We start from the raw sequence: 144,179 nt of genomic DNA, 5'->3' as shown, positions 1-144,179 counted from the left end.
CACACATATACACAGTTTTTCCCCTCATCTTTTGTTTGACATGACAGTCTGACTAGACACACAGACACATAAAACACACACTTTTGCCACCGGCAGAGAGCTATAAGCTAAATTTAAGTCTTCAATGAGAACTAACGAGGATGATTCTGTTTCCATCCCTGGCCAATAGTTGGGCAGAAGACAGCGACGTGGCATTCCAACCAGCAGAAATGGTGGGTGAATGAACGTGCAGGGGTGTGGTGGTATTGGTGGGGGAGTGAGAGGGGTGCTGGTGATCAGGGGGGTGGAGGAGAGGAGAGGTGTCCATCACTGAGTTTGAAAAAGAGAGAAGAGGAGGAAGAAGAGGAGGAAGAAGAAGAAGAAGAAAAATAAAGAACTGCTGAGTTTGTTTGAGACGGGTCTGCCTTTGTCTGATACAGTCTATATCTATACAGATAGAAGAGGTCTGATACAGTCTGTATCTATACAGATAGAAGAGGTCTGATACAGTCTATATCTATACAGATAGAATAGATCTGATACAGTCTATATCTATACAGATAGAAGAGGTCTGATACAGTCTGTATCTATACAGATAGAATAGATCTGATACAGTCTGTATCTATACAGATAGAAGAGGTCTGATACAGTCTATATCTATACAGATAGAAGAGGTCTGATACAGTCTGTATCTATACAGATAGAATCGATCTGATACAGTCTATATCTATACAGATAGAATAGATCTGATACAGTCTATCTATACAGATAGAAGAGGTCTGATACAGTCTATATCTATACAGATAGAATAGATCTGATACAGTCTGTATCTATACAGATAGAAGAGGTCTGATACAGTCTGTATCTATACAGATAGAAGAGGTCTGATGCAGTCTGTATCTATACAGATAGAAGAGGTCTGATACAGTCTATATCTATACAGATAGAATATATATGATACAGTCTATATCTATACAGATAGAATAGATCTGATACAGTCTATCTATACAGATAGAAGAGGTCTGATACAGTCTATATCTATACAGATAGAAGAGGTATGATACAGTCTGTATCTATACAGATAGAAGAAGTCTGATACAGTCTATATCTATACAGATAGAATAGATCTGATACAGTCTATATCTATACAGATAGAATAGATCTGATACAGTCTATCTATACAGATAGAAGAGGTCTGATACAGTCTATATCTATACAGATAGAAGAGGTCTGATACAGTCTGTATCTATACAGATTGAATAGATCTGATACAGTCTATATCTATACAGATAGAAGAGGTCTGATACAGTCTATATCTATACAGATAGAATAGATCTGATACAGTCTATATCTATACAGATAGAAGAGATCTGATACAGTCTATCTATACAGATAGAAGAGGTCTGATACAGTCTATATCTATACAGATAGAAGAGGTCTGATACAGTCTGTATCTATACAGATAGAGTAGATCTGATACAGTCTGTATCTATACAGATAGAAGAGGTCTGATACAGTCTGTATCTATACAGATAGAGTAGATCTGATACAGTCTATATCTATACAGATAGAAGACATCTGATTCAGTCTGTATCTATACAGATAGAAGAGACTTAAGTATAGAGTGGAGAGTGGATTGGGTAATCTATGAGGGAACATAGTTTAGTGTCACTAAAGGATAGAGAGAGAGTGTGTGTCTGTGTGTGAGAAAGAGAGAGAAAGAGAGAGAGAGAGAAAGAGAGAGAAAGAGAGAGAGAGAGAAAGAGACAGACAGAGAGAGAGAGAGATCCAGTTGCCAGCAAGTGCTAAAATAATGATCTGAGTGAGGGAGACACATGCAGGAGGGATTAACGGGACCAAAATAACCTGGAGGAGTATAAGGATGAATCACTTGTTGGTATCCCTCTGTTGTCATGGCCTGAGAATGTCCACTGGCTGTCAATGTGACATCATTTCATGGACTCAGTCACAACAACAGAGAGAATAGAATGCCATTCAGGACATACTCTCAGTCACATCAACAGAGAGAATAGAATGCCATTCAGGAAATACTCTCAGTCACAACAACAGAGAGAATAGAGTGCCATTCAAGAAATACTCTCAGTCACAACAACAGAGAGAATAGAGTGCCATTCAGGACATACTCTCAGTCACAACAACAGAGAGAATAAAGTGCCATTCAGGACATACTCTCAGTCACAACAACAGAGAGAATAGAATGATATTTGGGACATACTCTCAGTCACAACAACAGAGAGAATAGAATGATATTTGGGACATACTCTCAGTCACAACAACAGAGAGAATATAATGATATTTGGGACATACTCTCAGTCACAACAACAGAGAGAATAGAGTGCCATTCAAGAAATACTCTCAGTCACAACAACAGAGAGAATAGAGTGCCATTCAGGACATACTCTCAGTCACAACAACAGAGAGAATAGAATGATATTTGGGACATACTCTCAGTCATAAACAAACAAGTGTTTTCCTGTTTTGCAGCTGTTACAGTAATCCTGTATACGCCCTTATGGAGCCAGAAATAACCTAACCTTCAGCATGCACTGACAGCCAAACAGCAGAGCACAGCCCAGTGTAGAACTATGACCTCCATTAGCTCAAATGTGAAGGGATTGAATCACCCGGTGAAATGAACTACGGGTTGAACCCATCGACACAAGCTAAGAGCTTGGAATCATATTTCTCTGACTCGTCTGACTCGTCAGTGCAGGGTGCACTCACACTCTCTTTCCGCACCACTCTCATCTGATCTGATTGAGCCATTGAGCTAAGCAACCAGCAGCAGGAAACCTTAATAGAAATTTCAGGAACTATTTGACCCCTCCCTGAAGCCATTAGTATCTCTACATTAGCAGGGTCCATATATTACACTGCATGTCTATACTGGGTCAGCTCTACTTGATGCTAGCTGGAGGGGTTATGTGTTGTATATTCTACAGAGGAGACACTGAGTTTGATAGGACTAGTCTTTCATAGGGCTTAATGAGATAGGACAAGTGCACTCAGGAGGTGGAGCAGATGGGGAAAGGGGTGTGGCCTGAATGGGGTGTGGTCTAAAGGGGGGGTGGTCTAGATGGGTGCGGTCTAAAGGGGTGTGGTCTATGGAAGCTGAAGCAGTCAGGTGGAAGGAAATCAAGACCTTGAGAAATAAGATTCATAAAATCTATTGGAGAGAAAGAGATAAGGGAAATGAGATAGAGGGGGAGAGAGGGGGAGAGGGTGAGAGAGAGGGAGAGACAGGGGGAGAGAGAGGGGGAGAGAGAAAGAGACAGGGGAGAGAGAGAAAGAGACAGGGGGAAATAGAGCGAGTGGGAGGGGAGAGAGAGGGGGAAAGAGAGAGAGGGGAACATAAATAGGGAAGAGAGGATGTGAAAGAGTTAGCATTAAAAGTTTTTAAAACCACTTGAACTGTTTCAATAAGAAGAGTCTGAATGCAAAGTGTTCCACTGAAAGGAGGAAAGGGAAAGAGAGAACGCCAGTGTGAGGGGGAAGGCAGACTGTCTCCCAAATGGCACCCTATTCCTTACACAGTGCACTACTTTTGACCAAGGCCCAGAGTGCACTATGTAGGGAACAAGATGCCATTTGGGACACAGCTGGAAATAACAAATTGGGTTGTCCCTGTATCCAGGACCCTTGTGATGAGTGTCAGACAGACGTGGTAGAGAAATACTGCCTTGCATCAAATCTACAATGACAGGATGGAAACAAAGCTTTTCAGATGTTATCCAACCAGCAGTCAGATGTTGTTATCCAACCAGCAGTCAGATGTTGTTATCCAACCAGCAGTCAGATGTTGTTATCCAACCAGCAGTCAGATGTTGTTATCCAACCAGCAGTCAGATATTGTTATCCAACCAGCAGTCAGATGTTGTTATCCAACCAGCAGTCAGATGTTGTTATCCAACCAGCAGTCAGATGTTGTTATCCAACCAGCAGTCAGATGTTGTTATCCAACCAGCAGTCAGGTGTTGTTATCCAACCAGCAGTCAGGTGTTGTTATCCAACCAGCAGTCAGATGTTGTTATCCAACCAGCAGTCAGGTGATGAGATCCAGAAGACACTAACAGTTAGTAGTCGGAGGGCTTTCATTGACTTATCATACTTTTGGAAGCACTATTGTGTCTATGTTCTCCTCAGTATTGTGTCCATGTTCTCCTCAGTATTGTGTCCATGTTCTCCTCAGTATTGTGTCCATGTTCTCCTCAGTATTGTGTCTATGTTCTCCTCAGTATTGTGTCTATGTTCTCCTCAGTATTGTGTCCATGTTCTCCTCAGTATTGTGTCTATGTTCTCCTCAGTATTGCGTCCATATTCACCTCAGTATTGTGTCTATGTTCTCCTCAGTATTGTGTCCATGTTCTCCTCAGTATTGTGTCTATGTTCTCCTCAGTATTGTGTCTATGTTCTCCTCAGTATTGTGTCCATGTTCTCCTCAGTATTGTGTCTATGTTCTCCTCAGTATTGCGTCCATATTCACCTCAGTATTGTGTCTATGTTCTCCTCAGCGTGGCATTAAGACCCTAATGATGATCGTTTCAGTTGTAAAAGCTTAGATCTCGTGGGAAGGAATATACTGTACTAGACAGACTTACTCTGCCTCCCAAACTGCACCCTATTCCCTATATAGTGCACTGCTACCTATAGGGCTCTGGTCTAAAGTAGTGTACTATATAAGGAATAGGGTACTATTTGAGACGTAGCCTTTAAGTTCATTAGGACCGCCTCTCTCAGACCCTCCTCTGCCTCTCTCTCCAGTATGATTTCAGACAGTATCGTCCTCCGTTTAAAACCCCTGTCCGTCTCATTCACTTATTTCAGGGTCAGTTTTTTGGCGAGCTGGGACAGGAAACTGGCTGATTTGGCTGAGGCAGACCCACCCCCATTCCCCTCCCCCCTTTGTCCCCCTTGGAGAGCTCCAGCTCAATGGTCATCAGCACCCTGTCAGGCCTCTCCCCCTTGGGTGAGTCCCCTCCCCCTGTTCCTGCTCTCCCTGGCTGTCTCAGTGCTTTGTGCTGGGCTGTGTGGGCTGTGTTTTGGGGCTCTAGCTCTCTGCTCTCCGTATCCTATTTCTTATCCTTGCGTGACTCCTGCTTCTTCTTTTCTGAGGCGGCGGCCTTCAGCTTGGACGGGTCCCCGATGGAGAGAACAGGGACCTGTGGAGAGGAGGAGGGAAGAGGGGAGGAGAGGAGTCACTTCAGCAGGAAAGGAGGAGTGTGAGAAAGGGGAGAGGGAGGAGAGTGGAGGAGAGAGAGGGGGAGAGGAGAGAGGGAGGAGAGAGGTGTGTTAGCACAGAGGACATGGGGGAGAGATGGCCGTGTTAAAAATGAGGAAATAGATGGATTAGGATTGAAGGTAGGAGGGAGGTATTTACATCAGAGAAGAGAAGAGAGGTACATTTAGGAGGAAACGAGACAGAGAGAGGTACATTTAGGAGGAAACGAGACAGAGAGAGGTACATTTAGGAGGAAACGAGACAGAGAGAGGTACATTTAGGAGGAGAAGAGACAGAGAGAGGTACATTTAGGAGGAGAAGAGACAAAGAGAGGTACATTTAGGAGGTAAGGGGGAGGCAAGTGACGGGGGGAGGTCTCCAGAGCTGCAAGGGGTGAAAAAACAAGCATCTTTGAGTTAGAGACAGGACTGATATGCATCTCACATTCAGCTTGTCACTGAATCAACACTGAATTAACACTGAATCAACACTGAATCAACACATCTCACATGCTACACATCTCACATGCTACACATCTCACATTCAGCTTGTCACTGAATCAAAACTGAATCAACACTGAATCAACACAATTCACACGTGCATCAGTTCACTCACTCATTCATCAGCACTATAGAATGGACCTTGATAATGACAGCAAATAACATATTTCTGAAAACCCTCATCTTACTGCAGCTAAAGACATGTGAGTGGGCTGGGAAGGTAAGGCCACTGGAGAGAGAGAGGCCACCCACATGGCCATGGTGGTTACTATTTATAGGGGTATATTGTAAGTAAGAGGAAACTCAAGGGGTAAGGGCATAGGGTATATCCCAAATGGCCCCCTATTCTCTAAATACTGCACTGCTTTTGGCCAGAACCCTATGGGCCTGGTTTAAAATTAATACACACTAAATAGAATAGGGCTGCCATTGGGGACTCAACCACGGTCTTTACGGAAAATACAGCGGAGCAAAGTGTCTTCTGAGTTAGTGAAAAGGAAAAGGTCAGAGGAATCTAATTGAATGACTAAAAAATAAACTGTAGTAGAAATATACACTGGGCTGCTATGGACAGGGTACAGGGTAGGTACGTGGCTCTAGTCACAGTGACTATGGACAGGGTACAGGGTAGGTACGTGGCTCTAGTCACAGTGACTATGGACAGGGTACAGGGTAGGTACGTGGCTCTAGTCACAGTGACTATGGACAGGGTACAGGGTAGGTACGTGGCTCTAGTCACAGTGACTATGGACAGGGTACAGGGTAGGTACGTGGCTCTAGTCACAGTGACTATGGACAGGGTACAGGGTAGGTACGTGGCTCTAGTCACAGTGACTATGGACAGGGTACAGGGTAGGTACGTGGCTCTAGTCACAGTGACTATGGACAGGGTACAGGGTAGGTACGTGGCTCTAGTCACAGTGACTATGGACAGGGTACAGGGTAGGTACGTGGCTCTAGTCACAGTGACTATGGACAGGGTACAGGGTAGGTACATGGCTCTAGTTATAGTGGCTATGGACAGGGTACAGGGTAGGTACGTGGCTCTAGTCACAGTGACTATGGACAGGGTACAGGGTAGGTACGTGGCTCTAGTCACAGTGACTATGGACAGGGTACAGGGTAGGTACATGGCTCTAGTCACAGTGACTATGGACAGGGTACAGGGTAGGTACGTGGCTCTAGTCTCAGTGACTATGGACAGGGTACAGGGTAGGTACGTGGCTCTAGTCACAGTGGCTATGGACAGGGTACAGGGTAGGTACGTGGCTCTAGTTACAGTGACTATGGACAGGGTACAGGGTAGGTACGTGGCTCTAGTTACAGTGACTATGGACAGGGTACAGGGTAGGTACGTGGCTCTAGTCACAGTGGCTATGGACAGGGTACAGGGTAGGTACATGGCTCTAGTTACAGTGACTATGGACAGGGTACAGGGTAGGTACGTGGCTCTAGTTACAGTGACTATGGACAGGGTACAGGGTAGGTAAATGGCTCTAGTTACAGTGACTATGGACAGGGTAGGTACATGGCTCTAGTTACAGTGGCTACGGACAGATATTGCATCCTAAATGGCACCCTATTCCCTATAGCCTATTCACTGTACCCTATTCCCTATAGCCTATTCCCTATAACCTATTCACTGTACCCTATCCCCTATTCCCTATACCCTATCCCCTATTCACTGTACCCTATTCCCTATAGCCTATTCCCTATAGCCTATTCACTGTACCCTATTCCCTATAGCCTATTCCCTATAGCCTATTCACTGTACCCTATTCCCTATAGCCTATTCACTGTACCCTATTCCCTATAGCCTATTCCCTATAGCCTATTCACTGTACCCTATTCCCTATAGCCTATTCCCTATAACCTATTCACTGTACCCTATCCCCTATTCCCTATACCCTATCCCCTATTCACTGTACCCTATTCCCTATAGCCTATTCCCTATAGCCTATTCACTGTACCCTATTCCCTATAGCCTATTCCCTATAGCCTATTCACTGTACCCTATTCCCTATAGCCTATTCACTGTACCCTATTCCCTATAGCCTATTCCCTATAGCCTATTCACTGTACCCTATTCCCTATAGCCTATTCCCTATAGCCTATTCACTGTACCCTATTCCCTATAGCCTATTCACTGTACCCTATTCCCTATAGCCTATTCCCTACAACCTATTCACTGTACCCTATTCCCATACCCTATTCACTATCCACTACCCCCTATCCCCTATAACCTATCCCCTATACCCTATTCACTGTACCCTATCCCCTACACCCTATACCCTATCCCCTATACCCTATCCCCTATAACCTATTCCCTATACCCTATCCCCTATCCCCTATACCCTATTCCCTATCCCCTATCCCCTATACCCTATACCCTATTCCCTATTCACTGTACCCTATCCCCTATACCCTATCCCCTATCCCCTATCCCCTGTACCCTATCCCCTATTCCCTGCTACTGCACACCAAAGGGTAAATCTGACTTCAATCTAGACTCTAGACAGACAGCAATTTCTGACACTCCATGATATATTCTGATCAACTGGCTTGTTCTTGTGTCATTACAACAGATCAAAGACATTTGACCAAATTCGTAGTTAGTGAGTTTTGCATTTATAGGGCAGTATACAGTGCACTACTTTTGACCAGTGCCCATACCTATATAGTGCACTACTTTTTACCAGTGCCCATACCTATATAGTGCACTACTTTTGACCAGTGCCCATAGGGAACAGGGTGCCATTTTCGGATGCAGCCAGATAAATCAGTCAGAAGGTGACTAGGGAGGGGTGTAGGAGCTAAGTCCCTGCCTGAATACTAACACAGCTCACTGACAGACAGAGAAATTAGTCCGAAGGTGACTAGGGAGAGGTTTAGGAGCTAAGTCCCTGCCTGAATACTAACACAACTCATTGACAGACAGAGAGACAGGCAGAGAGAAGTAGAGAGGTAGAGACAGGTAGAGAGGTAGAGAGACAAGTAGAGATGGGTATAGGGACATGTAGAGAGGTAGAGAGATAGGTAGAGAGACAGGTAGAGACAGGTAGCGAGACAGGTAGAGAGGTAGAGACAGGTAGAGAGACAGGTAGAGAGACGGGTAGAGATGGGTATAGAGACAGGTAGAGCAGTAGAGAGACAGTTAGAGATGGGTATAGAGACAGGTAGAGAGACAGGTAGAGAGACAGGTAGAGACAGGTAGAGAGACAGGTAGAGAGGTAGAGACAGGTAGAGAGACCGGTAGAGAGACGGGTAGAGATGGGTATAGAGACAGGTAGAGCGGTAGAGAGACAGTTAGAGATGGGTATAGAGACAGGTAGAGAGGTATAGAGACAGGTAGAGAGGTAGAGAGACAGGTAGAGAGGTAGAGAGACATGTAGAGATGGGTATAGAGACAGGTAGAGAGGTAGAGAGACAGTTAGAGATGGGTATAGAGACAGGTAAAGAGGTAGAGAGACAGTTAGAGATGGGTATAGAGACAGGTAGAGAGGTAGAGAGACAGTTAGAGATGGGTATAGAGACAGGTAGAGAGGTAGAGAGACAGGTAGGTAGAGACAGGTAGCGAGATAGAGACAGGTAGAGAGGTAGAGACAGGTAGAGAGGTAGAGACAGGTAGAGAGATAGAGACAGGTAGAGAGGTAGAGAGTTAGAGACAGGTGGAGAAGTAGAGAGAGAGGTAGAGACAGGTAGAGAGGTAGAGAGAGAGGTAGAGACAGGTAGAGAGGTAGAGACAGGTGGAGAGGTAGAGACAGGTAGAAAGGTAGGGACAGGTAGAGAGGTAGAGAGACAGGTAGAGATGGTATAGAGACAGGTAGAGAGGTAGAGAGGTAGAGAGAGGTAGATACAGGTAGAGAGGTAGAGAGAGAGGTAGAGAGGTAGAGAGAGAGGTAGAGAGAGAGGTAGAGACAGATAGAGGTAGAAAGAGAGGTAGAGAGGTAGAGACAGATAGAGAGGTAGAGAGAGAGGTAGAGACAGGTAGAGAGGTAGAGAGAGGTAGAGAGAGGTAGAGACAGATAGAGAGGTAGAGAGAGGTAGAGAGAGGTAGAGACAGATAGAGAGGTAGAGATTGATTAGAGGATGGATCAGTTAAACATAAACTGATCCAAACGCTAACGACTAACCGGTCACCTGTGGAGAAAGAGACAGAGCAAGAGAAAGAAAGAAAGACAGGGGCTTCTCACGGCCATCTGGAGAGAAAAGAGGATAGACAGACAGGAGAAGGAGGGAGGTGTGACTGAAAGAAAGGGGGAGACAGCGCCTGGATAAAGAGAATGTGAATGAGTCAGTGAGAGAGAGGAAGGAGTGTAGGGATGGAGGAAGAGAATGGTTGGGGATGGTGCGTTAGCTGGGATTAATATTACATGCACTGTATTCCAGTACAGCCTGATTGTGTGATGCTGTTGCTTCAGCCTCCAGGGCAGTCAGCTACTAGCTGTTCAACCTCCCTCCCTCCCTCCCTCCCTCCCATCATCCCTCCCTCCCAACCTCCCTCCCTCCCTCCCAACCATCCTCCCTCCCTCCCATCCTCCCTCCCTCCCTCCCATCATCCCTCCCTCCCTCCCTCCCTCCCTCCCTCCCTCCCTCCCTCCCTCCCTCCCAACCATCCTCCCTCCCTCCCTTCCTCCCTCCCTCCCTTAGTAATGGTGAATGAAGAAGCCACATGATATCTGCATCCCAAATGGCACCCTATTACCTCTATAATAGTGCACTACTTTTGAATGGTACCCTATAACGGGGACTCCCTCCTAAAATAAAGGTAAAATAAAAATAACTAAAATACACCCCAAAGGGCCCTGGTCAAAAGTAGTGCACTATATAGGGAATAGGGTGCCATTTGGGACGCAGGTATCATTGTGCAAGCCCAGCAAACAGAAATAATGAAGATACAGTGGCGGATAAACATTGTGGCGAGTCAGCGTAGCACTAAATAAGGCCGTTTTGATCAAACGGGACGTTTTACAATTGTAACTATACCCTATATATGAAAACCCTATGTGTGTCCCAAATGGCACCCTATTCCCTATACTGTATAGTGCAGTAATTTTGTCTAGGGGCCCAAAGGGCTCTGGTAAAAAGTAGGATAGGATGACTTTTGGGACATAGTTAAGGCCTGTTTTAGAGTGTAAGTAAACCCTACATATGAACACCCTGTAAACATGTTAACATACTGTAGGTTTAACCTGTAAACATACTGTAGGTTTAACCTGTAAACGCGTTAACATACTGTAGGTTTAACCTGTAAACATACTATAGGTTTAACCTGTAAACGCGTTAACATACTGTAGGTTTAACCTGTAAATGCGTTAACATACTGTAGGTTTAACCTGTAAACATACTGTAGGTTTAACCTGTAAACGCGTTAACATACTGTAGGTTTAACCTGTAAACGCGTTAACATACTGTAGGTTTAACCTGTAAACGCGTTAACATACTGTAGGTTTAACCTGTAAACGCGTTAACATAATGTAGGTTTAACCTGTAAACGTGTTAACATACTGTAGGTTTAACCTGTAAACATACTGTAGGTTTAACCTGTAAACGCGTTAACATACTGTAGGTTTAACCTGTAAACGTGTTAACATACTGTAGGTTTAACCTGTAAACATACTGTAGGTTTAACCTGTAAACGCGTTAACATACTGTAGGTTTAACCTGTAAACGCGTTAACATACTGTAGGTTTAACCTGTAAACGCGTTAACATACTGTAGGTTTAACCTGTAAACGTGTTAACATACTGTAGGTTTAACCTGTTAACATACTGTAGGTTTAACCTGTAAACGCGTTAACATACTGTAGGTTTAACCTGTAAACGCGTTAACATACTGTAGGTTTAACCTGTAAACGCGTTAACATACTGTAGGTTTAACCTGTAAACATACTGTAGGTTTAACCTGTAAACGCGTTAACATACTGTAGGTTTAACCTGTAAACGCGTTAACATACTGTAGGTTTAACCTGTAAACGCGTTAACATACTGTAGGTTTAACCTGTAAACATACTGTAGGTTTAACCTGTAAACATACTGTAGGTTTAACCTGTAAACATACTGTAGGTTTAACCTGTAAACGCGTTAACATACTGTAGGTTTAACCTGTAAACGTGTTAACATACTGTAGGTTTAACCTGTTAACATACTGTAGGTTTAACCTGTAAACGCGTTAACATACTGTAGGTTTAACCTGTAAACGCGTTAACATACTGTAGGTTTAACCTGTAAACGCGTTAACATACTGTAGGTTTAACCTGTAAACGCGTTAACATACTGTAGGTTTAACCTGTAAACGCGTTAACATACTGTAGGTTTAACCTGTAAACATACTGTAGGTTTAACCTGTAAACGTGTTAACATACTGTAGGTTTAACCTGTAAACGTGTTAACATACTGTAGGTTTAACCTGTAAACGTGTTAACATACTGTAGGTTTAACCTGTAAACGCGTTAACATACTGTAGGTTTAACCTGTAAACGTGTTAACATACTGTAGGTTTAACCTGTAAACGCGTTAACATACTGTAGGTTTAACCTGTAAACATACTGTAGGTTTAACCTGTAAACGCGTTAACATACTGTAGGTTTAACCTGTAAACGCGTTAACATACTGTAGGTTTAACCTGTAAACGTGTTAACATACTGTAGGTTTAACCTGTAAACGCGTTAACATACTGTAGGTTTAACCTGTAAACGCGTTAACATACTGTAGGTTTAACTTGTAAACATACTGTAGGTTTAACCTGTAAACGCGTTAACATACTGTAGGTTTAACCTGTAAATGCGTTAACATACTGTAGGTTTAACCTGTAAACATACTGTAGGTTTAACCTGTAAACGTGTTAACATACTGTAGTTTAACCTGTAAACGCGTTAACATACTGTAGGTTTAACCTGTAAACGCGTTAACATACTGTAGGTTTAACCTGTAAACATGTTAACATACTGTAGGTTTAACCTGTTAACATACTGTAGGTTTAACCTGTAAACGCGTTAACATACTGTAGGTTTAACCTGTAAACATACTGTAGGTTTAACCTGTAAACGCGTTAACATACTGTAGGTTTAACCTGTAAACATACTGTAGGTTTAACCTGTAAACGCGTTAACATACTGTAGATTTAACCTGTAAACGCGTTAACATACTGTAGGTTTAACCTGTAAACGCGTTAACATACTGTAGGTTTAACCTGTAAACGCGTTAACATACTGTAGGTTTAACCTGTAAACGCGTTAACATACTGTAGGTTTAACCTGTAAACGCGTTAACATACTGTAGGTTTAACCTGTAAACGCGTTAACATACTGTAGGTTTAACCTGTAAACATACTGTAGGTTTAACCTGTAAACGCGTTAACATACTGTAGGTTTAACCTGTAAACGCGTTAACATACTGTAGGTTTAACCTGTAAACGCGTTAACATACTGTAGGTTTAACCTGTAAACATACTGTAGGTTTAACCTGTAAACGCGTTAACATACTGTAGGTTTAACCTGTAAACGCGTTAACATACTGTAGGTTTAACCTGTAAACGCGTTAACATACTGTAGGTTTAACCTGTTAACATACTGTAGGTTTAACCTGTAAACATACTGTAGGTTTAACCTGTAAACGCGTTAACATACTGTAGGTTTAACGTGTAAACATACTGTAGGTTTAACCTGTAAACGCGTTAACATACTGTAGGTTTAACCTGTAAACGTGTTAACATACTGTAGGTTTAACCTGTTAACATACTGTAGGTTTAACCTGTAAACGCGTTAACATACTGTAGGTTTAACCTGTAAACGCGTTAACATACTGTGGGTTTAACCTGTTAACATACTGTAGGTTTAACCTGTAAACGCGTTAACATACTGTAGGTTTAACCTGTAAACGCGTTAACATACTGTAGGTTTAACCTGTAAACATACTGTAGGTTTAACCTGTAAACGCGTTAACATACTGTAGGTTTAACCTGTAAACGCGTTAACATACTGTAGGTTTAACCTGTAAACGCGTTAACATACTGTAGGTTTAACCTGTAAACGCGTTAACATACTGTAGGTTTAACCTGTAAACGCGTTAACATACTGTAGGTTTAACCTGTTAACATACTGTAGGTTTAACCTGTAAACGCGTTAACATACTGTAGGTTTAACCTGTAAACGCGTTAACATACTGTAGGTTTAACCTGTAAACGCGTTAACATACTGTAGGTTTAACGTGTAAACATACTGTAGGTTTAACCTGTAAACGCGTTAACATACTGTAGGTTTAACCTGTAAACGCGTTAACATACTGTAGGTTTAACCTGTAAACGTGTTAACATACTGTAGGTTTAACCTGTAAACGTGTTAACATACTGTAGGTTTAACCTGTAAACATACTGTAGGTTTAACCTGTAAACATACTGTAGGTTTAACCTGTAAACGCGTTAACATACTGTAGGTTTAACGTGTAAACATACTGTAGGTTTAACCTGTAAACGCGTTAACATACTGTAGGTTTAACCTGTAAACGCGTTAACATACTGTAGGTTTAACCTGTAAACGTGTTAACATACTGTAGGTTTAACCTGTTAACATACTGTAGGTTTAACCTGTAAACGCGTTAACATACTGTAGGTTTAACCTGTAAACATACTGTAGGTTTAACCTGTAAACGCGTTAACATACTGTAGGTTTAACCTGTAAACATACTGTAGGTTTAACCTGTAAACGCGTTAACATACTGTAGGTTTAACCTGTAAACGCGTTAACATACTGTAGGTTTAACCTGTAAACGCGTTAACATACTGTAGGTTTAACCTGTAAACGCGTTAACATACTGTAGGTTTAACCTGTAAATGCGTTAACATACTGTAGGTTTAACCTGTTAACATACTGTAGGTTTAACCTGTAAACGCGTTAACATACTGTAGGTTTAACCTGTTAACATACTGTAGGTTTAACCTGTAAACGCGTTAACATACTGTAGGTTTAACCTGTTAACATACTGTAGGTTTAACCTGTAAACGTGTTAACATACTGTAGGTTTAACCTGTAAACGCGTTAACATACTATAGGTTTAACCTGTAAACGCGTTAACATACTGTAGGTTTAACGTGTAAACATACTGTAGGTTTAACCTGTTAACATACTGTAGGTTTAACCTGTAAACGCGTTAACATACTGTAGGTTTAACCTGTAAACATACTATAGGTTTAACCTGTAAACGCGTTAACATACTGTAGGTTTAACCTGTAAACGCGTTAACATACTGTAGGTTTAACCTGTAAACATACTGTAGGTTTAACCTGTAAACGCGTTAACATACTGTAGGTTTAACCTGTAAACATACTGTAGGTTTAACCTGTAAACATACTGTAGGTTTAACCTGTAAACGCGTTAACATACTGTAGGTTTAACCTGTTAACATACTGTAGGTTTAACCTGTTAACATACTGTAGGTTTAACCTGTAAACGCGTTAACATACTATAGGTCTAAAAGAGAGCAGCCATAGTGAGGAGAAATGAATCACGCATGGGGAGAGTTTATATTTTAGAAACCGTTGGCTTTGTGTTTTATTTATGCAGCCAACCTCTGGGCGTTGTGAGGCTGACTGCAACTCAAACTGACTGTCAGTCATGTGACAGTGTGTGTTCCAAGTAGCACTCTATTCCCCATACAGTCGACTAGTTCTGACAAACATCAAATCAATGTTTATTGTTCACATACACAGGATACAGAGGATTTAACACTATTACTAAAAGACTGTACTGCTTTTGACCAGGGCCCATAGAGTTCTATTAGTAGTAGACAATATGGGTCAGTGGTCAGCATCAGGTGGCTCATGGCCAAAACTGACCAGCGAGTGATTTATTTAGATCCCCAAAATTTTGGGGGGAATTTTTTGTTGTTGTTGTTGTTTTTGGTTAAAGAAAAGACTGTAAAATTACCAGGAATTCAACTAAAAATGTGTTTAGAAGCGAACTCTGCCTCTAACCCCTGATACTGTGCTGACCTCCAGCCGCATGCCCATGACCCAGTGCTATAGAACCCTGCCTCTAACCCCTGATACTGTGCTGACCTCCAGCCGCATGCCCATGACCCAGTGCTATAGAACCCTGCCTCTAACCCCTGATACTGTGCTGACCTCCTGCCGCATGCCCATGACCCAGTGCTATAGAACCCTGCCTCTAACCCCTGATACTGTGCTGACCTCCTGCCACATGCCCATGACCCAGTGCTATAGAACCCTCCCTCTAACCCCTGATACTGTGCTGACCTCCTGCCGCATGCCCATGACCCAGTGCTATAGAACCCTGCCTCTAACCCCTGATACTGTGCTGACCTCCTGCCACATGCCCATGACCCAGTGCTATAGAACCCTGCCTCTAACCCCTGATACTGTGCTGACCTCCAGCCACATGCCCATGACCCAGTGCTACAGAACCCTGCCTCTAACCCCTGATACTGTGCTGACCTCCTGCCGCATGCCTATGACCCAGTGCTATAGAACCCTGCCTCTAACCCCTGATACTGTGCTGACCTCCTGCCACATGCCCATGACCCAGTGCTATAGAACCCTGCCTCTAACCCCTGATACTGTGCTGACCTCCTGCCGCATGCCCATGACCCAGTGCTATAGAACCCTGCCTCTAACCCCTGATACTGTGCTGACCTCCAGCCACATGCCCATGACCCAGTGCTACAGAACCCTGCCTCTAACCCCTGATACTGTGCTGACCTCCTGCCACATGCCCATGACCCAGTGCTACAGAACCCTGCCTCTAACCCCTGATACTGTGCTGACCTCCAGCCACATGCCCATGACCCAGTGCTATAGAACCCTGCCTCTAACCCCTGATACTGTGCTGACCTCCTGCCACATGTACCAGAGCCAGTGCTATAGAACCCTGCCTCTAACCCCTGATACTGTGCTGACCTCCAGCCGCATGCCCATGACCCAGTGCTATAGAACCCTGCCTCTAACCCCTGATACTGTGCTGACCTCCTGCTGCATGCCCATGACCCAGTGCTATAGAACCCTGCCTCTAACCCCTGATACTGTGCTGACCTCCAGCCGCATGCCCATGACCCAGTGCTATAGAACCCTGCCTCTAACCCCTGATACTGTGCTGACCTCCAGCCGCATGCCCATGACCCAGTGCTATAGAACCCTGCCTCTAACCCCTGATACTGTGCTGACCTCCAGCCGCATGCCCATGACCCAGTGCTATAGAACCCTGCCTCTAACCCCTGATACTGTGCTGACCTCCTGCCGCATGCCCATGACCCAGTGCTATAGAACCCTGCCTCTAACCCCTGATACTGTGCTGACCTTCAGCCGCATGCCCATGACCCAGTGCTACAGAACCCTGCCTCTAACCCCTGATACTGTGCTGACCTCCAGCCGCATGCCCATGACCCAGTGCTATAGAACCCTGCCTCTAACCCCTGATACTGTGCTGACCACCAGCCACATGCCCATGACCCAGTGCTACAGAACCCTGCCTCTAACCCCTGATACTGTGCTGACCTCCTGCCACATGCCCATGACCCAGTGCTATAGAACCCTGCCTCTAACCCCTGTTACTGTGCTGACCTCCTGCCGCATGCCCATGACCCAGTGCTATTGAACCCTGCCTCTAACCCCTGATACTGTGCTGACCTCCTGCCGCATGCCCATGACCCAGTGCTATAGAACCCTGCCTCTAACCCCTGATACTGTGCTGACCTCCAGCCGCATGCCCATGACCCAGTGCTATAGAACCCTGCCTCTAACCCCTGATACTGTGCTGACCTCCAGCCGCATGCCCATGACCCAGTGCTACAGAACCCTGCCTCTAACCCCTGATACTGTGCTGACCTCCAGCCGCATGCCCATGACCCAGTGCTATAGAACCCTGCCTCTAACCCCTGATACTGTGCTGACCTCCTGCCACATGCCCATGACCCAGTGCTATAGAACCCTGCCTCTAACCCCTGATACTGTGCTGACCTCCTGCCGCATGCCCATGACCCAGTGCTATAGAACCCTGCCTCTAACCCCTGATACTGTGCTGACCTCCAGCCACATGCCCATGACCCAGTGCTACAGAACCCTGCCTCTAACCCCTGATACTGTGCTGACCTCCTGCCACATGCCCATGACCCAGTGCTACAGAACCCTGCCTCTAACCCCTGATACTGTGCTGACCTCCAGCCACATGCCCATGACCCAGTGCTATAGAACCCTGCCTCTAACCCCTGATACTGTGCTGACCTCCTGCCACATGTACCAGAGCCAGTGCTATAGAACCCTGCCTCTAACCCCTGATACTGTGCTGACCTCCAGCCGCATGCCCATGACCCAGTGCTATAGAACCCTGCCTCTAACCCCTAATACTGTGCTGACCTCCTGCCGCATGCCCATGACCCAGTGCTAAAGAACCCTGCCTCTAACCCCTGATACTGTGCTGACCTCCAGCCGCATGCCCATGACCCGGTGCTATAGAACCCTGCCTCTAACCCCTGATACTGTGCTGACCTCCAGCCGCATGCCCATGACCCAGTGCTATAGAACCCTGCTTCTAACCCCTGATACTGTGCTGACCTCCAGCCGCATGCCCATGACCCAGTGCTATAGAACCCTGCCTCTAACCCCTGATACTGTGCTGACCTCCTGCCGCATGCCCATGACCCAGTGCTATAGAACCCTGCCTCTAACCCCTGATACTGTGCTGACCTCCAGCCGCATGCCCATGACCCAGTGCTACAGAACCCTGCCTCTAACCCCTGATACTGTGCTGACCTCCAGCCGCATGCCCATGACCCAGTGCTATAGAACCCTGCCTCTAACCCCTGATACTGTGCTGACCTCCAGCCGTATGCCCATGACCCAGTGCTACAGAACCCTGCCTCTAACCCCTGATACTGTGCTGACCTCCAGCCGCATGCCCATGACCCAGTGCTACAGAACCCTGCCTCTAACCCCTGATACTGTGCTGACCTCCAGCCGCATGCCCATGACCCAGTGCTATAGAACCCTGCCTCTAACCCCTGATACTGTGCTGACCTCCTGCCGCATGCCCATGACCCAGTGCTATAGAACCCTGCCTCTAACCCCTGATACTGTGCTGACCTCCAGCCACATGCCCATGACCCAGTGCTATAGAACCCTGCCTCTAACCCCTGATACTGTGCTGACCTCCTGCCACATGTACCAGAGCCAGTGCTATAGAACCCTGCCTCTAACCCCTGATACTGTGCTGACCTCCAGCCGCATGCCCATGACCCAGTGCTATAGAACCCTGCCTCTAACCCCTAATACTGTGCTGACCTCCTGCCGCATGCCCATGACCCAGTGCTAAAGAACCCTGCCTCTAACCCCTGATACTGTGCTGACCTCCAGCCGCATGCCCATGACCCGGTGCTATAGAACCCTGCCTCTAACCCCTGATACTGTGCTGACCTCCAGCCGCATGCCCATGACCCAGTGCTATAGAACCCTGCCTCTAACACCTGATACTGTGCTGACCTCCTGCTGCATGCCCATGACCCAGTGCTATAGAACCCTGCCTCTAACCCCTGATACTGTGCTGACCTCCATCCACATGCCCATGACCCAGTGCTACAGAACCCTGCCTCTAACCCCTGATACTGTGCTGACCTCCAGCCGCATGCCCATGACCCAGTGCTATAGAACCCTGCCTCTAACCCCTGATACTGTGCTGACCTCCTGCCACATGCCCATGACCCAGTGCTACAGAACCCTGCCTCTAACCCCTGATACTGTGCTGACCTCCTGCCACATGCCCATGACCCAGTGCTACAGAACCCTGCCTCTAACCCCTGATACTGTGCTGACCTTCAGCCGCATGCCCATGACCCAGTGCTACAGAACCCTGCCTCTAACCCCTGATACTGTGCTGACCTCCTGCCACATGCCCATGACCCAGTGCTACAGAACCCTGCCTCTAACCCCTGATACTGTGCTGACCTCCAGCCACATGCCCATGACCCAGTGCTATAGAACCCTGCCTCTAACCCCTGATACTGTGCTGACCTCCTGCCACATGTACCAGAGCCAGTGCTATAGAACCCTGCCTCTAACCCCTGATACTGTGCTGACCTCCAGCCGCATGCCCATGACCCAGTGCTACAGAACCCTGCCTCTAACCCCTGATACTGTGCTGACCTCCTGCCACATGCCCATGACCCAGTGCTACAGAACCCTGCCTCTAACCCCTGATACTGTGCTGACCTCCAGCCACATGCCCATGACCCAGTGCTATAGAACCCTGCCTCTAACCCCTGATACTGTGCTGACCTCCTGCCACATGTACCAGAGCCAGTGCTATAGAACCCTGCCTCTAACCCCTGATACTGTGCTGACCTCCAGCCGCATGCCCATGACCCAGTGCTATAGAACCCTGCCTCTAACCCCTAATACTGTGCTGACCTCCTGCCGCATGCCCATGACCCAGTGCTAAAGAACCCTGCTTCTAACCCCTGATACTGTGCTGACCTCCAGCCGCATGCCCATGACCCAGTGCTATAGAACCCTGCCTCTAACCCCTGATACTGTGCTGACCTCCTGCCGCATGCCCATGACCCAGTGCTATAGAACCCTGCCTCTAACCCCTGATACTGTGCTGACCTCCAGCCGCATGCCCATGACCCAGTGCTACAGAACCCTGCCTCTAACCCCTGATACTGTGCTGACCTCCAGCCGCATGCCCATGACCCAGTGCTATAGAACCCTGCCTCTAACCCCTGATACTGTGCTGACCTCCAGCCGTATGCCCATGACCCAGTGCTACAGAACCCTGCCTCTAACCCCTGATACTGTGCTGACCTCCAGCCGCATGCCCATGACCCAGTGCTACAGAACCCTGCCTCTAACCCCTGATACTGTGCTGACCTCCAGCCGCATGCCCATGACCCAGTGCTATAGAACCCTGCCTCTAACCCCTGATACTGTGCTGACCTCCTGCCGCATGCCCATGACCCAGTGCTATAGAACCCTGCCTCTAACCCCTGATACTGTGCTGACCTCCAGCCACATGCCCATGACCCAGTGCTATAGAACCCTGCCTCTAACCCCTGATACTGTGCTGACCTCCTGCCACATGTACCAGAGCCAGTGCTATAGAACCCTGCCTCTAACCCCTGATACTGTGCTGACCTCCAGCCGCATGCCCATGACCCAGTGCTATAGAACCCTGCCTCTAACCCCTAATACTGTGCTGACCTCCTGCCGCATGCCCATGACCCAGTGCTAAAGAACCCTGCCTCTAACCCCTGATACTGTGCTGACCTCCAGCCGCATGCCCATGACCCGGTGCTATAGAACCCTGCCTCTAACCCCTGATACTGTGCTGACCTCCAGCCGCATGCCCATGACCCAGTGCTATAGAACCCTGCCTCTAACCCCTGATACTGTGCTGACCTCCAGCCGCATGCCCATGACCCAGTGCTATAGAACCCTGCCTCTAACACCTGATACTGTGCTGACCTCCTGCCACATGCCCATGACCCAGTGCTATAGAACCCTGCCTGTAACCCCTGATACTGTGGTGACCTCCAGCCGCATGCCCATGACCCAGTGCTATAGAACCCTGCCTCTAACCCCTGATACTGTGCTGACCTCCTGCTGCATGCCCATGACCCAGTGCTATAGAACCCTGCCTCTAACCCCTGATACTGTGCTGACCTCCATCCACATGCCCATGACCCAGTGCTACAGAACCCTGCCTCTAACCCCTGATACTGTGCTGACCTCCAGCCGCATGCCCATGACCCAGTGCTATAGAACCCTGCCTCTAACCCCTGATACTGTGCTGACCTCCTGCCACATGCCCATGACCCAGTGCTACAGAACCCTGCCTCTAACCCCTGATACTGTGCTGACCTCCTGCCACATGCCCATGACCCAGTGCTACAGAACCCTGCCTCTAACCCCTGATACTGTGCTGACCTTCAGCCGCATGCCCATGACCCAGTGCTACAGAACCCTGCCTCTAACCCCTGATACTGTGCTGACCTCCTGCCACATGCCCATGACCCAGTGCTATAGAACCCTGCCTCTAACCCCTGATACTGTGCTGACCTCCTGCCACATGCCCATGACCCAGTGCTACAGTATATTCGCTAGCTGCATACTTTCTTTTATATGTATGTTTGTGAACAATGCTATAAGAAAGTGACAACAAGCCACATTTTCCCTGGCAGGTTTGTATAATTCGGTAAAATTTCCCAAAATGTCCAGGTTTCCCCAAAATTCCTGTTTCAGGAAATCCTGGATACATTTTTTTCCAAGCTACCCGAATTTTGCAAACCTATTCCCTTCACTACCTCCGTTAAGACGTCTTAGTTAATTTCAGTTTTTAGATTGAGCTGAATTGATCGATAATAATAATAATAGGTCTTTAGGTGTTTGTAGTTTAACAGCATGTCATACATCATCATCTATTTAACAAGAAATCTTTCCCACAAAATAAAACCTAATTCGCCCCGGAGGAACTGCTGGTAATCCCAAAAGCACACAAGAAATAATGAGTGTTTTATTAATCCAATACTAAGGTCATGTCCCAAAATGACACCCTATTCCCTATATAGTGCACTATTCTGGTCAAAAGTAGTGCAGTGTATAGGGAACAGGGTGCCATTTTGGTGACGCAGCCTAAGAGCTATCCATCCCCAAGCCCTGCACTTATCCGCAGTGTGACTCTGTGTAATTTGGGATAACTGTGAGCCAATAATGGGCCAGTGATTTACATTTGGCTCAAAGGAGGTGGAATCAGCAGGTCTCCCTCGTATTCTCCTTTCTCTCCCACTGAGAGCAAATCAGTTCCATTCACAGGGAATTGAATTACTGTACAACAGGACCGTGCTGCAGCCATTTCACAGTGCTGCTCTTCTGTGTTATTATCATTATGCCTTAAAGCTATTTACCCATTGTGTTTGTCTTGTCTTTGAGGAGGTTTAAAATGAAAGGGGGGGGGGGGGGGGGGATAAGAGATGGGAGGGGTGGTACTTTAGGTCCAGTGTTTCTGGGACTTTGTGGTTCTGGGACTGTGTGGTTCTGGGACTGTGTGGTTCTGGTACTGTGTCGTTCTGGGACTGTGTGGTTCTGGTACTGTGTGGTTCTGGTACTGTGTGGTTCTGGTACTGTGTGGTTCTGGGACTGTGTGGTTCTGGGACAGTGTGGTTCTGGGACTGTGTGGTTCTGGTACTGTGTGGTTCTGGGACTGTGTGGTTCTGGGACTGTGTGGTTCTGGGACTGTGTGGTTCTGGTACTGTGTGGTTCTGGGACTGTGTGTAACCATGTTGTTATAGTATGAGCTGTTATATAGGTGCTGTACTCTGACATGACTTGTGTTGTACTGTGCTGTAGTTGTGAGCTGTTGTTGTTGTGAGTGAGGTACTGTTGATGTGTAGTTGTTGTAAGTGAGGTACTGTCGATGTGTTGTTGTTGTGAGTGAGGTACTGTCGTTGTGTAGTTGTTGTGAGTGAGGTACTGTCGATGTGTAGTTGTTGTGAGTGAGGTACTGTCGATGTGTAGTTGTTGTGAGTGAGGTACTGTCGTTGTGTAGTTGTTGTGAGTGAGGTACTGTCGTTGTGTAGTTGTTGTGAGTGAGGTACTGTCGTTGTGTAGTTGTTGTGAGTGAGGTACTGTCGATGTGTAGTTGTTGTGAGTGAGGTACTGTCGTTGTGTAGTTGTTGTGAGTGAGGTACTGTCGTTGTGTAGTCATTGTGAGTGAGATGCTAACGTTGTGTAGTCGTTGTGAGTGAGATGCTAACGTTGTGTAGTCATTGTGAGTGAGATGCTAACGTTGTGTAGTCATTGTGAGTGAGATGCTAATGTTGTGTAGTCATTGTGAGTGAGATGCTAATGTTGTGTAGTCGTTGTGAGTGAGATGCTAACGTTGTGTAGTCGTTGTGAGTGAGATGCTAACGTTGTGTAGTCACTGTGAGTGAGCCGACGCTGAGAGGACTTGCCTGTCTCTGCTGTGATCCCTCTTTACCCTTCCCTTTCTTTCCATGTTTGCTGGAGGAAACAAAGAGAACCAAGTTAGGAGGATGTAGAACCTCTGCCCCCGGTGGTCAACGGGATGTACTGCTCCTGTACCAGTATAGTACTGCCTGTCTTATAGCTATTGCAAAGAACACAGCACTGTTTCTCCAGCTAGGTTATGAGACACAGCAACATTGATAGACTGTAAAGTGTCAATACAGGTCAACTTCTTTCCTGTGCAGAGGGCTGGTCTATGGGTAATGCCTCAGCCTCTGACACACATGGCTAGCTTTGACACAACCTGTCCCTAACTTTCTGCACTTTCATTATCTCTCTCTATCTGTTCAATCAATTCAGAAAAATACCACCTAGTGACAGCTAAGCCATACAGAACGAGCTCAAGGTTGGGCCCCAGACCCGGGCATAGGGACACTGACCTGACACTGAGGTTGAAGACTCTGCGGGCCACCAGAAACCTCATGAGATAGTAGATGACCACGACGAGCACCAACAGACCCAGCACCACACCGATGATGGCCCCTGTGATCACTCCGGCCTGGATGGGAACTGAGAGAGTGAAGGGAAGGGGGTGGAGAAAAAGCGAGAGGGAGAAAAAAAAAAAAAAAAAAAAAAATTGTAAAATAGAGCAAGAGGAATGAGGATGAAAAGAGAGGGGGAGGGATGGAGAGAAATATGAAGAAGACAAGAAAACACTGACATTAAACAACATATTAGCACAAATAAGGGCTTGCTTATGTGTGCAGTCTGATTTAGAATTCTGATCATGATTCTGGATGATTGTGGCACAGCGCTGCTTCTGATTGTAATTCACTACAGTGGTTGATGAAATAGACCTGTCTGTATAAACCTAGATAGAATTTGATCCGTTTGTAGAATTGAAGTTTTCCTGACCAAGATGGCAGATGGATTTATTAGGCATGTTACTAGGATGCCAGTATCTATTCTAGGAACTGTATCTATGTAATTCTAGAACCCGGTCCCAGATCTGTTTGTGCCATTATGCCGCTCTTTTGCCACTACTTGTCATGCCAAAGCATGGAGTGTGACAAACAGACTGATCCTCAGGCTAGTAATTCTATGCTCTCGCCTTTTTCAAAGACCAGCAGTCTGACACTGGAGGCGCGTCCCACTATGTCAGGCGGGTTCTTGGCATCACAGGTGAAGGTGCCGTTGTCTCCGTAGTCCAGGTTCTTGAGTAGGATGGATCCGTCCCGGCGACCAGGGTTCCCCACAAACTCCAGCCTGTCTCTGAACGGTCCCTTGTTGTCCACATAGGGGGATCCACCAGTGTAGTGGAAGACCTGGAACCGGGAAGACATTCAGTTTCTTTCTTGTGTGGTTTTACATCTAGGCTTAAGTTGAATCAAAAATGGCACCCTATTCCCTATGTAGTGAACTACTTTTGTATTGGTAAAGGATACAATTAGGGAATACTAAGGTGCCATTTTAGACCAGCCCATACAGCAGTGTGAGATGAAATGTGTTAAAAGAAAAGGCTTGTAAAGTAAAGTTCATTAACTGTTTTTGGAGAGGAGTAAGAAGGAAGGAAGTGATATCATTTCAGAGGGAGGCAAGAGGTAGATGAAAGCGGAGGAGAGAAGGAGATAGATAATGAGAGTAGGAGAGGGAGAGAGACGGGGGATAGAAGGGGGAGATTGGGAGCCATGGAGGGCAAGTCACAACGAGGAGAGAGACATAATACGATGGAAACAGTCAGATTAGGTGAGAGAGACTGAAATGAAAGAGCTAGCACCAGGTGAGAGGACGGGAATGAGGAGGAGATGAGAACCGAGTGGAAGTCTGCATCCTAAATAGCACCCTATTCCCTATTTAGTGTACTACTTTTGACCAGGGCTCTAGTCAGGGTGAGATGAGGAGATGAGTACAATGAGAAGGAGATGAGGACTGAGTGATAGAGAAAGATAAAGGAGGATAATGGAGTGATAGAGGATGGAGTGATAGAGAAGGATAGAGAAGGATAATGGAGTGATAGAGAAAGATAGAGGAGGTTAATGGAGTGATAGAGAATGGAGTGATAGAGAATGATAAAGGAGGATATTGGAGTGATAGAGAATGGAGTGATAAAGGATGGAGTGATAGAGAAGGATATAGGAGGATAATGGAGTGATAGAGGATGGAGTGATAGAGGAGGATAATGGAGTGATAGAGGATGGAGTGATAGAGAATAATAGAGGAGGATAATGGAGTAATAGAGAATGGGGTGATAGAGGAGGATATAGGATAATGGAGTGATAGAGAATGGAGTGATAGAGAAGGATAGAGGAGGATAATGGAGTGATTAGAGGATGGAGTGATAGAGAAGGATAGAGGAGGATAATGGAGTGATAGAGGATGGAGTGATAGAGGAGGATAGAGGAGGATAATGGAGAGATAGAGAAGGATAGAGGAGGATAATGGAGTGGTAGAGAATGGAGTGATAGAGGAGGACAATGGAGTGATAGAGAAGGATAGAGGAGGATAATGGAGTGGTAGAGAATGGAGTGATAGAGGAGGATAATGGAGTGATAGAGGATGGATTGATAAAGAAGAGGTGGTTATATACAAAGATGCTGTCCCTGGCTCCGTCGGCCCGGTAGCTCCAGGAGAAGGTGACGTCATCGGAAGTCCAGCGCCAGGAGAAGAATGAACATGACAGACGGATGTCTGACCCCACCAGGGCATGACGCTCCCAGCCCGTGTAGATGACGATGGCCTCCGACTGTTGGGGCACTATAGGGGTTAAAGACGGGGTTAAATGAGAACGATGAACACACTTGTGGTTCATGATAACCTCTTTTCACACTTCCTTTTTTACCCCATCACCATTCCATCTATGTGTGTATGTTTCACCATTGTAGCATTCTATCTATGTGTGTTTCACCATTGTGGCATTGCATCTATGTGTGTATGTTTCACCATTGTAACATTCTATCTATGTGTGTATGTTTCACCATTGTGGCATTCCATCTATGTGTGTGTGTTTCACCATTGTAACATTCTATCTATGTGTTATCTTTCACCATTGTGGCATTCCATCTATGTGTATATGTTTCACTATTGTAACATTCTATCTATGTGTGTATGTTTCACCATTGTAGCATGCTATCTATGTGTGTATGTTTCACCATTGTAGCATGCTATCTATGTGTGTTTCACCATTGTAGCATTCTATCTATGTGTGTGTGTTTCACCATTGTAGCATTCTATCTATGTGTGTATGTTTCACCATTGTAGCATTCTATCTACGTGTGTATGTTTCACCATTGTAGCATTCTATCTATGTGTGTATGTTTCACCATTGTAGCATTCTATCTATGTGTGTATGTTTCACCATTGTAGCATGCTATCTATGTGTGTGTGTTTCACCATTGTAGCATTCTATCTATGTGTGTGTTTCACCATTGTAGCATTCTATCTATGTGTGTATGTTTCACCATTGTAGCATGCTATCTATGTGTGTGTGTTTCACCATTGTAGCATTCTATCTATGTGTGTTTCACCATTGTAGCATCCTATCTATGTGTGTTTCACCATTGTAGCATCCTATCTATGTGTGTTTCACCATTGTAGCATCCTATCTATGTGTGTTTCACCATTGTTCACTTTCATGGCGCTTTCAATAAAAAAATATAAAACACGAAAGATCAGCACTGCACGGTTCAAAACTATTTTTCTGGGGATATAAAAGGACAATACTATACAAACAGACAAGAGGATAAAGAGGACTGGGGCACGCAGGGTTAATTAAATCAGAAAAATCTTAGCTGCACATGCCACAACTTTGTCCCTGGGTAATAAGACAGAGACAACGGGATTGAGTGGAGTAGAGAATGTTTTTGAGTTGCAAGGTGTTTTTTTTTTTCAAGACTATCCTTCCAGACTATTGTCGAGTCTATCGTTCCAAACCCCTTGTATTCACGTCAATAAACCAACACAACCTTCAAAACTAGTGTGGTGTGGATGGAGCATTTAATTTACTTTGAAAAGACAAGTAGACCTAGTGGAATAGACATGTTATTTTCAACCTTTTTCTTCGGTTTCAAAACCATTTATAAACACTTCAAAATCCATACACACACAACCACTGTTTATCCAAGGACACAATGTTTATCCAAGGGCACAATGCCCTATGAACATGAGTTATGATGGCAGGCAACAAGGATTGGAGTTGATTGATACTAACTAAAAAGCACAGCATAACAAAAACTATCCACAGAATATAAATATCCATAGGTTATTTTTCTATGTTGTGTCCTTGAAATATGAATGTAAATTCTGTATTTGCAATAAAAATCTATATAAAACTAATATAGTAAATGCAATACATGCCACAGTACCTTAACCACCACCAATGTAATGACATTTACAAACATTGCTATCATCAATTATTATCCCTAGTATTGTGGGGTATTAGGAATTTCTTTTGATTCAAGATACTGATTCGCACACAAATCATGTCAGACACTATACAATATACACTACCGTTCAAAAGTTTTGGGTCACTTAGAAATGTCCTTGTTTTTGAAAGAAAAGCACATTTTCTGTCCGTTAAAACAACATCAAATTGATCAGAAATACAGTGTAGACATTGTTAATGTTGTAAATGACTACTGTAGCTGGAAACTGTTGATTTTTAATGGAATATCTACATGCGCGTACAGAGGCCCATTATCAGCAACCATCACTTCTGTGTTCCAATGGCACATTGTGTTAGCTAATCCAAGTTTATCATTTTAAAAGGCTAAGTGATCATTAAAAAAGAGAAGTGGGAGTACATTAGAGTGTCTAGTTTGAGAAACAGAAGTCCTCAACTGGCAGCTTCATTAAATAGTACCCGCAAAACACCAGTCTCAACATCAACAGTGAAGAGGCGACTCCGGGATGCTGGCCTTACAGGCAGAGTTCTTCTGTTCAGTGTCTGTGTTCTTTTGCGCATTTTAATCTTTTATTTTTATTGACCAGTCTCAGATACGGCTTTTTCTTTGCAACTCTGCCTGTAAGGCCAGCATCACGGAGTCGCCTCTTCACTGTTGACGTTGAGACTGGTGTTTTGCGGGTACTATTTAATGAAGCTGCCAGTTGAGGACTTGTGAGGTGTCTGTTTCTCAAACTAGACACTGTAATGTACTTGTCCTCTTGCTCAGTTGTGCACCGGGGCCTCCCACTCCTCTTTCTATTCTGGTTAGGGCCAGTTTGCGCTGTTCTGTGAAGGGAGTTGTACACAGCGTTGTACAAGATCTTCAGTTTCTTGGCATGGAATAGTCTTCATTTCTCAGAACAAGAACAGACTGATGAGTTTCAGAAGAAAGTTATTTGTTTCTGGCCATTCTGAGCCTGTAATCAAACCCACAATTGCTGATGCTCCAGATACTCAACTAATCTAAAGAAGCCCCGTTTTATTGCTTATTTAATCAGGACAACAGTTTTCAGCTGTGCTAACATAATTGCAAAAGTGTTTTCTAATTATCAAAAAAAATGTTTTAACGAAAAACTCGGATTAGCTAACACAGTGTGCCATTGGAACACAGGAGTGATGGTTGCTGATAATGGGCCTCTGTACGCCTATGTAGATATTTCATTAAAAATCTGCCGTTTCCAGCTACAATAGTCATTTACAACATTAACAATGTCTACTGTATTTCTGATCAATTTGATGTTGTTTTAATGGACAAAAAATGTGTATTTGTTTCAAAAACAAGGACATTTCTAAGTGACCCCAAACTTTTGAACGGTAGTGGATATATAAAAATTGTACATTAAAAATGTTCACAGGCTGAAACTCTCAGCAGATCACAACTCCAGCGTCCTTGAATAACTAATGTCAGCCAGCAGAGAACATGTCAATGGAATAAGACTTGACGTTTTTAATAAAGATTTTGACAAAGCTGTAAAAATCAGGGGGAAGAAAAAGGATCTCTGCTCAAGTGTAAAAATGCTGTCAACACACTGTCTCAGAGTGAGTCCCAATATTGATACCCTCACTCTAACTTTGTGAGCCTTATGGAATTCCGTCACAACAATATAACATCCGCATAACAATGTATTACAAGACCAACCAATCATCTGACAGGTTCCCTTTACTTGCCTTCCCTTTAATTAATATCTACCAATATCAACCACCCAGAGTCACCCAGAGTCACCCAGAGTCACCCAGAGTCAGCGACCGACGGGATTAATTCAACGTAAAGCTGATAATGAAATACCAAGCCTGTGTAAAGCATAGGAGATCATTCATCATATCTGTTATTTATTCAAATTGTGTAACTGACCCTATGTGCTCTTTGACCTTTAACCCAGATGTTGATAAAGGTCTGGCAGCACAATTCACAAATCAAATTAGAAGGTTTAGTCATAGAATTAACATACTAGAAGTAACTTCTATTTTTTTAACCATAAATCAAAGAAATTGAGCGCAGTTACACTTCACATTACAGTGGCCTTATAATTGTGAAAATAATTAGGGTTAGGGCTGAGATTAAGGATATGTAAAGACAAATCAAATAAAACATTTACCTATTCCAAGCAGTATGACCGATGCTAGCGCCAAAATGGTGAGCATGGTTCCTGACTCTTTGGGTTCCTAAAGGGATGTTGCAGATGGAGGAGTCCCACTATGTAGCGATGGAGAAGGATGGAGAGATAGGACAGAGTGATGCAGGGTGCCAGGACAGAGGACAACAACAGAACCCTACTGTCCCAGGGTTTATAGCCAACCACACCCCTCTCTCTCTCTCCACGGCCCGGCCCATTCCTCCCTCTCTCCCTCTCTCCACCTACACCTCAGATGTACAACAATGTACACCGTCACTCTTTACCACATCATGTATTGTCCCAGAATGATGTCATTTCCTGTGTATGATAGGACAGGGGTATTCAAATTCGAGTCTGGAGGTCCCGGGTACTTAAAGGTTTTCTGTTCTACCTGATAGTTAATTGCACCCACCTGGTGTCCCAGGTCTAAATCAGTCCTTGATTAGAAGGTGGGGGGGGGGGGGGGGGGGGGGGGGGGGCTGTCTCTAACGAGGTCAGTGTAACCCTGTCCATCATCCCCCGGTTTTTCCTCTCCCTGCACTTTCACCGAGATGTGGAGAGAGGAATGGAAAACAAAGGTCTCAAGTCTCTCTCTCTCTCTCTCTCTCTCCCTTTCTTCCTTTCTCTCTCTCTCTCTCTCTCTCTCTAGCTCTCTCTCTCTCTCTGTCTCTCTCTCTCTCTCTCTCTCTCTCTCTCTCTCCCTTTCTCTCTCTCTCTCTCTCTCTCCCTTTCTCTCTCCCTTTCTCTCTCCGAATTCCTGCCTGTTTGCTGACGTCTAGCAGACAAACAATGGAGGGAGAGAGGGGCACAGGGGGAGACTGGCCTGTCTTTCAATGGAGCCTTCTTCCTCTCCAACCTCTCTCTCTCCATCCAGACAAAGCGTTGTATTCTCCTCCTGCCTCCCTCTGCAGAGCTCCCATTTCGCTTATTCCTGTAAAACAGAAAGAGAGAGAGAGAGAGAGAGAGAGAGAGAAAGAGAGAGAATTCGCACAAGATTTAGCAGGACATAGGAACGAGAGAGAGAGAGAATGAGAGAGAGTGGGGAGAGACCTAGATCTAGATGGGTTGACATGAGGACACTGGGACACACAGACATGAGAGCAAATGCAGATAGAGAGAGTGGGAAAGACGTAGAGAAAGGTTTTCTTTATAAGTACGAGAGCCATCCACTCCAGGAGGATGCACAATCCATCAACCTGTCATATGACGTAAATATAAATTAGTTTAGCCGGCGGTGACATCTACGGTGGGTCGATTGAATCTATGTGGAGACTACTGTTTAACATTACACTCCTGCTATCCGATGACCCACTATTAGGTCGCTCTCCTCTCCCTATCAGAACATGGCATGTGGCTTCCCATTAGACCAGGGTTGCATCCCAAATGGCACCCTATTCCCTATATAGTGCACTTCTTTCAGCCATAGCCCATAAGGATAACAACTAGTGGGCCAGAGGATAGATGGCTCTTGTCAAAAGTAGTGTACTATGTAAGGAGCAGGGTTCCGTTTCAACAACATACCGACGGATCACTTTACTAAACCTGTTGGCAGAGATCTAGCTCAGTGTGTGTTCTAAATGATTAAGGCTTGCCATAAGGCAGGGGAAACAGGAAATATTTTATAAATCTGTCCACTGAAAGGAACGTGTGGCAAACTTCCAAAGTTTTCTGCAGTGACAGAATGGAGATTGCCATGGCAAACTACTGTATTAGAGAGAGAGAGTAAGAGAAAGAGAGAGAGAGAGACAGAGAGAGAGACAGAGAGAGAAAGAGAGAGAGAGGGAGAGAGAGAGACAGAGAGAGAGACAGAGAGAGAGAGATAGAGAGAGAGACCGAGAGAGAGAGAGAGAGAGACAGAGAGAGAGACAGAGAGAGAGACAGAGAGAGAAAGAGAGACAGAGAGAGACAGAGAGAGAAAGAGAGACAGAGAGAGAGAGAGAGACAGAGAGAGAGACAGAGAGAGAGACAGAGAGAGAGAGAGAGAGAGAGAGAGAGAGAGACAGAGAGAGAGACAGAGAGAGAGAGAGAGAGAGAGAGAGACACAGAGAGAGACACAGAGAGAGACACAGAGAGAGAGAGAGACAGAGACAGAGACAGAGACATAGAGACAAAGAGAGAGACCGAGAGAGCCCTTTATGGTTGTGAGGTCTAGGGCACTAGAACAGTCTGCAGCACCTAGCCCCACCCTACTAGAATCTGAAGTCAAATGTCTACTCTTTGCTGATGATCTGGTGCTTATGTCACCAACCAAGGAGGGCCTACAGCAGCACCTAGATCTTCTGCACAGACTCTGCCAGACCTGGGCCCTGACAGTAAATCTCAGTAAGACAAAAATAATGGTGTTCCAAAAAAGGTCCCGTTGCCAGGACCACAAATAAAAATTGCATCTAGACACTGTTGCCCTAGAGCACACAAAAAACTATACATACCTTGCCCTAAACTTCAGCGCCACAGGTAACTTCCACAAAGCTGTGAACGATCTGAGAGACAAGGCAAGAAGGGCTTTCTATGCCATCAAAAGGAGCATAATATTCAACATACCAATTAGGAGCTGGCTAAACATACGTACATGAATCAGTTATAGAACCCATTGCCCTTTATGGTTGTGAGGTCTGGGGTCCACTCACCATCCACCCAGCTAGAACAGTAGATCTGGGCCGATTCCGGCTGAGAGTCGAGGCACTCGGCTGAGAGTCAGACTCGGCCGATGTCATGTGGCACGAGTCTGGGCCGCTTTCCGCATGATTACTTATGTCAAGGATGTGGGGATTGAGCTCGGGCCGATTCCGGTGTGAGTTATCTGGCCCAAAATATATTACTTGGGGCTCCACGCCGAGCCGAGTTAGGGAAGGGTTTTGTCCTTGTCCCATCGCGCTGTAGCAAATCCTCTGGTGGGCCAGGCGCATGCACGCTGACACAGTCACCAAGTGTATGGTGTTTCCTCCGACATCATTTTGTTTCTCCGTGGATGGGTATAATATAATTTTTATGTATAAAATGTAAATAGTAATATTTAAAATGACTAAATCGGGTAATTGTGAATCAATTTATTTAAATTTTCATCAGGCCTCTTCTGGGGGTTTCTGGTAAGATGCCGTCAAGGTCGGCTGAATTCCGGTAGACGGTAACGGCCCGATTCTGGAGTCATTCATTTTGATTCTGGGCCGGAGTCCGACACCCGATTCCAGGCCCATTAGTTCCTGCCCCCCAGATGAGGGCCGCTTCTGGGCCGATTCCTCATTGCTAGCTGGGCAAGAATTCACAAAATGGGACAAACACCAAATTGAGACTCTGCATGCAGAATTCTCCAAAATGATCCTCTGTGTACAATGTAAAACACCAAATAAATGGATGCAGAGCAGAATTAAGCCGATACCCGCTGATTATCAAAATCCAGAAAAGAGACGTTAAATTCTACAACCACCTAAAAGGAAGAGATTCCCAAACCTTCCTTAACAAAGCCATCACCTACAGAGAGATGAACCTGGGGAAGAGTCCCCTAAGCAAGGTGGTCCTGGGGCTCTGTTCACAAACATAAACAGACCTCACAGGACAGCAACACAATTAGACTCAACCAAATCATGAGAAAACAAAAAGATAATTACTTGACACATTGGAAAGAATTGACCAAAAAACAGAACAAACTGTAGAGTACACAGTGGCAGAATACCTGTCCACTGTGACTGACCCTAAACAGAGAGTACACAGTGGCAGAATACCTGTCCACTGTGACTGACCCTAAACAGAGAGTACACAGTGGCAGAATACCTGTCCACTGTGACTGACCCTAAACAGAGAGTACACAGTGGCAGAATACCTGTCCACTGTGACTGACCCTAAACAGAGAGTACACAGTGGCAGAATACCTGTCCACTGTGACTGACCCTAAACAGAGAGTACACAGTGGCAGAATACCTGTCCACTGTGACTGACCCAAAATTAAGGAAAGCTTTGACTATGTACAGACTCAGTGAGCATAGCCTTGCTATTGAGAAAGGCCGCCGTAGGCAGACCTGGCTCTCAAGTGAAGACAGGCTATGTGCTCACAGCCCACAAAATGAGGTGGGAACTGAGCTGCACTTCCTAACCTGCCAAATGTATGAACATATTGTAGACACATACTTCCCTCAGATTACACAGACCCACAAAGAATTCGAAAACAAATCCAATTTTGATAAACTCCCATATCTATTGAGTGAAATACCACAGTCTACTATCACAGCAGCAAGATGTGTGACCTGTTGCCACAAGAAAAGGGCAACCAGTGAATAACAAACACCATTGTAAATACAACCTATATTTATGTTTATTTATTTTCCCTTTTGTACTATAACTATTTACACATCGTTACAACACTGTATTTAGACATAATAGGACATTTGAAATGTCTTTATTCTTTTGGAACTTTTGTAAGTGTCATGTTTATTATGTTTATTGTTTATTTCATATTTCACTTTTGTTGATCATCTATTTCACTTGCTTTGGCAATCTAAACAATAAAGCCCTTAAATTGAAATGAGAGAGAGAAAGAGCGAGCGAGCGAGAGAGAGAATTACAGCGAGAGAGAGAGAGAGAGAGAAACCTTCTCACAGCAGGCAGTGATAAAACACTCATGTGGTAAGGCAAGACCATCAACAACACACAGAGAGAAGAGGTATGGAGAACTCTCAGGCTATATCCCAAATTGCACCCTATTCCCTCTATATTGCACTGCTTTTGACCAGAGGAAATAGGGAACAGGGTGCAATTTGGGAGTCACGTTTAGGTGTAACAGACCAGCTGTATACCGTGTTTGGGTATAACAGACCATCTGTCTACAGTGTCTGGGTGTAACAGAGCCAGTTGTCTACAGTGTCTGGGTTTAACAGAGCCATTTGTCTACAGTGTCTGGGTGTAACAGAGCCATTTGTCTACAGTGTCTGGGTGTAACAGAGCCAGTTGTCTACAGTGTCTGGGTGAAACAGGCCAGTTGTCTACAGTGTCTGGGTTGAACAGAGCCAGTTGCCTACAGTGTCTGGGTTTAGGACCATGCCCCAGGAATACCTGACATGATGACTCCTTGCTGTCCCCAGTCCACCTGACTGTGCTGCTGCTTCAGTTTCAACTGTTCTGCCTTATTATTATTCGACCATGCTGGTCATTTATGAACATTTGAACATCTTGGCCATGTTCTGTTATAATCTCCACCCGGCACAGCCAGAAGAGGACTGGCCACCCCACATAGCCTGGTTCCTCTCTAGGTTTCTTCCTAGGTTTTGGCCTTTCTAGGGAGTTTTTCCTAGCCACCGTGCTTCTACACCTGCATTGCTTGCTGTTTGGGGTTTTAGGCTGGGTTTCTGTACAGCACTTTGAGATATCAGCTGATGTACGAAGGGCTATATAAATACATTTGATTTGATTTGATTTGAACAGAGCCAGCTGTCTACAGTGTCTGGGTTGAACAGAGCCAGCTGTCTACAGTGTCTGGGTTGAACAGAGCCAGTTGTCTACAGTGTCTGGGTTGAACAGAGCCAGTTGTCTACAGTGTCTGGGTTGAACAGAGCCAGCTGTCTACAGTGTCTGGGTTGAACAGAGCCAGCTGTCTACAGTGTCTGGGTTGAACAGAGCCAGTTGTCTACAGTGTCTGGGTGTAACAGAGCCAGTTGTCTACAGTGTCTGGGTGGAACAGAGCCAGTTGTCTACAGTGTCTGGGTTGAACAGAGCCAGTTGTCTACAGTGTCTGGGTGTAACAGAGCCAGTTGCCTACAGTGTCTGGGTTTAACAGAGCCAGTTGTCTACAGTGTCTGGGTTGAACAGAGCCAGTTGTCTACAGTGTCTGGGTTGAACAGAGCCAGTTGTCTACAGTGTCTGGGTTGAACAGGGCCAGCTGTCTACAGTGTCTGGGTTGAACAGAGCCAGCTGTCTACAGTGTCTGGGTTGAACAGAGCCAGTTGTCTACAGTGTCTGGGTGTAACAGAGCCAGTTGTCTACAGTGTCTGGGTTTAACAGAGCCAGTTGTCTATAGTGTCTGGGTGTAACAGAGCCAGTTGTCTACCGTGTCTGGGTTTAACAGAGCCAGGTGTCTACAGTGTCTGGGTGTAACAGAGCCATTTGTCTACAGTGTCTGGGTTTAATAGAGCCAGTTGTCTACAGTGTCTGGGTTGAACAGAGCCAGTTGTCTACAGTGTCTGGGTGTAACAGAGCCAGTTGTCTACAGTGTCTGGGTGTAAGAGAGCCAGTTGTCTACAGTGTCTGCGTGTAACAGAGCCAGTTGTGTACAGTGCCTGCGTGTAACAGAGCCAGTTGTGTACAGTGTCTGGGTGTAACAGAGCCAGTTGTCTACAGTGTCTGGGTGTAACAGAGCCAGCTGTCTACAGTGTCTGGGTTGAACAGAGCCAGTTATCTACAGTGTCTGGGTGTAACAGAGCCAGTTGCCTACAGTGTCTGGGTTTAACAGAGCCAGCTGTCTACAGTGTCTGGGTGTAACAGAGCCAGTTGTCTACAGTGTCTGGGTGTAACAGGCCAGCTGTCTACAGTGTCTGGGTTGAACAGAGCCAGCTGTCTACAGTGTCTGGGTGTAACAGAGCCAGGTGTCTACAGTGTCTGGGTGTAACAGAGCCAGTTGTCCACAGTGTCCGGGTGTAACAGAGCCAGTTGTCTACAGTGTCTTGGTGTAACAGAGCCAGTTGTCTACAGTGTCCGGGTTTAACAGACCCAGTTGTGTACAGTGTCTGGGTGTAACAGAGCCAGACAGTGGGATAATTACCAGGCATGTTGGTAGAAGGGCACCAGTGGAATGTCTTGGACTGGCTGGGTCGGAGGGTTAGAGGGATCTGGTTAGTGTATTTAGGGCTGGTGGGAGGTGGCGGGAGGCCGAGGATATGTCCCAAATGGCACACTGGCTTTTTCTGATGGGTCAAGGTCAAAAGTAGTGCATTACAGGGAATATGGTGCTATTTGGACACAGACAATACTTTCTGGTCATGAGGAAAGATGGAGGGAGGGAGAGAGGGAGGGAGGAGAAATAGAGGGAGGGAGGGAGGGAGGGAGGGAGGGAGGGAGGGAGGGAGGGAGGGAGGGAGGGAGGGAGGGAGGGAGGGAGGGAGGGAGGGAGGGAGGGAGGGAGGGAGGGAGAGAGAGACAGAGACCGAGGCCAGAGAGAGAGGTCGAAGGAGAGACAGAGAGAGAGGGAGAGAGAGAGGCCAGAGAGAGAGAGAGGCCAGAGAGAGACAGAGGCCAGAGAGAGAGGTAGAAGGAGAGACAGAGAGACAGAGGGAGAGGCAGAGGGAGAGAGAGAGGCCAGAGAGAGAGGTAGAAGGAGAGACAGAGAGGCAGAGGGAGAGGCAGAGGGAGAGAGAGAGGCCAGAGAGAGAGGTAGAAGGAGAGAGAGAGAGGCCAGAGAGAGAGGTAGAAGGAGAGACAGAGAGGCAGAGGGAGAGAGAGAGGCAGAGAGAGAGGCAGAGGAAAAGACAGAGGGAGAGAGAGACAGAGGGATAGAGAGACAGAGGGAGAGAGAGACAGAGACAGAGGGATAGAGAGACAGAGGGAGAGAGAGACAGAGAGACAGAGGGAGACAGAGGGAGAGAGAGACAGAGGGAGAGAGAGACAGAGGGAGAGAGAGACAGAGAGACAGAGGGAGAGAGAGACAGGGAGAGAGAGACAGAGGGATAGAGAGACAGAGGGAGAGAGAGGCAGAGACAGAGGGATAGAGAGACAGAGGGAGAAAGAGACAGAGACAGAGGGAGACAGGGGAGAGAGAGACAGGGGGAGAGAGAGACAGGGAGAGAGAGACAGAGGGATAGAGAGACAGAGGGAGAGAGAGACAGAGGGATAGAGAGACAGAGGGAGAGAGAGACAGAGAGACAGAGGGAGAGAGAGACAGGGAGAGAGAGACTGAGGGATAGAGAGACAGAGGGAGAGAGAGACAGAGACAGAGGGATAGAGAGACAGAGGGAGAGAGAGACAGAGGGAGACAGGGGGAGACAGGGGGAGAGAGAGACAGGGGGAGAGAGAGACAGAGGGAGAGAGAGACAGAGAGACAGAGGGAGAGAAAGACAGAGGGAGAGAGAGACAGAGGGAGAGAGAGACAGAGAGAGAGGCAGAGGGAGAGACAGGGGGAGAGAGAGACAGAGGGACATAGTGACAGAGGGAAAGAGAGAGAGGCAGAGGGACAGAGAAACAGAGGGACAGACAGAGGCCAGAGACCAGAGTGACAGAGGCATCTGGTCATTTAGCTAATGTCCAAAGAAGTGATCCAAAGGAGTTGCCAGACAGTCAGTCCCTCAGAGGAGCAGCAGTGTGGGCCTACGCCAAGCAACACTGGGGAAAACAACCACTGCTGTGGACTAATCACAACACAAACACCATCAACACCCTGGGCCAATATTAACAAAGCATCTCAGTCAGAGTAGAATTGCTGATCTAGGATCAGTTTTGGCCTTTTAGATCATAATGAATAAGATTACATGGACAGGGGGCACCTGATCCTGGATCAGCACACCTACTCTGAGACGCTTTATGAATACAGGCCAAGATTCTGCTCCCAAACTGAAAGCTAACAGGAGAAAGGAGATTTATCCATCCAAAGCCCAGAGTGCCACAAGCAGCCAAACCAGCCATGGGAACACACAGTCGACAACTCCAGAATATCCTCCAGCTTGGAGACTGCAAATCAGGATTAAAAAAACAATTATTTCAATAATGGTGGAATATGAATAGAAATAGGATTTGGCTTAATATGGTCTTGGTAGATTGCATTGACGAGACATGCAGGTCTATTGTATTCAATAATATATTACAATAAAGTGACAGTGGAGACTGTGGAAAGAACATGGGGCTGGCTTTCTGCATCCCAAATGGCACCCTATACACTATATAGTGCACTACTTTTGACCAGGGCCCGTAGTGAACTATGTAGTGGATAAGGCACCATTAGGTACTCAGCTAGGGTGATAAAGCTGGCCTGACATCATCAAGTCCATTTATCTAAAGGTTATTGGCCAACGCTTGCTGGTCCTGTGCCTCAAGAAAAACACTCATATTCTGTGGGTTCAGATGAGGACAATGGTAGGGCCTGTCCCTCGCTCCCTCGCACAGCCCGAGATGTCACAGAAAGCACCAAACAAGGTATGGAGGGGTAGAGAGCGACACAGAGATGGAGGGGTGGAGAGAGAGGGTGCAATAGAAGAGAACAAACACATTGTTCTGGGTTGAGAAAAGAAGTATTGTGTGCAAGACAAATAGCCGTGGTGGGAGAAAGAGGAGAGGAGACAAAAGGAAAGAGAGAGGTGAAAACCGTTATTTGTCAAACACCCCGAAAAATTCCTAACTGTTTGAGATAATCCATGAGAGTGTTTAGGGACTCTTGGAGCTCAGGAGGGAGGCTGTGCATTTCAGCCAACTTCTCAGCACTGTTACCAAGCCTTCCCACTATCTCTCACTCTCTGAACCACAAGCTAGTGAAACAACATCTCCATTTCATTTGAAGTCTGTGAACAGAGCTGAGCAGTGATGTCATTTGATGTGTCAGCTGCTTTTTCTTCACATTTACATGTAGCTACTCCATCAGGACATGTAGCTACTCCATCAGGACATGTAGCGACACCATCAGGACATGTAGACATGTAGCTACTCCATCAGGACATGTAGCTACTCCATCAGGACATGTAGACATGTAGCGACTCCATCAGGGATGTAGACATGTAGCTAGCTACTCCATCAGGACATGTAGACATGTAGCGACTCCATCAGGACATGTAGACATGTAGCTACTCCATCAGGACATGTAGACATGTAGCTACTCCATCAGGACATGTAGACATGTAGCTACTCCATCAGGGATCTAGACGCGTAGCTACTCCATCAGGGATGTAGAGATGTAGCTACTCCATCAGGGATGAATACATGTAGCTACTCCATCAGGGATCTAGAAGCGTAGCTACTCCATCAGGGATGAATACATGTAGCTACTTCATCAGGGATCTAGACGCGTAGCTACTCCATCATGGATGAATACATGTAGCTACTCCATCAGGGAGGTAGACATCTAGCTACTCCATCAGGGCATGTAGCTACTCCATCAGGACATGTAGCTACTCCATAAGGGACGTAGACATGTAGCTACTCCATCAGGGCATGTAGAAATGTAGATACTCCATCAGGACATGTAGACATGTAGCTACTCCATCAGGACATGTAGCTACTCCATCAGGACATGTAGCTACTCCATCAGGGATGTAGACATGTAGCTACTCCATCAGGACATGTAGCTACTCCACCAGGGATGTAGACACGTAGCTACTCCATCAGGGCATGTAGCTACTCCATCAGGACATGTAGCTACTCCATCAGGACATGTAGCTACTCCATCAGGACATTTAGCTACTCCATCAGGACATGTAGCTACTCCATCAGGACATGTAGCTACTCCACCAGGGATGTAGACACGTAGCTACTCCATCAGGGCATGTAGCTACTCCATAAGGGATGTAGACATGTAGCTACTCTATCAGGGATGTAGACATGTAGCTACTCCATCAGGGGTGTAGAGATGTAGCTACTCCATCAGGACATGTAGCTACTCCATCAGGGATGTAGAGATGTAGCTACTCCATCAGGGATGTAGAGCTGTAGCTACTCCATCCGGGATGTAGAGCTGTAGCTACTCCATCCGGGATGTAGACATGTAGCTACACCATCAGGGCATGTCGCTACTTCATCAGCGATGTAGACATCTAGCTACTCCATCAGGACATGTAGCCACTCCATCAGGGATGTAGACATGTACCTACTCCATCAGGGATGTAGACATGTAGCTACTACATCAGGACATGTAGATACTCCATCAGGACATGTATCTACTCCAACAGGGATGTAGACTTGTAGCTACTCCGTCAGGGGTGTAGAGATGTAGCTACTCCATCAGGACATGTAGCTACTCCATCAGGGATGTAGAGATGTAGCTACTCCATCAGGGATGTAGAGATGTAGCTACTCCATCAGGGATGTAGACATGTAGCTACACCATCAGGGCATGTCGCTACTTCATCAGCGATGTAGACATCTAGCTACTCCATCAGGACATGTAGCCACTCCATCAGGGATGTACCCATGTACCTACTCCATCAGGGCATGTAGACATGTAGCTACTCCATCGGGACATGTAGCTACTCCATCAGGGATGTAGACATGTAGCTACTCCATCAGGGGATGTAGCTACTCCATCAGAGATGTAGACATGTAGCTACTCCATCAGGACATGTAGCCACTCCATCAGGGATGTAGACATGTACCTACTCCATCAGGGATGTAGACATGTAGCTACTACATCAGGACATGTAGATACTCCATCAGGACATGTATCTACTCCATCAGGGATCTAGAAGCATAGCTACTCCATCAGGGATGAATACATGTAGCTACTTCATCAGGGATCTAGACGCGTAGCTACTCCATCAGGGATGAATACATGTAGCTACTCCAACAGGGATGTAGATGTGTAGCTACTCCATCAGGGATGTAGACATGTACCTATTCCATCAAGTGCGACATGACAGACAATGACAGACCAGGGTGCTTCCAAATGGCACACTATTCCCTATATAGTGCACTACTTTTGACATTTTTGGACAAAAGCAGTGCACTATAATGTGAATAGGGTTCCACTCCGGACACATCCTGGGTTCGGTTTAGCAGGGTTCAGTTTAGGTGGGCGGACTCAGTTGATCAGGTAAATTAATCAGGTCCAACATCAGGTTAGTTCATCTGAACCAACATCAAGTTACTTAATCTGAACCAACATCAAGTTAGTTAATCTGAACCAACATCAAGTTACTTAATCTGAACCAATATCAGGTTATTTAATCTGAACCAACATCAGTTTAATTAATCTGAACCAACATCAGGTTAGTTAATCTGAACCAACATCAGTTTATTTAATCTGGTCCAACATCAGGTTAGTTAATCTGAACCAACATCAGGTTAGTTAATCTGGTCCAACATCAGGTTAGTTAATCTGGTCCAACATCAGGTTAGTTAATCTGGTCCAACATCAGGTTAGTTAATCTGGTCCAACATCAGGTTAGTTAATCTGGTCCAACATCAGTTTATTTAATCTGGTCCAACATCAGGTTAGTTAATCTGGTCCAACATCAGGTTAGTTAATCTGGTCCAACATCAGGTTAGTTAATCTGGTCCAACATCAGGTTAGTTAATCTGGTCCAACATCAGTTTATTTAATCTGGTCCAACATCAGGTTAGTTAATCTGGTCCAACATCAGGTTAGTTAATCTGGTCCAACATCAGGTTAGTTAATCTGGTCCAACATCAGTTTATTTAATCTGGTCCAACATCAGGTTAGTTAATCTGGTCCAACATCAGGTTAGTTAATCTGGTCCAACATCAGGTTAGTTAATCTGGTCCAACATCAGGTTAGTTAATCTGGTCCAACATCAGGTTAGTTAATCTGGTCCAACATCAGGTTAGTTAATCTGGTCCAACATCAGGTTAGTTAATCTGGTCCAACATCAGGTTAGTTAATCTGGTCCAACATCAGGTTAGTTAATCTGGTCCAACATCAGGTTAGTTAATCTGGTCCAACATCAGGTTAGTTAATCTGGTCCAACATCAGGTTAGTTAATCTGGTCCAACATCAGGTTAGTTAATCTGGTCCAACATCAGGTTAGTTAATCTGGTCCAACATCAGGTTATTTGCACATTCATCTTCTTCACATCCTATCATTCCAGTGTTTAATTTCTATATTGTAATTACTTTGCCACCATGGCCTATTTATTGCCTTACCTCCCTTATCTTACCTCATTTGCACACACTGTATATAGATTTTTCTACTGTATTATTGATTGTATGTTTGTTTATTCCATGTGTAACTGTGTTGTTGTATGTTTCGAACCGATTTGCTTTATCTTGGCCAGGTCGCAGTGGCAAATGAGAACTTGTTCTCAACTAGCCTACCTGGTTAAATAAAGGTGAAATAAAAAATAAATATATACAAATGTAATATGCACCAACATCAGGTTATTTAATCTGAACCAACATCAGGTTATTTAATTTGAACCAACATCAGGTTATTTAATCTGAACCAACATCAGGTTATTTAATCTGAACCAACATCAAGTTATTTAATCTGAACCAACATCAGGTTAGTTAATCTGAACCAACATCAGGTTAGTTAATCTGGTCCAACATCAGGTTATTTAATCTGAACCAACATCAGGCAGTCTATAGTGGAAACAGATTGAATAAATGGAAACCAGGTCTGCGTACCAAATGGAACATCAGGGCCCTGGTTGAAGGTAGTGCACTATACAGGGAGCTGGGTGCCATCGAGCACAAAACCAGAGCAGTACTCTGCCCTGCAGGCACATGTTCTGAGCCAGCTGCTCCTCAGTGAACACTGAACACCAGCTCCCTCTCCTCCCCCGCTCTGCAACCCCACACCACTGTCCTGATACACTACCACAGAAGGAGGATATTCTACAGCTCACATTCTATTGTGCAAGCATTAGCTGCTTCTTCATCTTCCTAGTTTCAGGTATTGTTTTATCAGAAGAGACAACCCAGGGACAGAGACAGACAACCCAGTTACAGAGAGACAGACAACCCAGGAACAGAGAGGCAGTCAACCCAGGAACAGATATGCAGTCAACCCAGGGACAGAGACAGACAACACAGGGACAGAGAGACAGTCAAACCAGGGACAGAGACAGACAACACAGGGACAGAGAGGCAGTCAACCCAGGGACAGAGAGACAGACAACCCAGGGACAGAGAGACAGGCAACCCAGGAACAGAGAGGCAGTCACCCCAGGGACAGAGAGGCAGTCAACCCAGGGACAGAGACAGACAACACAGGGACAGAGAGACAGTCAAACCAGGGACAGAGACAGACAACACAGGGACAGAGACAGACAACACAGGGACAGAGAGGCAGTCAACCCAGGGACAGAGAGACAGACAACCCAGGGACAGAGAGACAGACAAACCAGGAACAGAGAGGCAGTCAACCCAGGGACAAAGAGGCAGTCAACCCAGGGACAGAGACAGACAACCCAGGGACAGAGAGACACTCAAACCAGGGACAGAGACAGACAACACAGGGACAGAGAGGCAGTCAACCCAGGGACAGAGACAGACAACCCAGGGACAGAGAGACAGACAACCCAGGAACAGAGAGGCAGTCAACCCAGGGACAGATAACCCAGAGACAGAGAGACAGACACCCCAGGGACAGAGAGACAGACATCCCAGGGACAGAGAGACAGACATCCCAGGGACAGAGAGACAGACAACCCAGAGACAGGTACAGTATGTGAATAAATAGCTTACATTCTACTGTGCAAACATTAGCTGATTCTTTCTTGTTTCAGGTATGAATTAAATATCAAAAAGAATATGTATAAAATCTTACACAATTTATTCATAATAGAAGAAGCAAGAAATGCTAGGAGAGGAAACCCACATGGTGAGATTTAGAGAGAGCGAGAAACCCAATAATTAACAGATGGAAAAGGGGAAGACAATCTAAATGCCCAGGCTGGCACAATGGAGCCCTTCTCCTACCCTGCAGGAGCAGACTGACGTCCCAGCACAGGTCACATCACAACCCCCTCACTTCCACACGCACGCTCACTTTGGGGATGCGTCACAAATAGCACCCTATTCCCTACATAGTGCACTACTTTTGACCAAGTAGAAGCCACATATAAACGAAACAACCAAGTATGGCATCTTGGCAAACACAGAACTAGAGCACACGCCACTCTGATTGTTATTACTGTGCACAGAACTCTAAAATCCATTTTTACTTCCTGTAATGACCACGTGACCTTGGCTCTCTTCACTGACCTGCATCGTAATTACAGTGGATGGAGTCCAGACTTCCATCTACAGACTGTGTGGATTTTCATTGTCTAACGCAGGCTGGAAATGCATCTGTTTTGTTCTGCTCCATGAACCGTCAACCCGCTTTGCATTTCCTCACATCATACCAGGCGGCGTCCTCGTTTCGTCCTTGTTCTTCCAAATACACACAGAACATTGGAAAATTGTGTTACATCGATATTCTGCATAAATTCATGTCTTGAGGAAATCTCATCTCTTGTTGCATTGTTCTGTTGATTTCTACAGGGAACTTGGATTGTGTGGTTGTGTTAATTGAACTCTGGTGAACTGTTGAGATGGAACCATGTACAGTTAACACATCGTTACATAGTGTACAGTAATATTTGAATAGTGAATAATTGTAAGTGACTGGAGAAAAGTTAACAGAGCTTCGTGGGTTATTGGGGTAAACTAGAATATACCTCTTCAATTCCAAGGATACAAACGATGTGAGGAGTGTTAAGAGTTGACCTTGCCTCACATTCCATGCGAATCAGCTTCAGACTGCAATGGTGTTAAGTCGACAAGTGGATGAACTGAGAAGTACGGGACCATATTATCTACACAACACAAAAGTATGTGGACACCTCTTCAAATTAGTGGATCTGGCTATTTCAGCCACAACCATTGCTGACAGGTGTGTAAAAAAAAAAAATTGAGCACAGAGCCATGCAATCTCCATAGACAAACATTGACAGTGGAATGGCCTTGCTGAAGAGCTCAGTAACTTTAAATGTTTCCCAGTCATAGAATGTCACCTTCCCAAGTCAGTTCATCAAATGTCTGCCCTGCTAGAGCTTCCCCGGCCAGCCGTAAGTGCTGTTACAGTGACGTGGAAACATCTAGGAGCATCAACAGCTAGACCCTTAGTTCCAGAGAAAGGAAATCCTAATGCTACAGCATACAATGACATTCTAGAAGATTTTGTTCTTCAAACTTTGCAGCAAGAGTTTGGGGAAGGATCTTTCCTGTATCAGCATGACAATACCCCCGTGCACAAAGCCAGGTCCATACAGAAACAGTTTGTCGAGATCAGTGTGGAAGAACCTAACCTCAAACCCATTGAACTCCTTTGGAATGAATTGTAAGGCCGACTGTGAGCCAGGCCTAATCGCCCAACATCAGTGCCCGAACTCAATAATACTCGTGTCTGAATGGAAGCAAGTCCCTGCAGCAATGTTCCAACATCTAGTGGAAAGCCTTCCCAGAAGAGTGGAGGCTGTTATAGCAGCAAAGGGGGGGTGTGGGGGGGGGGAATTCCATATTAATGCCCATGATTTTGAAATTAGATGTTGAATGAGCAGGTGTCCACATACTTTTGGTAATGTAGTGTACATAGTAGACTCATAGGGCTCAGTTTAAAAGTAGTGCACTATGTAGGGAGTATGGTGCCAAATACATTAAACCAAGTAGTGCACTATAATGGGGTGCAATTTGGGACAAAACCGTATGGTAATGAAGCTGTGAGTGAGCGGTACTGAGAGTACAGAGCTTTTTGTTTACTCCTGTGGACTCTATTCAAGTCACTATGTACTGCAAATATTAAGTTCAATTCAACTCCTCATTACACTGGCTGGCACATAGGACAACAAAGGGAACAAAGTGGTATTCACTCAGTGCCTGAATTATAAAACCTTAGAAGACATTAAAAGGATAAAGGGAAATACCTTAAAGGGGGGGATACCTAGTCAGTTGTACACGGAAGGCCTTCAGGCTCATACATGTTAACAAGTTATAACCTAGTCAGTTGTACACGGAAGGCCCTCAGGCTCATACATGTTAACAAGTTATAACCTAGTCAGTTGTACACGGAATGCCTTCAGGCTCATACATGTTAACAAGTTATAACCTAGTCAGTTGTACACGGAAGGCCCTCAGGCTCATACATGTTAAGAAGTTATAACCTAGTCAGTTGTACACGGAATGCCCTCAGGCTCATACATGTTAACAAGTTATAACCTAGTCAGTTGTACACGGAAGGCCCTCAGGCTCATACATGTTAACAAGTTATAACCTAGTCAGTTGTACACGGAAGGCCTTCAGGCTCATACATGTTAACAAGTTATAACCTAGTCAGTTGTACACGGAAGGCCTTCAGGCTCATACATGTTAACAAGTTATAACCTAGTCAGTTGTACACGGAAGGCCTTCAGGCTCATACATGTTAAGAACAAGTTATAACCTAGTCAGTTGTACACGGAAGGCCTTCAGGCTCATACATGTTAACAAGTTATAACCTAGTCAGTTGTACACGGAAGGCCCTCAGGCTCATACATGTTAACAAGTTATAACCTAGTCAGTTGTACACGGAATGCCTTCAGGCTCATACATGTTAACAAGTTATAACCCAGTCAGTTGTACACGGAATGCCTTCAGGCTCATACATGTTAACAAGTTATAACCCAGTCAGTTGTACACGGAATGCCTTCAGGCTCATACATGTTAACAAGTTATAACCCAGTCAGTTGTACACGGAATGCCTTCAGGCTCATACATGTTAACAAGTTATAACCCAGTCAGTTGTACACGGAATGCCTTCAGGCTCATACATGTTAAGTTATAACCTAGTCAGTTGTACACGGAAGGCCTTCAGGCTCATACATGTTAACAAGTTATAACCCAGTCAGTTGTACACGGAAGGCCTTCAGGCTCATACATGTTAACAAGTTATAACCCAGTCAGTTGTACACAGAAGGCCTTCAGGCTCATACATGTTAACGAGTTATAACCCAGTCAGTTGTACACGGAAGGCCTTCAGGCTCATACATGTTAACGAGTTATAACCCAGTCAGTTGTACACGGAAGGCCCTCAGGCTCATACATGTTAAAGAGTTATAACCCAGTCAGTTGTACACGGAAGGCCTTCAGGCTCATACATGTTAACAAGTTATAACCCAGTCAGTTGTACACGGAAGGCCTTCAGGCTCATACATGTTAACGAGTTATAACCCAGTCAGTTGTACACGGAAGGCCTTCAGGCTCATACATGTTAACGAGTTATAACCTAGTCAGTTGTACACGGAAGGCCTTCAGGCTCATACATGTTAACAAGTTATAACCTAGTCAGTTGTACACGGAAGGCCTTCAGGCTCATACATGTTAACAAGTTATAACCTAGTCAGTTGTACACGGAAGGCCCTCAGGCTCATACATGTTAACAAGTTATAACCTAGTCAGTTGTACACGGAAGGCCTTCAGGCTCATACATGTTAAGAACAAGTTATAACCTAGTCAGTTGTACACGGAAGGCCTTCAGGCTCATACATGTTAACAAGTTATAACCTAGTCAGTTGTACACGGAAGGCCCTCAGGCTCATACATGTTAACAAGTTATAACCTAGTCAGTTGTACACGGAATGCCTTCAGGCTCATACATGTTAACAAGTTATAACCCAGTCAGTTGTACACGGAATGCCTTCAGGCTCATACATGTTAACAAGTTATAACCCAGTCAGTTGTACACGGAATGCCTTCAGGCTCATACATGTTAACAAGTTATAACCCAGTCAGTTGTACACGGAATGCCTTCAGGCTCATACATGTTAACAAGTTATAACCCAGTCAGTTGTACACGGAATGCCTTCAGGCTCATACATGTTAAGTTATAACCTAGTCAGTTGTACACGGAAGGCCTTCAGGCTCATACATGTTAACAAGTTATAACCCAGTCAGTTGTACACGGAAGGCCTTCAGGCTCATACATGTTAACAAGTTATAACCCAGTCAGTTGTACACGGAAGGCCTTCAGGCTCATACATGTTAACGAGTTATAACCTAGTCAGTTGTACACGGAAGGCCCTCAGGCTCATACATGTTAACAAGTTATAACCTAGTCAGTTGTACACGGAAGGCCTTCAGGCTCATACATGCTCAGAACAAGTTATAAAGCATACCTGCAGGTTTCAGGTAAAGAGTTACCTAAATATGCATCGTAACAATCTGAACGATGGAAGTCATCAATAGTCTTGACGCTGTTTTTTTTTTTTTACTGCATATGTTGAGAAAAATATGTTTAGTGGCTAAAATGAGCACACACACACACACACACTATTATAAGATTGGCAAAAGTCTTTATTCACATACATCATGGTGATTTATTTGAGTCATTGACAACTGTACTTTATACTGGTGTGAATACGATCCCCCCACAAAATAAGCCTTAGGTACAACAACAAACTGTTTAACGTCATAACATTGGCAAAGCATATATCTAGAAACACAGCTGTTCACAGGGTCTTCACTTTCATTTTTGCATTGGCAGAGCCTTATTCAGGTTCATCATTTAAAAAAACAACAATAACAATAATTATGTACAAATTGAGATTTCACCCGAGTTATTGGCGACTGGATGGGCAGCTGATCAGGTCAGAGGTCAGTAGTAGTCCTCGAGGTCAGCTTTGTCACCCTGATTCTGAACAACCTGCTGCTTCCTGTATAAATCCGCAATCTAAAACAGAAAAATAGAACGACAGAAATCAGTGACTTGATTTCAGAGAGAAAAACAAACGGTTCTGAGGGAGACGTTAAGATACAGAGAAGGAGAGGTGGAGAAAAGAGCAAACAAATACACCTCCCCTTGATTCCTTGCATCCTCTCCCCTTGACACCTTCTCAAAACTCACTGGATAAGGTCCAGGGGGCGGGACTTTGGACATTCAGAAGGTCCAGGGGGCGGAACCTTGGACATTCAGAAGGTCCAGGGGGCGGAACCTTGGACATTCAGAAGGTCCAGGGGGCGGAACCTTGGACATTCAGAAGGTCCAGGGGGCGGGACCCTGGACATTCTCCTCCAATACAGTTGAGCAGGAGGAGAAAAGAAAGGGCGCGATGTGCAACAAGACACACAACTCCAGTGTGTCACAGCAGTGTCTCAACGTACCTGTCCTCCTGAAGTGGCCTCCTCCGGCTTCTTATCATCTCTGATCCTCAGGAAGCGTGGGAACCGAAGAGAGATGCCCTTCTCTGGGTCACACTGGGAAACAGAAGAGAAAATACACATGAATCATGGTCAACACTGTATTTGGCTAGTCCCAAATTGTTTTGTAGACTGTCAACAACATTTCAACTAACTATACCCCAACCATAACCCTAGCAAACAGTTGAAGCCATTCTCTGGGTCACAAAGAGAGAAGATACGAGGACCAGAGGAAATGCATTAAAACAAGACCCTCTCAGTGAGTGCAGGGTTGACCTGCTAAATGAACATTAAAACAAGAACCTCTCAGTGAGTGCAGGATTGACCAGCTAAATGAACATTAAAACAAGACCCTCTCAGTGAGTGCAGGGTTGACCTGCTAAATGAACATTAAAACAAGACCGTCTCAGTGAGTGCAGGGTTGACCTGCTAAATGAACATTAAAACAAGACCCTCTCAGTGAGTGCAGGGTTCTCTTTCCCAATTGATGCATTACTTACAAAGCACCCGAGGACTTGACCAGTAAAGCACTTTGAGATCTGGCCTCTGTCCCAAATGACACCCTCTTCCCTATGTAGTACACTACCCATAAGGCTCTGATCAAACGTTATTCACTATATAGGAAATAGAGGGCCATTTGGCACACAGGCCTTGTATAAATCACAGATTAGGGCCCGTATCGACAAAGAGCTTCAGAGTAGGAGTGCTGATATTAATAGGATTTATGGACAGCAGCACCGCTACTCATACTCTGGCCCTGAGATTTATTTTAACATTTATTTAAGTCAGTTAAGAACAAATTCTTATTTACAATGACGGCCTACCCCAGCTAAACCCTAACCTGGACGACGCTGAGTAAATTGTGCGCCGCCCTATGGGACTCCCAATCACGGCCGATTGTGATACAGCCTGGAATCGAACCAGGGTCTGTAGTGACGCCTCTAACACTGAGATGCAGTGCCTTAGACCGCGGAGCGACCTCGGGAGATATAGCCTAAATATTGGACCTAGGCCTATATATGAGTGTGCATTTAAGTTGTGGGTAACATGGGTTCACGGTAAGTCTATTAAATAATATCCTTCCCAGAGGAAAGCAACAAGAGCCATGATCTCACAAGAAATTTGGGGGAACTTTTTAAATACTCAAAATCTAGAGACGTAAACAGTTGGTTGAGAATCAACAAGACATTTTAGATTTTCAGAGGGGATTAATGAGGTGAAGAGTGTGTGGCGGTTACACCCCTTTCAGTTCTCAGATGAAATTGCATCGAATCAAATTAATAATTTCCAAATTAATTTTGGTTGTGTCCCAAATGGCACCCTATTCCCTATACAGTGAACTACTTTATTGGGACCTGGTCAAAAGTAGTGCACTACACAAGGAATAGGGCCAGTCTTTATATTATTAGTATTGACGTGCCAGTGGACAAACAAGAGTGGTACTAACCAATCCCATGCCAGCCTTGTAGATCGGCGACAGCGATAGGTCGGCGCACTTCACTTCCCACACTTGCACGGCATCGAGCCACAAGTCGGGCTCAGTTGATTGGTCCACACGGTAATAGGGGCGGGGCTTTGGCAAAATATGCTCCTGGAAAAAGACAACAGCTTCATAGTTAATTGGATCTAAAGACTTTTGGGAACTTTGCAACAGAAACTCTGGGCTTCGCTTCACAAAATGAGAATAGAACACAGCAATGGTCTCTGTATTGTACCTTTAGGAATTTGTAATGTTGCTCCAAATCTTCATCCTTGAAACCTGTCCCAATCTGCAAAGACAAAAGAACCAGAAAGACATATTCCCCTGCGGTAAACCAGACGAGACCTTTAGCAGAGTAGAATAACACAACTGACAGAATACCCTGTGTTAAATGCCTTTAGCCTAATTGGCCTGAGGAACTGTCACCTTTCAAAAACAGACAAACCAGCAGAGACAAAGGGGAAAAAAGTAACCTTTTGTTGCCTGCGGGCAGACAGAGACAGGTACACACACACACAGAAACCCCCTCACACTGACCTTGCAGACGGACTGGAACTCTTCATTGTCCTCATCGTAGCAGGCGAGCAGAAAGCCTCCGTAGGTCCCTGCTCTCTTGCCCTTCCCCAGATACGCTCCGATCACACACAGATCCATCGTGTCCCCCACGCCATCCAGATAATCCTTCTTCAGCTAGACAGAGAAAGATAGGGAGGATTTATAGAAAACCCTATAAGAAGTTCTTGTGTTTGCGTGCACATGTGTAGTGCAGGGTTCTCGCCAAAGAATGTAAGAGGAGCTGCGCCACCTGGTGGCCTGGCTGCGCCACTATATATATATATATATATGACACACACACACTACCAGTCAAACGTTTGGACACACCTACTCATTCAAGGGTTTTTATTTATTTTTACTATTTTCTACATTGAAGAATAATAGTGAAGACATCAAAAACTAATGCTAGCCCAATTGAGATGGTTTGGGATGTGTTGGACTGCAGAGTGAAGGAAAAGCAGCCAACAAGTGCTCAGCATATGTTGGGAAAGCGGAAAGGTGAATGAATACCTCATGAAGCTGGTTGAGAGAATGGTAAAGGGTGGCTATATCTCAAATACATTTAGATTTGTTTAACACTTTTTTTTGGTTAATACATGATTCCATGTGTTATTTAATAGTTTTCATTTCTTCACTATTATTCTACAATGTAGAAAATAGTACAAATAAAGAAAAACCTTGGAATGAGTAGGTGTGTCCAAACTTTTGACTGGTTATGTATACATGTAAATATTCATGTATGTATGTATGTATGTATGTATGTATGTATGTATGTATGTATGCATGTATGTATGTATGTATGTATGCATGTAAATATTCATGTATGTATGTATGTATGTATGTATGTATGTATGTATGTATGTATGCATGCATGTATGTATGTATGTATGTATGTATGTATGTATGTATGTATGTATGTATGTATGTATGTATGTATGTATGTATGTATGTATGTATGCATGTATGTATGTATGCATGTAAATATTCATGTATGTATGTATGTATGTATGTATGTATGTATGTATGTATGTATGCATGTATGTATGTATGCATGTAAATATTCATGTATGTATGTATGTATGTATGTATGTATGTATGCATGTATGTATGTATGTATGTATGTATGTATGTATGTATGTATGCATGTATGTATGCATGTAAATATTCATGTATGTATGTATGTATGTATGTATGCATGCATGCATGCATGTATGTATGTATGTATGTATGTATGTATGTATGTATGTTAATATTCATGTATGTATGTATGTATGTATGTATGTATGTATGTATGTATGTATGTATGTATGTATGTATGTATGTATGTATGTATGCATGCATGCATGTATGTATGTATGTATGTATGTATGCATGTATGTATGTATGTATGTATGTATGTATGTATGTTAATATTCATGTATGTATGTATGTATGCATGCATGCATGCATGCATGCATGCATGTATGTATGTATGTATGTATGTATGTATGCATGTATGCATGTATGTATGTATGTATGTATGTATGTATGTATGTATGTATGTATGTATGTTAATATTCATGTATGTATGTATGTATGTACTGTATGTACTGTAGGTAGGTAGGTAGGTAGGTAGGTATGTATGTATGTATGTATGTATGTATGTATGCATGTTAATATTCATGTATGTATGTATGTATGTACTGTATGTATGTATGTATGTATGTATGTATGTATGCATGCATGTATGTATGTATGCATGCATGTATGTATGTTAATATTCATGTATGTATGTATGTATGTATGTACTGTATGTATGTATGTATGTATGTATGTATGTATGTATGTATGTATGTATGTATGTATGTATGTATGCATGCATGTATGTATGTATGTTAATATTCATGTATGTATGTATGTATGTATGTATGTATGTATGTATGTATGTATGTATGTATGCTAATATTCATGTATGTATATTCTAATAAAAAAAAGTAAATATTTATTTTTACTTTATTTGTTATATAGAAGGCACTTTTTAGTTCTAGCAGGAAATGGCAGTTAACGATGTTAAAAAACGCCTTAAGTCTTAAGGGGGAGGCTGCCCCCCTCCCCAGCTGTACTCAGCAGCACCACCTTGTTAAATCCTGGGGAGAACCCTGTGGTGTCTGTACCTTGAGCCAGTTGTGAGAGCGCTTGGCGATTTCATACGTGGCATCTTTCTCCAGAGTCTTCACCATGAGTCCCTCACAGGAGTCTGATGAACCCAGAATTACATACAGAAACAACAATTTACAGTGCGTCCAAAACGTAATTAAAAATGTATTTAAAAACAGGAAATGGCAACCGATTCCCTATATAGTGCACTACTTTTGACGAGGGCCCATTGAAACATAACACTTAATGTCCCCCAAATGGCAGTCAATTCCCCATCGTCCTGAGTCAAATAGCGTGTCAATTCCCCATCGTCCTGAGTCAGATAGCGTGTCGATTCCCCATCGTCCTAAGTCAGATAGCGTGTCGATTCGCCATCGTCCTAAGTCAGATAGCGTGTCGATTCACCATCGTCCTAAGTCAGATAGCGTGTCGATTCACCATCGTCCTAAGTCAGATAGCGTGTCGATTCACCATCGTCCTAAGTCAGATAGCGTGTCGATTCGCCATCGTCCTAAGTCAGATAGCGTGTCGATTCACCATCGTCCTATCTGACTTAGGACGATGGCGAATCGACACGCTATCTGACTTAGGACGATGGCGAATCGACACGCTATCTGACTTAGGACGATGGTGAATCGACACGCTATCTGACTTAGGACGATGGTGAATCGACACGCTAAGTCAGATAGCGTGTCGATTCACCATCGTCCTAAGTCAGATAGCGTGTCGATTCACCATCGTCCTAAGTCAGATAGCGTGTCGATTCACCATCGTCCTAAGTCAGATAGCGTGTCGATTCACCATCGTCCTAAGTCAGATAGCGTGTCGATTCACCATCGTCCTAAGTCAGATAGCGTGTCGATTCACCATCGTCCTAAGTCAGATAGCGTGTCGATTCACCATCGTCCTAAGTCAGATAGCGTGTCGATTCACCATCGTCCTAAGTCAGATAGCGTGTCGATTCACCATCGTCCTAAGTCAGATAGCGTGTCGATTCACCATCATCCTAAGTCAGATAGCGTGTCCATTCTGCCGGCACTGATCTGTCTCGTATCTCGCAAGGGTGATGGGATAATTCAGCTACAATGTGTCATCGAACATGAAAAAAATTATTACCTAAAATATGACCTATTACCATCATCTGCTGAACACAATTTCTGCCTGAAAACAGTCTGAATGAAAGTAAGCAAAAACAATACATCTGTCAATGATGTTGTTGGTGAGGAAGTCGTAGTCGCTCCATTTGACATCTAGCGAAGACTTTTTGTGCATCTCTGAAGTTTGACAATGGGCACGAAAGCGGCCATAAAATGTCCAACATTAGCTTGCTGAACCAGTCCCTGAAACGATGCTGCTAACCAACCAAGCCTATACCTAGTAACACACACTGAATGCTTCCAACAACAGCTAGCTTAGCAAGCTACTTTAGTAGTGCTAACACTCACGTGATGAGTTTTCATGAAGCAGCTGTTGGTCGCTACAGTCGCCTCCCAAGACAGCTGTTATGCTCAGCTGACCCAAACATACAGAGTAACGTTAGCGATCGCAGGGGAAACATGCTGATCAACAAACTGATTTCTGATCACAGTCCCTCAACGTGCACTGCGCCCGGCCCGCCACAGGAGTCGCTAGTGCGCGATGAGACAAGGATATCCCTACCGGCCAAGCCCTCCCTAACCCGGAAGACGCTAGGCCAATTGTGAGTCGCCCCATGGACCTCCCGGTCGCGGCCGGCTGCGACAGAGCCTGGGCTCGAACCCAGAGTCTCTGGTGGCACAGCTGGCGCTGTGAAGACTTCTTGACCACTGCGCCACCCGGGAGGCCCAACTTTAGGGTAATTTAAACAAGTTAAGCAAGCTTTAAAAATGTCAGTAAAGGTAGAGCTAGCTAGCTTACCACGTCAGTAAAGGTAGAGCTAGCTAGCTTACCACGTCAGTAAAGGTAGAGCTAGCTAGCTTACCACGTCAGTAAAGGTAGAGCTAGCTAGCTTACCACGTCAGTAAAGGTAGAGCTAGCTAGCTTACCACGTCAGTACGACAGCTAGCTAGCTTACCACGTCAGTACGACAGCTAGCTAGCTTACCACGTCAGTACGACAGCTAGCTAGCTTACCACGTCAGTACGACAGCTAGCTAGCTTACCACGTCAGTACGACAGCTAGCTAGCTTACCACGTCAGTACGACAGCTAGCTAGCTTACCACGTCAGTACGACAGCTAGCTAGCTTACCACGTCAGTACGACAGCTAGCTAGCTTACCACGTCAGTACGACAGCTAGCTAGCTTACCACGTCAGTACGACAGCTAGCTAGCTTACCACGTCAGTACGACAGCTAGCTAGCTTACCACGTCAGTACGACAGCTAGCTAGCTTACCACGTCAGTACGACAGCTAGCTAGCTTACCACGTCAGTACGACAGCTAGCTAGCTTACCACGTCAGTACGACAGCTAGCTAGCTTACCACGTCAGTACGACAGCTAGCTAGCGTACCACGTCAGTACGACAGCTAGCTAGCTTACCACGTCAGTACGACAGCTAGCTAGCGTACCACGTCAGTACGACAGCTAGCTAGAACAGCTAAGCAGCTGATTAAAGTCACTGCACTGGCGGCCGACATTTTGCAAAATGTGTAATTAAAACAAAGGCTATTAAATCATTGTCACAATATTTGTATTACTTTAGCTTGTCATTCTACCGATTTCATGGTAAGTCATACAAGAGCGCGTTGATATAACATTTTAGGAACTGTTTACATTTTTGTATGGCGGATGCTCAGGAATCCCAACATTTTAAGATGAGTTTGATGTCCTACAAGACAGTTTGATTGAGGGACGAGCGTTGTGTAGGAGTGACGCCATCTGACGTAAGACAACGACAATTCCCTTTCTGCCTCAAATTAGTCCTTCTGGAATGTTCTTGGTAAAACCTTCGCTGTACAGTGCACAGCTTTATTTGTCTTTTTTTCTCAAAATTGTATATATATATTTTTTTTTAAATAAAAAAGTGGGGCAGTCCCACTCCTCACATATGTTTTGTTTATCGTACAGGATAGAGAGAGAGCTAGAGAGGAAAGACAGAGGGGGCTGAAATAGCAGTGGGCTGGGAGGGGGCTGAAATAACAGTGGGCTGGATGGTGGCTGAAATAACAGTGGGCTGGGAGGGGGCTGAAATAGCAGTGGGCTGGGAGGGGGCTGAAATAGCAGTGGGCTGGGAGGGGGCTGAAATAGCAGTGGGCTGGATGGGGGCTGAAATAGCAGTGGGCTGGGAGGGGGCTGAAATAGCAGTGGGCCGGGAGGGGGCTGAAATAGCAGTGGGCCGGGAGGGGGCTGAAACAGCAGTGGGCCGGGAGGGGGCTGAAATAGCAGTGGGCCGGGAGGGGGCTGAAATAGCAGTGGGCCGGGAGGGGGCTGAAATAGCAGTGGGCTGGGAGGGGGCTGAAATAGCAGTGGGCTGGGAGGGGGCTGAAATAGCAGTGGGCTGGGAGGGGGCTGAAATAGCAGTGGGCTGGGAGGGGGCTGAAATAGCAGTGGGCTGGGAGGGGGCTGAAATAGCAGTGGGCTGGGAGGGGGCTGAAATAGCAGTGGGCTGGGAGGGGGCTGAAATAGCAGTGGGCTGGGAGGGGGCTGAAATAGCAGTGGGCTGGGAGGGGGCCTCTGCTGCAGCACTACACATGATCCAAGAGGAAGCGACTTAGAATGCTACACCATCCCCGGCAAAAACATTGCATGACCTTTGACCAGGGACCATAGCGAGCGCTCTGGTCTAAAGTAGTGCACTATATAGGGAATAGGGTGTCATTTAGGACACAGCCTAAGACATTAATAAACAAGTCAAGGACAGAAGGAGATCACAGAAGACAAGCGTGACCTCACAAACAAACACAGTGAACAGACTGCTCACACACACACACGTTATAAAAAACACAGACTCATCCCACAAACCTCGAACGGATTGCTCCAGGAACTCAGCTATGGCGTCTGTGTTGTCTGAGTCGATGGCGCGGGCGAACACAAACTCTCCCTCCTTCTCCTGGAAGCTCTTCTTCAACAGAGCCCTGCGACATGACAAGGGCTGCTTCACTAGAGACTGACACACCCACAGAGAGACCCAGAGAGAGCGAGACCACATTAGAGACATATTTTCCACAGATCCACAAAGAATTTGAAAACAAATCAAACATTGATAAACTCCCATATCCATTAGGCAAAAAACTGCAGTGTCTCATGGCAACGGCCACAAGTCTTGAATAGGACAACCAGTGGAGCACAAACAATGTAAATACACCCAGAGAAAGAGAGAGAGAGACCCAGAGAGAGAGAGAGAGAGAGAGACCCAGAGAGGCACCCAGAGAGTGACCCAGAGAGGCACCCAGAGAGAGAAAGAGACCCAGAGAGGCACCCAGAGAGAGAAAGAGACCCAGAGAGAGAACTTGAGGTTTACTGTAAATTATCTACTTCACTTGCTTTGGCAATGTTAACATGTTTCCCATGCCAATAAAGCACAGAGAGAGAGAGCACGAGAGAGAGAGAGAGACACCCAGACAGAGAGAGAGCACGAGAGAGACACCCAGAGAGTCCTGACAAAATGTAAAAAATATCAAACAATTAGTGTCATTTCTCAAAATGTGAAACCCTTATTCAAGGTTTCAAAGACCTCTCTGATGAGAGTAGGCTACCCCCCCATCCTGTTGGGGGGGAGGACGCAAAGAGCTGTGGATTGGCAGCGTACTACATTGCTGCCTGCCATAAGGTGAGGGACAGTGTCTGACAGACCAATCAACCTGCACATGTCCTCTACTGTATGCTTATTGCTATTGTTCAATGTATGGTTATTTTGACCCTTGGTTATTGTTGTTACTGTTGTCCAGTTGACAATTTTGATTCTTATTATTTTCATATTGTAAATATCCAAAATAAGCTTTGGCAATATGTACATTGTTACGGCGTGCCAATAAAGCAAATTGAATGTGTGAGAGAGAGAGAGAAAGACACACTATTACCACCAATGAAGTTACAAACACAACAATCAATGTCTAATTAATCATTATAAACTGGGTGGTTCGAGCCCTGAATGTTGATTGGTTGAAAGCCGTGGTGACCAGTTTATAATAGCAATAAGGCACCTCGGGGGTTTGTGATATATGGCCAACATACCACGGCGAAGGGCTGTGTCCAGGCACTCTGTGTTGCGTTGTGCCTAAGAACAGCCCTTAGCTGTGATATATTGGCCATATATCACACCCACTCGGGCCTTATTGCTTAAACATTCCATATGGCACCCTATTCTCTATATAGTGCACTACTCTGGACCAGAAACCAACGGGCCCTGGTCAAAACTAGTGCACTAAATAGGAAAAAGTGTCCATGTCTAACCGACCTTATACAGTGCCTTGCGAAAGTATTCGGCCCCCTTGAACTTTGCGACCTTTTGCCACATTTCAGGCTTCAAACATAAAGATATAAAACTGTATTTTTTTGTGAAGAATCAACAACAAGTGGGACACAATCATGAAGTGGCACGACATTTATTGGATATTTCAAACTTTTTTAACAAATCAAAAACTGAAAAATTGGGCGTGCAAAATTATTCAGCCCCCTTTACTTTTAGTGCAGCAAACTCTCCAGAAGTTCAGTGAGGATCTCTGAATGATCCAATGTTGACCTAAATGACTAATGATGATAAATACAATCCACCTGTGTGTAATCAAGTCTCCGTATAAATGCACCTGCACTGTGATAGTCTCAGAGGTCCGTTAAAAGCGCAGAGAGCATCATGAAGAACAAGGAACACACCAGGCAGGTCCGAGATACTGTTGTGAAGAAGTTTAAAGCCGGATTTGGATACAAAAAGATTTCCCAAGCTTTAAACATCCCAAGGAGCACTGTGCAAGCGATAATATTGAAATGGAAGGAGTATCAGACCACTGCAAATCTACCAAGACCTGGCCGTCCCTCTAAACTTTCAGCTCATACAAGGAGAAGACTGATCAGAGATGCAGCCAAGAGGCCCATGATCACTCTGGATGAACTGCAGAGATCTACAGCTGAGGTGGGAGACTCTGTCCATAGGACAACAATCAGTCGTATATTGCACAAATCTGGCCTTTATGGAAGAGTGGCAAGAAGAAAGCCATTTCTTAAAGATATCCATAAAAAGTGTTGTTTAAAGTTTGCCACAAGCCACCTGGGAGACACACCAAACATGGAAGAAGGTGCTCTGGTCAGATGAAACCAAAATTGAACTTTTTGGCAACAATGCAAAACGTTATGTTTGGCGTAAAAGCAACACACCATCCCCACTGTCAAACATGGGCCTGCTTTTCTTCAGCAGGGACAGGGAAGATGGTTAAAATTGATGGGAAGATGGATGGAGCCAAATACAGGACCATTCTGGAAGAAAACCTGATGGAGTCTGCAAAAGACCTGAGACTGGGACGGAGATTTGTCTTCCAACAAGACAATGATCCAAAACATAAAGCAAAATCTACAATGGAATGGTTCAAAAATAAACATATCCAGGTGTTAGAATGGCCAAGTCAAAGTCCAGACCTGAATCCAATCGAGAATATGTGGAAAGAACTGAAATCTGCTGTTCACAAATGCTCTCCATCCAACCTCACTGAGCTCGAGCTGTTTTGCAAGGAGGAATGGGAAAAAATGTCAGTCTCTCGATGTGCAAAACTGATAGAGACATACCCCAAGCGACTTACAGCTGTAATCGCAGCAAAAGGTGGCGCTACAAAGTATTAACTTAAGGGGGCTGAATAATTTTGCACGCCCAATTTTTCAGTTTTTGATTTGTTAAAAAAGTTTGAAATATCCAATAAATGTCGTTCCACTTCATGATTGTGTCCCACTTGTTGTTGATTCTTCACAAAAAAATACAGTTTTATATCTTTATGTTTGAAGCCTGAAATGTGGCAAAAGGTCGCAAAGTTCAAGGGGGCCGAATACTTTCGCAAGGCACTGTAATTCCTATTCTCATCCACTCACCTCTCCATTGAGATACAGCAGGTCGAAGGCGTACACACACACTTGGACCTTGATATCAGCAGCAGCCACGTCCTACAGGATATACAGTACAGGTCATTGATATCAGCTATCAGCCACGTCCTACAGAATATACAGTACAGGTCATTGATATCAGCCACATCCTACAGGATATACAGTACAGGTCATTGATATCAGCTATCAGCCACGTCTTACAGAATATACAGTACAGGTCATTGATATCAGCCATCAGCCACATCCTACAGGATATACAGTACAGGTCATTGATATCAGCCACGTCCTACAGAATACACAGTACAGGTCATTGATATCAGCCACGTCCTACAGAATATACAGTACAGGTCATTGATATCAGCCACGTCCTACAGAATATACAGTACAGGTCATTGATATCAGCCACGTCCTACAGAATATACAGTACAGGTCATTGATATCAGACACGTCCTACAGAATATACAGTACAGGTCATTGATATCAGCCATCAGCCACACCCTACAGAATATACAGCACAGGTCACTTAACACCATTCCTACCCAACCCCCCCATCCACCTAACCCCCCACCCATATAACCCCCCCACCCATCTAAACCCCCACCCATCTAAACCCCCACCCAGTAAAAGATGATTCCAACCTAGATGTTTTGGTCCCAGTACTCAGTATATTGTAAGAGGGCTCGACAGCCCCTCAGGGCTATGCCGATGGGAGAAAGCCCAACTCCCGGCAGGTCTAACCAAACCAGACAGGTCGAGGGGTTAGACAAAGCAGTCTACCCCATGATCAGAGCCTGGTAGGAAAAGGATCTACGACCACTGAGGAAACTGCCACCTGGGCTAATCAGCCATCCAGCTGTAATAAAAATGATTAGAGAAACCATGGTTACTCAGTAAGAGGACCACTCATTTCTTTCCTGTCACCTTTCTCTTCCGTGTGATGAGAACCTGGAATGGTTGGATCTGTTTCTTCTCTCTGTCCCAAGCTACTGCCTCAGTGTCCAACACACAGGATATGACAGACTCATTCTTTACCTGAGAGACACAGCGAGAGAGAGAGAGAGATACAGGTCAATGGTATTATCATGCAGTGTGCTTATGTCCATGATAAAGGGGCTAAGATGATATCAGATTGTATCTCTGAAATTGCACCCTATTCTGTATGTAGTGTACTCTGGACAAAAGTAGTGCACTATATAGGGAATAGGCTGTCATTTGGGATGCTCATTGAGTGTGCTACTGTTGAAAGGGTCATTGTTACCGTATGAATGCGAGAGATGATGTCAGGATATTTGGTGGTATTATCCTCCTGGTTGCGACTGAAAATACGCACTTCCCCGTTCTCCAAGATATGGATCTGCACAAGACATACAATTATCAATAGCTGAACCATTTCAAACCAACAACAGGCAGTGAGTTTCCTGTTGTTCGTAGAGTAGAGCTGTGTGGCTCAGTTGGTGGAGTATAACACAGAAAAAAAAAACACCAGGACAGTGGGTTCAATTCCCGCAGGGGCCACTCATAAGAAAATGGACACACTACTGTCCGTTGCTTTGAATATGCATCTGCCGACTGTCATAATATATGTTATATCAGACAGAAATATGCAGGGTCAACCTGTAAAGGTGGAACACAAGCGCTGAGAGCCAGCTTTGTGTTAGAGCGCCATCTGGTGGCCAATTCAAGAGTCAGACAGCAGCTTAATGGCCAAGAGGACAACACGTCACAGGGCTCTCTACAGCCTCCACTCGGGAGGGCCTCACAGCCTGAGTCACAATAGCACCATGTCTGCTTCCTAACCAGGACACACGCACACAGATATAACAAACATGTAGCTGACACATGTATAGGACACACAAAAGTGAACATCCACACACACACACCTACCTGTGCTCGTTCTCCATCATACTTGTACTCGCAGGTGAAGGCGGCTTCATCAAATCTCTTCATCACCTCTCCTACACCTTTGGTGGGGTGAGCCAGCATGGGCCTCAACGGTACACCTGAGGAACAGGGGTCAGAAACACCACACCGAAATAAACAATACACCCCCCCACACCAACAACCCTGATGGTCAGTACCATCTACTCATAAAAGGTTGTTTTTCCTTAATAATTATTATTGCCTGGAGTGAGTTTGCAGTGGTTGGGGAGTTCATCAATCCCCTCCTTCAGAATGACTGGGATGATGACATCATAGTTCGGCATCTCACTGGACGGGACAAACAGAATAAATTATATTAAGAAAATCAAATTCACACAGGCTTTGTCCCAAATGGCACCACATTCCCTACATAGTGTACGACTGACTATCCTACCGATCCTCAACTTCAGCGATGTCATCTACAACATGGCTCCCAATACTCTACTCAGCAAATTGGATGTAGTCCATCACAGTGCCATTCGTTTTGTTACCGAATCACCTTATACCACCCACCACTGCGACCTGTATGCTCTAGTCGGCTGGCCCTCGCTACATATTCGTCGCCAGACCCACTGGGTCCAGGTCATCTATAAGTCTCTGCTAGGTAAAGCTCCACCTTATCTCAGCTCACTGGTTACGACAGCAACACCCACCCGCAGCACGCACTCCAGCTGGAGACTTTTATCTCCCTCACCAACTTTAAACATCAGCTATCTGAGCAGCTAACCGATCACTACAGCTGTACATAGTCCATCTGTAAATAGCCCATCCAATCTACCTACCTCATCCCCATACTGTTTTTATTTACTTTTCTGCTCTTTTGCACACTAGTATCTCTACTTGCACATCATCATCTGCTCATTTGTCACTCCAGTGTTAATCTGCTAAACTGTAAATACTTTCGCTACTATTGGCCTATTTATTGCCTTACCTCCTCACGCCATTTGCACAGACTGTATATAGACTTATTTTTCTATTGTGTTATTGACTGTACGCTTGTTTATCCCATGTGTAACTATGTGTTGTTGTTTGTGTCACACTGCTTTGCTTTATCTTGGCCAGGTCACAGTTGTAAATGAGAACTTGTTCTCAACTGGCCTACCTGGTTAAATAAAGGTGAAATAAATAAAATAAACAACATTGTGCAGAAGAACCCTATGGGCCCCGGTCAAAAGTAGTGCACTATATAGGGAATAGGGGGCCACTTGGGTAATGAACTACAGCTGTATTTAACAGGTTTAGTACCAGTAAGTCTGTTTGAGGAGAAGGCTCTTCTCTTCTATCCAAGCTTTCTGTTTTTCTGCACTCATTCCTTTCCCTGCGTCAATCACCGCCGGAGGGAAGTCTGGAATAGACACACAAACGTCAGTTGCCTCAAAAGCAGACATTTATATTGTATGTGGAGGTTATGTTGTGAACAAACATGGTGATAATGTCTGGGGGGGGGGGCAATGTTGTGAAAACGCTTTGACGATGTTGGGGTAATGTGATAGTATTGTGAAAACATGATTAAGTTGGGAGGTAATGTTGTTTAAACATTGAAATAACATTGGGAGGTCATGTTTAAACATTGAGATAACGTTGGGAGGTCATGTTTAAACATTGAGATAACGTTGGGAGGTCATGTTTAAACATTGAGATAACGTTGGGAGGTCATGTTTAAACATTGAGATAACGTTGGGAGGTCATGTTTAAACATTGTGATAACGGTGTGATAACATTGGTTGGCTAACCTTGTCCTGGAGGAGACAGACACACGGCCTGACTCAGGGCAGACAGTACACTCTGTTCAGCCAAGCCAATCCTCAGCTTCCCTGCCAGCGACCTGTCGATCAATCAACCAATCAATACAGACACGCATTGATGATGTCCTGCTTATTGTCTGATGTTGTGCATGTACCGGTGTTGTAAAGTACAAAAGAATTACACACAATTTAATAGTCACAGAGATCCTATTACTGTACCGACCAGCAGGGTGACTACTGGTGAATGGGCAGGCAGACAGGAGTGATAATAAATTCAGCTTGACTAATGAAGCAAGACAACATGCTCAACTATATCCTGTGTAAACCAATAAGAGGTGACCGGAAGATCCAAAGTAATAATCGCTCACATATAAAACGAACAAAGGCTAGAGCTCAGTGAGTGCAGAAAGACAAGTCACTGAGGCTCAGGTCAAAAGTATTGCATTACATAGAGCAACGGCTGCCGTTCAGGAGACACCCTCAGTTTGACCAGTAGCAAAGTGAAGGAAGTGGGGACCATTACCTGACAATGTATCTGGCTTCAGAGAAACGACAGGCTACAAAGAGACCTTTGATGATGTCAATCTTCTTATTCATGGCCTGCAGGCAGGGGGAGAGAGAGAGAAAATAATTCATTCCTTTTAATCTCAATTCTAGACGGATTAAAAATATATTCATCATCATCATCCAATTCCCAGGACAGAGAACTGTGTTTTCTTAAAATCTGTGAATTTATCAAAACAACGAGAATTTTACTGTGTTAAACTCTCACACACACACTCACAGAATTCCCACTCATGTTCCCGATGTCTTTCAGTTTGCTGAACACACCCCCTGCAATCAGATTGGCTGGCTGGAACATAATTCTCTGGTTGTTACGGGAACTCTCAGCCACCAACCCCAAGTCCCCCTTCTCTGCAGCCTCCGCCTTGATTTTGTCCAACTGTCGCCCTAGCAACAAGAACAAAGATGTGAGAGAGTTCTAAGCCCAAAAGCAAAGGAAGATATATAACAAACAACATTGAGTGTGTGTGTTGTGTGGGTGTCTCACCAGTAGCTTGGGCAACAGCCTTCATCAGAACAGTTTCTCCCACTCCCAGCTCCAGCCCCATGTAAGCAGGACCCAGCTGATTGAGACACAGGTAGACGCAGCACAGCAGGTCCTCTGAGCAAGAACAACAAGAGACAAACACTCAGCACACTATAGTCCCTATATAGCGCACTACTTTTGACGAGGGCCCATAGGGAATCGGGTTGCATTTGGGACATATCCAGGGTATTTCACAGCGTTCCTTTACAGATAGTCTAGTCAAAAGTAGTGCACTAAATAGGGAATATTAGAATGTCATTTGGGATGTTGGCATCCTGCACCTGGGCTCCACACATCCGTAGGAAAAAAAACACAAAAAAAGCTATTTTACCTGGAGAGAGGATGATAACAGAGCGTAGGAGATTTGATAATGTTTCAATGTTCCTCAATCTAGCAACAACAAAAAGAAAGAAATGCAATTAGTATGTAAAACAATATAAAAGGGGAAATTACACTACAATAAAACACAGGCTGTCCCAAATGGCACCTTAGATAGTGCACTACACAGGGAGCCATTTGGGATGTACACAAGAACAAAACAGTTACGACTTGGGAGGTCTATTGAAATCTCTTACCTGCCAGAATCTTCCTCAATCTTTTCAAAGGTGCGTGCAACAGCCAAATACGGGACCCTGTGAAAGAGAAAATTAGACAAAACATTGAATACAACTCCATTTGAGAGACTTATTTACAGTATCAAAACAACTCCATTGAGAGACTTATTTACAGTATCAAAACAACTTCATTGAGAGACTTTTTTACAGTATCAAAACAACTCCATTGAGAGACTTATTTACAGTATCAAAACAACTCCATTGAGAGACTTTTTTACAGTATCAAAACAACTCCATTGAGAGACTTTTTTACAGTATCAAAACAACTCCATTGAGACTTATTTACAGTATCAAAACAACTCCATTGAGACTTATTTACAGTATCAAAACAACTCCATTGAGAGACTTATTTACAGTATCAAAACAACTCCATTGAGAGACTTATTTACAGTATCAAAACAACTCCATTGAGAGACTTTTTTACAGTATCAAAACAACTCCATTGAGACTTATTTACAGTATCAAAACAACTCCATTGAGACTTATTTACAGTATCAAAACAACTCCATTGAGAGACTTATTTACAGTACATATGTCCAGTGCGTGTTGTTCAGGGTGGAATTCATTAGTGCACACCGTAGCAAAATCCTTTTGGAACACGAAATTAAAACACGCGTTTCTTATTGGACAAGTTCAGGTAGTCCCTCTCCGTTTCGGCCCGTTTGCTTTCGTTTGGTACCTAGTGAATAGGACCCCGGTTGATGTATACGGCTGAGTCGTGTGGCTAGAGCTGGGCATTACGGACAAAAGTCCACATCGCCATAAATTGACTGAATTTTAGCTCGATAACGATAAATTGGACGATACATTAATCAAACGAATAAACACCAGTTACTTTATTTGAACCTTTAAAATACTCCTACAAATGTTTATATTCTTAAATTTTCTCATTAGCAATAGCCCATATTAGTCCTATACTAACTCCTAGTAAAATAACCTTAGTTATTATCGACGTCAGTCAAATATATATATTTTTTAAATGGTTGGGTTGGGCAGTGTCGATCATTTCCAGTTACCGTCCCAGCTCTAGCTGTGTTAAGGGGGTTGGACGTACCTCTGTCCCCAGCTCTAGCTGTGTTAAGGGGGTTGGACGTACCTCTGACCCCAGCTCTAGCTGTGTTAAGGGGGTTGGACGTACCTCTGACCCCGGCTCCAGCAGGCGTGGTCTACAGGGTGGTAGTTGGGTCTGGACGGGTCATACTGGGCCTGGGCAGTCTTCTCTCTGGGGGTCAAAGACACTCGGATTAATACAGTTTACTGCACTATTCAACTGACTGGAGGAAACATCCAGAAATGTACACAGCTACTCCACCAAAGAAATACACTTAGAGTTTTAAAAGCAACGGATTGTTGTAATCATTGGCTGGAGTGAGATTCCACCATTGACCAAAGCACCAATTTTTGGGGAAAAGGGTGGAGAATGGGATGAAGCCATGGTGTAAAGTAAACACATTTTTATAACCATCTGTCATTCTCTCTTACCCTTTCTTGTCTTTAACGTCCTCCGTGGTACGGGACACCGTCGCCTCTTCCTTTACATACTCCTCGCTCTTCCCCTTTCCCTCGCTCTTCCCCTTTCCCTCGCTCTTCCCCTTTCCCTCGCTCTTCTCCTTTCCCTCGCTCTTCTCCTTTCCCTCGCTCTTCTCCTTTCCCTCGCTCTTCCCCTTTCCCTCGCTCTTCCCCTTTCCCTCGCTCTTCTCCTTTCCCTCGCTCTTCTCCTTTCCCTCGCTCTTCCCCTTTCCCTCGCTCTTCCCCTTTCCCTCGCTCTTCCCCTTTCCCTCGCTCTTCCCCTTTCCCTCGCTCTTCCCGTCTCCCTCGCTCTTCTCCTTTCCCTCGCTCTTCTCCTTTCCGTCTCCCTCGCTCTTCCCCTCGCTCTTCTCCTCTCCCTCGCTCTTCTCCTCTCCCTCGCTCTTCTCCTCTCCCTCGCTCTTCTCCTCTCCCTCGCTCTTCTCCTCTCCCTCGCTCTTCTCTCCCTCGCTCTTCTCCTCTCCCTCGCTCTTCTCCTTTCCCTCGCTCTTCTCCTTTCCCTCGCTCTTCTCCTTTCCCTCGCTCTTCTCCTTTCCCTCGCTCTTCTCCTTTCCCTCGCTCTTCTCCTTTCCCTCGCTCTTCTCCTTTCCCTCGCTCTTCTCCTTTCCCTCGCTCTTCTCCTTTCCCTCGCTCTTCTCCTTTCCCTTGCTCTTCTCCTTTCCCTCGCTCTTCTCCTTTCCGTCTCGCTCGCTCTTCTCTGGTTTCTCCATCTTTACAGCAGCCTTCCTGGGAGCTAGATTATAGAGAAGAAACCAACATTCAGACGTGGAGTTTGGAGCATACGGTTTGTCAAACAAGCTTTTTAAAGTATAAAGTACAAAGGATGTTACATGTCCTTGTTCCACTGTCATCTCTGCATTTTACACGTCTCTTACACTCCTTCAGATTTCTTCAAAACATCCCAAAACAAAATGTAGGTTAAATCCCAAATGGCACCCTATTCCGTGCCACTTGAGAAGCAATGTTACACTCCTTCAGGTTTCTTCTAAACAAACTGCAGAATGCAAACTCATTCATAGAGATGTTCATGTGCAAGGCAGGAAGTAAATGGGGGAAAAAAATCTCACCAAAGAAACTGCTGATGGTGGGGGCTTTTTTGGCTTGGGGGCTTTCTGACACTTTCTCTTCTTTCATGTCTTTCTCATCCTTTACCGACTTGTGACCCTTAGGACTTCTCTCTTTAACCTTTTGACCCTTCGAACTTCTCTCTTTAGGACTTCTCTCTTTAACCTTTTGACCCTTAGGACTTGTCTCTTTAACCTTTTGACTTCTCTCTTTAGGACTTCTCTCTTTAACCTTTTGACCCTTAGGACTTGTCTCTTTAACCTTTTGACCCTTAGGACTTGTCTCTTTAACCTTTTGACCCTTAGGACTTCTCTCTTTAGGACTTCTCTCTTTAGCCTTTTCACTTTTTCCTTTTTCCTCCTCGGTCGCGGTCACTTTCACATCAAGTGCTTTCTCCTTCTCTTTATCTTTGGTCTTCTCTTCATCTGTCTCTTTCTCCTCCGGGTTGTTCTGCGCCACCTCAGGCTTATCCACACTGTTCTCTCCTCCCACGTCCATCGCTTCCTCTTCATTCTCTACAGAGAGAAAGAGAAACGGAGTGATGCAACAGAAGAGAGAAGGGACAGGAAGGAACACTCGTAATGGAGGAAACCCTTACCGGTGCTGTCCTGCGTCTCCTCAACCTTTGCCCTTTTATTCTGCTGTCCTTGTTCTTCCTCCTCCTTTTCACTGCCACTCCTGCTGTCCAGCTTTCTCTTGGGGAACTGCTTCCTTGCTACAGAGATGATAGAAACACAACTAGTTAGAGATGCATCACTACTCTACAGAGAAGATAGAAACACAACTAGTTAGAGATGCATCACTACTCTACAGAGATGATAGAAACACAACTAGTTAGAGATGCATCACTACTCTACAGAGATGATAGAAACACAACTAGTTAGAGATGCATCACTACTCTACAGAGATGATAGAAACACAACTAGTTAGAGATGCATCACTACTCTACAGAGAAGATAGAAACAACTAGAGATGCATCATTGCTGAACACATTTTTGTGGCATTGATCAAATTGATGTAGTTCTTAGAAATATATTTATTCTGTTCATTTTTTTTTTAAACAACCTGTGTGGAAGTATTTTCTCTTTGTTATCATGCAACAAGTAACCCCAAGATATGGAAATGCTTTTTCCAATCTTCAGACATATTTCAACATGCAGGCTGCATTAAATAACAGGCAACTTAGTTAACAGTGTGTTAGTAGAGGATGTTGGACTTGTACAGCTAGAGACCGACCGGTGCGGCGTTTGGGGATTCCGGAGGGTGAGATGGAAGTGGGGGTGTCAGGGGTTCCAGGGGTGGGGGAGGCGGATGACGTCACTGGAGAGGCGGGGGACAGGGGGTTGGTAACAGCCTTGAATACTTCATCCTGTGGGGGAGAGATAAAGTTCAGATCTATATACACAGAGAGGGTCAAACAGCCACTATTTCCTAGATTTGTATTTGTTTATCCAGGTCTCATTTAGGTAAAATCTTGTTTTTGAAGAGCGACCTGGTCAAGACTGCACTGTATTGGGAATATGATGCCATTTGGAATGCAAACTCAGTCGCATCTTTATATACACACACCCTTCTTTGGCTTCACAGTTGTTTCAAATGGTAAAGACCAGAGTAGGGTTAGGGGGGGGGTAACCAAACGTTCACACAGTCATGCTGTTCCTGTATCATACAGGGGTATACAGTATTACCAGCAGCGCACGCAAGGGGCTCCAAAAAACGAAATGTGTTATTGTTTTGACGCACAAAACTAATTTCGGCAGCAGGGACCTTGATCGTCTCTGCTGTAACCTAGAAGCTTGATCTTGCAACCTAGCCACTTAGCTAGAGAGTTAGCAAACCAAACAAATAGCTGGGGCACTGAACTGGAGATAATTTATTTGGCACATTTTAGATAGTGAACTTAGTTATAAGCAGTGTTGACGGTATGACAATCATACCGTTTTATATTTGAAAATACCCCGGTATACAGTCCAAGCCTACTGCAGAGTATAACATCATTCTGAGTCCCAAAAGGCACCCTCTATTTCCTATAGTGTACTACTTTTGACCAGAACCGATATTGCACCAGTTTTGACCAGGCCCTATGTAGGGAATAGGGTGCCATATGGGATGGATCCAATGTCCTGATTAGAGCTTGTTTATGTAGAGGAGGATATGAGGTGGGCAATGTAAAAGCTACCTTGGGTTGCACAGCCTTGTCCTCTGGCTCCTGTTCTATTCCGGCTGGAGCCTCATCATCACTGTCCAAGATCTGACGACTGCGTTTAGTGAACTTCTTCACTGGCGAATCAGGCTCTTCATGGACCCCATTCTGAACTTTGAGAGGCCTTTTGATTGGTCTAGCAAGGATGGAAAATAAAAATACATTATAGGGAGACGCTTCAAATACCTACTCTGGCTACTCTGGTGAAAACCCTGCCACCCTCACCCCCTGGCCTTAAATACCTACTCTCATATCGGTCATTCTACAGTCTGTTCACTTTCGCCGTTGCTGATTGCTATGCTATTCAGGCAAGTACTCTACCACAAACTTCAAGGGTAATCCATTTCCTGTCTAGACAACTACACCCAGGGTCATGTATTTAACTTAAATATATGGCTCTGGCTACCCTCGTGAAAACCCTGCCACCGTCACCCCCTGGCCTTAAACACTTACTCTGGCTACCCTGGTGAAAACCCTGCCACCCTCACCCCCTGGGCCTTAAACACTTACTCTGGCTACCCTCGTGAAAACCCTGCCACCGTCACCCCCTGACCTTAAACACTTACTCTGGCTACCCTGGTGAAAACCCTGCCACCCTCACCCCCTGGGCCTTAAACACTTACTCTGGCTACCCTCGTGAAAACCCTGCCACCGTCACCCCCTGACCTTAAACACTTACTCTGGCTACCCTGGTGAAAACCCTGCCACCCTCACCCCCTGGGCCTTAAACACTTACTCTGGCTACCCTCGTGAAAACCCTGCCATCCTCACCCCCTGGCCTTAAACACTTACTCTGGCTACCCTCGTGAAAACCCTGCCATCCTCACCCCCTGACCTTAAACACTTACTCTGGCTACCCTGGTGAAAACCCTGCCATCCTCACCCCCTGGCCTTAAACACTTACTCTGGCTACCCTGGTGAAAACCCTCACCCCCTGGCCTTAAACACTTACTCTGGCTTGTCTTTCACCGGCTCGTCTTTCCCCGGTCCATCACTTTTTTTGCTCTCCTTCTCTTTGCCCGTTTTGGGCTGAAAGAAAGATCTTTAGGGCAGAAGAACATTTAACAGAAGTCAGAAAGAAAACATATGTAGCTACTGTAAAGTTAAAAAACTAAAAATACATTATGCATGACATAAACACGCTGTTGAGTCTCATGATTCGCTTTATATTAAAGGCAGGTGTTAAGTAGAATTTTGAGACAGGCACTAACGTTATATGATTTTATAAACTGGGTGGTTTGAGCCCTGAATGCTGATTGGCTGACAGCCGTGGTATATCAGACCGTATACCACAGGTATGACAAAACACTTATTTTTACAGCTCAAATTACGATGGTAAACAGTTTCTAATAGCAATAAGGCACCTCGGGGGTGTGTGATATAGGGTCAATATACCACGGCTAAGGGCTGTGTCCAGGCACTCCGCGTTGTGCATAAGAACAGCCCTTAGCGTTGCGTTGTGCCTAACAACAACCCTTATTGGCCATATACCACACCCCCTCAAGCCTTATTGATTAATTTTACAACGGATGGGTCTAATCCTGAATGCTGATTGGTTAAAAGCGCATTCCAGCCAGTGTCTATTCCACAAGTTACCACCAGCTAAATCTATGACATTAAAATGCCCATTTACTCTGTTCATCCAACTGCACAATCCACTGTCTCATCAGCCCATCCAGGCAAAATATAAACTTGATCTCCACTTTAAAAAGCATGTAGACATTACCTCACATTTCTTTGTGACAAACATTTACTTATCAACAGAGGAGATGTGTATAAACCTTACTGTCTGGCTTAATGACATTGGCAACATTTTTTTCAATATTCAAATTCTATCTCCAGCTGTCCCATAGTAATGAACGTGTGGGGAACAGACAGACAGACTTAGCCAGTCTAAATCATGAATCAGCTGGCATCATTGAGAGAGAGGTGTGTGTGTGTGTGTGTGTGTATATATATATATATATATATATATATATATATATATATATATATATATATATATATATATATATATATATATATATATATATATATATATATATATATATATATATATATATATATATATATATACACAAACACAAAGGAATTTCAATTTAAAAAGGTACAACAAAACGAAGTACAGCTAGTTTTCCATATTTACAACTTCCGTGTTTGAAGTGATTGTGTTAGCTGTGTTTTTGGATAGCTCCTCTGAACAACAGTGTCCTGACGAGAGAACACATTTTATATGCCAGGCGAAATGGCGCCTCATTAGCTTATTGTTATGTACGTATCCAAATAAATGTCACTAGAAAACAACTTAAACAAATGCAGCTGTTATTCTTTCTGACGTTACTTTTAAGTTAGCCGTAGTTGGCTAGCTAGCTAGCGATAAGAACGTTGCCAGCCAGTATGGCAATGGAACATTTAGAAAACAAGACTGAACGACTGAGTCGCGTCCATAGATACAGAACCAAAAAACAACTGGGTCGCGTCCATAGATACAGAACCAAAAAAACAACTGGGTCGCGTCCATAGATACAGAACCAAAAAACGACTGAGTCGCGTCCATAGATACAGAACCAAAAAACAACTGGGTCGCGTCCATAGATACAGAACCAAAAAACAACTGGGTCGCGTCCATAGATACAGAACCAAAAAACAGCTGAACGACTGAGTCGCGTCCATAGATACAGAACCAAAAAACAACTGGGTCGCGTCCATAGATACAGAACCAAAAAACAACTGGGTCGCGTCCATAGATACAGAACCAAAAAACAACTGGGTCGCGTCCATAGATACAGAACCAAAAAACAACTGGGTCGCGTCCATAGATACAGAACCAAAAAACAACTGGGTCGCGTCCATAGATACAGAACCAAAAAACAACTGGGTCGCGTCCATAGATACAGAACCAAAAAACAACTAAACGACTGAGTCGCGTTTCTGGCAACCGAACCAATAGAACGAACGATCAGCAGGTTTGGGTACCAACCCTAGATTTTTTTCCCGGTTTCGAGCTAGTGGAAGCATGAATAAATTAATCAAAATAACGTTAATGAAAATATGTCAATCAATATATTTAATATGTTGGTAACCCGTTATATAAAAGTGATAATGCCCTCTTAGCTGGTGGTTGGAGGATATATTGGCACGGGTGTAAAATGTTCACTTAATTATCAACACAAGGTCCAAGGGGTTTGACCGCGTGTGTGTTGTTCACATCTTTGCAACCACAAAGAAGCCAACTAACTAGTTTCAATGTAGATGATGGCAAGGAACTCATTTTAGCTAGTGTAGCTAACTAGCACAAAAGCAAACAGGCTGAGTTAGCCAACCTAGCTAGCTAACATTTATTGGCTAGTTTTGCAGAAACCAATGCTGACTTTACTTACGATATACTTCGCTGCATGCTGTCTTGTAGTTTTCTGATGTAGTAAATTACTGGTTATACACTACAATTAAACTTCGTGTTTAGCTAACAACAAAAGGACATTCATTACCCGCGCAGAAATGCGATTGAAACGTTCGGCGCCAAAACAACGTCAGACGTTTCTGCAAGGAAGGGAATCATGTTGCCGGTGTGGTGTCGAGCTAATGGCATTTGAGATACTGCCACCTGCTGGAGTGTAATATATTATATAGCAGCAGTATGGCTCTGATCGTGATGATGAGTCTTTCAGGCCTATGTTTTGATAACATCTTTGAGCACAAAATGGAAATGTGCTTTTTTTGTCATGCAAAGCAAATTTGCCTTGTAATGCAGCACAACAGTTTGACAATTGAAATAGTTTATTGTACTTTTGTACAGGTGTTGTACAGGTACTTCTCTGTTGAAGATTGCTGAGAAAGTAAGTGTACTGTTCATGTCACAAGTTTGTACTACTAAACCTATTTATTTCATGACATGTAGAATAAGTAAAAGCACATGCAATATTAAATAAAATAAATATCAAAGTACACTGTAAACTCTGTGACATTCACATACAATTGATCATACATATCACACAACTGTAATTGTCCTGTTCCATACACGATCCTTTACACAAACAGATAATCAAACAACATCAGTAGTATCCCCACTCAATCTGTGAAAAACAATAATATCATAACATTCTCATCTCAATAACAGCCTTTTCAGATTTATTCTGAGGACAACTTAAAGAGAGTAAAAACTACAGACAAAGACATCCCAAACAATAGGACCTATTATAATGTTATAATGTCTATTATAATGTCAAAAGAGGAAAAACTCTCCCTTGCATTTCTTCTCCTCCTCCTCCTTCACTACTCTTCATCATCATTCCCCACATTCCTCCTCCTCCTCCACTACTCTCTTTCATCATCCCCCACATTTCTCCTCTTCCTCCTCCTCCTCCTCCTCTTCCTCCTCCTCCTCCTCCTCCTCCTCCTCCTCCTCCTCCTCCTCCTCCTCCTCCTCCTCCTCCTCCTCCTCCACTACTCTTCATCATCATTCCCCACATTCCTCCTCCTCCTCCACTACTCTCTTTCATCATCCCCCACATTTCTCCTCTTCCTCCTCCTCCTCCTCCTCTTCCTCCTCCTCCTCCTCCTCCTCCTCCTCCTCCTCCTCCTCCTCCTCCTCCACTACTCTTCATCATCATTCCCCACATTCCTCCTCCTCCTCCACTACTCTCCATCATCATTCCCCACACTCCTCCTCCTCCACTACTCTCCATCATCCTTCCCCACATTCCTCCTCCTCCTCCTCCTCCACTACTCTCCATCATCATTCCCCACATTCCTCCTCCTCCACTACTCTCCATCATCATTCTCCACATTCCTCCTCCTCCTCCTCCTCCTCCTCCACTACTCTCCATCATCATTCCCCACATTCCTCTCTCCTCCTCAGCTCCCACTCTCTTTCCCTCCCAGTCCCACACCAATTGGGGTTGAGGTGCCAGGGCTGTAGGGACGGCAGGTGGAAGCCTGCTAAGAGCTCCCTCAGATTAGGGTTTGAGTTCCCAGGAGGAGGGGGAACAGAGAGGAAGGGGAAGTGGCCCCAAAGAGGGCAACGGGATGGGCTTCGGGAGGCAGTACGGCAGAAGGTGAGAGGCTGACCGACTGGAAGGCTGTCGATAAAGAGGAACACAAACAGACAGTCAAACACACATTGATGTACATAAAAAGATGTCAGACATCTTAAACACAAGAGGCCGTATGTAGGGGCTGTATGTATCAACACAATATTTTGCTGCAACTCTTATGTGGATTAATATTTGTTGGTCTGATGTGATTAATAAGGAGCATCCAGACGCTGCATTTGATTAATACAGTGCCTTGCGAAAGTATTCGGCCCCCTTGAACTTTGCGACCTTTTGCCACATTTCAGGCTTCAAACATAAAGATATAAAACTGTATTTTTTTGTGAAGAATCAACAACAATTGGGACACAATCATGAAGTGGAACGACATTTATTGGATATTTCTAACTTTTTTAACAAATCAAAAAATTGGGCGTGCAAAATTATTCAGCCCCTTTACTTTCAGTGCAGCAAACTCTCTCCAGAAGTTCAGTGAGGATCTCTGAATGATCCAATGTTGACCTAAATGACTAATGATGATAAATACAATCCACCTGTGTGTAATCAAGTCTCCGTGTAAATGCACCTGCACTGTGATAGTCTCAGAGGTCCGTCAAAAGCGCAGAGAGCATCATGAAGAACAAGGAACACACCAGGCAGGTCCGAGATACTGTTGTGAAGAAGTTTAAAGCCGGATTTGGATACAAAAATATTTCCCAAGCTTTAAACATCCCAAGGAGCACTGTGCAAGCAATAATATTGAAATGGAAGGAGTATCAGACCACTGCAAATCTACCAAGACCTGGCCGTCCCTCTAAACTTTCAGCTCATACAAGGAGAAGACTGATCAGAGATGCAGCCAAGAGGCCCATGATCACTCTGGATGAACTGCAGAGATCTACAGCTGAGGTGGGAGACTCTGTCCATAGGACAACAATCAGTCGTATATTGCACAAATCTGGCCTTTATGGAAGAGTGGCAAGAAGAAAGCCATTTCTTAAAGATATCCATAAAAAGTGTTGTTTAAAGTTTGCCACAAGCCACCTGGGAGACACACCAAACATGTGGAAGAAGGTGCTCTGGTCAGATGAAACCAAAATTGAACTTTTTGGCAACAATGCAAAACGTTATGTTTGGCGTAATAGCAACACAGCTGAACACACCATCTCCATTGTCAAACATGGTGGTGACAGCCTCATGGTTTGGGCCTGCTTTTCTTCAGCAGGGACAGGGAAGATGGTTTAAATTGATGGGAAGATGGATGGAGCCAAATACAAGACCATTCTGGAAGAAAACCTGATGGAGTCTGCAAAAGACCTGAGACTGGGATGGAGATTTGTCTTCCAACAAGACAATAATCCAAAACATAAAGCAAAATCTACAATGGAATGGTTAAAAAATAAACATATCCAGGTGTTAGAATGGCCAAGTCAAAGTCCAGACCTGAATCCAATCGAGAATCTGTGGAAAGAACTGAAAACTGCTGTTCACAAATGCTCTCCATCCAACCTCACTGAGCTCGAGCTGTTTTGCAAGGAGGAATGGGAAAAAATGTCAGTCTCTCGATGTGCAAAACTGGTAGAGACATACCCCAAGCGACTTACAGCTGTAATCGCAGCAAAAGGTGGCGCTACAAAGTATTAACTTAAGGGGGCTGAATAATTTTGCACGCCCAATTTTTCAGTTTTTGATTTGTTAAAAAAGTTTGAAATATCCAATAAATGTCGTTCCACTTCATGATTGTGTCCCACTTGTTGTTGATTCTTCACAAAAAAATACAGTTTTATATATTTATGTTTGAAGCCTGAAATGTGGCAAAAGGTCGCAAAGTTCAAGGGGGCCGAATACTTTCGCAAGGCACTGTATATGACATTTCTGCTTCCAATTATGAATAAACATGCACCTGACAAGAAACTGACTGTTAGAACTGTTAAGGCTTCATGGATTGATGAGGAATTGAAAAACTGAATGGTTGAAAGAGATAGGGCAAAGGAGTGGCTAATACACTATATATACAAAAGTATGTGGACACCCCTTCAAATGAGTGGATTCGGCTATTGTAATTGCACATAATTAGAACTACTGTCAAAACAATAATCAAGTGAAAGTCTGTTATCATCCTTATTTCCATTAGCAAACCACTAGAGGGCGCTAAGACCCCATTTACATTTGCAAAACCCTTGGTTAACATAGAGATTCTGGGAACGTCAGAATGTGGGGGGAAATGAACTATATTCTGGTAATCCGAACAATTGAACATATGCGGTGGTACTTAATGAATATGATGTCAGTTCGGTTGTCATCTGAGACATTCTCATCAATGATAAGATGACAAACTCTACAGTGGAAAGTCTACACATCAGAGTTATCGGATTCACATGGAATTGTTGTTCAATTTAAATTTTTGAATATGACATTATTTGTGATGGGATGAAATGCGATTTTAGCTTCTAAAATGTGAGATGTGGGTTTTCATAAGATATTGCTGCTCACTCAGAGGCCTCCCACATGAAGAGACAGAGGTTGTAAACTATGACACACAGCCCTTTTCTCCCTTCCTATATAAAGCCTTGACGACAACATAGCTTCCTGTTCCAATGAGGTAGGATGACGATCCTATGTCAGAATGGTTCAGAAAATTGCCTCTGGAAGCAATGTCAGCACAAGAACTGTTAGTCGGGAGCTTCATGAAATGGGTTTCCATGGCCGAGCAGCCGCACACGAGCCTAAGATCACCATGCGCAATGACAAGTGTCGGCTGGAGTGGTGTAAAGCTTTGCCACCATTTGACTCTGGAGCAGTGGAAACGCATTCTCTGGAGTGATGAATCACACTTCACCATCTGGCAGTCTGACGGACGAATCAGGGTTTGGCGGATGCCAGGAGAACGCTACCTGCCACAATGCATAGTGAGGAACAGAAGAGGGGCATTCTGGACCAGCTGGGAGTCCAAAAGTAAGAGGTCCATTTCAAAGCCCCACATCCTTATATGAGATGAGTGAGCTAGTAGGAATATGGTGCCATTTGATACACCTTGAGATAAACAGGGGATATACTGACCTGGTGACAAGGTGGATACCCTTGGTAGTTGACCAGGATCAGTTTACTGAAGTTAGTCTTGTAGGTGAATCTCCCCACCGGGCACAGACATGAATTTCAACATCTATTCCACATTGGTTCAGTGTAATTTCATTGACATAAGTACCTGATGGCATTAAGAAGTAACAGTAGTACTGAACCTGAGTGAGTGTATCTATGGGAACAACAGTAGTACTGAGACTGTACCCGAGTATGTGTATCTATGGGAACAACAGTAGTACTGAGACTGTACCCGAGTATGTGTATCTATGGGAACAACAGTAGTATTGAGACTGTATCTGAGTATGTGTATCTATGGGAACAACAGTAGTATTGAGACTGTACCCGAGTATGTGTATCTATGGGAACAGAACAACAGTAGTATTGAGACTGTATCTGAGTGAGTGTATCTATGGGAACAACAGTAGTTTTGAGCGTTTCTCCATGTAGGTATAGTGAGTGTGTCACCTCACCTCATTGTGCTCTGCTCAGCTTGTCATACATAGTTCATGTGGGGTTTCTCTCTTCCCACTGCCTCGCCAGCCTCTCAGCTTGACAGCCGGGACAAAAGGTCAGGAGGATCAGTCAAAGTAAACGTACAGACACAGGGTGAATCTCCGCTCCAGTCATTACCACGAGCCCGTCCTCCCCAATTAAGGTGCCACCAACCTCCTGTGGTGCTGACAGTATGTCATTTCTATGTAATAAAAGCATATTTTATTGACAATCTAAAGCGGGACCCTTACTTTAATTTATTTGTAATGAATTATTTTAGGTGGTAGATCAGATTTAATATTGCAGATAGATTGTAGCTTCCATCAATGTAATTGACTGCCTCATTTCCAATCTAAAGTGGGACCCTTATTTTTGCTCCCATGTGGTAATGAGAGAGATCCTATGGGGAAGGTGCAGTTACACTGCATCTGTAAAATATCTTCATCACCATCTTCATCATCATCATCATCATCACACTGAAGTCAGATATTCAAAAATACCTGTAAAGTTGTTTAATAATCAGTTTGACCTCCTCTGTTATAATGTAACACAGATATAATCCTTTTTACAAATGCCAAACCCTCCTCCAAACCCTAACCCTCCTTCAGTTCATACATCTTCACGTCGAATCAATGGGATTGAGTCGTTCCTTGTTGAATGGCCTCCGATAATGCCGCTGAACCATCACGTGGTATCAGTAGTTAAATGTGAATTTGACGATGTCCAAATGTAGCACGACAAAACACACACAAGTTATTGTGTGTTGTTAAAACAGGGTATGGCGTCGTTCCTGGTTAAAGGACGAGTGTATGATGAATAAATCAACCTCTTTCCCCGACTCTCCATCCTCTCTATCTCCAAGCCACTCCTGCTCTCCTATCTACCATCATCCCTCATTTCCCTCCTATACCTAATTTCTCATCCTTGTACATTAACAGAGATAGCTCAAAGTGAGTAAGAGTGAAGGAATATGATGAGAGAACTGTGTGTATGATTCAGGGTAATGATTCCATAGTGTATATGATTCAGGGTAATGATTCCATAGTGTATATGATTCAGGGTAATGATTCCATAATGTATATGATTCAGGGTAATGATTCCATAGTGTATATGATTCAGGGTAATGATTCCATAGTGTATATGATTCAGGGTAATGATTCCATAATGTATATGATTCAGGGTAATGATTCCATAGTGTATATGATTCAGGGTAATGATTCCATAATGTATATGATTCAGGGTAATGATTCCATAATGTATATGATTCAGGGTAATGATTCCATAGTGTATATGATTCAGGGTAATGATTCCATAGTGTATATGATTCAGGGTAATGATTCCATAATGTATATGATTCAGGGTGATGATTCCATAGTGTATATAATTCAGGGTAATGATTCCATAGTGTATATGATTCAGGGTAATGATTCCATAGTGTATATGATTCAGGGTAATGATTCCATAATGTATATGATTCAGGGTGATGATTCCATAGTGTATATGATTCAGGGTAATGATTCCATAGTGCATATGATTCAGGGTAATGATTCCATAGTGCGTATGATTCAGGGTAATGATTCTATAGTGTGTATGATTCAGGGTAATGATTACATAGTGTATATGATTCAGGGTAATGATTCCATAGTGCATATGATTCAAGGTAATGATTCCATAGTGTATATGATTCAGGGTAATGATTACATAGTGTATATGATTCAGGGTAATGATTCCATAGTGTATATGATTCAAGGTAATGATTCCATAGTGTATATGATTCAGGGTAATGATTCCATAGTGTATATGATTCAGGGTAATGATTCCATAGTGTGTATGATTCAGGGTAATTGAATCCCCGAGCTGACAAGGTACAAATCTGTCGTTCTGCCCCTGAACAAGGCAGTTAACCCACTGTTCCCCTGAACAAGGCAGTTAACCCACTGTTCCCCTGAACAAGGCAGTTAACCCACTGTTCCTAGACCAGTTAAACCACTGTTCCCCTGTAGGCTGTCATTGTAAATAAGACTTTTTTCTTAACTGACTTGCCTAGTTAAATAAAGGTAAAATAAGAGCAGGTGTTTTAACTCCAGCGTCCTGGCTAAATTCCCAATCTGATCATCCCCAGCTTCCAATTGGCTCATTCATCCCCAGTATTTATACCCCAGGTTGTTGCTGTATTTGAGAATGTGTTCTCAGTCAACTTACCTGGATAATTAAGGGTGAAATAAAATATACAATTCAGAGTAATGATTATATGGTGTATATGATTCAGGGTAATGATTCCGTTATGTATTTGAATGTTTTGCAAGACAGGAAAATGGTCCAATTCACACAATTATCAAAACAACACATGGCCATCCCTTCTGCCTCAGATTTGGCAGACTCACTAAACACAAATGCATGTTTTGTAAATGATGTCTGAGTGTTGGAGTGAGCCCCTGGCTCTCCATACATTTTAAAAACAATAAAAGGGTGCAGCCTGCTTTGCTTAACAGAAGGAATTTAAAATTATTTATACTTTTGATACCTAACTATATTTTAGCAATTCCATTTACTTTTGATACTTAAGTATATTTACAACCAAATACTTTTAGACTTTTACTCGAGTAGCATTAAACTGGGTGACTTTTACTTGAGTAACTTTCTATTAAGGTATCTATACTTTTACTCAAGTATGACAATTGGTTATTTTTTCCACAACTGGTCAAAAGTACTACGTTATGGATGCCGTTATGGATGCTGCGGACATCAGGGCTAAAATTGTAAATGGGCTACAGGCAAGCAGCTTGGTGAGAAGGCAACAACTGTTGGCGCAATTATTAGAAAATGGAAGAAGTTATTATTTTTTTTTTTTAATTTTACCCCCTTTTTCTCCCCAATTTCGTGGTATCCAATTGTTGTAGTAGCTACTATCTTGTCTCATCGCTACAACTCCCGTACGGGCTCGGGAGAGACGAAGGTTGAAAGTCATGGGTCCTCCGATACACAACCCAACCAGCCGCACTGCTTCTTAACACAGCGCGCATCCAACCCGGAAGCCAGCCGCACCAATGTGTCGGAGGATACACCGTGCACCTGGCAACCTTGTTTAGCGCGCACTGCGCCCGGCCCACCACAGGAGTCGCTGGTGCGCGATGAGACAAGGATATCCCTACCGACCAAGCCCTCCCTAACCCAGACGACGCTAGGCCAATTGTGCGTCGCCCCACGGACCTCCCGGTCGCGGCCGGTTACGACAGAGCCTGGGCGCGAACCCAGGGACTCTGATGGCACAGCTGGCGCTGCAGTACAGCGCCCTTAACCACTGCGCCACCCGGGAGGCCGAAAATGGAAGAAGTTCATCACCCTCAGTCTGGGGCTCCATGCAAGATCTCACCTTATGGTGCATCAATGATCATGAGGAAGGTGAGCGATCAGCCCAGAACTACACAGCAGGACCTGGTCAATGACCTGAAGAGAGCAGGGACCACAGTCTCAAAGAAAACCATTAGTAACACTACGCCGTCATGGACTCAAATCCTGCAGCGCACGCAAGGTCCCCCTGCTCAAGCCAGCGCATGTCCAGGCCCGTCTGAAGTTTGCCAATGACCATCTAGATGATCCAGAGGAGGAATGATAGAAGCTCATGTGGTCTGATGAGACAAAAATAGAGGTTTTTGGTCTAAACTCCACTCGCTGTGTTTGGAGGAAGAAGAAGGATGAGTACAACCCCAAGAACACCATCCCAACCGTGAAGCATGGAGGTGGAAACATCATTCTTTAGGGATGCTTTTCTGCAAAGGGGACAAGACGACTGCACCGTATTGAGGGGAGGATGGATGGGGCCATGTATCGCGCAATCTTGGCCAACAACCTCCTTCCCTCAGTAAGAGCATTGAAGTTGGGTCTTGGCTGGGTCTTCCAGCATGACAACGACCCGAAACACACAGCCAGGGAGTGGCTCCGTAAGAAGCATCTCAAGGTCCTGGAGTGGCCTAGCCAGTCTCCAGACCTGAACCCAATAGAAAATCTTTAGAGGAAGCTGAAAGTCCGTATTGCCCAGCGACAGCCCCGAAACCTGAAGGATCTGGAGAAGGTCTGTGTGGAGGAGTGGGCCAAAATCCCTGCTGCAGTGTGTGCAAACCTGGTCAAGAACTACAGGAAACATATTATCTCTGTAATTGCAAACAAAGGTTTCTGTACCAAATAGTAAGTTCTGCTTTTCTGGTGTATCAAATAATTATGTCATGCAATAAAATGCAAATTAATTACTTAAAAATCATACAATGTGATTTTCTGGATTATTGTTTTAGAGTGTACCTATGATACACATTACAGACCTCTACATGCTTTAAGTAGGAAAACCTGCAAAATCGGCAGTGTATCAAATACTTGTTCCATCCTGTATGACGTACGGGATGGGATGAGGGAATGTATGACGGATGGGATGAGGGAACGTATGATGTACGGGATGGGATGAGGGAATGTATGATGTACGGGATGGGATGAGGGAATGTATGATGTACGGGATGGGATGAGGGAATGGATGACGGATGGAATGAGGGAATGTATGACGTACGGGATGGGATGAGGGAATGTATGATGTACGGGATGGGATGAGGGAATGTATGACGTACAGGATGGGATGAGGGAATGTATGACGTACGGGATGGGATGAGGGAATGTATGATGTACGGGATGGGATGAGGGAATGTATGACGTACAGGATGGGATGAGGGAATGTATGACGTACAGGATGGGGGGGTCATATACAGACAATGAGTTTAGTGGGACTGTCAATTCTCATCATGTGTGTATGGGAGGCAAAGTGCGAGTGAGAATCTGTGTGTTTAACAGGACCTAGCAGAAGGGCTAGCGAGCTAAAGACAATGCCCTCCGAGCTAAAGACTATTTATTTATTTAACTAGGCAAGTCAGTTAAAATTCTTATTTTCAATGACGGCCTACGAACAGTGGGTTAACTTGTTCAGGGGCAGAACGACAGATTTTTACCTTGTAAGCTCGGGGATTTGATCTACCTTTCGGTCACTAGTCCAACGCTCTAACCACTGGGCTACCTGCCACCCCAAGACAATGCCCCCCCCCCGAATTAATACATTCAAATCAAAATGTATTTGTCACATGCGCCGAATACTACAAGTGGACTTCACCATGAAATGCTTACTTACAGGCCCTTAATCAACAGTGCAGTTCAAGAAGAGTTAAAAAAATATTCACCAAATAAAGTAAAAAATAAAAAGTAACACAATAAAATAACAATAACAAGGCTATATACAGGGTATTACGGTACAGAGTCAGTGTGGAGGTTATATACAGGGTATTACGGTACAGAGTCAGTGTGGAGGCTATATACAGGGTATTACGGTACAGAGTCAATGTGGAGGCTATATACAGGGTATTACGGTACAGAGTCAATGTGGAGGCTATATACAGGGTATTACGGTACAGAGTCAATGTGGAGGCTATATACAGGGTATTACGGTACAGAGTCAGTGTGGAGGCTATATACAGGGTATTACGGTACAGAGTCAGTGTGGAGGCTATATACAGGGTATTACGGTACAGAGTCAGTGTGGAGTCTATATACAGGGTATTACGGTACAGAGTCAGTGTGGAGGCTATATACAGGGTATTACGGTACAGAGTCAGTGTGGAGGCTATATACAGGGTATTACGGTACAGAGTCAGTGTGGAGGCTATATACAGGGTATTACGGTACAGAGTCAATGTGGAGGCTATATACAGGGTATTACGGTACAGAGTCAGTGTGGAGGCTATATACAGGGTATTACGGTACAGAGTCAGTGTGGAGGCTATATACAGGGTATTACGGTACAGAGTCAATGTGGAGGCTATATACAGGGTATTACGGTACAGAGTCAATGTGGAGGCTATATACAGGGTATTACGGTACAGAGTCAGTGTGGAGGCTATATACAGGGTATTACGGTACAGAGTCAATGTGGAGGCTATATACAGGGTATTACGGTACAGAGTCAGTGTGGAGGCTATATACAGGGTATTACGGTACAGAGTCAGTGTGGAGGCTATATACAGGGTATTACGGTACAGAGTCAGTGTGGAGGCTATATACAGGGTATTACGGTACAGAGTCAGTGTGGAGGCTATATACAGGGTATTACGGTACAGAGTCAGTGTGGAGGCTATATACAGGGTATTACGGTACAGAGTCAGTGTGGAGGCTATATACAGGGTATTACGGTACAGAGTCAGTGTGGAGGCTATATACAGGGTATTACGGTACAGAGTCAGTGTGGAGGCTATATACAGGGTATTACGGTACAGAGTCAGTGTGGAGTCTATATACAGGGTATTACGGTACAGAGTCAATGTGGAGGCTATATACAGGGTATTACGGTACAGAGTCAGTGTGGAGGCTATATACAGGGTATTACGGTACAGAGTCAGTGTGGAGGCTATATACAGGGTATTACGGTACAGAGTCAGTGTGGAGGCTATATACAGGGTATTACGGTACAGAGTCAGTGTGGAGGCTATATACAGGGTATTACGGTACAGAGTCAGTGTGGAGGCTATATACAGGGTATTACGGTACAGAGTCAGTGTGGAGGCTATATACAGGGTATTACGGTACAGAGTCAGTGTGGAGGCTATATACAGGGTATTACGGTACAGAGTCAGTGTGGAGGCTATATACAGGGTATTACGGTACAGAGTCAGTGTGGAGGCTATATACAGGGTATTACGGTACAGAGTCAATGTGGAGGCTATATACAGGGTATTACGGTACAGAGTCAGTGTGGAGGCTATATACAGGGTATTACGGTACAGAGTCAGTGTGGAGGCTATATACAGGGTATTACGGTACAGAGTCAGTGTGGAGGCTATATACAGGGTATTACGGTACAGAGTCAGTGTGGAGGCTATATACAGGGTATTACGGTACAGAGTCAATGTGGAGGCTATATACAGGGTATTACGGTACAGAGTCAGTGTGGAGGCTATATACAGGGTATTACGGTACAGAGTCAGTGTGGAGGCTATATACAGGGTATTACGGTACAGAGTCAGTGTGGAGGCTATATACAGGGTATTACGGTACAGAGTCAGTGTGGAGGCTATATACAGGGTATTACGGTACAGAGTCAGTGTGGAGGCTATATACAGGGTATTACGGTACAGAGTCAGTGTGGAGGCTATATACAGGGTATTACGGTACAGAGTCAATGTGGAGGCTATATACAGGGTATTACGGTACAGAGTCAGTGTGGAGGCTATATACAGGGTATTACGGTACAGAGTCAATGTGGAGGCTATATACAGGGGGCACCGGTACAGAGTCAATGTGGAGGCTATATACAGGGGGTACCGGTACAGAGTCAGTGTGGAGGCTATATACAGGGTATTACGGTACAGAGTCAGTGTGGAGGCTATATACAGGGTATTACGGTACAGAGTCAGTGTGGAGGCTATATACAGGGTATTACGGTACAGAGTCAATGTGGAGGCTATATACAGGGGGCACCGGTACAGAGTCAATGTGGAGGCTATATACAGGGGGTACCGGTACAGAGTCAGTGTGGAGGCTATATACAGGGTATTACGGTACAGAGTCAGTGTGGAGGCTATATACAGGGTATTACGGTACAGAGTCAGTGTGGAGGCTATATACAGGGTATTACGGTACAGAGTCAATGTGGAGGCTATATACAGGGGGCACCGGTACAGAGTCAATGTGGAGGCTATATACAGGGGGTACCGGTACAGAGTCAGTGTGGAGGCTATATACAGGGTATTACGGTACAGAGTCAGTGTGGAGGCTATATACAGGGTATTACGGTACAGAGTCAGTGTGGAGGCTATATACAGGGTATTACGGTACAGAGTCAGTGTGGAGGCTATATACAGGGTATTACGGTACAGAGTCAGTGTGGAGGTTATATACAGGGTATTACGGTACAGAGTCAATGTGGAGGCTATATAAAGGGGTACCGGTAGAGAGTCAATGTGGAGGCTATATACAGGGTATTACGGTACAGAGTCAGTGTGGAGGCTATATACAGGGTATTACGGTACAGAGTCAGTGTGGAGGCTATATACAGGGTATTACGGTACAGAGTCAGTGTGGAGGCTATATACAGGGTATTACGGTACAGAGTCAGTGTGGAGGCTATATACAGGGTATTACGGTACAGAGTCAGTGTGGAGGCTATATACAGGGTATTACGGTACAGAGTCAGTGTGGAGGCTATATACAGGGTATTACGGTACAGAGTCAGTGTGGAGGCTATATACAGGGTATTACGGTACAGAGTCAGTGTGGAGGCTATATACAGGGTATTACGGTACAGAGTCAGTGTGGAGGCTATATACAGGGTATTACGGTACAGAGTCAGTGTGGAGGCTATATACAGGGTATTACGGTACAGAGTCAGTGTGGAGGCTATATACAGGGTATTACGGTACAGAGTCAGTGTGGAGGCTATATACAGGGGTACCGGTACAGAGTCAGTGTGGAGGCTATATACAGGGTATTACGGTACAGAGTCAATGTGGAGGTTATATACAGGGTATTACGGTACAGAGTCAGTGTGGAGGCTATATACAGGGTATTACGGTACAGAGTCAGTGTGGAGGCTATATACAGGGTATTACGGTACAGAGTCAGTGTGGAGGCTATATACAGGGTATTACGGTACAGAGTCAATGTGGAGGCTATATACAGGGTATTACGGTACAGAGTCAGTGTAGAGGCTATATACAGGGTATTACGGTACAGAGTCAGTGTGGAGGCTATATACAGGGTATTACGGTACAGAGTCAGTGTGGAGGCTATATACAGGGTATTACGGTACAGAGTCAATGTGGAGGCTATATACAGGGGTACCGGTAGAGAGTCAATGTGGAGGCTATATACAGGGTATTACGGTACAGAGTCAGTGTGGAGGCTATATACAGGGTATTACGGTACAGAGTCAATGTGGAGGCTATATACAGGGGTACCGGTAGAGAGTCAATGTGGAGGTTATATACAGGGGTACCGGTAGAGAGTCAATGTGGAGGTTATATACAGGGTATTACGGTACAGAGTCAGTGTGGAGGCTATATACAGGGTATTACGGTACAGAGTCAATGTGGAGGCTATATACAGGGGTACTGGTAGAGAGTCAATGTGGAGGCTATATACAGGGTATTACGGTACAGAGTCAGTGTGGAGGCTATATACAGGGTATTACGGTACAGAGTCAATGTGGAGGCTATATACAGGGGTACCGGTAGAGAGTCAATGTGGAGGCTATATACAGGGTATTACGGTACAGAGTCAGTGTGGAGGCTATATACAGGGTATTACGGTACAGAGTCAATGTGGAGGCTATATACAGGGGTACCGGTAGAGAGTCAATGTGGAGGTTATATACAGGGGTACCGGTAGAGAGTCAATGTGGAGGTTATATACAGGGGTACCGGTAGAGAGTCAATGTGGAGGTTATATACAGGGTATTACGGTACAGAGTCAGTGTGGAGGCTATATACAGGGTATTACGGTACAGAGTCAATGTGGAGGCTATATACAGGGGTACCGGTAGAGAGTCAATGTGGAGGTTATATACAGGGTATTACGGTACAGAGTCAGTGTGGAGGCTATATACAGGGTATTACGGTACAGAGTCAATGTGGAGGCTATATACAGGGGTACCGGTACCGAGTCAGTGTGGAGGCTATATACAGGGGTACCGGTAGAGAGTCAATGTGGAGGTTATATACAGGGGTACCGGTAGAGAGTCAATGTGGAGGTTATATACAGGGGTACCGGTAGAGAGTCAATGTGGAGGTTATATACAGGGGTACCGGTAGAGAGTCAATGTGGAGGTTATATACAGGGTATTACGGTACAGAGTCAGTGTGGAGGCTATATACAGGGTATTACGGTACAGAGTCAATGTGGAGGCTATATACAGGGGTACCGGTAGAGAGTCAATGTGGAGGTTATATACAGGGTATTACGGTACAGAGTCAGTGTGGAGGCTATATACAGGGTATTACGGTACAGAGTCAATGTGGAGGCTATATACAGGGGTACCGGTACCGAGTCAGTGTGGAGGCTATATACAGGGGGTACCGGTACAGAGTCAGTGTGGAGGCTATATACAGGGTATTACGGTACAGAGTCAATGTGGAGGCTATATACAGGGGTACCGGTACCGAGTCAATGTGGAGGCTATATACAGGGGGTACCGGTAGAGAGTCAGTGTGGAGGTTATATACAGGAGGTACTGGTACAGAGTCAATGTGGAGGTTATATACAGGGGGGTACCGGTACCGAGTCAGTGTGGAGGCTATATACAGGGGTACCGGTACCGAGTCAGTGTGGAGGCTATATACAGGGGGTACCGGTACCGAGTCAGTGTGGAGGTAATATACAGGGGTACCGGTACCGAGTCAGTGTGGAGGTTATATACAGGGGGTACCGGTACCGAGTCAGTGTGGAGGTTATATACAGGGGGGTACCGGTACCGAGTCAGTGTGGAGGCTATATACAGGGGTACCGGTACCGAGTCAGTGTGGAGGCTATATACAGGGGGTACCGGTACCGAGTCAGTGTGGAGGTAATATACAGGGGTACCGGTACCGAGTCAGTGTGGAGGTTATATACAGGGGGTACCGGTACCGAGTCAGTGTGGAGGTTATATACAGGGGGGTACCGGTACCGAGTCAGTGTGGAGGTTATATACAGGGGGGTACTGGTACCGAGTCAGTGTGGAGGTTATATACAGGGGGGTACCGGTACAGAGTCAGTGTGGAGGTAATATACAGGGGGGTACCGGTACCGAGTCAGTGTGGAGGTTATATACAGGGGGGTACCGGTACCGAGTCAGTGTGCAGGAGTACAGGTTAGTAGAGGCAATTTGTACGTGTAGGTAGGGGTAACGTGACTATGCATAGAAAAGCAGCGAGTAGCAGCAGTGTACAAAACTAATTGGGGGGGCGGGCAATATAAATAGTCTGGTGGCCATTTGATTAATTGTGATGTGATGTACTGGGGCCGTATGCACTACCCTCTGTAGCGCCTTACGGTCAGATGCCGAGCAGCTGCCAAATCAGGCGGTGATGCAACTGGTCAGGATGCTCTCGATGGTACCCTCCAAGCTAAAGCCACTTCAGCCAGAAGGCTTGAGGAACAGTTGTCTTCTCCTCCCTCGGTCATGTCCCAAATGGCACCATATTCCCTGTATAGTGCAGGCCCAATAGGGCCCTGGTCAAGAGTAGTGCACTACATAGGGAATAGGGTTCCATTTGGAACATGGGCACTTCTTTTTTTCCTGCTGACTTCTCTACCCCCTTCCACGTTCTCTCTCCAGGGAGCTCTTTTTTTATAATAATTATTTAAAGTATTTCAATGTTACTAATCCTTCCATCTCGTTCGTGTCAACGAAATAATGAAACTCAAGAGCCCAAAAGAAGCCAGGGTAGTTGTGCATGTGTGGTCATAAAATGTTTTTACACTTTTTGATCACTGGTGCACAACACAAAGCATCATGGAACCTCAACTTCTCATTTGAATAGAATGTTACTGACACTGTAATTCCATAATAAACAGCCTGTGAATGTGTCTGAGTATCTGTAATACCACTGTTAGGTTTTCATTATTGTATTGTCTGGTATTGTGATTTATGTTGTAGTAAACTGTCTTAAAAAAGGAACACAAAATAAATATAAAAAAATAAAGTCTAAAACACATTCTGATATTTTCATACATCATGTCTTTATTGTGTGTAAACAAACTCTGATATGAGCATCAGCCAGGTTGTTGATTATTGGCATCATTAACATGATCAATATTGTACATAATATCATGATTAAAACATGATCATTATAATAAATAACAAGATATTTTAAAATATCTATTACTGCTACCGTCACAGTTCTGTCAAGCAGGGTAACCATCTGAAAGAGCTGTACGTGTGTCCATCCGTTTGTCTCTCTGTGTGTGTGTGTGTGTGTTTAAAATGATGCCATTTGTGGTTTAAATGATTGATTGTCTGTATGTAAATGAGGAATGTGTGTGGTTAAGGTCTGGACACGTTCCCGTATCCAGAGACTTAATGTGTTAGTAAGTCAAATATCTAACAACTTTGCAGATTCCCGATAAAATAAGTAACAAGGGTTGCAAAAATAACCTTATTGATATTGATTAACAAAACAATTATTAAAAAAGTTATCCAAGAATCAAATCATGTAGTGTTATGCACATAAGTGCAATATCGACTTAGCAATAATTACTCTGACATGAACAACAAGAAATATGTACAATTAAAACAAACAAAAAATGAACATTGCTGTAAAATAAATAAATAACTATGACCTCATCCGAACCACAGACAGGATATATGGTTAGATGAAGTGTGTTTCAACATGCAGGTAGTGTGTCTAGATTATCTTCAGCAACCGTTTTCTCTTACCCTGACTGAATCCCCAACGGCACCCTACTCCCTATTTAGTGCACCACTAGAAGAGTAAGGGGTCTACAACAACCACAGCCTGCCTCTGTCACCAGGGCCTCATCATAGTACATTTAGTGTAGTAAGACCATAGAGTTGGAAAGAGAGCACATTTGGCCAAAAGCCAGTTCTTTCTCTAACGCGGGCAGAGCCATGGTGGGCTTTCACCACCTTGAAGCTCTCTAGTACATCTCTATGAGTTCCACTGAGAGCTCATGTTGACCTCACTTGTTAGCTATTAGAGGGATAAGAAAACAATATTAACCAAGAGCACAATAAAGAGATGATCAGATCACTTGCAACAAACTTGTGTCTAAACTGAAGTCCTTGAGGAGAGATGCTTTTTCACGCTGGCTGCATACCACTACAGGGACTCTCCAAATGTTGGTATGTGTGGGGAATGAAAGTGTGCACGTACATACGTGTGTGTGTGTGTGTGTGTGTGCAGTCAAATTGTTTAATATTTTCCTCTAACTTCTTTAAGGCTTCTAAGCTGCTTTGGATCAAAGACGAACACTCCCACAGACAGACTATGCAGCATAAATAGACTCCAACATACAGACAGACCTCACTCTGACGATGCCCTAGCAAGCAACCCAATAGGCACCCTATTCCCAATATAGTACACTACTTCTGACCTTCGACCAGACTGAGCCCTGGTCATAAGTAGTGCACTATTTAGGGAATAGGGTGCCCTTTGGGACACAATCCTAACCTCCCTTCAAACCCAGCTCCATGTCTGGGGGAAGGAGGGTAATTTAGGTGGTGTTCACCTTACACTAGCCTCAATTTAGCTTAATTTGCCTTTCAACAGTGCTTCAAGGGTTTTCCAAAACAAATGAATGAAGCTCATGTGAAATGCCCCAAAAACAGAACATATATTCAGGGTCGCGGAGGAGCAGTCTTATCCGAGGGCTATGTCATCATTTAAGACTTGGTTCCACTCAGCCATGCCATGATATGAGGCTCTGGTGTGGCTGCCAGCGCCTGCCATAGAGAGACTGGCCTAAGCAACGTTTAAAACAGGGAAAGGAAAGTAGATGAACATGTTAAAGCGAACTACTCATCAATTCACAAGTAAATGTAGAAGTCAAGCTACTGCTCTTTTAGGATATTATTCATCATCCAGTTTGGAAACACAATGAAAAAATATTAAAGGGAAGGAGGGGAACTCCTTGTTTTGATCTTAGTTAAAGAAATAAAAGGCTCCAGGGGAGGGCTGGGCGATAAGGCTCAAAAATCATATCTTATATACGATACATACATACATACACCTAGATTGTTTATGTTCTCTAAATAAGCTTTGTTGTACAATTAAAAGGTTGAATATTCCACATTTCAAACAGTCAGAAATAATGTCATTAATTCAGGGCTCGTAAAATTAAATCTAGGCTAAATTTGAGCCTACAACAAACCGTCAAACCCACTAACAACTTAATTATTTTATCAAAACAGTTTAACCTGCTTTTTTAAAAATAAAACACAGATCTGACATCCAAGTCGGTCTATGAAAACGCCATTTTTGTTTACAAATGTAACCAGAACCAAGTATAATACACATTCCCTAATAATGACCAACTTCTTGTAGCAGAGCATTATCGAAAATTAAAACACACCTCACAAACAATCTCTCAAGCACAAGCCCACGTGCTACTGAGTAGCCAACTAATCTTTATGATTTCAAGTTTAGCCAACTTGGATTTGCTACCTAACAAAGCAAAACAATTGAATTGTTATGAACACACCCTACTGTCCGTCTCCAATTGTTGGAACAGAATGCTAGTCTGTCCACTTTGTTCAGATGTGGAAATCAAGTGGCCAACCATGTCTCATAAAGAGAACTAGTTCATAGAATTGTGTTTTTTTTGTTGCTTATTGCACATTTATAAAAGCTAAACAGCTAGTATAACAGTGATGCCACATGCAACATGGAACATGTATTTTCTAGAATGGATGTTCATTGGTACTCCTGTTTTAGTAGCGTCTGCTCTGCGTGTAATTTGAGGAGTTGACATAAAGGGTATGGTTGAAAAGGGTAACTTCTCCTCTTACAGTAAAATAATGTTGCAATGTTTCTTGGTGTCCATACGACCGATTCTGTTGGACCGAAACACAAATATCAAGTTGAAACCGCTTGTCAGAGAGGTTGTGTGACAGGGGGAGGGGCTTGGTGTGTGTGTGTGTGTGTGTGTGTGTGTGTGTGTGTGTGTGTGTGTGTGTGTGTGTGTGTGTGTGTGTGTGTGTGTGTGTGTGTGTGTGTGTGTGTGTAAACAGAGAGGAAGAGGCAAAGCGAGAGGTTTTGCTCACCAAAATAAGCCCAATGCGTTTCTATGTTTTTTTTTTAACCTAAGCTTATCGGCTGCCTTCCCGCCTCTGGGACAACGACTCCCATTGTTATAGCGGAGACATACGCAGCTCATCATTATATACAGATCTCTGGTATAAATGGGAAGGTGCACAGCACAGACGGAGCGAAGGAGACAAGACAACATGAGAACAAGCGGACAAACGCTCAGAAAAACAATAAATGAACTAACTAGCTTCTTCCGATACAGGCATTTGGAATAACGCGCAAAAACATCAAATTAATTCGATATATATCGCCCAGCCCTACTCAAGGGTGAAGTTCACCCTAGGTACAGATCTAGGATCAGTGTCCCTTCCCACAATCCTGACCTTAACCATTAGTGGGGAAATTGCAAAACTGGCCCAAGATCAGCATCTAGGGGCAACTTCACCCTACGCTTGCGTGTGTGTGTGTGTGTCTATGTGAAGTTCTGTAGGGGCTCACTAACAGGCATGCAGGCCCAGTATAGAGCCCGACCCAGGGTCAGGAGTACCAGCAGGATCAGCATGGCCCAGGAGGCATAGATACCCCCGTAGGCCTGGGCCTTCACCCACGTACCTGCCTGCAAAACACAGAGAGGAAGAAGGCTTAGAGACGCAGCATGTTACAAGGCTACGGGCGGTGTGTTTCTGATAGGACTCTGACAGTGTGTCATGTAATGTAGCCACCTGCAGCACAGAACACACACAGAGACAAAGGAGAGAGAACACAGAGAGACGTAGATGCAAGACACATGCAAGGTTTTTCCTTAGGTACTTAGGTGAATTGGCATGGTTGTGAAACATGACGATATTATGCATTTTTTAAACATTGTGTTCTTGGGGGTTTGTTTTTATTGTGATGTCATCGCCTGGCGTGTCATGTAGAGTGGACAGTGTGGAAGTGTGTACTCACCACCAGCCCAGCAGTGGAGATGCTGAAAAGCAAGCATAGTAGAATACACCACAAGCTCCGCCTTCGAGGGTACCTCTGACCAATAGAGGAGCTGCATGTTGTAGGGCATGACAAAAGAGAAGGGGAAATGGTAAAAAAAAAAAAAGCTTTTATTTTTATTACATGAAATATAACCAGAAATTGTTGCGACTTGCTTCGGCTGTCCAAAAAGCATTTTTATGGTAATGGAAGAACTTCATAGGTTTAAATTATTAGTTGATGAAGCAAGTCACACTAACAAAAGGTTACGTAAGAATCACGGAGCTCAGACTTGAGATGTTGCACACAAGACCGTAAGGAGCTTATGCTGAAGACTAATGGTATGGGAATCTGACCGACTGCTGACAACTGCCTACAGCCCACAAGGGGACACATACATATTTAACATATACTATGAAGGACATCAGTGGAGGCTGCTGTGGAAAGGACAACTCATAATAATAGCTGGAATGGAATCAGACACATGGAAAACATGCGCTTGAAAAGTTCCATTCATTCCGTTCCAATCTTTACGAGGAGTCTGTCCTCCGATTTTAAGCGCCACCAGCCACCACTGAAGGACTTCATCTTGAGCATAATTGTGGTATTGACAGCTGTATTGACCAAGCAGCCTATGGACAGAGAAACCAATCGGTACTCACACTTTCCTGCAGTGTGGGCACCTGGCGAGTGTCCTGTCAGTAAACTCTGTCCACTGAAACACATTGCAAGAAACTCATGTAAATATAAAATATTATACAGTACGTCAATTCAATTGTCCAGCAGAGTACTATCCATGTTAGCAACATTCAAGAATTCCTTGCCTTCATAACTGCTTTGGTGTACACTGTGGCTCTTTCTCAAAATCATCTTTCCTAGATTCCTTTTCCTCGCATCCTTCTGAAAACGCATTGGACAAGAAGGTCTAAGGGGGAGGAACCTTCTCCTCCTTAACAGTCGAGAGAGGATGTGAGGAATCATGGAATGACTCATTGAGATAGAGTCTATATACACACACACACTGGCTTTGAGAGAGGTGAAGGGTCGTACCAGGAAAGTGTTGTTGCAGTGTCCACAGGAGACGCGAGCTCCGGCCGGCTGGGGTTCAGGGCTGGCTGGACCAGGGTGGACTGGACCCAGGTTAATTATCCTCTTACTGGGGAGCACAATCACATAACTCACTGTTCAGTCTAAGTCAGTATTACTAGCTAGGTTCAAATACAACAGCGTTACTACACAGGAAAACAAACATCAACTTTGAGTCATTTAGCAGATGATCTTATCCAGAGTGACTTCCAGTCAGTGCGTTCCACTGACTATAGTAGGGAAAAACAACCAAACAGTCATTGCCAGTAGACCCTTTCTCCAAATAGCCGTTATCAGCAAAGTCAGTGCCAGGAAGAAGAGAAAAAACAGCAACCACTTACCTTGCTGTTCAGTCCAAGTCAGTATTACTAGCTAGGTTTAAATGCAACTGAGCGCAAGTTCCATACCGGTCAACAAACTTATCTAGGGGCCTGGGTTAGCCTAACGCAGCCCTTGACGTACTAGTATCAGTGTGAATTAAGGGGTTTCAAATGCTATATCAATTGTATTCACCAGTAGACAACATGCCACCTGGACAAACTATTTGAAATGGCACCCTATTCCCTATATAGTGCACTACTTTTGACCAGGGCCCATATGGCTCTGGTTAAAAGTAGTGCATTATTATAGGGAATTGGGAGCCATTTTGGTCATATGGTGCATTCGGAAAGTATTCAGACCCCTTCCCCTTTTTGTTACGTCACAGCCTTATTCTAAGATTGGTTAAATAACTTTTTTTCCCGCAATCTACACACAATACCCCATAATGACGAAGAGAAGCCAGGTTTTAAGAAACTAAAATACCTTATTAACGTAAGTATTCAGACCCTTTGCTCTGAGGCTCAGGCACATCTGTGGTAAATTTAATTTGATTGGACATAATTTGGAAAGGCACAAACCTGTCTATATAAAAGGTCCTACAGTTGACAGTGCACGTCAGAACAAAAACCAAGCCACGAGGTCAAAGGAATACCATTTGCCAGATATTTCTCAACTGTGCTGTGAAGTTTCAAAGGTTCTGAACCTTTCTATTCTAACAGTTTCTACTGATTGTATATTAAAGAAACCTTTTTGATAAAAGGATCGTATTATTGATCAATGGAATTTCCAAGTCACTCAGCAGGGCAATTTGCAGAGTTAACACCAGGTAAATGTTGCCTTTCTTGAACCTGCGACCAAAAACAAGTGCATTCGGAAAGAATTCAGACCCCTTTAGTTTTTCCACATTAATACATTTTAGATTAAGACTAATGTAACAAAATTGCCCCCCCCCCTCAATCTACACACAATACCCCATAATAAACAAAGCAGAGAAAGGTTTTGTAATTTTTGCAAATTTATCAAATAAAAACTGAAATACATTTACATAAGTATCCATTGATCATCCTTGAGATGTTTCTACCACAGTTGGAGTCCACCTGTAGTAAATTCAATTGATTGGACATGATTTGGAAAGGCACACACCTGTCTATATAAAAGGTCCTACAGTTGACAGTGCACGTCAGAACAAAAACCAAGCCACGAGGTCAAAGGAATTGACCGTAGAGCTCAGAGACAGGATTGTGTCGAGGCACAGATCTGGGGAAGGGTACCAAAAAAACGTCTGCAGATTGAAGATCACCAAGAACCCGGTGGCCTCCATCATTCTTAAATCAATGAACTTAGGAACCACCAAGACTCTTCCAAGAGCTGACCACCCAGCAAAACTGAGCAATCGAGGGAGAAGGGCTTTGGTCAGGGAGGTGACCAAGAACCCGATGGTCACTCTGACAGAGCTCCAGAGTTCCTCTGTGGAAATGATTGTCCTTCTGGAAGGTTCTCCAATCTCTGCAGCACTCCATCAAATCAGGCCTTTATGGTAGAGTGGCCAGACTGACAGAGCTTGAGAGGATCTACATAGAAGAATGTGAGAAACTCCCCACATACAGGTGTGCCAAGCTTGTAGCGTCATACCCAAGACTCGATGCTGTAATCGCTGCCAAAGATGCTTCAACAAAGTACAGAGTAAAGGTTCTGAATACTTATGTTTTACTTATTTTTTTATTATACAAATTTGATATGCACTGTCAACTGTGGGACCTTATAGACAGGTGTGTGTGTGTGCCTTTCCAAATTATGTTCAATTAATTGAATTTACAACAGGTGGACTCCAATCAAGTTGTAGAAATTTCTCAAGGATGATCAATAAAAACAGAATGCACCTGAGCTCAATTTCAAGTCTCATAGCAAAGGGACTGAATACTTATGTAAACAAGGTTTCTGTTTTTTTTTAGAATTTGTAATACATTTGCAAAAATGTCTAAAAACCCGTTTTCACGTCGTCATTATGGGAGATTGTATGTAGATTGATGAGGAAATGGTTAATTGAATCAATTTAGAATAAGGCTGTAACGTAACAAAATGTGGAAAAGGGGAAGGGGTCTGAATACGTTTTGAATGCACTGTATGTACAATTATTTAATGGTCCGACCACATTCCGTCCCCCATCAATACTTCACCTTTTGGTGCCAGCGAGAATGAAATAAGAAAGTAGTCAAGACGACTAGCTTGATTGAGCCTCCGCCATGTGTATATATATATATATATATATCACTAGGTCAGGATATTTAAGCCTCCATATATCCAAAATATTTGTCATTTCCTTAAGTGCATGAGGGTAATAATTTGTAGTGTGATTTCCTTTAAGCTCGATTGAGGTACTTAAAACCATATTATAATCTCTCACCATAATAATTGAGTCATGTATTGCTTGTAAGAGCGAGATAGATAGATACATACAGTGCCTTGCGAAAGTATTCGGCCCCCTTGAACTTTGCGACCTTTTGCCACATTTCAGGCTTCAAACATAAAGATATAAAACTGTATTTTTTTGTGAAGAATCAACAACAAGTGGGACACAATCATGAAGTGGAACAACATTTATTGGATATTTCAAACTTTTTTAACAAATCAAAAACTGAAAAATTGGGCGTGCAAAATTATTCAGCCCCCTTAAGTTAATACTTTGTAGCGCCACCTTTTGCTGCGATTACAGCTGTAAGTCGCTTGGGGTATGTCTCTATCAGTTTTGCACATCGAGAGACTGAATTTTTTTCCCATTCCTCCTTGCAAAACAGCTCGAGCTCAGTGAGGTTGGATGGAGAGCATTTGTGAACAGCAGTTTTCAGTTCTTTCCACAGATTCTCGATTGGATTCAGGTCTGGACTTTGACTTGGCCATTCTAACACCTGGATATGTTTATTATTGAACCATTCCATTGTAGATTTTGCTTTATGTTTTGGATCATTGTCTTGTTGGAAGACAAATCTCCGTCCCAGTCTCAGGTCTTTTGCAGACTCCATCAGGTTTTCTTCCAGAATGGTCCTGTATTTGGCTCCATCCATCTTCCCATCAATTTTAACCATCTTCCCTGTCCCTGCTGAAGAAAAGCAGGCCCAAACCATGATGCTGCCACCACCATGTTTGACAGTGGGGATGGTGTGTTGCTTTTACGCCAAACATAACGTTTTGCATTGTTGCCAAAAAGTTCCAATTTTGGTTTCATCTGACCAGAGCACCTTATTCCATGTTTGGTGTGTCTCCCAGGTGGCTTGTGGCAAACTTTAAAAGACACTTTTTATGGATATCTTTAAGAAATGGCTTTCTTGCCACTCTTCCATAAAGGCCAGATTTGTGCAATATATGACTGATTGTTGTCCTAGGGACAGAGTCTCCCACCTCAGCTGTAGATCTCTGCAGTTCATCCAGAGTGATCATGGGCCTCTTGGCTGCATCTCTGATCAGTCTTCTCCTTGTATGAGCTGAAAGTTTAGAGGGACGGCCAGGTCTTGGTAGATTTGCAGTGGTCTGATACTCCTTCCATTTCAATATTATCAGTGCTCCTTGGGATGTTTAAAGCTTGGGAAATCTTTTTGTATCCAAATCCGGCTTTAAACTTCTTCACAACAGTATCTCGGACCTGCCTGGTGTGTTCCTTGTTCTTCATGATGCTCTCTGCGCTTTTAACGGACCTCTGAGACTATCACAGTGCAGGTGCATTTATACGGAGACTTGATTACACACAGGTGGATTGTATTTATCATCATTAGTCATTTAGGTCAACATTGGATCATTCAGAGATCCTCACTGAACTTCTGGAGAGAGTTTGCTGCACTGAAAGTAAAGGGGCTGAATAATTTTGCACGCCCAATTTTTCAGTTTTTGATTTGTTAAAGTTTGAAATATCCAATAAATGTCATTCCACTTCATGATTGTGTCCCACTTGTTGTTGATTCTTCACAAAAAAATACAGTTTTATATCTTTATGTTTGAAGCCTGAAATGTGGCAAAAGGTCGCAAAGTTCAAGGGGGCCGAATACTTTCGCAAGGCACTGTATATAGTTGAAGTCGGAAGTTGACATAAACGAGTTAATGACTCCAAGTGTTTCAACCACTCCACAAATGTCTTGTTAACAAACTATAGTTTTGTCAAGTCGGTTAGGACATCTACTTTGTGCATGACAAGTAATTTTTCCAACAATTGTTTACAGACAGATTATTTCACTGTATCACAATTCTAGTGGGTCAGAAGTTTACATACACAAGGTGCCTTTAAACTGCATGGAAAATAACAGAAAATTATGTCATGGCTTTAGAAGCTTCTGATAAGCTAATTGACATCATTTGAGTCAATTGGAGGTGTACCTGTGGATGTATTTCAAGGTCTACCTTCAAACTCAGTGCCTCTTTGCTTGACATTATGGGGAGGGGGAAAAAAGACCTCAGAAAAAAAAAAATGTGTAGACCTCCACAAGTCTGGTTCATCCATGGGAGCAATTTCCAAAACCCCTGAAGGTACCGTGTTCATCTGTACAAACAATAGTACGCAAGTATAAACACCATGGGACCACGCAGCCGTCATACCGCTCAGGAAGGAGACGCGTTCTGTCTCCTAGAGATGAACGTACTTTGGTGTGAAAAGTGCAAATCTATAACCAGAACAACAGCAAAGGACCTTGTGAAGATGCTGGAGGAAACAGGTACAAAAGTATCAATATCCACAGTAAAAACAAGTCCTATGTCGACACAACCTGATAGGCCGCTCAGCAAGGAAGAAGCCACTGCTCCAAAACCGCCATTAAAAAGCCAGACTACTGGTTGCAACTGCACATGGGGACAAAGATCGTACTTTTTTGAGAAATGTCCTCTGGTCTGATGAAACAAAATAGAACTGTTTGGCCATAATGGCCATCGTTATGTTGGGAGGGAAAAGAGGGATGCTTGCAAGTCGAAGAACACCATCCCAAACATGAAGCACATGGGTGGCAGCATCATGTTGTGGGGGTGCTTTGCTGCAGGAGGGATTGGTGCACTTCACAAAATAGATGGCATCATGAGGCGGGAAATTATGTGGATATATTGAAGCAACATCTCAAGACATCAGTCAGAAAGTTAAAGCTTGGTCGCAAATGGACAATGATCCCAAGCATACCTCCAAAGTTGTGGCAAAATGGCTTAAGGACAGCAAAGTCAAGGTATTGGAGTGGCCATCACAAAGCCCTGACCTCAATCCTATAGAACATTTGTGGGCAGAACTGAAAAAGTGTGTGCGAGCAAGAAGGCCTGCACACCTGACTCAGTTACACCAGCTCTGTCAGGAGGAATGGGCCAAAATTCACCCAACTTATTGTGGGAAGCTTGTGGAAGGCTACCTGAAACATTTGACCCAAGTTAAACAATTTAAAGAGCAATGTTACCAAATACTAATTGAGTGTATGTAAACTTCTGACCCACTGGGAATGTGATGAAAAAAATAAAAAGCTGAAACAAATCATTATCTCTTCTATTATTCTGACATTTCACATTCTTAAAATAAAGTGGTGATTCCAACTGACCTAAAACATGCTATTTTTTAACTAGGATTAAATGTCAGGAATTGTGAAAAACTGAGTTTAAATGTATTTGGCTAAGGTCTATGTAAACTTCTGACTTCAACTGTATGCATATTATTTATATATAAAAATATATTTTTTTAAAGCTGCGTGGATCATTATTTGGACAGTAGATAGATATATATATAGATATAGATATATATATTTTTAAAGCAGCGTGGATCATCATTATTTGGACAGTAGATTAATGAGCCAAATCGGTTTAAGGTCCAATATGATTATTTGTGGATCTGTTTGAACGGTTTACACATTCAGATCGAAATTGTTCATTAATATCATCACCCCTTTTTGTTTTCTAAATAGATAAAAATGTGCCCCCCTACCAGTAGGGGCGGGGACAGGCGATCCTCTGAGAGGTGACTTTGCAGATGAGTAGACAGTTACAGGGACAGCGTACATACTTCTTCCCTGCTGGTGCATTCTTGATGGGCTACAGAGGGAGACAGAGACACACAAGAGGAGGAATGGGACGAGGAGGAGGAATAGGACGAGAGAGGAAGGAAGAGGGGGAACAAGCCAAACAAGAAGAAGTCATTATCAGAGTACCATTTTGGAACGCAACCTAAATGAACACACGGGTAGATGTAGGGTATGCAGAGGGCTCTGGTCAGAAGTAGTGCACTACACATTGAACATTTGAGACGCAACCTAAATAAACATGCAGGTAAGTAAACACTAAACAGGTTAGCCACCGTAGCTTCGTTGCAGACCCCACACTTGACCACATGCTGGTGGAGCTTCCCTTCCACACTGATGAGGCTCTGACACACCCTACAGCTGATGACTGGCGCGCTGCCACTCTCTGGGGAGGTGAGGGGGGAGTACGGAGGAGGGTCCTCCCCCAGGAGCACTGAGGGCTGGGTGGTGCTGGGGAAGGGAGGGAAGCCTGAAATACAGAGAGAGGGAGGCACATTTAAAATGTTGGTCATTTTAGCTGACACTCTTATGCATAGCAACTTATCAGTCAGTGCATTCAAATAACTAAGGCCTTAACAAAAATGTTCACATAGTGGCAGAGTAGTGCACTGCCGCTGAAACAAGAAAGGATTTACACACAGAATTTGACTCTGGAGTTCCAACTGAAAATGAGCTACATAAAAGGACTGCAGGGACTTCTCTCTCTATGTGTATGGAACTCAACATAACTGTAGTACAATTGACAGAAATCAGCAGTTACCACTATACAAATAACTTCAAATAAACAAGTGTGTAAATAAATACATTAAAAGGCATATTGTGAACAAACACCTGTTTTACCCACCCAACTCATACCACTGTTCTAATATGTAGTTCAGTACAGTAGCCCCTCCCAATTACTGTCTCCATTGGTCGTCGTCTTATATTGCAGTAATTATGAGCTTCCCTAGTGGCCCAGAGCGGTGTCAATCAAATCAGGTGTTTTGGTTACATACAGAGATTTGCAAACTAGCTAGCCAGACATCACTGGCAGTATATCTTCAAATAACTGTAGAAATATTACACTACTAGCTATAATTTTATAATAGGCCATCAACATATCTCAGAATTACCAACAATATTATAATACGTGGATCACCTGGTATCTTGAATACTATACTGAGCAATTAGCTAGTTGGGCTACTTAGTTAGCCAGCTAGCCATCTTTGGGTAGACAAAGTTATAGTTAGTTCCATACATAAAACGCAAAACATCATGGGTGTTTCTGTTTAGTACATTCTTGCAACTATGAGGACTAGCCGACAAATGCAGAAAATGCCAAAACGTTACAAAAATATAGCCAATTAGCTAGCCAGGTGACTAGCTAGTTATTCAGTTTGATGGGCGTAGCAGCCAGCTAACCGCTAGTTAGCTAGCTAACAGGCATGCTTGCATCAACAGCTGGCTAGCAACCACGTCCATGTAGATAGATACCAGGAAAGCAACCTTTCGTGCTCTTGATTATCTGCAAATCATAGGGACCGAAGCTTTGGCTAGGTAGGAGAACATCCATGGATACTCACTTTGTGGTTTATTTGGTAAACCATAGGGAGCCGAGCCCGGTGACACTCCGCCGTTACCGCCGACAAGAGCACCATCTCCAAGATCTGCTAGTAACGGGGACCTCTCACCGTCCGCCATACCGAGCAAAGGCGTGGGAGGAACAGAACCGTGCAGCGCAATGATATGGAGCGGTTATATTGTTTTGTCCAGGATTTTGTCTGAAACGTATGCGTCACATGATCACACGTTCGCTGCTGCGGCTGTCAGACCATGCACACTTCCCCATAATTGGTCAACACAGCCCACAACTGCCTATGATAACACAGCATATTGCATAGTAACAAACAAGAATGGTAACGCTAAAATATAGCAGAGGGTGTTGGTGAATATAGCACAAAGAGGAAAATAAACCAGACATATGTATTTATTGAAACGCGGCCAATATATTCAATGGAACAGAAGAAAAATAATATTCAATGAACAGATTAAATGGTCAGACTTTATAATTAAAACCATGGAACTCTTCAAACAAACAAATCATCTATATTGCGAGAAATTGACAATACCCATCTCTTCTGCTTCATGACAGAAGACATAGGCTCTGCTCTCACCTGTGCACGGGTCAGGTAAGTAGGAACTGAAGGAACCCCTAGATAGATAGGAACTTCAGGACTTCAGGAAGCCATAACCACATGCACGTGTCCTCCAAGATTTGCTTAATTTCCTCTCGAGTTCAGTTTGTTCCTCAATTATTTTTCCTTTCTCCTAACTTTCTCTCATCGTTGCAGGTTGATTTGGTCCATGAGGCGGTTCATTGGTAGAGTGACCTCCAGCTCCTGTCTTTCACTGTAGAACTGGGCTTTTCCATCCTGACTGTGGACTGGGTGAGGAAGGTGTAGGCCAAGTTTACTGTGTGGAGAGAGAAGAAAGGATTTAAAGCTAGAATCCTTAATTGCTACATCCATTTTTGGACTTATGAATTAATTATATAAAACCATTGATTCTTGAAGAATATAACTTATAAATGCCTTATTTTACTGTTATTTTACTACTGCATTCTGATTATTTGTTATTTTTTACTTATCTATTTACTTAACACTTATTTTTCTTAAAACAGCGTTGTTGGCTAAGGGCTTGTAAGTAAGCATTTCACTGTAAGGTCTACTACACCTATTGTATTCGGCATGTGACCATTTTTGGGGGATTTGATCTTAGTTAAACTGTCATACACCATCAGAACCTAATATGTAAACAATGTAAATGTAAACAAACCCTATATAGCCTCAAAACATGGTTTAAACTATAAGTCCTTGCATCCATAGCCCTGTCTTATTAATTTGAGAGTTCTTACATTTTTTTCCAGCTTTGTTATGGTTTCAATTAAGGATTCTAGCTTTAATGAGTAAAATAGATATGAGAGAAAGAAAGAGCGAGAGACAGAAGTACATTGTGAGTGTGTGTGTGTGTGTGTGTGTGTGTGAGAGCGAGAGATGACAACATGTGCTTTAGATAGATATAAATATAGAGATAAAGCATTCTTTATGAAGAAAGAAGGAGCAAGATATGAGGTCAATAAATAGTAGCAAATAGTTTTCTGGCTGTGTATAGAAAGTCTGGAACTCTTAACAGAAGGATGACAGGCAGGCAACATTCTAAAGAATTTTCTAAAGAATCTTACAAGTTTGGCGTTCGCAGATCAAGGAATTTATCCTTCACATCCAAGACTACATCTGTTGCTTTGGTGTCTGGCAGTTTGATTTTCACCTGAGAAGATAAAGTTGATATTATTATTATATTATTGTTCTGTACTATAAATTTCAGATGGGTGTAATAGACTCCAAAAAACTTGCCCTCAACCCAGATGGAGAACATTCTATTAATCTATTCAAGCCAAGTAATAGATGCAAGAAGATGTAACATTGCATTACAGAGCACAACACTGTAGCTAAATGGTTACCAATAGCATAGAATTACATACAGGATCCTATAGAATTATGTATAGAATCCTATAGAATGAATTATAGGATCTCTATGGTTACCAGCATGCTGTCACAGCACATGGAAGAGGGATCCTTTCGGCTCATCCCAAGAAACACGTCCTCTGTCCCAACATTCTGCTTCAGCAATATGTCATACCTGAACACACACACGTTCCCCAGCCAACAACAATGACGAAGAAATCAGATGTGAGGGATGGGAGTACCAATTGCCTTGTCTGGAATGTTGTTTTCTTTTTCATGGTGTTAGACTGCAAACCTGACTTACTCAGGCTTTGGCCGGGTGTCTGTGAGGTCATCAAACTGCGACCCCTCTGTCACCTCCTCCTCACTCCAGATGGCTTTACTGTCCTTCTTGGTGTAGGCTGTTGTAACCATAGAATTTGTAATTTCATAGGATCTCTATGGTTCTAACTACATTTAAAAAATATATATTTAACCTTTATTTAACTAGGCAAGTCAGTTAAGAACAAATTCTTATTTTCAATGAAGGTCTATCCCGGCCAAACCCTGACCCGGATGACGCTGGGCCAATTGTGCGCCACCGTATGGGACTCCCAATCACGGCCGGTTGTGATACAGCCTGGAATCGAACCCGGGTCTGTACCAGGGTCAAACCAGGGTCTGTAGCACTGAGGTGCATTGCCTTAGACCACTGCACCACTCGAGAGCCCAAAACATACACAGCTTGTTACTGTTGTAACTACATACACAGCTTGTTACTGTTTACATCCCAAATGGCACCCTATTTCACTACTTTGTTTGGTACAGGCCATCTGATAAAAACAGACCTGATTTGTTGGCAGCAGGTGAAGGGAGACCAATATCTCCAGGTCCCATTACGGCTGAGGATGTCATATTCTGTTCAGAAAATATTTCGACGAATAAATCACTTTCAAAGACTGACATAGAAAGCAAGTGCAAAGTAGCTGTTGTCACATATCTAACGTTAACTAGCTGCATGATCATCGGTTTTTGCTAGCATGCTAACTGGACAAGTTATTACATTTTGTTTGCCAAAACCAATTTTATTAGCTAGGTTGTTTACACAATTTATCTCAATGATTAATCGTTAGCAATGCCTTACTCTACAATTGTATTCATCATCCTCGTCCCGGGTGGATAAGAGGGCAGAGAGCGCTTGTAGATTCTGGGCTGATGACAACCCCTCCATTGACACTGTGAAAGAATATTCACTTGTTCGAGCAAAGGCTTCCTTCCCAAAGTCAGCTAACGTTAGCAAGTTACAACAAACAATATTTGCTGGATACGTCAATCTCGCGTTAAACCTAATGGCTAATCTCTGTGTACCTAAAATAGGCGAATTAAGATTATCTAAACAAAATCAAATCAAAGCGATAGGATATATATTCATGTCCCACAAGGAGAACGTCAAATATGTTTTTTAACTAAACCTATCTGTGGGAATGTGTCCGGCAACTGTTTCCAGGGAGATGGTCGCTTAGCTTTTTTCGATGCCATGGAAACCGCGACTACGTCATCTTGTGGGAGTGACGAGAGCCACACAGGTTTAAATAGAACCACAGAACTTTCCAGACTGGCACTTCATGTACTCCGATCTGAAAATCAATATAGGAAAAAACTCCAGCCAGCTAATCAGAAGGCGAGGTTAAACGTATTTATTATTTTCAGATTTACAGGAGTGCCTAAGGGTTTGGGGGAATTCAGCACATCTCTCTTTGATTATCTGGTCCTCAGCATTCATTGAACCTTTATTCCTTTCTGGGTCCCTGCCCTCTCCCTGCTTTTTGTCGCGTTCACGTATTAGTCAGAACTAGTACAATTGGACAATTCAGACCTGTTAACTCCTTGTACCTACGTGACCAGGCCATTCAACCAAGTCAGACATTCCCCAGTTTCCTAATTCAGACTTGCAATTGAATGCGGCATTAGACCCCTGTTACCTAGGAGACAGAGGGAGGGGACCCATGACTGCCATGCAACAGGCCTGAGCACTTTAGTGCCACAATGTGAACAAAATAGTCTCTTCTCACAGATTCTGTGCCGAATGAGTGACCTGGCAAACTTCTGTTCTGTCAAGTATTGCCAGTGCCCAGAATGTCTCAACCAACAACAACAACAACAACAAAAACATTTAGACAAATGGACAGATTTTCAGTGAAACAGTGAATACTCCCAAGGATAAATAGTGCAGATGACCACACTGATAAAAGTGAGAGCAAAGAGGAAGAAAGTTGGTGTGGAATATAGTTTATTAATTTTGATACATAATAATTCAGATTTTTTATATATATTAAAAACATCAAGTAAAAAGGCTCCTATGTACACAGCAGCAGAAGCATGAGGTTGGGGTGAGCAGAGAGGAACACAGTTGTGCTTAAATCCTAAGAGGCTATAGAAAGAAAATATTTCATTGTGCTACTTACTTTCTACGTGAAAGCACACAGAAACATTCCCAAGAGAGAAAATACTTTGCTTTGTTAGATTAATACTTCCACTAGTCTCCAGTTGGGACATGGTCAGTGATAAGCTACAGTACATATGATGTAACCCTTTAAAATGGTTAACACAGTAATGATTCTACATCTAAATTAATCACAAGATGGTGGTTGTTTTAATGTAATCATAATGTACACTTCTATATAATCTTTTAAAACAATCCTTGTTTTTTTTTAGAGATAGATTGAGATACGATTACAATCGATTCCTTGATATGCTCTATACATGCTAAAGTGAAAAACCATACATGTTCTCTTCTATCACACTATCCATAATACATAATTCCTTTTATACATTGACTCCCCAATTCAGCCAACACATGTCATGCTTCTCTTTCTATGTCTCTGAACGTTCCAGAACATTCCAAAACACAGTTTTCTTTCTATGTCTCTGAACGTTCCAGAACATTCCAAAACACAGTTCTCTTTCTATGTCTCTGAACGTTCCAGAACATTCCAAAACACAGTTCTCTTTCTGTCTCTGAACGTTCCAGAACATTCCAAAACACTGTTGTCTTTCTATGTCTCTGAACGTTCTCACCTGGCTGAACAACATCCTCTTTCCTGACAAAGAATTGTCAATACTTAATTCTTAAAAATAAAATTTAAAAATTTTTATTAATTCATATAATGTATGTTGTTGACAGAGGATATTGGAGCTATAACAATATCATATAATTATAGTGAAGCACAGACATTCATGGTAATAATAAAATATCACCAGAGAAATGAAAGACAAAATTGAATTGATATAATTTGTCATGTCCAAGTCAATGTTATCCAACACAGCAAAGAAGGAGCAAAATGGACCATTTAAACCACCCAACTCTCCCTTGGGGAAAAATGTTCTATGGCTGTATGTTATACATTAGCTAAAAGTAAATTTTACAGTACTGCAATTGTGGTTCATCCTGTCATGACATTTATAGTACTGTGGACCAGGGCTCTGCTCAAAATAAGTGCACTGCATAGGGGATAGGGTGCCCCAATCTACTTTAGGCCTCGGATTCTGACTGGTCAGTGGTGACACTTCCATTCAACTCCCCTGGTCCGGATTGTTCTTCTATTCCAGTGATCTCACCAACAATAAATGAAACGGGGCCAACGACCCCTCCTTTCCCATTGTCTAGCTGCTTCCCTGATTGGTTGGTCAGAGAAGATCCCTCCCATTTCTCTTCGTCCAGTTTACTGGAGATCGACCAATAGAGATGAGCCTCCAATCGGGCCGCAGCTAATGAGAGTTCGTGCGCTGAGCAGGAGGGAGTGTCCACCTGCGGTATGAGTGGCGGTTACTGTATCGGACAACTTGGAAAATAACTTTCAGAATCAGGGTAAAATCATTTTGGTGACATGACAAGAGTAAGTGAGGAGACATGCCAGACTGACCAATGGTTAAGCTGTGTTGTTCTGTACTAGTGGCAGTGATCACATGGTACATGATTAAAAGCAGCGGGCCGTCATTGTCCATTCATTTCCACATGTTGAATCGCCATCCAGCAGGTTATAGCTAACACAGCAACCCTGCTACTTTTAGCCTTTCCCCTTTCTGGAGTGTTTGTGTGTGTGTGTGTTCTTACCTCAAAGGTTTGATGGAAGGCGCCATAGTCAATGTCAAAGAAGCCTTCGGCCAGTGACATCATCGGACTAAACCTGTGACCCCACTGGACCTCGTCTGCCAGGTAAGAGCTTCGCGCCTGGCACGTCATACCTGGGGGTACCAACACATACGCACACACACTTTGTAAGAACACATTAACCTACCCTGGCAGCGCCCCTTCAGCTGCTATGATGACTAAGCAAATGTTTTCTCAGTGGGCAGGAAAGCCACTCCCCCTTCCGAGGCATGGTGCACCCATAGAGATCCTATAATTGGCACCCTACTCTGGTCACACCACGTTTTACCAGAGCCTTATGGGAACCTGAAGTAACTGTAAACAGAATGTTTCCTTGATTCACTGAAAATGAAAAGTAAATAGTAGAGTCGGTTGCCTGTCTTTCATAGTGTGCAGTTTTAAAAACGTTTAGAATAAGTTGCAATTAAGGACTCAACCGTAGACTAACCAGTGGCCTCCACCATTCCCTCCAGGATGACGACCATCTCAAAGTCGTCCTTCTCCAGCTGGCCCTGAGACATGTCCCAGAAGGGCGAGCGGCAGTCGATCTCGTGGGAGATGACCAGTGGGGACACCAGAAACAGGCGGTCGTCCCCCGTCTCAAAACCCACACTGATGTCTGTCTGGTCCAGAGGGATAAACTCACCTGGAGAGGGGGAGAGAGATGGAGAAGGGGAGAAAGGGGGACGAGAGAGAGTAGTGAGTTATTAAACCTTGAGGGACAGTTTCCTGGATACAGATAGTCCTGAGGGACGTCCCAATCCACTTTACATGTGACCTCTTTCCTCTTCCTTCCTCCACTCCCCCTGCTCGGGAAAGGCTCCCTTGGGGAAACGTCATACATAGTCACCGAGTGTTCACTCCAAGTGAAGGGAGGAAGAGAAGATGATCATTTGGACTGGAATGCAGCCCTGGACAAAAAAAATACTAAATCAATCATCAAATCTATAAAGCCCTTTTTACATCAGCAGTTGTCACAAAGTGCTTTACAGATCTCCAGCCGAAAACCCGAGAGAGCTTTACAGATCCCCAGCCGAAAACCCCAGAGAGCTTTACAGATCCCCAGCCTAAAACCCCAGAGAGCTTTACAGATCCCCAGCCGAAAACCCCAGAGAGCTTTACAGATCCTTAGCCTAAAACCCCAGAGAGCTTTACAGATCCCCAGCCTAAAACCCCAGAGAGATTTACAGATCCCCAGCCGAAAACCCCAGAGAGCTTTACAGATCCTTAGCCTAAAACCCCAGAGAGCTTTACAGATCCCCAGCCTAAAACCCCAGAGAGCTTTACAGATCCCCAGCCGAAAACCCCAGAGAGCTTTACAGATCCCCAGCCGAAAACCCCAGAGACCAAGCGATGCAGATGCAGAAGCACAGTAGGAAAAAATAAGAACCAGGCTCTGAGGGTGGCCAGTCCTCTTCTGGGTGTACTGGGTAGAGATTTAAGAGTACCTGTAGCTATTAGGGCCAGATTGGTTTTCAATACTCAATGCATCACACAGTTGTGTCAAGTTGGCTGGATGTCCTTAGGGTGGTGGACCATTCTTGATGCACACAGGAAACCGGAGCGTGAAAAACCCAGGAGTTGCCATTCTTGACACAAACTGGGGCGCCTGGCACCTACTACCATACTTTGAACAAAAGCACTTAAATATTTTGTCTTGCCCCCATTCACCCTCTGAATGGCACACATATACAATCCATGTCTCAATTGTCTCAAGGCTTAATAAATCCTCCTTCAACCCGTCTCCTCCCCTCCTCTGATTGAAGTGGACAGCCCTTTTCTAAAATTGATACAATGATTTATTTTCCTTCATCAATCTACACACAATACCCCATTATGACAAAGTGAAAACAGGTTTTTAGAAATGTTTGCTAATTTATTACATTTAAAAACAGAAAATAACTGTTTTACAAACTGTAAATATTCATACCCTTTGTTATGGTAAATGTAATTGATTGGAAATTATTTGGAAAGGCACACACCTGTCTACAGTATATAAGGTCCCACAGTTGACAATGCATGTGAGAGCAAAAACCAAGCCATGAGATCGAAAGAGTGTGGCCTCCATCATTCTTAAATGGAAGAAGTTTGGAACCACGACCAAACTGAGCAATCAGGGGAGAAGAGCCTTGGTCAAGGAGATGACCAAGAACTCGATGGTCACTCTGACAGAGGTCCAGAGTTCCTCTGTTGAGATGGGAGAACCTTCCAGAAGGACAACCATCTCTGCAGGACTCCACCAATCAGGCCATTATGGTAGAGCGGCCAGACGGAAGCAATCAGTAAAAAGGCACATGACAGCCCACTTAAGTTTACCAGAAAAGGCACCTAAAGGACTCTCAGACCAAGATTCTCTGGTTTGGTAAAACCAAGACTTAACTCCTTGGCCTGAATGCTAAGCATCACGTCTGGAGGAAACCTGGCACCATCCCTACGGGGTGGCAGCACCACGTCCGGAGGAAACCTGGCACCATCCCTACGGTGAAGCATGGTGGTGGCAGCACCACGTCTGGAGGAAACCTGGCACCATCTCTACGGTGAAGCATGGTGGTGGCAGCACCACGTCTGGAGGAAACCTGGCACCATCCCTACAGTGAAGCATGGTGGTGGCAGCAGTTAAATAAAGGTTAGATAAATAAAATTAAAATGCTGTGGGGATGTTTTTTCAGCGGCAGGGACTGGGAGACTAGGCAGGATCGAGGCAAAGATGAATGGAGCAAAGTACAGAGAGATCCTTGATGAAAACCTGGTCCAGAGCGCTCAGAACATCAGACTGGGGCGAAGGTTCACTTTCCAACAGGACAAGAATCCTAAGCACACAGCCAAGACAACGCAGGAGTGGCTTCGGGACAAGTCTCTGTATGTCCTTGAGTGGCCCAGCCAGAGCCTGGACTTGAACCCGATCGAACATCTCTGGAGAGACCTGAAAACTGCTGTGCAGCAACGCTCCCCATCCAACCTGACAGAGCTTGAGAGGATCTGCAGAGAAGAATGGGAGTAACTCCCCAAATACAGGTGTGCCAAGCTTGTAGCGTCATACCCAAGAAGACTCAAGGCTGTAATCGACGCCAAAGGGGATTCAACAAAAGTACTTAGTAGAAGGGTCCGAAAACATGTAAATGTGATATTTCTGTTATTTTATTTTTAATACATTGCAAAATGTTCTACAATCTAGTTTTTGCTTTGTCATTATGGGGTATTGTGTGTAGATTAATGGTAGAAAAAAAACAATGTAATCCATTTTAGAATAAGGCTGTAACGTAACAAAATGTTGAACAAGTGAATGGGTCTGAATACTTTCCGAATGCACTGTAGCTTTCACCTGGAGTCACCTGGTCAGTCTCTGTCATGGAAAGAGCCTAAATATTTTCTACACAGTATATCACTTCCATACTAGAAAATAACATGTGGAGTGTTCTTGTTTGCATCTCAAATGGCACTATTCCCCATGTAGTGCACTACTCCTAACTGGGGCCCATAGAGCTCTGGTCAAAAGTAGTGCACTATATAGGTAATAGGGTGCCATTTGGGATGCAGACCTGCTATGGGGGTTGATTGTATACTAGCCTCACCTTCCTGAGTCTGTTTAGACTTTATGAGTTTGGCCCTCATGTTGGCTCCAACAATGTGCGAGCTGCGCAGGTCCCCCACCCGGAACATCAGACACAGTCTGTCGTCTCTCAGAGAGATCACTGCATTCTTAGAAAACACCAGGGTCTCCGCGCGCTTATTGGGCTGAGAGATCTTCACAAACATACAGCCCACCTGAGGAGAAGAAGATCACTTCGTTATTCAAACAAAGGTCCAAATGAATGGGACTTCTGCTTCATCCCAACAGCTCCAAAAGGCATAGACGGAGAAAAGGTCCTTTTAAGGGGCAGCTTTTTGATATGATTACAAGTTCTGCAAACTATTTGTACGATGGAGAGAAACAGATGTGATTGTATTAGTGTCAGAATATGCCCTTAGGGTACAGTAAAAAAAATACAGTAGGGACTGTATGGGCCTGCATCTCAAGTGGCACCCTATTCCCTATATAGTGCACTACTTTTAACCAGAGTCTTTGACCAGAACACTATGGGCCCTGGTCAAAATGAGTTCACTACGTAGGGAGCCATTAGGGGTGCAGCCAATGAGTCTCACCATGAAGGCGTTGACCATAGATCCTAGTATGGCCTGGAGCAGGAGCAGCATGGTGCCCACTGGACACTGGTCAGTGATGACACGGTGGCCGTAACCAATGGTGGTCTCTGTCTCGATGGAGAAGAGGAAGGCAGAGATGAAGCCGTTCACGTTGTTGACGCACGGTGTCCATGTCTCATCCTCCAGATGATCTAGATCCCCTCTGGGAGGGGAGAAACAAAAATAATTATTATGTTGTTTTTGTAAATTGTGTACATGCAGGGCTCCATTGTAAAAGAGATCTTGGTCTCAATGGGACTCAATGCTAAAATAAAGGTGAAATAAATAAAAATAGGGGGAGGGGGAGAAGAGAGCAGTGGAAAGAGAGAAAGTATGGGAGGGAGAGAGAGAGAGAAGAGGAAGAGAGGAGTGGAAAGAGAGAAAGTATGGGAGGGAGAGAGAGAGAGGAGAGGAAGAGAGGACTGGAAAGAGAGAAAGTATGGGAGGGAGAGAGAGAGAGGAGAGGAAGAGAGGACTGGAAAGAGAGAAAGTATGGGAGGGAGAGAGAGAGGAGAGGAAGAGAGAGAGAGGAGTGGAAAGAGAGAAAGTATGGGAGGGAGAGAGAGAGAGAGGAGAGGAAGAGAGAGAGAGGAGTGGAAAGAGAAAGTATGAGGGAGAGAGGGCGAGAGAGGAGAGGAGAGGAAAGAGAGAAAGTATGGGAGGGAGAGAGAGAGAGAGGAGAGGAGTGGAAAGAGAGAAAGTATGGGAGGGAGAGAGAGCGAGAGGAGAGGAAGAGAGGAGAGGAAGAGAGGAGTGGAAAGAGAGAAAGTATGGGAGGGAGAGAGAGAGAGAGGAGAGGAGTGGAAAGAGAAAGTATGGGAGGGAGAGAGAGCGAGAGAGAGAGGAAGAGGAGTGGAAAGAGAGAAAGTATGGGAGGGAGAGAGAGAGAGGAGAGGAGTGGAAAGAGAAAGTATGGGAGGGAGAGAGAGCGAGAGAGAGAGGAGAGGAAGAGAGGAGTGGAAAAGAGAGAAAGTATGGGAGGGAGAGAGAGCGAGAGAGAGAGGAGAGGAAAAGAGGAGTGGAAAAGAGAGAAAGTATGGGAGGGAGAGAGAGCGAGAGAGAGAGGAGAGGAAGAGAGAGAGAGGAGCAAACAAAAATATAGGTTGTGAAAAACTATCCATTTACTAATATACTTGCTCTACAGAGAAGAAATTGCATCATGTAGAGTGACTCTCTCTGACAGTGATACCATGGATGCATCTGAAATGGCATCCCATTCCCTATATAGTGCACTATAGGAGAATAGGGTGTCATTTGGGACTATCCCAAGTGTCCCCTGGCCTGCTGTCTGTCTGTTTGTCCCTCTCACCGGAGGTAGGCTATCAGGTACCAAATGGCCCCGAAGAAGAGCCAGGTGATGGCATAGGCCATGACGAAGACGAAGAGAGAGCAGCGCCAGTTGAGGTCCACCAGCGTGGTGAAGATATCTGTCAGATAACGGTACGTCTCCCTCATGTTGCCGTGTGAAACGTTACAGCGACCATTCTTCTCCACATAGCGCTGAGTCTTACGTCTCTTGGCTGCAGGCAGGAAACCAGGCCAGGAAGGGAGGGAGGGGGAGAGAGAGAGAGAGAGAGAGAAAGAGAGAGAGAAAGAGAGAGAGAAAGAGGAGTGAGAAAGAGGAGTGAGACAGGGAAAGACTACAGTGACATATCGGCAGTAGGACTAAGGGAATGAGCAACAGGACGATGGGTTGGGGGGGAGAAACCAGAGGAACAGGCATTTTACACAGGAGGGGAGGAGGGTAGAGGGGGGGGGGGGGGGGTAGAAGTGGAGGAGAGGAGGGGGGTAGAGGTAGAGGAGGGAGAGAGAAGATGCATTCAATAACCACCTATCTGCAGACTGTAGAGAGCCAGAGAGAACACAGTGTATGCGTCCCAAATGGCACCCTAATATATAGGAAATAGGGTGTCATTTGGGATTTAGCCTGTCTGTCAGTGTAAATCATTTAAAGCCAAACACAAAACCTTACATTGGTCACAGAACACTGTCAGACGGTCGCTTAGTAACCTCTCGTTCTAGATAGATTCACTCTCGTGGCGCCAACAATGTCTCAGGTCAGAAAAGAAGAACAGTCCTGGGAGAGAAAGTGTGCATTCCAAATGGCCCCTTATTCACTACATAGTGCCCTACTTTTGACCAGAGCCTTATGAGATGCAAATAGGGTGCCAATTTTGGACAGCACTACTACTCACCCCAGCCAAATCTACCCCTCTCCTTCTCCACCACCCGAGGCAGCTTCTTAACGTACTCCTCGGATGCTGCATTGGCCTGCCTCTCTGCCAACTTGGACTTCCATGATCTGTTAACGCCAGGCTGGGCGGTATCCGTGGTAACCACATGGCCCAGATCCTCAGACACATCAAACACTCCGGTGGAGGCCGTCACCTCGCTAGCCTCTTCCACTGGTCCCTTCCCTTTCTCCACCACAGGCAGAGAGAGGGACTCTGGCCGCGAGGGGAAGGAAGAGTCTTCAAGCGCCATCAGGAATGATGGTGTGTGTTACTGAGTTTTTGATATCTCCCCTACGGCAGACTCTGTCCAGTGGTTATTGGCGGATTAATCCGGTTCTTTACGTTGAGGTCCTAGGATACAAAACAAGAAGGGAGAAATTGATCCAAATTATTATTGTGAGATCATAGAAGTGTGGGGTATTTAGAGGGCTCTGCATGCTGTGAATATGTTCTACAGGGAGTGTTGAAGGGCTAGTGTTGAGCATAACTTATGCCCTTCACTATACTGAATAACACTATGTTTTCATCCCAAATGGCAACCTATTCCCTTTATAGTATGCTACTTTTGAACAGAGCCCTATGGACAAAATAAGTGCACTATAGGAATTAGGGTGGCATTTTGGTAAGTAGTCTTCTGTCCCTCAAGAAATGGACCTGACTCAATACCCATCTCTCTCTCTGTCCTGACTCAATACCCATCTCTCTCTCTGTCCTGACTCAATACCCATCTCTCCATCTGTCCTGACTCAATACCCATCTCTCCATCTGTCCTGACTCAATACCCACCTCTCTCTCTGTCCTGACTCAATACACACCTCTCTCTCTGTCCTGACTCAATACCCATCTCTCCATCTGTCCTGACTCAATATCCATCTCTCCATCTGTCCTGACTCAATACCCATCTCTCCATCTGTCCTGACTCAATACCCACCTCTCTCTCTGTCCTGACTCAATACCCACCTCTCTCTCTGTCCTGACTCAATACCCATCTCTTCATCTGTCCTGACTCAATACCCATCTCTCCTGACTCAATACCCATCTCTCGATCTGTCCTGACTCAATACCCACCTCTCTCTCTGTCCTGACTCAATACCCACCTCTCACTCTGTCCTGACTCAATTACCCATCTTTCTCTCTGTCCTGACTCAATACCCACCTCTCTCTCTGTCCTGACTCAATACCCACCTCTCACTCTGTCCTGACTCAATACCCACCTCTCACTCTGTCCTGACTCAATACCCACCTCTCACTCTGTCCTGACTCAATACCCACCTATCACTCTGTCCTGACTCAATACCCACCTCTCACTCTGTCCTGACTCAATACCCACCTCTCACTCTGTCCTGACTCAATACCCACCTCTCTATCTGTCCTGACTCAATACCCACCTCTCTCTCTGTCCTGACTCAATACCCACCTCTCTCTCTGTCCTGACTCAATACCCACCTCTCACTCTGTCCTGACTCAATACCCACCTCTCACTCTGTCCTGACTCAATACCCACCTCTCACTCTGTCCTGACTCAATACCCACCTCTCTATCTGTCCTGACTCAATACCCATGTCTCTATCTGTCCTGACTCAATACCCACCTCTCACTCTGTCCTGACTCAATTACCCATCTTTCTCTCTGTCCTGACTCAATACCCACCTCTCTCTCTGTCCTGACTCAATACCCACCTCTCACTCTGTCCTGACTCAATACCCACCTCTCACTCTGTCCTGACTCAATACCCACCTCTCTATCTGTCCTGACTCAATACCCATGTCTCTATCTGTCCTGACTCAATACCCACCTCTCACTCTGTCCTGACTCAATTACCCATCTTTCTCTCTGTCCTGACTCAATACCCACCTCTCTCTCTGTCCTGACTCAATACCCACCTCTCACTCTGTCCTGACTCAATACCCACCTCTCACTCTGTCCTGACTCAATACCCATCTCTCTATCTGTCCTTTACTCAATACCCATCTCTCTATCTGTCCTTGACTCAACTTTCTCTGCACAAACCCTCCTATTACCTTCAGTACAGTCTAATCTATATTAATGGAACAGGTCAGATGTTACAGAGAGGAATGAGTGAAGCCCTGATCTATGTCCCAAATGGCATCATATTTCCTATGTAGTGCACTACTTTTTGATTAGGGGCCCATAGGGCTCTGGTCAAAATTAATGAAGGGACTAGGGTGCCATTTGAGAGTCAGAGCTGAATAATTCTACTGACAAGGACAGATTGGTAATTTCTCCTGTCTGACTGTGGGGGATGGGGAAAGTGAATTTGGTCCGAGAAAGAGTCACATATTGCCGAGACAAAACCATATGCTGGACATACAGCCTTAAGAATAAGGTCATTAGATTGGTCATGCATAGCCTGTGCCTGTCTGTTATGGGAGCACATTAAATGACAGGAAGGAGGCTATTATTTATCAGAAAACGTACAATGTCACTTTTAACGTATTCTGTAATATAAGAACACAAAACAGCTATAAGACAGGTTCCATTCTAATAATGTGCATAATCACCGTGTTAGTATAAAATGGAGCCCCGTTTCCTCCAGTGATATAAAACACTACCTGGATAGAATATTCGGTAACTAAACGCGTGGGGTGATGGAATAGCCTATAGCCTACGGTGTTGACTATTCAACAATGACGCATTAAACATTTCTTAATGTATTCGATTAGAAAATGCACATTTATCAATCATAAAGAAAACAACAGTGATTTATCCTACCTGTAGTGGGGTTTCATCTGGTAATTGCCTTATCCTATTAAAACAATATCCCGTCCCCTTATTTATTTATTTATAAAGGACCTTACAGATGAGTGGATGGTCCAAGAGCGAGCCTCGGAGATCTTCCGCTCAGGTTCGATCATCCGACAATTTTTTTAATGTTTATCATCGGCTCTGCTGATGAGGAGGGTGTTCGACGCAGCATCAGTTCAGTCCTCTACTCTCTCAACAGGAAACAAAGGCAACCCCAACCAAACGACTCTGCTTTTTAGATGTCTGTAATCCTCAATAAACAGCGTGCTCACAAATAGCATATTCTTATATTTTCCAAGTTTGTCTTCAAAGAGTTTAAAATGGTGGCAGTTCGTCCGTTGGGTATAGACAGTGAAGCCAGCAGCGATCCGCTTCAGATAAAATTGTATGAATTACCGGCAGCTGCGCAGGTGTTAGAACATGGGAGCGACAGTCGAGGAGGATGCTGTCATCACCATCATTCATAAACCATCACCCAGATTCATGATCACGACAACCATTAGATATTTAAACCATTGTGCTGTTTTGTCAACTGTTTTACACTGATGGTAAAGTCTTGACATTTTAGATGCCGATGATGTGAGGAGGCATTTACAACCCGAGGTTGCTATAGAGATCATTTTATGATCCAGTTGACATATTCTTCAATAGGCTTGCAGAAGGTCGCAATGTTATTCGGTCTGTGGAGGATGACGTTTTGAAAATAAATGAATTCATATCCATGTGAAACAACCAGTTTCTGAACAGCCAAATAGCTTAACAGCATTTCAATTATAGTATTTAATACTGTTTTCCAGAAAAGAAAAATGGTATTCTGATGCATTCAATGGTTAATCACATCTAGTCTATTATGTTTTATGATAAGGGTTTAATTTTTGTATTATTAGGTCGCCTCTGTGTGCAATACCCCTTCCAATGCAGCAGGTGACGCACCTTGTCTGTATTTGTCACACGCCGATAAAGCGACCGGAAGCGTAAAATTGTTCCTTTTTCAAGATGTCGGTGTATGGCCCCGTGGTGAAAATTCACCCTGTCGTTCTCGCCTCCATCGGCGATTCTTACGAACGGAGAAATGAGGGAGCGAGTCGTGTGATCGGAACCTTGCTTGGTAATTTAACTATAAACTTACTTTAGCTCTAATGAAAATTGATTAGACGCGCAGGGAGGCGAACAGGCTGTCTCCGCTAGCTAGCTACGGCTAACTTAGCTTGCATCACTTTGCTGATGCATTGCCAGGCTCTCACATCCTCTTGATCCAAAAATATACCAAAGCTCCTCTGATTATAAAGATTTGACCAAGTATTAAACGTTTTTAGCTTGCCTAGGTTACTGTGGAATGTTTACGTTGTTGAAACTTTGCTTGTTAGCGAGTAACAGGTTCCATGGAATAGTTACATTTGTCCCCGTATCATCGGCACAAAACGAGTTTCGCAACTTAATGCATTCCTTGTCTTCCTCAGGTACCATTGACAAGCACTCTGTGGAGGTCACCAACTGTTTCTCCGTCCCCCACAATGAGTCTGAAGATGAGGTGATGAGAAGTGTCACTGATACAACTATATACTATCTAGCTATTGCTGTAGTGTAGAAATTAGGAAAGCTTGCACATGTAGTCCTAGAAGTGAAACTGGTGTCTTTGTGATGGTGACAGGTTGCTGTGGACATGGAGTTTGCCAAGAACATGTACGATCTTCATAAGAGGGTGTCACCCAGCGAGGTCATTGTTGGATGGTGAGTAGGCTTATATTCTTCCCTAGTCCCATTAGAAAAAAGCTTTTGTCCCACGCTGGTACTAACAATTATTGACAACTTATTCAATTAACTAGAAAAATTAAATAAAAAGTACATTTGTTCAAAATAAATCTGTTTGCCTGTGTCAGAACACTGCTCTAAAGTCAACCCATTCTCCTTCAACAGGTATGCCACAGGCTTTGAGATCACTGAGCACTCTGTGTTGATCCATGAGTACTACAGCCGAGAGGCCACGAACCCCATTCACCTCACCATGGACACCGCCCTGCAGAGTGGCAAGATGAACATCCGTGCCTACGTCAGGTCTGTGACTTCCCTCACTTTAACCAGTCTCTCTTCTTCTGTCTCAGTACTTTAGTTGGTCCACTGAAAAGCTATTGTTGACTCCATCCCAAGCAGAGTTGCTTCAACTCCCTGTGACTTCCTGATCTCATCTTTCAGTTGTTATGTTTGCATTTGCTGTTTCGTTACTTTGGAATTCCTTATGATAGTTTAAATAAATTCATATAATTTTTCCCCATTGCTTCGGTTGCCATGACAGTGCCCAGATGGGTGTGCCGGGAAAGACTGTCGGTGTGATGTTCACTCCCCTGAGTGTGAAATACAAGTATTACGACACAGAGAGGATAGGAGGTCAGAACCTTAGTTCTTCTTTCCTTGTTTTCTGTCCCATTTGTTCCTGGTTTGGATACGGTTTTATTTGTCGAGTCATGTCTTCTTGTTGGGGTGTGGAAATCCATAATAAAATCGATAAAATAATTTGTATATTCTAGTTGACCTTCTCCAGAGGACGAGAGATGCTCCTAACACCACCAATGGGCTGACCTCTGACCTCTGCCAGGTGGGCGGGGCAGCAGGCCGCGTTCAGGACATGCTGGCCACGGTACTGACCTACATTGAGGATGTGTTGGTGAGTAGCCTACACACACAGAGCCTATATTATGGCTGCAGCCCATATGACATTACATTTGACATTATCATATTACATATTTATCATATTACATTACGGAGACCTTCGTTATGTCAACCTTGTTACCGTATGCAACTCATCGGAAAATAGTTGACTTTAGTTGAGTTACGACTTAATTTGTGTTTATGCGTCTCTGTGGCCATAACCTTCTTTCTGTATGTTTGTCAGTCTGGTAAGCAGATGGCAGATAACAGTGTTGGACGGTACCTGATGGATCTGGTCAACAAGGTTCCTAAGATCACAGCAGAGGACTTTGAGACCATGCTCAACTCCAACATCAACGTACGTAATTATGCCTCTTGGATTTGGGCCTGTATTTATCGAGTGCTGCTTTAGGATCAGTTTTGCCTTTCTTTTTTTTTACATCACAATTACATGGTTGGGAATCTGATCCTAGATCAGCATTCCTACTCTGAGACGCTTGATACATACGGCTCCTCATCTGTGGAATTGATTCAGTTGAACAGCCATAATAAATGTATGTCCCTTGCACTCATGACATTTGTGTGAATGTATACCGTTTCTCTTTCACAGGACCTGTTGATGGTGACCTATCTATCTAATCTGACTCAAGCACAGATCGCCCTGAATGAGAAGATTGTGGTACTCTGAACATTGAGGGATCAGGATTGTTTAGTTCTTAATAAAGAGTGATGGATAAAAATTGTTGGTATAGCTCAAATTAATAAAGGTGATATACAGTACAGTGTGTAATTTCAATGTTTGCTTGCTACAACTGAAGGGATGTTTTCTAGCTAAAATAATTTATTTGCAGATTCCACAATGTGTTCCTGAATGGGACAATGCATGCCTAGTAACATCATTTATATTTCTGGAAAAGCAGTATGAATATAAATTAAAGCTCAGAGTTTGCTTGTGTGAGTACTCTCCCGCTGTTGTTGGTTCCAGAAGTAATAGAAACGGGCCTCGTATTTAGGGCCCTGTGTTTTCTGCAATCATGGGACCTAACAATGTTTTATCCTGCATTTTAATCCTCATTCAGAAATGAGAATTGGACCAAGACTATGCAAAACACAGGGCCCGACTCATACAGTATGATGACAATGCAGATTAGTTAACCGTCCCTTGGATAAAATCCCTATTTGGTCCACAGGGTGGCACTAAAGAGCTCAGGTCTTGCCTGGCACAGTGAGGGGTCTCCATGGCAACAGGGGTCATAGAGGTTAGGGACTGGGAAGATCAAAGGTCAAATGAATTCTGAGGACCATAGGGTCAAAGAGAGGTTGTGTATAACCCAAGACTCATATCGACCCTGATCAAATGTAGGGAATATGGTGCCATTTGACAGCATACTCTACATCTAATAGTCATCTTTCGTATCCTCTTTCTGGGCGGAGTCAACAGTTACAGTTGAAGTCGGAAGTTTACATACACCTTAGCCAAGTACATTTAAACTCAATTTTTCACCATTCCTGACATTTAATCCTAGTAAAAATGCCCTGTCTTAGGTCAGTTAGGATCACCACTTTATTTTAAGAATGTGAAATGTCAGAATAATAGTAGAGAGAATTATTTATTTCAGCTTTTATTTCTTTCATCACATTCCCAGTGGGTCAGAGGTTTACATATACTCAATTAGTATTTGGTAGCATTGCATTTAAATTGTTTAACTTGGGTCAAATGTTTTGGGTAGCCCCCACACAAGAATTTTCCCTCCTCATAATGCCATCTATTTTGTGAAGTGCACCAGTCCCTCCTGCAGCAAAGCACCCCCATAACATGACATAACATGATGCTGCCACCACTGTGCTTCATGGTTGGGATGATGTTTTTCGGCTTGCAAGCCTCCCCCTTTTTCCTCCAAACATAACGATGGTCATTATGGCCAAACAGTTCTAGTTTTGTTTCATCAGACCAGAGGACATTTCTCCAAAAAGTACGATCTTTGTCCCCATGTGCAGTTGCAAACCGTTTGGAGCAGTGGCTTCTTCCTTGCTGAGCGGCCTTTCAGGTTATGTCGATATAGGACTCGTTTTACTGTGTATATAGATACTTTTGTACCTGTTTCCTCCAGCATCTTCACAAGGTCCTTTGCTGTTGTTCTGGGATTGATTTGCACTTTTCGCACCAAAGTACGTTCATCTCTAGGAGACAGAACGCGTCTCCTTTCTGAGTGGTTTGACGGCTGCGTGGTCCCATGGTGTTTATACTTGCGTACTATTGTTTGTACAGGTGAACATGGTATCTTCAGGCGTTTGGAAATTGCTCCCAAGGATGAACCAGACTTGTGGAGGTCTACAATTTTTTTTATGAGGTCTTGGCTGATTTCTTTTGATTTTCCCATGATGTCAAGCAAAGAGGCACTGAGTTTGAAGGTTCAAATAATGTAAATTAGCCTATCAGAAGCATCTAAAGCCGTAAAATACTTTCTGGAATTTCCCAAACTGTTTAAAAGGCACAGTCAACTTAGTGTATGTAAACTTCTGACCCACTGGAATTGTGATACAGTGAAATATAATGCGAAATAATCTGTAAACAATTGTTGGAAAAAGTACTTGTGTCATGCACAAAGTAGATGTACTAACCGACTTGCCAAAACTATAGTTTGTTAACAAGCAATTTGTGGAGTGGTTGAAAAACAGGTTTTAATGACTACAACCTAAGTGTATGTAAACTTCCAACTTCAACTGTATGTACACCATATTTATCAACAGACCCTCCTTTCCGGTTTAATGTGGCTCAGTTGGTAGAGCATGGGATTTGTTGTGGGTTCAATTCCAACACTCGCCCTGGATAAGAGCGTCTACTAAATGATCTAAAATATAAATACGATTTATTCCTACGACTGAGACACTTAAATGAAACCTAATCCATGCATCCATTCATTTCTTTGAAACTTGATTTTTAAAAAAGTTGAATGAAATACACAAAGTTCTCCCTTTCCCCCCTGTTGTTATCTTAAATAGAGCTACAGTATTGAGGGGTGACAAGAGTACATGGACAAAGCGTTGACGTTCTCATCCGATGAGTGGGATTAAGGTAGCTGTGTTGCAAAGAGACTCCTCCAATTCTAACATACTGCCCAACAAACTAGTTCGAGACTAATAGTATATTGCATGCAAAACCCGCTATTACAGCATTATGATCTGAGGTACTGTGTCCAAAACAGCAGCCTATGCACCGCTGCTTTCCAGAGCCCTATGTACTATAGGGAATAGGGTGCCATTTGGGACGTATGTATCCTTCGAGAGAGAGAGAGAAGCTGGGAGGGGATAGAGGATCAGGGTAGTCAGCAGCAGTAGACTGGTGTAGCCGTAGTTAGTTATGGTCAGTAAGTAACAAATGCAAAACAACAACAAAATAAGTTCTGCATGTGTCCATGGAAACTGCCTTGTCCATTTGTGGAGCCCTGAAAGGGTACTGGTCTAACACAAGAACACAATGGCCATGTGTCTTCACACAGCTTTAAACTCCTCATTAGTTTGGTCCTAGTGAACATATCTGTGGCCCAAATGGTACCCTATTCTCTATACAGTGCACTACTTTAGACAAGAGCCCTGTGGGTTGTGTTAATGAGCCTCGAGCATGTAAAGCCTCCTTTTAGAGAACAGTTCCATAGTTCTAAAGTCTTACCTACAGTAGCTCTGGGTCTTTGCAATACGTGTGATGATCTACAATAAGCATCCATTCACTGCACTGCATTTAGTCTTGCCGCTCTTTAGGTTATGCCACAATACAAAAGATCTCTCAGCCCAATTTGGTTTAGATAATTAAAGTGTCGGTAGTTTATAGTGTTTTCCCATCGTATGCTTCACAGTTGAACCACGCGTGATTCACAAGCACTAATTCTAGTTTTTAATGAGAGGCCATTATGTGTAAACCCTGCCAAGCCAAAATTATAGGCGCAATGGAAATGTATGCTTTTTTTTGTGGAATGAAGTCATGAATTTGTGACTCGGCGAGATTGTCGCTGTCGTTCCCTTTGCTTTGTTTTAGTTGTGCCAGTTGACATGAACATAAATACATCTCTTCTGGGGATAGGGATGAATTCATGTTTGTTGTCACAGACTTGTCAACCCCTATTACTGGGGTGTCCCAAATGGCACCCTATTAAATACGTACTGCCCTCCTTTTGACCACGGCCCATAGGACTCTGGTCAAAAGTAGAGAATGATATTGTAAATAGGTTGCCATTTGGGACACAGGTACTATCTGGCCCTCCCATTGGCTTATCTCCAAGGAATGCCAGTGAGTCACAACATTCCAACTGGGAACAGAACATTGGCTTGCTGGTTTGTTTGTTGGAGAACTGTACAGTCCTCTAGATGGAATACTATTGTGTATGTGGGACATTTTTCACCCCAGCGCTCAGTCTTTGATTAACTATGTCCTGACAATTAGGTCTTATGCACATATATTACTGTGTTATAGTTCCACGAGAGCTATATATGTAATATATTGGAAATATTCTATATTGTAAATATACTGTATGGCTCTGGTTTCATGTATATGCTCCCGGACAGTGGATATAGGTTGTTCTTCCCAAGTATTTACCAAGTCAACAAACATTCCCAAAAGACAGTTATTCTGTCTTCACATTATATAGTTAGTTTCTCCATGAGGTCAGGAACTGTAGTGTGCATTATATATAGACTTATATATAGACATATAGACTTGTTTATACTGTATTATTGACTGTATGTTTGTTTTACTCCATGTGTAACTCTGTGTCGAACTGCTGTGCTTTATCTTGGCCAGGTCGCAATTGTAAATGAGAACTTGTTCTCAACTTGCCTACCCGGTTAAATAAAGGTGAAATAAATAAATTAAATAAATAAAAACATTATTCTGCCTGGGAACATTTCTCCACATTTCTAGCAGCGAGAATTCATTTGAGAAGGATTTGACACAGTCCCAAATGGCACCCTATTTGCTATTCAGTACACTACTTTGGACCAGGGTCCATTGGGCTCTGGTCAAAAGTAGTGCACTATGTAGGTAAAAATGTTATGGTACTTATTGGATAGTTTCTCTCTCATTTTACAGTCTGTCAAGGGTCTTGAAGTGTCCAGCAGCAAGATGAACCATGAGGCTCGACCTCAAGTCGTTGTGGCAAAACCCAAAACAGCCATCCCTATTTCTATAGTGTTTTTATATCGTCTAGATCTATGATGAGAAAGCATATGTTTTTATATCTTCTAGATCTATGATGAGAAAGCATATGTTTTTATGGCATATTTAACTTCGAGGGCCCACACTGGTTAGTTCAATTCAGATGACAGAGTTAGAGAATGTGGATGCATCTCAAATGGTGCCTTATTCCCTTTATAGTGCACTTCTTTTCACCAGAGCTCTATGGACCTTTGTCAAGTGTAGTACACCATATAGGGATTAGGGGGCCATTAGGGCTGCGTCCTGTGTCTCCAGTATGATCCAACTTCCCTCTGTTCTGAAACAGGCCCAACATGGCTTCAGTTAGGGTTGGGGTCAGACAGGCCCAACATGGCTTCAGTTAGGGTTGGGGTCAGACAGGCCCAACATGGCTTCAGTTAGGGTTGGGGTCAGACAGGCCCAACATGGCTTCAGTTAGGGTTGGGGTCAGACAGGCCCAACATGGCTTCAGTTAGGGTTGGGGTCAGACAGGCCCAACATGGCTTCAGTTAGGGTTGGGGTCAGACAGGCCCAACATGGCTTCAGTTAGGGTTGGGGTCAGACAGGCCCAACATGGCTTCAGTTAGGGTTGGGGTCAGACAGGCCCAACATGGCTTCAGTTAGGGTTGGGGTCAGACAGGCCCAACATGGCTTCAGTTAGGGTTGGGGTCAGACAGGCCCAACATGGCTTCAGTTAGGGTTGGGGTCAGACAGGCCCAACATGGCTTCAGTTAGGGTTGGGATCAGACAGGCCCAACATGGCTTCAGTTAGGGTTGGGGTCAGACAGGCCCTACATGGCTTCAGTTAGGGTCAGACAGGCCCAACATGGCTTCAGTTAGGGTTGGGGTCAGACAGGCCCAACATGGCTTCAGTTAAGGTCAGACAGGCTCAAAATGGCTTCAGTTAGGGGAAGACCACCCATGGACTGCCAGACAGACACGGGTAAAAATTATGATACACTAGCAATTTTTTAGGCAATATTGCTGACAATGGAGATATGAAATAAAAATTCAATTTCCTCATTTATTTCCTCATCTCTTACAGCTTGTTGCTGCCTGTTAACTAGATGTTGTTATGTACGTCGTCAGAATGAACCCAAAGCGCAGCGTGGAAAGTGTACATCTTCTTCATTTAAAATGAAGACCAAAAAACAACCAAAGATAAAGGAACGTAAAGTTCTGCAGGGCTCTACAGCTACTGTGCAGAAACAAGATCCCACAAACTCAGGTGGAAAACAGGCTGCCTAAGTATGATTCCCAATCAGAGACAACGATAGACAGCTGCCTCTGATTGGGAACCATATCCGGCCAACAAAGAAATAGAAAACTAGAATGCCCACCCAAATCACACCCTAACCAAATAGAGAAATAAACAGACTCTCTAAGGTCAGGGCGTGACAGATTTAGCAGACGTTTTATGTCACAATTCTAAGATAGGAAGCATCATGCAGATAGCCAGCTAGTTTAACATACAAAAAAACAACAATCTAAAACAAAAAACTAAAGGTAAAACCTACATGGCTAGTTGGCAAGTGAATTAGCCTGTTTGTCCCATTGACTTAGCACGGGTTTTGGTTAGCATGCTGATTGATTAGCATGCACCCCAGCGTTAATATATTTTTGTCATTTAGAAATGACAAACTGAACACTGTATGTATAAATGTAACCTATCATAGCAGGCGTGATCAAATATTGTAGCACAGAAACATTTGAGACACGAATTGACAACATTTCACTCCAAAACAGGAGTGGGAATTTCTCTCTCTTCAGCTCAAAAACGTCTGCCACGTTTTCCAAAAATTATTTAGAACCGCAGACTGATCACATGACCAATATCTGTGTTCTGTGTTTGGAGGATTATTAAAAATTGCCCACTAAGTGGCATTGCCGATAACAATTCCCAGATTATAAAAACGTGCACATTTTCTATGGAAAAATGTTGCAGCAACCATTCCTGACATATTGCCCCCCCCCCCCCCCCCCCCCCCCCCTTGAGGCTGTATCACAGCCTTAAGGCTGAATGAATTCCCCTCTGTCATTTAATGGTATACTCTTATTACAGTGGCAGGAAAACACTTCTAGCTAGTAGCATTGTAATGCCACCCTATTAGTGTACTACTATTGACCAGAGCCCATAGGGATATGCACTATGTAAGGAATAGGGTGTCAAGAGTATCCATCCTCATCAGGGAGGCAGCAGTGCTGGAAAAGATGATGCAGCACTCAGCGTTGGTGTTCACAACTGGCAGGATCTGTAATCTGATTGGACGTCAAACACAAGGCCGGAGCCTGGGCCTTCCTGTGGCGGGAGATACTGCTGTCATCGCCTAAAGCAGTAGGGTTCCGTCCCAAAAGGCATTATATTCCCTTCGTAGTGCACTACCTTTGACCAGGGACCTTAGGGCTCTGGACCGTAGGGCTCTGGAATAGGGGACCATTTGGGAAAAACCTAGGATGGGCATCAAAGAGGAGGGCTCTCCCTACACCTCTGCTGATAAGAGTGGACAAACGCACCCTCGCTTTAAAAAAACCACAGACATATTATACCCGGGAGGAGGAAACAGAGCAGAGAGCCCAGAACATGGTGAGGGAGACTATGAGGCCTTCTCTACAGTAAGAGAAGAGACTACTAGACCCTCTCTACAGTAAGAGACTACTAGAACCTCTCTACAGTAGGAGAAGAGACAACCAGACCCTCTCTACATTAAGAGAAGACTACTAGAACATCTCTACAGTAGGAGAAGAGACTACCAGACCCTCTCTACAGTAGGAGAAGAGACAACTAGACACTCTCTAAGGTAAGAGAAGAGACTACTAGACCCTCTCTACAGTAAGAGAAGAGACTACTAGACCCTCTCTACAGTAAGAGACTACCAGAACCTCTCTCCAGTAAGAGAAGAGACTACCAGACCCTCTCCCCAGTAAGAGAAGACTACTAGACCCTCTCAACAGTAAGATAAGAGACTACCAGACCCTCTCTACAGTAAGAGAAGAGACTACTAGACCCTCTCTACAGTAAGAGACTACTAGACCATCTCTACAGTAAGAGAATAGACTACTAGACCCTCTCTAAAGTAAGAGAAGATACTACCAGAAACTCTCCACAGTAAGAGAAGCGACTACCAGACCCTCTCCACAGTAAGATAAGACTACTAGACCAGCTCTACAGTAAGAGAAGAGACTACTAGACCCTCTCTACAGTAAGAGAAGATACTACCAGAAACTCTCCACAGTAAGAGAAGAGACTACCAGAACCCTCTCCACAGTAAGATAAGAGACTACCAGACCCTCTCTAGAGTAAGAGAAGAGACTACTAGACCCTCTCTACAGTAAGAGAAGAGACTACTAGACCCTCTCTACAGTAAGAGAAGAGACTACCAGACCCTCTCTACAGTAAGAGAAGAGACTACTAGACCCTCTCTACAGTAAGAGAAGAGAATAGACTACTAGACCCTCTCTACAGTAAGAGAAGAGACTACTAGACCCTCTCTACAGTAAAAGAAGATAAGAGAATACCAGACCCTCTCTAGAGTAAGAGAAGAGACTACTAGACCCTCTCTACAGTAGGAGAAGAGACTACTAGACCCTCTCTACAGTAAGAGAAGAGACTACCAGACCCTCTCTACAGTAAGATAAGAGACTACCAGACCCTCTCTACAGTAAGAGAAGAGACTACTAGACCCTCTCTACAGAAAGAGAAGAGATGAATAGACCCTCTCTACATTAAGACAAGAGACTAATAGACCCTCTCTACAGTAAATAATAGACTACTAGACCCTCTCTACAGTAAGAGAAGAGACTACTAGACCCTCTCTACAGAAAGAGAAGAGAATAGACTACTAGACCCTCTCTACAGTAAGATAAGAGACTACTAGACCCTCTCTACAGTAAAAGAAGATAAGAGAATACCAGACCCTCTCTACAGAAGGAGAAGAGACTACTAGACCCTCTCTAAAGTATATTAATAGACTACTAGACCCTCTCCCCAGTAAGAGAATAGACTACTAGACCCTCTCTACAGTAAGAGAAGAGGAGAGACTACTAGACCCTCTCTACAGTAAGAGACTACCAGACCCTCTCTACAGTAAGAGAAGAGACTACCAGACCCTCTCCCCAGTAAGAGAATAGACTACTAGACCCTCTCTACAGTAGGAGAAGAGACTACCAGACCCTCTCTACAGTAAGAGAAGAGACCACAGGACCCTCTCTACAGTAAGAGAAGATTACTAGACCCTCTCTACAGTAAGAGAAGAGACCACCAGACCCTCTCTACAGTAGGAGAAGAGACTACTAGACCCTCTCTACAGTAAGAGAAGAGACTACCAGAAACGCTCCACAGTAAGAGAGGAGACTACCAGGACCCACTCTACAGTAAGAGAAGAGACTACCACACCCTCTCTACAGTAAGAGAAGAGACTACTAGACCCTCTCTACAGTAATAGAAGAGACTACTAGACCCTCTCTACAGTAAGATAAGAGACTACCAGAAACTCTCCACAGTAAGAGAGGAGACTACCAGGACCCTCTCTACAGTAAGAGAAGAGAATACCACACCCTCTCTACAGTAAGAGAAGAGACTACTAGACCCTCTCTACAGTATATTAATAGACTACTGGACCCTCTCTACAGTATATTAATAGACTACTAGACCCTCTCTACATTAAGAGAAGAGAAGAGACTACTAGACCCTCTCTACAGTAAGAGAAGAGACTACTAGACCCTCTCTAGAGTAAGATAAGAGACTACTAGACCCTCTCTACAGTAAGAGAAGAGACTACCAGAACCTCTCTACAGTAAGAGAAGAGACTACTAGACCCTCTCTAGAGTAAGAGAAGAGACTACTAGATCTTCTCTACAGTAGGAGGAGAGACTACTAGACCCTCTCTACAGTATATTAATAGACTACTGGACCCTCTCTACAGTATATTAATAGACTACTAGACCCTCTCTACATTAAGAGAAGAGAAGAGACTACTAGACCCTCTCTACAGTAAGATAAGAGACTACTAGACCCTCTCTAGAGTAAGATAAGAGACTACTAGACCCTCTCTACAGTAAGAGAAGAGACTACCAGACCCTCTCTACAGTAAGAGAAGAGACTACTAGACCCTCTCTACAGTAAGAGAAGAGAATAGACTACTAGACCCTCTCTACAGTAAGAGAAGAGACTACTAGACCCTCTCTACAGTAAAAGAAGATAAGAGAATACCAGACCCTCTCTAGAGTAAGAGAAGAGACTACTAGACCCTCTCTACAGTAGGAGAAGAGACTACTAGACCCTCTCTACAGTAAGAGAAGAGACTACCAGACCCTCTCTACAGTAAGATAAGAGACTACCAGACCCTCTCTACAGTAAGAGAAGAGACTACTAGACCCTCTCTACAGAAAGAGAAGAGATGAATAGACCCTCTCTACATTAAGACAAGAGACTAATAGACCCTCTCTACAGTAAATAATAGACTACTAGACCCTCTCTACAGTAAGAGAAGAGACTACTAGACCCTCTCTACAGAAAGAGAAGAGAATAGACTACTAGACCCTCTCTACAGTAAGATAAGAGACTACTAGACCATCTCTACAGTAAAAGAAGATAAGAGAATACCAGACCCTCTCTACAGCAGGAGAAGAGACTACTAGACCCTCTCTAAAGTATATTAATAGACTACTAGACCCTCTCCCCAGTAAGAGAATAGACTACTAGACCCTCTCTACAGTAAGAGAAGAGGAGAGACTACTAGACTCTCTCTACAGTAAGACACTACCAGACCCTCTCTACAGTAAGAGAAGAGACTACCAGACCCTCTCCCCAGTAAGAGAATAGACTACTAGACCCTCTCTACAGTAGGAGAAGAGACTACCAGACCCTCTCTACAGTAAGAGAAGAGACCACAGGACCCTCTCTACAGTAAGAGAAGATTACTAGACCCTCTCTACAGTAAGAGAAGAGACCACCAGACCCTCTCTACAGTAGGAGAAGAGACTACTAGACCCTCTCTACAGTAAGAGAAGAGACTACCAGAAACTCTCCACAGTAAGAGAGGAGACTACCAGGACCCTCTCTACAGTAAGAGAAGAGACAACCACACCCTCTCTACAGTAAGAGAAGAGACTACTAGACCCTCTCTACAGTAATAGAAGAGACTACTAGACCCTCTCTAAAGTAAGATAAGAGACTACCAGAAACTCTCCACAGTCAGAGAGGAGACTACCAGGACCCTCTCTACAGTAAGAGAAGAGACTACCACACCATCTCTACAGTAAGAGAAGAGACTACTAGACCCTCTCTACAGTATATTAATAGACTACTGGACCCTCTCTACAGTATATTAATAGACTACTAGACCCTCTCTACATTAAGAGAAGAGAAGAGACTACTAGACCCTCTCTACAGTAAGAGAAGAGACTACTAGACCCTCTCTAGAGTAAGATAAGAGACTACTAGACCCTCTCTACAGTAAGAGAAGAGACTACCAGAACCTCTCTACAGTAAGAGAAGAGACTACTAGACCCTCTCTAGAGTAAGAGAAGAGACTACTAGATCTTCTCTACAGTAGGAGGAGAGACTACTAGACCCTCTCTACAGTAAGAGAAGAGAAGAGACTACCAGACCCTCTCTACAGCAAGAGAAGAGACTACCAGACCCTCTCTACAGTAAGAGAAGAGACTTCCAGACCCTCTCTACAGTAAGAGAAGAGACTAATAGACCCTCTCTACATTAAGACAAGAGACTAATAGACCCTCTCTACAGTAAAGAATAGACTACTAGACCCTCTCTACAGTAAGATAAGAGAATAGACTACTAGACCCTCTCTACATTAAGAGAAGAGACTAATAGACCCTCTCTACATTAAGACAAGAGACTAATAGACCCTCTCTACAGTAAAGAATAGACTACCAGACCCTCTCCCCAGTAAGAGAATAGACTAATAGACCCTCTCTACAGTAGGAGAAGAGACTACCAGACCCTCTCTACAGTAAGAGAATAGACTACTAGACCCTCTCTACAGTAAAAGAAGAGACCACCAGACCCTCTCTACAGTAAGAGAAGATTACTAGACCCCCTCTACAGTAAGGGAAGAGAACACCAGACCCTCTCTACAGTAGGAGAAGAGACTAATATACCCTCTCTACAGTAAGAGAAGAGACTACTAGACCCTCTCTACAGTAATAGAAGAGACTACTACACCCTCTCTACAGTAAGAGAAGAGACTACCAGAAACTCTCCACAGTAAGAGAGGAGACTACCAGAACCTCTCTACAGTAAGAGAAGAGACTACCAGACCCTCTCTAGAGTAAGAGAAGAGACTATTAGATCTTCTCTACAGTAGGAGAAGAGACTACTAGACCCTCTCTACAGTAAGAGAAGAGACTACCAGACCGTCTCTACAGTAAGAGAAGATACTACTAGACCCTCTCTACATTAAGAGAAGAGACTAATAGACCCTCTCTACATTAAGACAAGAGACTAATAGACCCTCTCTACAGTAAGAGAAGAGACTACTAGACCCTCTCTACAGTAAGAGAAGAGACTACTAGACCCTCTCTACAGTAAGAGAAGAGAATAGACTACTAGACCCTCTCTACAGTAAGAGAAGAGACTACCAGACCCTCTCTACAGTAAGAGAAGAGACTACTAGACCCTCTCTACAGTATATTTATAGACTACTGGACCCTCTCTACAGTATATGAATAGACTACTAGACCCTCTCTACATTAAGAGAAGAGAAGAGACTACTAGACCCTCTCTATAGTAGGAGAAGAGACTACTAGACCCTCTCTACAGTATATTAATAGACTACTAGACCCTCTCCACATTAAGAGAATATAAGAGACTACTAGACCCTCTCTACAGTAGGAGAAGAGACTATTAGACCCTCTGTACAGTAAGCGAAGAGACTACCAGACCCTCTATACAGTAAGAGAAGACAAGATACTAATAGACCCTCTCTACAATAAAGAATAGACTACTAGACCCTCTCTACAGTAAGAAAAGAGACTACCAGACCCTCTCTACAGTAGGAGAAGAGACTACTAGATCCTCTCTAGAGTAAGAGAAGAGACTACTAGACCCTCTCTACAGTAGGAGAAGAGACTACTAGACCCTCCCTACAGTAAGAGAGGAGAAGAGACTACCATACCCTCTCTACAGTAAGAGAAGAGACTACTAGACCCTCTCTACAGTAAGAGAAGAGAAGAGACGACCAGACCCTCTCTACAGTAAGAGAAGAGACTACTAGACCCTCTCTACAGTATATTAATAGACTACTGGACCCTCTCTACAGTATATTAATAGACTACTGGACCCTCTCTACAGTATAGTAATAGACTACTGGACCCTCTCTACAGTATATTAATAGACTACTAGACCCTCTCTACATTAAGAGAAGAGAAGAGACTACTAGACCCTCTCTACAGTAGGAGAAGAGACTACTAGACCCCCTCTCTACAGTAAGACAAGAGACTACTAGACCCTCTTTACAGTAAGAGAAGAGACTAACAGAAACTCTCCACAGTAAGAGAGTAGACTACCAGACCCTCTCTAGAGTAAGAAAAGAGACTACTAGACCCTGACTACAGTAAGAGAATAGACTACCAGAACCTCTCTACAGTAAGAGAAGAGACTACCAGACCCTCTCTAGAGTAAGAAAAGAGACTACTAGACCCTATCTACAGTAAGATAAGAGACTACCAGAACCTCTCTACAGTAAGAGAAGAGACTAATAGACCCTCTCTAGAGTAAGAGAAGAGACTACTAGATCTTCTCTACAGTAGGAGGAGAGACTACTAGACCCTCTCTACAGTAAGAGAAGAGAAGAGACTACCAGACCCTCTCTACAGCAAGATAATAGACTACCAGACCCTCTCTACAGTAAGATAAGAGACTAATAGACCCTCTTTACATTAAGACAAGAGACTAATAGACCCTCTCTACAGTAAAGAATAGACTACTAGACCCTCTCTACAGTAAGAGAAGAGAATAGACTACTAGACCCTCTCTACAGTAAGAGAAGAGAAGAGACTACCAGACCCTCTCTACAGTAAAGAATAGACTACTAGACCCTCTCTACAGTAAGAGAAGAGAATAGACTACTAGACCCTCTCTACATTAAGACAAGAGACTAATAGACCCTCTCTACAGTAAAGAATAGACTACTAGACCCTCTCTACAGTAAGAGAAGAGAATAGACTACTAGACCCTCTCTACAGTAAGAGAAGAGAAGAGACTACCAGACCCTCTCTACAGTAAGAGAAGAGACTACTAGACCCTCTCTACAGTATATTAATAGACTACTAGACCCTCTCCACAGTAAGAGAATATAAGAGACTACTAGACCCTCTCTACAGTAGGAGAAGAGACTATTAGACCCTCTGTACAGTAATTGAAGAGACTACCAGACCCTCTCTATAGTAAGAGAAGACAAGAGACTAATAGACCATCTCTACAATAAAGAATAGACTACTAGACCCTCTCTACAGTAAGAAAATAGACTACCAGACCCTCTCTACAGTAGGAGAAGAGACTACTAGATCCTCTCTAGAGTAAGAGAAGAGACTACTAGACCCTCTCTACAGTAAGAGAAGAGAAGAGACTACCAGACCCTCTCTACAGTAAGAGAAGAGACTACCAGGCCCTCTCTACAGTAAGAGAAGAGACTACTAAACCCTCTCTAGAGTAAGAGAAGAGACTACCAGACCCTCTCTACAGTAAGAGAAGAGACTACTAAACCCTCTCTACAGTAAGAGAAGAGACTACCAGACCCTCTCTAGAGTAAGAGAAGAGACTACCAGACCCTCTCTACAGTAAGAGAAGAGACTACTAAACCCTCTCTACAGTAAGAGAAGAGACTACTAAACCCTCTCTACAGTAAGAGAAGAGACTACCAGACCCTCTCTACAGTAAGAGAAGAGACTACTAAACCCTCTCTACAGTAAGAGAAGAGACTACTAAACCCTCTCTACAGTAAGAGAAGAGACTACTAAACCCTCTCTACAGTAAGAGAAGAGACTACCAGACCCTCTCTACAGTAAGAGAAGAGACTACCAGACCCTCTCTACAGTAAGAGAAGAGACTACTAAACCCTCTCTACAGTAAGAGAAGAGACTACCAGACCCTCTCTACAGTAAGAGAAGAGACTACCAGACCCTCTCTACAGTAAGAGAAGAGACTACTAAACCCTCTCTACAGTAAGAGAAGAGACTACCAGACCCTCTCTACAGTAAGAGAAGAGACTACCAGACCCTCTCTACAGTAAGAGAAGAGACTACCATCTACGTAACATTGCAAAAATCAGAAACTTTCTGTCCAAAAATGATGCAGAAAAATTAATCCATGCTTAGGTTACTGCAATGCTCTACTTTCCGGCTACCTGGATAAAGCACTAAATAAACTTCAGTTAGTTAGTTAGAACCAAAAATTTGATCATATTACTCCAGTGTTAGCCTCCCTACACTGGCTTCCTGTCAAGGCAAGGGCTGATTTCAAGGTTTTACTGCTAACCTATAAAGCATTACATGGGCTTGCTCCTATCTTTCTGATTTGGTCCTGCCGCACATACCTACACGTACGCTACGGTCACAAGACGCAGGCCTCCTAATTGTCCCTAGAATTTCTAAGCAAACAGCTGGAGGCAGGGCTTTCTCCTATAGAGCTCCATTTTTATGGAATGGTCTGCCTACCCATGTCAGAGACGCAAACTCGGTCTCAACCTTTAAGTCTTTACTGAAGACTCATCTCTTCAGTGGTTCATATGATTGAGTGTAGTCTGGTCCAGGAGTGTGAAGGTGAACGGAAAGGCTCTGGAGCAACGAACCGGCCTTGCTGTCTCTGCCTGGCCGGTTCCCCTCTTTCCACTGGGATTCTCTGCCTCTAACCCTATTACAGGGGCTGAGTCACTGGCTTACTGGTGCTCTTTCATGCCGTCCCTAGGAGGGGTGTGTCACTTGAGTGGGTTGAGTCACTGATGTGATCTTCCTGTCTGGGATGGCGCCCCCCCCTTGGGTTGTGCCGTGGCGGAGATCTTTGTGGGCTATACTCGGCCTTGTCTCAGGATGGTAAGTTGGTGGTTAAAGATATCCCTCTAGTGGTGTGGGGACTGTGCTTTGGCAAAGTGGGTGGGGTTATATCCTTCCTGTTTGGCCCTGTCCGAGGGTGTCATCGGATGGGGCCACAGTGTCTCCTGACCCCTCCTGTCTCAGCCTCCAGTATTTATGCTGCAGTAGTTTATGTGTCGGGGGGCTAGGGTCAGTTTGTTATATCTGGAGTACTTCTCCTGTCCTATCCGGTGTCCTGTCTGAATTTAAGTATGCTCTCTCTAATTCTCTCTTTCTTTCTCTCTCTCGGAGGACCTGAGCCCTAGGACCATGCCTCAGGACTACCTGGCATGATGACTCCTTGCTGTCCCCAGTCCACCTGGCCGTGCTGCTGCTCCAGTTTCAACTGTTCTGCATGTGATTATTATTATTTGACCATGCTGGTCATTTATGAATATCTTGGTTATGTTCTGTTATAATCTCCACCCGGCACAGCCAGAAGAGGACTGGCCACCGCACATAGCCTGGTTCCTCTCTAGGTTTCTTCCTAGGTTTTGGCCTTTCTAGGGAGTTTTTCCAAGCCTCCGTGCTTCTACACCTGCATTGTTTGCTGTTTGGGGTTTTAGGCTGGGTTTCTGTACAGCACTTTGAGATATCAGCTGATGTACGAAGGGCTATATAAATAAATTTGAATTGATTTGACTACCAGACCCTCTCTACAGTAAGAGAAGAGAAGAGACTACCAGACCCTCTCTACAGTAAGAGAAGAGACTACTAGACCCTCTCTAGAGTAAGAGAAGAGACTACTAGACCCTCTCTACAGTAGGAGAAGAGACTACTAGACCCTCTCTACAGTAGGAGAAGAGACTACTCAACCCTCTCTACAGTAAGAGAAGAGACTACCAGACCCTCTCTACAGTAAGAGAAGAGATTACCAGACCCTCTCTACAGTAAGAGAAGAGACTACCAGACCCTCTCTACAGTAAGAGAATAGACTACTAGACCCTCTCTACAGTAAGAGAAGAGACTACTAGACCCTCTCTACAGTATATTAATAGACTCCTGGACCCTCTCTACAGTATATTAATAGACTACTAGACCCTCTCTACAGTAAGAGAAGAGACTTCTAGACCCTTGCTACAGTATATTAATAGACTACTAGACCCTCTCTACAGTAAGAGAAGAGACTATTAGACCCTCTCTACAGTAGAAGAGACAATTAGACTATATCTACAGTAAGAGAAGAGACTACTAGACCCTCTCTACAGTAGGAGAAGAGACTACTAGACTATATCTACAGAAAGAGAAGAGACTACTAGCCTATATCTACAGTAAGAGAAGAGACTACTAGACCCTCTCTACAGTATGAGAAGAGACTACTAGACCCTCTCCCCAGTAAGAGAAGAGACTACTAGACCCTCTCTACAGTAGAAGAGACAATTAGACTATATCTACAGTAAGAGAAGAGACTACTAGACCCTCTCTACAGTAGGAGAAGAGACTACTAGACTATATCTACAGAAAGAGAAGAGACTACTAGCCTATATCTACAGTAAGAGAAGAGACTACTAGACCCTCTCTACAGTATGAGAAGAGACTACTAGACCCTCTCCCCAGTAAGAGAAGAGACTACTAGACCCTCTCTACAGTAAGAGAAGAGACTACTAGAGACTACTGTGCTGCTGTGCTGCTGTGCTACATGCTGCTGTGCTGCTGTGCTGATGTGCTACATGCTGCTGTGCTGCTGTGCAGCTGTGCTGCTGTGCTACATGCTGCTGTGCTGCTGTGCTGCATGCTCTGTGGGAAACTGTGCTCCGATAGTTCATTTGGGTTTTTAATGAATGCTCACTGTACAGTACAGTGAGCATTCATTAAAAACCCAAATGAACTATCAGAGCACAGTTTCCCACAGAGCATGCAGCACAGCAGCACAGCAGCACAGCAGCACAGCAGCATGTAGCACAGCAGCATGTAGCACAGCAGCACAGCAGCACAGCAGCATGTAGCACAGCAGCATGTAGCACAGCAGCACAGCAGCATGTAGCACAGCAGCACAGCAGCATGTAGCACAGCAGCATGTAGCACAGCAGCATGCAACATAGCAGCACAGCAGCACAGCAGCACAGCAGCACAGCAGCACAGCAGCACAGCAGCATGTAGCACAGCAGCACAGAAGCATGCAGCACAGCAGCATGTAGCACAGCAGCACAGCAGCATGGAGCACAGCAGCACAGCAGCACAGCAGCATGCAGCACAGCAGCATGTAGCACAGCAGCACAGCAGCACAGCAACATGTAGCACAGCAGCACAGCAGCACAGCGGCATGTAGCACAGCAGCACAGCAGCACAGCAGCACAGCAGCACAGCAGCACAGCAGCATGCAGCAGCACAGCAGCACAGCAGCACAGCAGCATGCAGCACAGCAGCATGCAGCACAGCAGCATGTAGCACAGCAGCATGCAGCACAGCAGCATGCAGCACAGCAGCATGTAGCACAGCAGCATGCAGCACAGCAGCATGCAGCACAGCAGCACAGCAGCATGTAGCACAGCAGCAGAGCAGCACAGCAGCATGTAGCACAGCAGCACAGAAGCACAGCAGCATGTAGCACAGCAGCACAGCAGCACAGCAGCACAGCAGCACAGCAGCACGCAGCACAACAGCACACCAGCATGCAGCACAGCAGCATGCAGCACAGCAGCATGCAGCACAGCAGCATGTAACACAGCAGCACAGCAGCATGCAGCAGCACAGCAGCACAGCAGCATGCAGCAGCACAGCAGCACAGCAGCATGCAGCACAGCAGTATGTAGCACTGCAGCACAGCAGCACAGCAGCACAGCAGCACAGTAGCACAGCAGCACAGCAGCATGTAGCACAGCAGCACAGCAGCACAGCAGCATGCAGCAGCATGTAGCACAGCAGCACAGCAGCACAGCAGCATGCAGCAGCATGTAGCACAGCAGCACAGCAGCATGCAGCACAGCAGCACAGCAGCACAGCAGCACAGCAGCACAGTAGCACGCAGCACAACAGCACACCAGCATGCAGCACAGCAGCATGCAGCACAGCAGCATGCAGCACAGCAGCATGTAACACAGCAGCACAGCAGCATGCAGCAGCACAGCAGCACAGCAGCATGCAGCAGCACAGCAGCACAGCAGCATGCAGCACAGCAGTATGTAGCACTGCAGCACAGCAGCACAGCAGCACAGCAGCACAGTAGCACAGCAGCACAGCAGCATGTAGCACAGCAGCACAGCAGCACAGCAGCATGCAGCAGCATGTAGCACAGCAGCACAGCAGCACAGCAGCATGCAGCAGCATGTAGCACAGCAGCACAGCAGCATGCAGCACAGCAGCACAGCAGCACAGCAGCACAGCAGCACAGTAGCACAGCAGCACAGCAGCACAGCAGCATGCAGCAGCATGTAGCACAGCAGCACAGCAGCATGCAGCACAGCAGCACAGCAGCACAGCAGCACAGCAGCACAGTAGCACAGCAGCACAGCAGCATGTAACACAGCAGCACAGCAGCATGCAGCAGCACAGCAGCACAGCAGCATGTAACACAGCAGCACAGCAGCATGCAGCACAGCAGCATGTAACACAGCAGCACAGCAGCATGCAGCAGCACAGCAGCACAGCAGCATGCAGCACAGCAGCACAGCAGCATGTAGCACAGCAGCACAGCAGCACAGCAGCACGTTCCCTCAGGGTTAAGTTTGAGCTGTATGGCAGCCGCTGAAACTCGCCCTTGGTGGTGCCTTGCTAACGGCGATGACTCGTCAGTGAGTGTGTCCCTGTCCCATCCAGTGCCAAGACAGTTTGGTTAATTAAATGAACTCTTGCTCAGGCCTTCCTTCCCGTGCCAGCTGTAACATGCTGCACTTAAAGGGAACCCGCGGGATGCCGTGACCACCACATCCTCACCGAGAAATGTGTTACACACCACGTGTTAAAGGGGCTCACGTTCTGATGGCAGAGAGAAACAGAGGGGGCATCCCAAATGGAAACCTATTCGCTTTTGTACAATTATTTTGTCCTGGTAGTCAAAAGTAGTGCATCATAGAGGGAATTAGGGCCCTGTTCAAAAGTAGTGCATTATAGAGGGAATTAGGGCCCTGTTCAAAATGTGTGCATTATAGAGGGAATTAGGGCCCTGTTCAAAATGTGTGCATTATATAGGGAATTAGGGCCCTGTTCAAAAGTAGTGCATTATAGAGGGAATTAGGGCCCTGTTCAAAAGTAGTGCATTATAGAGGGAATTAGGGCCCTGTTCAAAATGTGTGCATTATATAGGGAATTAGGGCCCTGTTCAAAAGTAGTGCATTATAGAGGGAATTAGGGCCCTGTTCAAAATGTGTGCATTGTGTAGTGAATAAGGTGCTATGTGGGATGCCCCCTATGACAGCATAGGCCTACAGTGAATAGCAGAGGGGGGAGAACATAAACTAGTACATTGATGTCAGAGCACGGAGAGAATGAGCATACCTGCCTACTAAAGCAGGGAGAGAATGAGCATACCTGCCTACTAAAGCAGGGAGAGAATGAGCATACCTGCCTACTAAAGCAGGGAGAGAATGAGCATACCTGCCTACTAAAGCAGGGAGAGAATGAGCATACCTGCCTACTAAAGCAGGGGAAAAAAACGGATTCTGAGGCTGATGAGGTATTCAGAGTGGTCGTTCTGTCACTGTATGTGTGGTGTCTGTCCAAAAGGTGTCTGTCCAAAAGGTGTCTGTCCAAAAGGTGTCTGTCCAAAAGGTGTCTGTCCAAAAGGTGTCTGTCCAAAGGGTGTCTGTCCAAAGGGTGCCTGTCCAAAGGGTGTCTGTCCAAAAGGTGTCTGTCCAAAAGGTGTCTGTCCAAAAGGTGTCTGTCCAAAAGGTGTCTGTCCAAAGGGTGTCTGTCCAAAGGGTGTCTGTCCAAAAGGTGTCTGTCCAAAAGGTGTCTGTCCAAAAGGTGTCTGTCCAAAAGGTGTCTGTCCAAAGGGTGTCTGTCCAAAAGGTGTCTGTCCAAAAGGTGTCTGTCCAAAGGGTGTCTGTCCAAAAGGTGTCTGTCCAAAGGGTGTCTGTCCAAAAGGTGTCTGTCCAAAGGGTGTCTGTCCAAAGGGTGCCTGTCCAAAGGGTGTCTGTCCAAAAGGTGTCTGTCCAAAGGGTGTCTGTCCAAAAGGTGTCTGTCCAAAAGGTGTCTGTCCAAAGGGTGCCTGTCCAAATGGTGTCTGTCCAAAAGGTGTCTGTCCAAAGGGTGCCTGTCCAAAAGGTGTCTGTCCAAAAGGTGTCTGTCCAAAGGGTGCCTGTCCAAAGGATGTCTGTCCAAAGGGGTTGTGAATAAAATAAGAACACAGAAAGAAGAAGGAGT

The 144,179-nt window shown here is 44.3% G+C and overlaps 6 protein-coding genes across 15 annotated transcripts in view; 1 reads left to right on the top strand and 5 right to left on the bottom strand.

Moving 5' to 3' along the window:
- Positions 1-30,414, bottom strand: part of mpz (myelin protein zero) — a 32,292-nt gene extending 1,878 nt beyond the window's left edge. For 2 of the 4 annotated variants that reach the window (XR_005052971.1, XM_021614027.2), the window contains exons 1-6: positions 30,220-30,412; positions 26,270-26,436; positions 24,794-25,007; positions 24,123-24,252; positions 23,670-23,718; positions 1-5,159 (exon numbers count right to left, since the gene is read on the bottom strand). The exon at positions 1-5,159 is cut by the window's left edge. Coding sequence is in view for 3 of the 4 variants with exons in the window: in XM_021614027.2 (XP_021469702.2) it covers positions 5,070-5,159; positions 23,670-23,718; positions 24,123-24,252; positions 24,794-25,007; positions 26,270-26,436; positions 30,220-30,265 (696 nt within the window). In the remaining variant the exon portion in view is untranslated. Of the gene's footprint in view, positions 5,160-5,203; positions 5,603-23,669; positions 23,719-24,122; positions 24,253-24,793; positions 25,008-26,269; positions 26,437-30,219 lie in introns of those variants that run through there. The other 2 variants (XM_021614029.2, XM_021614028.2) reach the window with 2 other exon arrangements.
- Positions 30,415-49,168: 18,754 nt separating this feature from the next.
- Positions 49,169-74,935, bottom strand: lig1 (ligase I, DNA, ATP-dependent). The gene is given in 28 exon segments (XM_036986484.1): positions 49,169-49,562; positions 49,994-50,086; positions 51,477-51,620; positions 51,745-51,798; positions 52,047-52,199; positions 54,218-54,300; positions 58,140-58,284; positions 61,191-61,262; positions 62,124-62,234; positions 62,461-62,556; positions 63,087-63,202; positions 63,325-63,410; positions 64,368-64,467; positions 64,856-64,947; positions 65,391-65,467; positions 65,652-65,818; positions 65,919-66,032; positions 66,289-66,347; positions 66,533-66,589; positions 67,710-67,791; positions 68,110-68,127; positions 68,730-68,831; positions 69,166-69,678; positions 69,762-69,878; positions 70,400-70,532; positions 71,343-71,502; positions 72,319-72,408; positions 74,747-74,935. Coding segments are annotated over 28 exon segments (3,126 nt in total). The 5' UTR covers positions 74,764-74,935; the 3' UTR covers positions 49,169-49,487.
- A 1,371-nt stretch (positions 74,936-76,306) lies between these two features.
- On the bottom strand, positions 76,307-104,912 carry LOC110530761 (type I phosphatidylinositol 4,5-bisphosphate 4-phosphatase-A). Of its 5 annotated transcripts, none has more exons than XM_036986481.1 (8): positions 104,702-104,911; positions 103,415-103,608; positions 103,046-103,152; positions 96,757-96,862; positions 96,369-96,421; positions 95,689-95,779; positions 95,243-95,356; positions 76,307-76,444 (listed from the first exon to the last, which is right to left on the bottom strand). In XM_036986481.1, the coding sequence occupies exons 1-8, from the start codon at positions 104,817-104,819 to the stop codon at positions 76,322-76,324; spliced, it is 906 nt and encodes a 301-aa protein (XP_036842376.1). In that variant the 5' UTR covers positions 104,820-104,911; the 3' UTR covers positions 76,307-76,321. The 5 variants fall into 5 exon arrangements, with proteins under 5 accessions (XP_036842376.1, XP_036842377.1, XP_021469694.1 ...); XM_036986482.1 differs by lacking the exon at positions 76,307-76,444 and adding an exon at positions 91,690-93,453 and having other exon boundaries at positions 95,353-95,356; positions 104,702-104,909; XM_021614019.2 differs by lacking the exon at positions 76,307-76,444 and adding an exon at positions 91,690-93,453 and having other exon boundaries at positions 104,702-104,908.
- A 177-nt stretch (positions 104,913-105,089) lies between these two features.
- dnaaf6 (dynein axonemal assembly factor 6) lies at positions 105,090-108,196 on the bottom strand. Of its 2 annotated transcripts, XM_021614031.2 has the most exons (6): positions 107,766-108,196; positions 107,470-107,539; positions 106,947-107,043; positions 106,721-106,817; positions 106,360-106,445; positions 105,090-105,590 (listed from the first exon to the last, which is right to left on the bottom strand). In XM_021614031.2, the coding sequence occupies exons 1-6, from the start codon at positions 107,850-107,852 to the stop codon at positions 105,458-105,460; spliced, it is 570 nt and encodes a 189-aa protein (XP_021469706.1). In that variant the 5' UTR covers positions 107,853-108,196; the 3' UTR covers positions 105,090-105,457. The 2 variants fall into 2 exon arrangements, with proteins under 2 accessions (XP_021469706.1, XP_021469705.2); XM_021614030.2 differs by lacking the exon at positions 107,766-108,196 and having other exon boundaries at positions 107,470-107,759.
- Positions 108,197-108,894: 698 nt separating this feature from the next.
- Positions 108,895-120,447, bottom strand: LOC110530757 (G protein-activated inward rectifier potassium channel 3). Of its 2 annotated transcripts, none has more exons than XM_036986479.1 (8): positions 119,921-120,447; positions 117,149-117,538; positions 116,263-116,473; positions 114,915-115,116; positions 114,344-114,536; positions 111,220-111,417; positions 110,736-110,866; positions 108,895-110,429 (listed from the first exon to the last, which is right to left on the bottom strand). In XM_036986479.1, the coding sequence occupies exons 2-8, from the start codon at positions 117,435-117,437 to the stop codon at positions 110,154-110,156; spliced, it is 1,500 nt and encodes a 499-aa protein (XP_036842374.1). In that variant the 5' UTR covers positions 117,438-117,538; positions 119,921-120,447; the 3' UTR covers positions 108,895-110,153. The 2 variants fall into 2 exon arrangements, with proteins under 2 accessions (XP_036842374.1, XP_036842375.1); XM_036986480.1 differs by having other exon boundaries at positions 120,007-120,443.
- Positions 120,448-120,879: 432 nt separating this feature from the next.
- On the top strand, positions 120,880-123,388 carry LOC110530762 (eukaryotic translation initiation factor 3 subunit F). Its single transcript, XM_021614021.2, has 8 exons — positions 120,880-121,061; positions 121,414-121,484; positions 121,605-121,684; positions 121,871-122,008; positions 122,247-122,338; positions 122,479-122,615; positions 122,844-122,957; positions 123,210-123,388. The coding sequence occupies exons 1-8, from the start codon at positions 120,950-120,952 to the stop codon at positions 123,285-123,287; spliced, it is 822 nt and encodes a 273-aa protein (XP_021469696.1). The 5' UTR covers positions 120,880-120,949; the 3' UTR covers positions 123,288-123,388.
- Positions 123,389-144,179: the final 20,791 nt, after the last annotated feature.

This window comes from Oncorhynchus mykiss, chromosome 8 (assembly GCF_013265735.2).
Source record: "Oncorhynchus mykiss isolate Arlee chromosome 8, USDA_OmykA_1.1, whole genome shotgun sequence".
NCBI classification, from domain to species: Eukaryota; Metazoa; Chordata; class Actinopteri; order Salmoniformes; family Salmonidae; genus Oncorhynchus; species Oncorhynchus mykiss.
This window is presented reverse-complemented; position numbering and strand designations above follow the sequence as displayed.

Bases quoted from the DNA above. Each gene is read 5' to 3' on its own strand.
- LOC110530757 (XM_036986479.1), bottom strand. From the start codon at position 117,437: ATGGCGCTTGAAGACTCTTCCTTCCCCTCGCGGCCAGAGTCCCTCTCT. The intron at 116,474-117,148 runs GTGAGTAGTAGT...TCCTGCCTGCAG, and splicing joins GAGGGGTAGATTTGGCTGGG to CCAAGAGACGTAAGACTCAG. The intron at 115,117-116,262 runs GTGAGAGGGACA...CTCCCCTCCCAG, and splicing joins TACCTGATAGCCTACCTCCG to AGGGGATCTAGATCATCTGG.
- LOC110530761 (XM_036986481.1), bottom strand. From the start codon at position 104,819: ATGGCGGACGGTGAGAGGTCCCCGTTACTAGCAGATCTTGGAGATGGT. The intron at 103,153-103,414 runs GTGGCTAACCTG...CTCCCTCTGTAG, and splicing joins GGGTCTGCAACGAAGCTACG to CCCATCAAGAATGCACCAGC. The intron at 76,445-95,242 runs GTTAGTGAGCCC...CTTTATCGACAG, and splicing joins TATACTGGGCCTGCATGCCT to CCTTCCAGTCGGTCAGCCTC.
- dnaaf6 (XM_021614030.2), bottom strand. From the start codon at position 107,647: ATGATCATGCAGCTAGTTAACGTTAGATATGTGACAACAGCTACTTTG. The intron at 106,446-106,720 runs GTAACCATAGAG...TTATCTTCTCAG, and splicing joins TGTGCTGTGACAGCATGCTG to GTGAAAATCAAACTGCCAGA. The intron at 105,591-106,359 runs GTAAGATTCTTT...CTCTCCACACAG, and splicing joins GATCTGCGAACGCCAAACTT to TAAACTTGGCCTACACCTTC.
- LOC110530762 (XM_021614021.2), top strand. From the start codon at position 120,950: ATGTCGGTGTATGGCCCCGTGGTGAAAATTCACCCTGTCGTTCTCGCC. The intron at 121,062-121,413 runs GTAATTTAACTA...TGTCTTCCTCAG, and splicing joins TGTGATCGGAACCTTGCTTG to GTACCATTGACAAGCACTCT. The intron at 121,685-121,870 runs GTGAGTAGGCTT...CTCCTTCAACAG, and splicing joins AGCGAGGTCATTGTTGGATG to GTATGCCACAGGCTTTGAGA.